Consider the following 144179-nt stretch of genomic DNA (forward strand, 5'->3'; position numbering starts at 1 on the left):
TAAAACTTTTTTTAAAAATTTACTCAATATGTTTTCAACCAAACCTATTTTTGGTATACAAAATATGGGTAAACCTAAGTACACTAAAATTTAAGGGAGGTGCGTCAATTTTGTCCATCAGTGTAGATTCACCCTGAATTAGTTCATGCTTTTTTTAATTATTTCAGAATAGGTGAGAAAGGTTCAATAATGCCCGGGAACCAACTGAATTCAATTATTTAAATAAATACTGTAAATCAAAATTATATGCGAAAAAATTCATACATACAAACGTTGCTTTCAATGAACACTTCTCGTTTTTAAAACCTAATAAATTATTCAATAAGGTCATCACATCAATCACATAAATAATTCGGGAGGTAATAATTTATTTGCATAAATATGAAAGGTTAAAAATAATTATTTTAAAGTCATTCAAACAATGATTACCCAAAGGTCAAGAAGATTCTGTATACACCCAATGTACTTAGTGACAAATATGGCAACACAGCAGTACTTCATACATTATTAGTGGATTTATATTGAAATTCTTAATATACCATATCAGAAATTGAATAATTAGTTGATGAATTATTATATTTTTAGAATAAAAGTAACGTGTTTACTTTCCACTATCTAACAATATATTGTATGTAATTTCAATAACTATTAGACAAACGTAAGATCTAAATAAATAACAAAAAAGTTTTATTTCATATAAATGATTAATATCGTTTCATGGCCCAATAGATGACTCTTTGCCTGAGAACGGTCTTTATGCCAGTGAAATGCCTACTCACTCCTTGTAAGGAACCAAGGCCTAGCACCCTTCGATTAAATTTGACACTGAACGATCTTTCTCACCACACGGGACACCTATGTGTGGTTTTCTCAAAAGCACGTGTTCTGGCCTGTGCTTTTGCAGCCATCATCTCCATCATAAACACTCCCTGCTCATGCATTCAAGCACCATCCCAAACTGAGGAGCACCTCTTTCTGTAATGCTAAACGAGCCTGTAGAATGTCTCGTTTTCAACACATTTTTCAAGTTTCCCCTAACCACTGTCACACTATTCTTAACGCCATCGAAATGGATATCATCGTCGTCCGCCATCTTGTCTGTTTTTCCATTGGCCACAGTCAATAAGAAGACAGCGCAGCTTGAAGATTTGTAAGGACTTATTGCAAGGAGCAAAACCTTCCATGGCCAACAAACAAAGGAGTTTTTTTCAATCTCCTCGCGCCTTTGTATACATCGTATACATAAAAATGGATTATAGATTAGCAAGTTCTGACGACTCATGGAGAATGGCGAAGTAGATTCATCGATTCTCCATCATAAACAGTCCTTCTTGCTCATGCATTCAAGCACCACCCAACCTGAGGACCACCTGTTTCTGTAATCCTAAAACGTCCAACCGGCTAGATTTTCTTCGCTGCAGAGTATGGTGGACTCACCGGTGAGATCGGAGATACTGCCGTGATTTGTCATGTTAGTGAATGCTATTTTTATACTTTTGAACAATTAAAAATTATTCACGTGTTGAAAATCTTTTTGTGTTTATTAATTGGGTTTGATTACTTTGGATTTATTATTCATCTTCATATTGTCCTTTTTTAACTATTGCATAATAAAATATTAATCGGCATTGTATATGTAATATAATTAACGAAACATGTATTTAAATAGGTGGTGTTAAAGTGTTCTTTCTCCGGGAAAAAACAGGTGACCGTGTGTCAGTCGGATATGGCCTATCTTTAGCCGGTTAAAAAGGAACAACTTCCTTGCGGCTCAGACTCTCGAAGGGCCATCGTTCAGTTCTTTTGACCCGCAACAGCGTACGACCCGGCCCATTGATATTATTGCAGCATTCTTACCAGATCGCGGTAATTCGGCCTGGAAGTGTAGACGTCCCTGCTCTCGCCACGTTTCATCATCCCAAGCGCGTGGCTGATACGCATACAGTTGTGTCGTGTACTCGCTGCCGTGCTGAGGGAGCGACCACAAAGAGGACGAGACACAATTACAGCACTGGCCACACCATCGAAGTCTCAGACCATAGGTACATGCAAATTGAAACGGAATGAATTACTTCAAATTGCTACCGCTATGCAGTTGCGCTGCTTACAACGTCATGTTTTGTTACCCTTGTTTCTTTCGTTATTATTATTATTATTAATTTTTAAGGGCGTTTTAACGGCTAAGGTCATTTCACGCCCTAACATCTGACTCCAAACATTCACTCGTAAACTAATTTATAGTATTGCCATCCAAACTTTAATTTATCTTTTTACAAATTTTAATTTGGAAGGCCAAATGTATGCAAAAATCCCATTTTAAATTACATATAAAATTTATTTCTGTTTCTTTTTTTAATTAGAATTCCGAATTTTTGTTCCATAATTTAAACATTTACCATAGGCTTGTATGGATAATAATAATAATAATAATGGAGTCATACTAGCAACAGTCTCAGCATGAGTATAGGCTCATCCTTATCCTTTTATTCTTCCATTCAAATATGATACATAAACTAATTCTACATAACAATAATTTTTTTTTTTTTTTTTTTTTTGAGGGACCTCTCTTTCTTATTTAAATTGCGATTTTGGGCATTTATTACCCCGCAACATTTCATTTTTCCGTTCCGGCAGCCTCAAAATTCTTTCGTAGTTATATCGTTCTTTAAAACTATAGTCCACTTTAGTCACTTAAATTATAATTAATAATCCAAACCGAACCGTCATCAAAATGCGAAAACCGGTGAGTTTAATAATGGTGCGGTGGTGTATACGACCATGCTAATCCCGAGAGATCGTCCCGGAGGAGCATGGCCTATGGATTCGCTGAGGGGTATTAGGGGATTCGTGTTTAGGTTCGAAGTCACACCTATACCTGTAATTTTTAAGGATCACACTCGTCAGGTGTCTCCGGTTTGACCAAGAACCGCATAGCTGAGAGTACTGCATTCACCGAACTCAGGCGGCAGCACGCCCAGCTCGCAGCAAACGCTAGCCAAAGAGCTGGCATGGCACCCGATACAGCTGGAAAGCCCTGATAATTGAGCTATCGAGCCTGATAAGACGCGTTTCCTGACAGAGGAATATGTCATATGAACGTACAATAGCCTCAGCAGATCAACACTTCGAATATTTTTAAAAGGGTCTCTTAGAGAGACCAATATATTTTAGCAGTCCGTGGATTCTTCCTGTGATGGACTCCGACGGCTTCGATATGATACTGCAACCTTAACTGACCATTAGATTCACGGACGAGAAACCGCATCTTTTCCATCTGCAGAAGTGAACGTACACGGTTTTTGACGTGGTCAGGGTAAATATGGCCTCACTGATGCTGTCATTCTCATAGCTTATCGCCGATCTCCGTCAGATCTTTACCAGATAGGTCAAAGCAGAGGTCTGGGAGGATCTTTCGTATCTGGGCGATGTAGTCAGCGATCACTTCCTCGAATAATGGCAATTTTCCTTTGAGGTCGACACCTCCAGGTGGTGCCATAAATTTTAAATTATTTAAAACAATTTTTTCTTTAAACAGCCACGTGCAAGTGAAGTTAATAAAATAAGAATAATAAAAAATAAGATTATTTTTCTAGGATTTCAACATTTGACCCCAGTTCAATAGGTATAATTTATGGAAAGCCATACATCATGTCAACCAAGTTCTAATGAATAAGAACTAAATTTTTCAGTTAATCTTATTGTTATGTAAAGTTACCACTGTTAGATTTTTTTTTTGAAAAGACACACGATAAAAAATAAACTAGCCAAGAAGTATTTTACCAAAACACTTATGACGTTTGAAGTTTGGTTGATTAGCTTTGGAAATCGTTTTTTTCCATACTCTCATTGATCAGAGAAATTAAAATGATTGTCACTTAAATTATAATTAATAATTCTCGACTTTGGCCCAAATCCAGTTGCTGCAGGTTTATTAAATTAAATTATTTCTTTTACAATTTAAATTTACGCTTTTGCAAATTAAATTCACGTTTTTCAAAATAAAAAATTCACCCTGCTAAACATTAATTTCATTCTTTATACTTATTACTGATTACTGTTTTTTAAAAGCATACATACACGCGTGTACAAGTTAAGCATATCACATCTCGTAGACTACCGGCAATAAGACGCCAGTTGTTGCAATTACAATAAATCACCGGCAGCCTCTAGAATCTTCCTCCCCGGGTGTTGGCAGTCCAGGATAGGTATTTTCAGCCACAAATGAAACAGATCCTAAATCAATTCACAGTCTCACCCACCCTTAAATAAATTCTTACTTACATTCACTCAGAGTAGTGGAGTACTCGATATGCTCCATCACCCTTTACACCTATTATATTACTAACCTAATTGAGGGACACAAAACTATCAGTTTTATGCACAAAAAAAAACAAAACAACCCTGTTTCCTCCAAAACCTCACCCAGTCAGAACAGGGGACCAGATACCTGCTCAAGCACGATTCTCATATTGTACGGCATTCCTACATGTTCTCCAAATGAATTACACCCTTCAACTGGGGGATCTTGCAGCTTATCTTTATATGTAGTACAATATGCAGCTCTAAAAGGTTCGTGTGTCAACCTCGCATGGCCTATTCTTAATTGGGTGAGGATGACCCCTCTTCCACGAGTTAGGTCCTCGAGGGCCACCTACCAACCTCTTGTTGCAAGTGAGCTTCCCTGCCGATCTATTTATTCATGTATATTATATTGTTTGTCCTAAGAAAGTAAATAAATTATCTGAAACGTCGGTCAAATAAACTGGAATTTTTAGTATTACCAAATTGACAAAAATTAATTTGTTACTAAGAAATAACAATAATAATATGTAAATAAATGACATGTCTCCATAGTCAAATCTTGATGTATTTGCTTACAGTTATCTTTTCTCAAGTGTTGTTTCGTAGATTTATCGACCAACTTATGCAGATAATGTTCTCTTGGTTGTTATCAGGGATGTGGTCAAATAAAATATTTTTAATTTTAAATATATAATATATATAATTTATTTATATATTTTAAATATATAATAATATCACACATTTTGTACTGATTTTTAGTTAAAAGTATATAAACCTAAATTCTTTTATTTCATGTTAACACTGAATTTTTTTTTCATTTTTTCTTCACCTTTTCTACTATGAAATGACTACACTAGTTTTAAATTTAAAAAAATAATCAATAAGTACAAATGTGTTTCATGTTCTTATCTATATTTGATGTTAAATTGGCCAAAATTAAAATGTATAAAATATCCTTTTATAGAGCCCTGAAGAAGGTACAACAAAGTTCTGAAAGCTAAGCGAATATTTAAAATTAAAAATAATTTATTTTATCACATCCCTGATAACAACCATTTTCTCAAGTAATATACAATAAGTGAAGAGGGTATCAACTTTATCACCCCTGGTTTTCTCAAAAAATACATAGAAAAAAATACATACAAAAAATTAAGTAGTATTATCTATACTCCCAAAGAATTTCTTCTTTCATTAGAATATTCTTCAATCCATTGAATTTTATAAAAAATGGCAAAAATTATTTGAAAATAGATTCAGTAAAAATGTGACTATGTAAACGAGACTTTCGATTACTTTTTTATAATTTCTACTCTATCATTCGTAATAGATTTGTTACTAACTAAGTAACATTAAATTTTAAATCCATAATAGTTTTTGGTATATTTTGGCTGAAGATGGAGTACTGAGCCCTAAACGTCACTGTAATAATAATTACAACGGAATACCACAAGAAAGAGATTTCTTCGACTCAGTCAATAAATCGATTTTTTATTTATTTTTAGCAAAAACCTATCTCCGCGATAACTTTTAGTATTTATTTAGTATTTAGTAGTTAGTGGTAGTGTGGTGACTATTGGTCTGCCAAGTGTATGAAAGTTTAAACCTTGTGGTCTCTCCATGATATCGATATTTCGTTTTTCAGTGAAGTTGACGTAGTGCTTAAAAAAATTAATAATAATTGTGTCCGTTTAAAAAAAATTGATTAATGTGAGATGTATTGTGTGTATCTATGTATGCTAGTAACAATGGAGATCCACCTATTGTGTAAGAAAGCGCGTTTCGCAGGACAGGAAGAGCCTACCGGTTAACAGTAGATGCGGTCAGAGTCGGGACACGGTTTGATTTACGTCCTCCCCTGTTTACCCTAATCCAATCCTACTTCTTCTCCGTCTGTCCTAATTAACCGCAAGGCCTGAGCTTTAAGCCCACGCCTCTTTTCTTAATGCGCATCTGTCAAAACAGATTTCTTTTGACCGATGGCCGGAGGACGGGAGGAACACAGAAAACGAGAATCCAGCGGTCGTTAACACTCTCGTTCGGCTGTTGTACGATTTGTAAATCATCTCGAGGAAAACTATAGAAAGGCGACGTCCCGTTTCCGCCTCCTCAGTGGACATACGGCCAACGTTTCGCCCCTTTCCGAAAGAGTCGTTAACAGGTTTTATCGCTTCCTCCTTCCAAGGTGAGCAGAGGAAAGACCAAATTACACGGATCTCGGGTCGGAGTGGGCAATTCCAATTATGACTCGGATCGAATCAGCCATAAATCCCTGTGGCTAAGAGCCAATTTCAATAATGGAATTAATGATTACAACCGGGCCTTTTTCACCTCGTAATAAAAAAAAGGACAAGTAATATGACTCCGAATGAGGAACGAATGGCTCATGCAAAGCTGAAACAATAAAATTACAAACAACTTAAAACTGAATTTAAATGACATTTCATTTTACTGTTTTTCGACTATACCCGAGCTTCGAATTGTTAAATTCTTACATAGTTTTCTTTTCTCTGTCACATAAATAAAATTTTCTGTTTAAACTATTAGATGTATCGGTTCACTTTTTACTCGCGAATAATCTGGATCTGGTATGGTTTGGTTAAAGAAACAACATTGATCAATAGTGTGACAGTCCCCGCCAATGTTGGAATTGAGTATCTTCAAAGAAATTTGAAACCATCTATTAAAAATTTAATTATATCAATGTGTAGATTTATTTAAGATTGTTTTGCCCTGATAATGACGTCAAAATTGCCAAAAGCTTGGCAGTAACAAATTATTGTTTTTTCATCGTCTATACCAACATCCAAATTTTCGTCACATAAATAAAATTAAAAACAAATTAATTGAAGGAATCTAGAACGTAACCACAATTTAGCTTTTATTACTAATTTCTACCTAAGAATTCTAAAAACTGTTAGAAAATTATAAAAATACTTATGATTAGTTGCCGATATAAAATATTTATTTCCTCCAAAAAGTGAGGACCAATAATGATAAAGTATCCTTTTATATCACCAATCTATGTTAACTGATAAGACCGCAGTGGCCGATCGTCCACTCGTGTTGGCCATGGTAACAGTTCAGGGTTCGAATCCGGGCAGAGGCCATGGAATTGTAATGGTTGTAATATATAACAGATATTCTAAAGTGATTTTGACCCCTAACCAGACACCAAAGGGTAGTTGGACGTTAACTCTTCCTGAATGGCAGAAATTACTCTACATACAATACTTCACCATACCAGTTGGTTTGGCATATTTTCGACATTTTGCCACCTTTCGTTGCTACAGAAATGACGAATGCATCTGAGCAAACGAGCGAGGATAGGAAGGGTAGAAAACAATAAAAAAACTATGGTACATTTTATTGATCGCTAACGTTTTATAGACATGATCAAAATAAAGTATTTAATAATTGAAACAATAATTTTGACGATAAACACCCCCGAAATGTACCTGACTAACAAAACAGTGAGAATATGCCACACCGAGATGAATAGAGGCGACCAAATCATTTCCTTCTTAGATGCAATTCCCCAATTATGTTTCAATGTTATATGTCAATTATGTTTAGAGTTCCAAATTTAATAATGCTATTAACACATTTCAGCTTTTTATTATTTATTTTTTAGTTTCCATCCTAGCTACTCTTAAAATCATTCCACGATTCAACAAGGTTCCAGAGCTGTCGTCACTGTCTCTTCTGCTCAACAGAATAAAGAGTATTGGTTGGGTGCGTTGCTAGATGTAGCAAAGGCTGTAGATAGGGCCTGTCATCCGGCATGCTTTTAAACTGAAACGATTCTTATACACTCCTTATCATTTTATCCTTTAATTCTGCTCTTTCAGGGTGGTGCGACATCGATTTCTCTGACGTCTGACAGATACAAGCAGGCGTCTCACAAGGGAGCTTCTTTGTATCCTTGAAATCATTTATACTGCTGACCTACCTATACACTCTAATACCAGTATCCCACTTACATACCGCACTTTTGTCTAACTCCAATCCTATCCAAGCTACCTCCAAGCATCCAAGAACAGCTTGAGCTAATCGAAGACTGAATACAGAAGGACAATTAACTCCATGTATGTTCACATTGATAAAGCATTCCTGCCCTCCACTTATACATCAACAATAAAGATTTCTATTCAAGTCATATACTTATACTAGATGCTGATTACACCTAGACAGCATGCAGACGTGGAATCCCCACCCAAGACTTAAAAGGTAACAACTTACAGAAGACTTGGACAACAACGAAGACTTTTGGACCGAAATCCTTATTGACGCTCAAAACTAAACTAACCTTACACAAGACTTTACTGGACCACTTTGGTCACTATGGGGTCTGCCAAGCCATTTAACATCCAATGCATCCAATCCTTACAAACAAATATCCTCAGGCAAACAGTCAAAACTCCTGACCACGTCACTAATCGCAACGACCTCAACATTCCTTTTGTGAACGGATCTATTTCCAATTCCAAAAATTTCACACCATCCTAAACATACTGCTTAAGCGTTCTTTACAAATGCCCATCATCACTAAAACTCGCCACGTTGCCTAAATCGACGATGGTCTCGAGATCTCCTTGCCCCTTAATCCCTCACACTGAGTGCCAGCATTGAATGGTTTATCATGGCTTGTGTCCTCCTGGTACAGGGCTGATATTATTGTTAGTGTTGTAAACGGGAGAAAAAACGTTTTTGGATTACATTTGTAATATGTACTAATATGTGTAGTTTACTATTTATTTATGCAGGTTTTTCAAATTAAATTAACCTTTTTGAAAATTAAATTTGCAACTAATAAATGCCACCAGTTAATAAAACGGCAAGAGAATAAGAAGTAAGAAATAGTAAAATAAGAAACAATGGCTTGTACACAGAAAAATACATGGATAAAAAATGAAGTATAGATATATTATTTCGGAACAAGTATTTGGAACATTCATTCAATCAACCTGTAATAGGATCGTTTCCGGTTTGGGTTAGTTATCTGTTGAGATGATGAGTTGATTGTTTCGTCTGTTGTAAGTCTTGGGTTCGAGTCCCGCTTGTGACATTAATTTTTCATCTCACCCTTCTTGAACATTCATACCTATACTAAAAAGTATACTACAAAAGTTAATAATTGGTTAAAATAATTAATAAGATTAACTGTTGTTTCCGATCTCCCTGCTCCGTCTATCCTCGATGTTTTGATCTATCTCACATGTTTCATCAGCATGTAGGTCTGTTGCAAAAAATAAATAAATTTTGTTAATATTCATTTAGGGGTGGTAAAATTTTGTAAAAAAGGTAAAGTTAGATGTAGATGTGGGTCAGGATGAACCATCCTTTGAAAGTGTAACATACGAAGGATTTAGGGTGGTGCGAGTGCGGGTGATGGCGGCAGCCGGAATGTGGGAATCACGGGTCTCTCGTCAACTAGGCCGGTTCCACGACGAATCAGGGCACACGGCCAACGGGGGTGAAACAAGGGTTGAGGGCTGATCAAAATGGGGTCGAGCTTTAATGGATAGGAAATTCTCCGCTTCGAAACAAATCCGTTTTGAACAACGAAAAGACACTTTACCAGCAGATAGATCCACCCTGGACTCCCAGTGGGAAGTTGTCAAAGAAAGATGTCACAAGGATGTATAAAAAGAGGGTTCATTCAGCATTCGAAAATATAATATTCAGCAGCATTATATAATAACCTATAATAATATAGGTCATTATATTTTATACCTGGGATAAAATATAATAACTTAAAACAAATAAGTGTGTGGTGTTTAGTTAACGATTATTTGGAGATCGTGATCCAGACCGCATCTCTCAATAGTTAGCCGAATTAAGTGACATCTGCACTAGCTGGTCTGAAGCCTTACTGTACCAGTATGTAATTCCTAGGTAGTCTAAAACAGGAAATTGCAATTTCCAGCAAGGCACTTTAAACCTGCTTTGTAACTAATGCATTTTACGATGTTAGACTTTGATTATTGAATATAGATTTGGAAATCATCTGCAAAGACTATATAGTGACAAGAATTTGTTTTGTGTGGTAAATCATAAGGTAAAGAAAGAAAAGAAGGAGGCCTAGGACACAGTCTTCAGAAACATCCCGCTTTACTGGCAACCACAAGATCTAATTTGATTTTTCCCAAGATCGCCTTCTTCCTACCAGTTAAGACCAATTTAGAACTGAATTGGAGAAACCAAAGCAAGCAATCTTTCAAAGAAGAATAAACCAACCGTATAGAAGGTCTTGCTCAAATCAAAAAGCACTAAGTACAGTGACTATGCCACCATCCACTCTCCTTCGGACGTCATCATCCAGCACAGCCAATGCAGTTTGAGTGCTTAAAAAAACCTGCATAGGATTTAATTGGTCTGATTGTGAACTATACGCTCAAACCCCTTTGATGGAGAACAGAGAATTGAAATGTTTCGGTAATCAGAAGGGGACAGCGGGATTTCTAATTTTATTAATTGACCTTGAAATAGCACGTTAACACATTTTGGAATATGGAAATTTCGAAAGGTTTTTCACATCTATTCCTATCTTAAAAGCACAATAACACGATACATCACTCATTTTTGACTGAATGCAGCATTTTGTCGAGATCCGCCGTTTACACTTGAATTATTCGGTAATTTCAAAAGACCAGCTTAATGTTCAATTTAAGTATAAGTTTAGAAATTTAATTAAATATGCTCGTCAGGCCTGGCACTACCTGGCCCTATTAGTGGTGGAATTCAAGTTCTAATGAATCTTTGTTTTTCTTTTATCTTTTTCCTTAATAAATTGTTCTTCGTTTTCCTTTAATTGTAAAAAAAGGCACTATAACTTCTTTATATCACCCAGAGAACTCCTGCAGACGGATTTTGTCCTCTCCTGTATACTACTTTGTTTTTCTTATTCAATGGTGTTTAATTGTTATATACTATTCAAATAATAAATTATATTAGTATTATTAAAATTAAAGAGAGTAAAAATGCTGCTATGGAAACAATGAAGAAAATGTTAAATTCAGTATGCGTTGATCACCCCTTCCATTCGACGTGACGTAGATTTCATGTTCACTTTAGACGAATCAACAATAGGACTCAGCCACCCCACCACAAATGAATCATTAGGTTTCCGTTGTTTGCCATACATTGGTGAATTATCGGAAAAAGTTAGTAAAATTTTTAGACAAGAAGGTTTTAGAATAGCTTTTAGAAGTACAGGTTCCCTTAAAAACATCCTCTCAAAACCTAAAGACAAAGTAGACAACTTGGCAAAAAACGGGGTTTACCAACTCAATTGTAATGATTGTGATATTAAATATATAGGTCAAAGCGGTAGAGAAATAAAAACAAGAGTAAAAGAACACTTGCCTAAATCGAGCAAATTTTCGGAATTTAAGGACCATCTAAAAGAAACAAAACATATTTTCAATTCAAATCTAAATACAAGAGTGTTACATAGTTTCAACAAAGGGAAAAAATTAGATTGGTTTGAGAAATTTGAAATTAAAAAATGTAAAATTGAACATGGTGATAAATGCATTAATAATATAACAGATTTTGATCTACCTCCCATTTTAAATATGTGCATAAATAATATCAAACATCCAAATAATTAAACTAATTATTTTATTATATAGTAATTTAATAATATTAAGTATTTACTAGTATAATATTTGTGTTATAATTTCCGCGTTTCGCATGTTCAAATTGAGCGCCATTAAAAAAATCAGCTGTTAATTTGAACGTCGCGTTGGCGGAGGTATCAGCGGGTTCACTTTGGCAATTCATGTCGAGAGACGTGGTTGTAGAAGTCCTTCAACCTGATGATGAGCTAAAAGGCTCGAAATCCGGATCGTTGCAAAACAACTTACTGTGAGTAGGAAATCTTTTTAAAAAGGATTGAACACCACACTCACTCCTTCATTTATCATTTCTATAGATTTTATGAGGTTTTTGAGTGTATGCTGTGAAATATTTTCATACTCCTCAACAGAACCATTCTTAATTCCTGCAAATTGCTGTGGCATCTACGACAATTTTATTTCAACTACATATTTTTCAACTAGATTCAACATAATAAAACTTTTACTTTTAAAGTAAGATTATTTTTATACTAATAATCAACATAGTATCGATGCTTTTCTTTCGATCACTATTCACAACGCAAACTCTGGAGTTCCATTTCGAAAGGTAGCTCTGTAAATTGGATTTCAGCGGCCGCTGGGCGTCTGCATGTCTGCATCGGCTCGGCATCCTCATATATAATCCTGTGCCACTAAAGAATTTCCTCGATTCTCGAGCTTAAAGGAAAAAACCCTCTACCTGCCAAAAAAATGTCAAATAGGACGATTCGAGACGGAAAAGTTGTTAGATAAAACGGTTTTGAAAAAGTGATAAAATGGATTTGTCGAGGCAGGTGGGATTCGATCTACGGTGCCACGTGTACAATACGGTTTTATGAAAGATCCGTGACTGATTCCTCCAGGACTTAGGCCGAAGAACATCTGCGGCCCGATTTCACGGAGGCCTTTGCGTTCCTTCACCAAGGACGTCAAAGAAACCGACGCCCGAATGGCGGACATTTATGGGACCTGGAGATTAAAATTCAGCGACAATATTTATTAAAAAATATTGAAAAAAGTAAAAAGTAAAAAATATTAAGAACGAAAAAAAGAGGCGCGCGACTCGGCTTCAAATTCTCTTCTACCTTAAAAAAAATGTGGTAAAGAAAATTATCTTGGTTCCTACAGTGGCATCGAATAACCGAGTTTTAAATTTAAAAAATGAATTTACAGACCCAATACTTAAAAATTTAAATTATTAATTAATTAAAAATTTTCATTTTATAAATTAATATTTGAAGTTATTGTCCCATGATTATGTTACGAAGTGCTGCCCGGACTTGCCAAATTCCTACGTCAACTTACTCGGCACCGTTCCACGGTCCTTTTTAAATGCTATCTATCAATACATTTTTAAAGTACAATTAATAATTATTGGGATTATTGAGATGTGAAAGCTTCTTTTAATTTATTAAATAATCATTTTATTTAAAAAAATTAAAATTGTTTGTCCCGCGAAAGTGCTTAGAATTGGTATATGTATTATGGCGCGAAGTGCTTCGCGTTTCTCCTCGACATTTGTCTACTACTCCACCCCTTTTTTCCACGGACTTTTTCAAATTTTGCAAATATTAAAGAACTATTTATCAGTACTTATAAAAATTAAAACTCTTATTAACAATTTCTTGGATTGTTGAGACCCTAGGATACATGAGTAATTATTTATTAATAAGGAATAATTTACATAATGAAGAATTTGTCAATTTTTTAAGTTAAATTTATTAAATTGGTTTTATTAGAATAGAAATTAGATCATTTTTATTTTTATAATGATTTTTCAACTGAATAGCAACATGAGAAAATAAGCTGGAATGTCAGACCATTGCTAAATATTTATGATATATATGATAAATTCTGTGTATTTTTAAATCTAAGGTGGTTGATTTTTAAATGTACGTCTCTTGTACTCTCTTTTTCTTTTAATCTCTTTTTTTAATTTACACTCTTTTTCTCTATCTTTATATCTATCTACTTATCTCTTCTATCTATTTATTTTGTATTATCTATATTTTGATCTTTCTCTCGCCTTTTCTCTTAATCTCTGCCTCTATCTACTTATCGTTGGACTCTTTCTTACCCTCTCTTTTTCTCACGCTTTCTCTATGTCTCGATGTATGGGACTCTCCACATATGACATATCACGTAAATCTAAAAGTTGGAGATGTGTTATACTATAAAAAAATAATGTAGGTTATTTTTTTAACGTAGTTTTTAGAATTGTTTATGTTATGATTTTTTTTATTTTTATTATTTTAGTATTATTTAATACATACTTTGTTTAATAATGTAAAGTATAATGTTTATGTAGAAGAAAATAGAAGAACTAACCGGATTAGATAAATAAGAGTTCTAACAATAAAAAAGTTACTTACTGGACAAGAAAGAGTAACAAATATACAAATTAGATATAATTCCAAATTCATAATTCGAGAATTGTATCAAGAGTTTACAGATTTATGTTTAATGCTGACATCACATATATCAGGACATTTGTGTTACAAAACATAAATGGGTACGACAGGGATATAAGAGGTGGCCGCAGTTGTTTTTGCATCTCGAACCAAAAAGATCTATTACGCCTTTCACTTTTTTTAATTAAAGATATTTATATTAGAGGTATTTTTCAAATATTTGTTTTTCTTATAAAATTTTTCTTTAAAAGATTAAGAAAAATCTGTAGACAGGAGAAGTAAAATTTCAAATGTGGATATAATTCCTATTTCTGATTTTTAGACAAATTGTTTTAATGGAGTAGAATACTATAATTTTGAATTACATATAACATTAAATTACATATTAAAAAAAATAATTTAGCTTATGTTAATAATAATATGAGATCAAATTCTTCACAATTTTCGTTTACGCCGTGCTTAGAATTAGCTTAGGTTATGGGTATTTTATTTTATTATTTATTATTTTAATACATACTTTGTATAATGAGAGGTATAATGTTTATGTAGAAGAAAATAGAAGAAGGTACGTTTAAAATACAAAGGAGACACGTTTAAGCATCAAAACACTAGTTGAGCGAGCCAACTTGTTCAGAGTCCCTTTGTATGAACGTTCCACACAAAGTATGTTAATTGAAAAAAGTTTGTGCACCCTGTAAATTATAAATTTTGTTATTTCCTGAGCGTGAACTGTCTAAACAATGGCCGTACTGATGGATGGTGCAAAAGGCGTGAAATGACTCACATGAATGAACCGAGGACCTCCCGCGGTGGACCCCATTGGCCGGCTACCGTACCCTCTGAGTCCGGACACGTACCGATGTACGCGTACCGATTCCTTAATGCGGCCCATTGTTTAAACAAAATAAATTCGGAAGCGTCGGACAACGTACAAAATGGCTGCAGTGGCACACATCGGCCCGGGGAAAAGTAACGGGGAGCCCGTGCCGGCTTTGTTACGCCGGCGAGGGGTTGGATCCCATTTATCACCGTTTACTTTTGTCCCAGCTCTGAAGGGTTGTTCAAACAAAGAACTCACCCCTAGAAGAGCTCAGTGGGACCCAGCTAAAAGTAATTATCGCAAAATAAATATCGCCTGAGTCATACAGCCGTAAGGAATCAGACTCCATAAAACATTTTGAGTGACGAATTAACGACTGACAGAAAATTTAATACAAACCGTTATAATGTCTGTATTTCATTTTTTGCCTCTGTCAAGTTTTCAAAGTCGTACTTCTGGTTTAAAAACCGTCGTACCTACAGCCGTAGATATAACAAAAAGGGGAAAGGATGGCCAATTATCCTGTCACCTCCACTTTGGCTTTCTGAAATAGACAGCCCTTTCGAATCCACTAATTTTATGCCGACTACTGAAATTTCACCAGCTTTTCGTTTATTCATTTATTTATAAGTAAAATTTATTATAAGCTTGGCATCCATTGAGCCGCAAAAATTGAAAACCATACGCAAGAGGAGACATGCCAAAAAGTCGGAAAATCCTGATGGTGTATGGCAAAAACTTTTCTTTAAATTAAAAAAAATGAAATTATGAATTAATTCAGTAAGTACATAATATTATAAACGGTTTGCATTTATTAACAATACAGTTAGTTTTTGTTTGGATATGAGTCAAGTTACGAAGTATGAAGACATCGAAGGTTTATTTGACTTCCGTAACATGCAAGAAGAATGACAATAGAGAGAGATTTGGCATAACGTTTCCACTATTTCAAGGTCACCGTTATTTAACGTCTTTGAAAGAACGTTGACGTGACTTGAAGAATTGTTGCCGCTAAGGCTATGTTTTCTGGGGAGTACTAGTAGGTCAGGTTATAAGTCGTACTTGCAACCTTGCAAATAAAGACAACGTTCAGGGATGTTATGGATTTTCTCTTGATTGATTGTCGACGATAGTTTGGCAAATGTTAAGAACGAGATAGGTATAGAAGCTCTGATGTACAAAGTAAACTAATTAACAGGCGATTTGGGGCAAATTCAACTGAAATGAAGTTGAGGGTGAAAAGTGTAAAAAATTGTTAGAAAAATCTTTTTGTCTAGCTTAGCAATTTTAAGAAAAACTTTTTTTTTTTTTTTTTNTGATGTGGAGGCTGAGGCTAGCGAGTCGCATGATTGTATTGATTGGCCAGCATTTTTTTCGGGTGATGAGAGTACACTTACTCGGTGTGGCTTTTTTCTGGCGTTTGGCGATGGGGGCTGTACACCACCAGCAGAATGCGGCCGTTTCGTCCTTGCCATCTTTTGGTGGTGGAAACTGTCTCCCATATAGGGAGATTAATTAGAGACAGGAATTAGGAAGCAGTGATAGTGAATTTTTTCAATAAAAGGAGGTTGTAGAAAAAGATAAAATAAAAGGAAAGAAAGAAATAAAACAAATCCACTCGGGCGTTCTGTTGGTAAACAATTGCCCGTGAGATGCGCGTGTTTACCAACGGTGGGGTGATAAGCTGGACAGGCTGCTTTCCTGTCCGTCCGCTTTCCTATTAATTTAGTAAAATTCACTCACTCGTTATTGTCAAGTTCCTTGCAGAAATTTCTCGAAACTTGACGATGATTTGCACGAGGAACACGACTCACTGTGTCCTCGTTTTTGGGCGAATCCGACTCAAATAACTCTTGAAATAAGTTGTTTAGATGAGCTGTGATAAACACGTCCTTACTGTTCGAGATCTCTTGCCTCACTCTAAGAAAAACTAAAATAATTCAGTGCAGTTAGTTAACCATATTCATACTCATTATGACGACATTCAGGAGTAGTGTATAATTTTAAGTTTTTTTAAATTCCAATCTTCTTTCAAATTCTGATATCTCTAACCACCTTTTTGTATTGTACTCTCTCTCTCTCTCTCTCTCTTTTTCCCTTCAATAATGTTAATCACGATATTTTGAATGCTATTCTAAAATCAATAAATTTCTCCGACAAAGTGTTTCAGCGGTTTCATGACCATCTTCACAATAGGTATCAGAAGATAAAAACAACAGAAGGACATAATCTCAGAAGCTGATCGTGGAGTACCACAAGGGTCTATATTGTCAGCGCTAATTTTTTCCATTTGTGTCAATAATATAAACGATGCATTCCTTAATTGCAGGTTGAGTATGTATTCAGACGATCTAAATGTGTAACTTGAATGTAAAATACCAAATATTAATGAAACAATATCAAAAATAAAAATATAGATTTAGAAAGGTAAAGTGATTGGAGCATGCACGAGCGATGAGAAAAACATGCACGAGATTTTTAATCCTAGGAAATGCAAAGCTATATTGTACGGTCATAATAAGTTATTGGAGAAAATTGTGTTTGAAAATATTAGTAAAGTTAAAATAAATAACAATATCCCAAAATATGAAGAAAAAGTTAAATGTTTGGGACTTACGTCAACAAAAAATTTAAATTCACTATTTTTCGTAGTCCGCTTGACCTAATTAATATCATTCAATTAATTAAGGTTTTTAGTTAGATAAAAAAAGTCAGTGTCAAGAGCGGGATTCGAACCCACGGCCTTCAGCTTGATATTCGGCTGAACGAGGTCACGATAGCTCAAGTGGTAGAGTAGCGGCATATCAAGCCGAAGTTCGTGGGTTCGAATCCCGCTCGTGACACTGACTTTTTTATCTCAACTAAAAACCTTAATTAATTGAAAAAATTTAAATTGCAATGACCAAATAATGACTATTAAAAGTAAAATGTATTCTCTAATTTATAGATAAAAAAAGCTTCGCAAAAGATGATGATAAAGTAAAAAAATAATAGTTCAATAACTAGTGTTTCCGTACATTATGTATGGACTGAGCGCTTTATGCGATTTAAATTATACGCAAATAAAAAAGTTACAAGTTAAACATGTGTATTAGGTATATACTAATCTTAACAAACGATGATAGAATGTAAGATAAGTTTAATTTATTAGAATTTTTGTTTTACACATTTGCCGTGGCCTTATTGAAGGAAAGATGTTGCTGTATTTCTAGCTGTCATTCCTGCTTCTATGTAAATAAAACGGCTAAATATTTTAATGTTGGAATACCGAATATCGAGTCGGGATTCATGAAAACGTGTACGCACTGGAAACTATAAAATAAATAATTTTATTACATTTCTACATATATAGATAATACATTTTTTTAAAATTGGATCCAATAAAAACTACTTTGTTGGCTTTACCTTCATAAGCACGCTATTCTAAGATAATTAAAGTAAGACGTATTTCAGATAGCGTTCCGTTAAATACAGATTTAACGTTGCAGGACGCGCACTTCAACCAATTTAGCGATTCCGTTCCTGTTAACGTTACACAGAATCTCTCTATTGTGTTAATTTGGTTACTTTTATAATGTAATTCACCTTAATAACATAGAAAACAAATATTGTGCAGAAAAAGCATAAAATATCAGGACAATCGTTGTAATTGTAATAGTTATATTTTGGTGCTTGACAAAAACAATATTGGCAGACAGCTAACAAATTTTTCTCTCTCTGAAATAGGGACATAAAAGTGATAAATAATGTTTACATTATTCGAGAAGATTATGGCTACTTTTTAGGGGACTATTTTGATTTTTTTTCGAGTTTTTGTTTTGAACGAAATTTATGATAATTTGTGCAATACCTATAATTAGTAAACTGTTGAATTATTTTTTTAATTTAAATTTAGGTATTAAAAGTTTACGTCAAAACTACTCTGAGTAGTTGATTTTATAGCTATGAAACTTATATTAAGTGTTTTTACAAGTATCTCCAGAAGGAGACAGCCTCTTTGAAATCAAATCTTTTAGAAAGTATTTCTAGAATTGAAGGGTACGAATTAAATAATAAATACTCTACTTGAGAGCTGGCATTTGTAAATGATAGTGTTGATTGCTCTCTTGGTGTATGATTGCAGATCCCCTTTGTGCGCTGTAATGACACCCCTTTCCCGAATCGGTAGCATCGTTCTCGTGGGAACACAACAAACTTAGGTGTTCCGAAAACTACCAGGACCCGAGAGGAAATCTGAAGATTGTTTGCCTTGGGGAAGCGAGTATCTTCAATTGCCCGACCTTTATTAAAAACTGGGTTACAGGCCTTTTCCCACTTTTCTTCCACTCGCGCCGAGAGATAATGGAAAAAGAAAGAAAAGAAACAGACAACGCGGAAGATAAATAGCAAATTGGACGCGTATTAATTTATGATGGAGTTTTGTGAGGGGGCAGCTCGCAGGCTATAACCGATTAGGTAGCGTCAGCCGAGGAATCAATCAGACGGACAAATAGTGGCTATTAGTCAACCGTCTTATGTCTCGAATACATAATGCTCCTCACCCCCCTCGCTCGTTTCACATTACTGCCCACTTGCTATGTCCAATTTACAAGTTAGTGAAGCTGAGAACATTAGAAAAATATATTGAACACCTTTTGTCTTTACAAAGTATTTAAGCTCATTTGATTCAAACTTGCAAATCTCAAACAACCTTCATTGTTTCAAACTGTTTGTTCATTCATATAATCGATTCTTAAGTATAACTTTAACTTTAAAATCTTCAAACAAACTTATTTGAACTAAACTGTAATGTGTATTGAAGACTAGAATCCCAGAAAGACAGAGAGGGAGTGAGAAAGGATTGAATTGAATTGAAATGCTTTATTTATAATAATCACAGATTTAGGTCATATTGACCTTTACTACAATCAAGTTCGATTTGACTAAAATAAATAAATCCAAAGAAAAAAACAAAATTATTATGAAAATACATAGATTTAGCTTAATTAGAGTGAGAAAGGGAGCGAGGCAACGAGAGCGAGAGCGAGAGCGAGAGAGAGAGAGAGAGAGAGAGAGAGAGAGAGAGAGAGAGAGAGAGAGAGAGAGAGAGAGAGAGAGAGNTTTATCTCAACTAAAAACCTTAATTAATAATTCATAAAGAAGACCCATTTGGAGAGGTCCAAAACTTTCTATCATACCAGTGTGAAAAGCTGAGCAAATAAAAACAAACAAAAAACAAAGCTATAATAAAACAAAATTCATAAAATAGCAAATGACGTTATTTTTCGCTTCCTTTTTGTTACCTTTCTGGTATTTTCAATACATAATTGCTTGTAATTAGAATTTTATCACAATAATATTCCCATCTCCGTCTGACAGCAAGTTAACATTGATTACAGCAAAAATCAGCATATTATCATTATTATCTTACCAATGGCGTCAACATATTAGCAAATTATTGCAAGAAATCCCTTGTATTTATATGTGTAATTACTTTTCATTAAATATGTAGTGGTTTAAAGGTATGTGACTAGAAGAATATAATACATTTGAGTTTATGTTACACTGGCCATTGTCGTAACAGGTGTGATCCTTAATTGTTTTATGTATTCATATAAAACTAGTTTAAGTGGCAGGAACCACCAGGGTTCATGATTGCCCCCTATTCTGATTGTCTTAATTATCTGTCATGTGCTTATATAATTTTTTATGTGTGAAAGTCAAAGAAAACTCAATTACAATTCGGAGGAGTGCGACGAAATTTTATGAAAAAGTGTCAACCGTTTGGCAGATTTTTTAATATCTCAGGATATAAGATCTTCTGCCTTTAAATTGAGAAATGAGAACTCCATTCATTTTTGGCCGAGTCAGCTAGAAATCATAATTTTAAGTACAAACATCAAGCTCCGGCTGACTGATAGGATGGCAGCTATGACACCATAAGTGGCTGTTATTAAGTTAGATTCAATAACGTTCCTTTGTCCAGCCGCAGGGGGTGCACGTTCGGAAATTGTTATGAAACCGTCCGTCTTTAATAAAGAGGCTATTCTAGTATTAAGCAGAAACGAACGCCCCACGCAAATGGTCAGGCGGTGAAGAGCTTTTCAATTATTAAATTCACTGTCTACTCGAAACGGCCTAAGTATATAGATCGAGGCGTAGACGTCGTAAAATATCCTCCGACTCACAGCGACCCTCTCCTGGGTGCCGGGCTCGTAAAAAACCGCATTGTCCTGTTTTGTAAATGTTGCATGAAAGACAAGACCTGATTTTGTCAAAGTGATCACTGCGGAGACAATGGGAGCTGGCGGTCAGGTTGTGAAAGGTAACAAGTCGTAGAATGGGAGGCCGACAAAGGGCTTTACTCTCTTCTCATATTAATCGAGCGTCTTTTGTCAAATGGGAAAAGGGCCCGAACCGGCCCTTTGACACGAAAAGCGGCCGGCTACCCGAGCTAGCACAATATGAACTAGCTCACCTTGGGCGGTCCCTTCATCTCGTGTGTTCGCTCATAGACAAGTTATATTTTGCCACTTTTCACTCATCTCCAAGTATCTAGTACCTATCATACGCAATTGGGATTTTGAAAGTCAACAGTGGCACATTAAATCTTAGTCATTTCAGAAACGGCGAAAAAAAAAATGGAAAAAGAAAAACTACATTCGACCAAAATCCGATGCATATTTATACTCTTTTGGACTTTATATTGCCTATGAGTATTGCAAACAAAACGAAGCATTCAGCACGTAAGCATCCAAAATTGTGGTAAAAAAAACAGCATTCTTAAAAATCAAATAAATAATAATTATTATACTTCACACCACATCTTTGATATAGTTTTCTGAATGTTGCAACAGGTTTCGTTTTATTAATTTTTAAGCATCATCAGATGGTGGTGGTTAGATATGACGATGTTTTTGGTCGGGAAGTGAGTAGGAACAAAGTTGTTTTTAACTTAAATAAATTTTCGAATGATTTACAGGAGTTACTGGGTCCCCAGTGTTTCTTTCAAAGAGCACTTTTCAGCTTTCTCAAATTTATTGAAATTTATAATGAGATTTAGGCCTTTTCCCAAATTGTACCATTGAATGCCTGCTAATGTTTGAATGAGAGTTGCAAGATTTCTTTTTTCAGAAGTTTTTGAGGCTGCCGGCGGAAAAATGAAATGGAAGAAAATACAAATTGCGGGGTAATGAGCTGCAATGCCTAAAATCGCAATTTAAATAAGAAAAATAGCTCCCTCAAAAAAAGAAGAAAAAAAAGAAGTGTTATTGTGTTTTGTTTCTTATTATTGTTATGTAGAATTAGATCATGTATCATATTTGAATGGAAGAATAAAAGGACAAGGATGAGCCTATACTCATGCTGAGATTGTTGCTAGTCTGACTCCATTATTATTATTATTATCTATACAAGCCTATGGGAAATGTTTAAATTATGGAACAAAAATTCACAATTCTAATCAAAAAAGAAACAGAAATAAATTTTATATGTAATTTAAAATGGAATTTTTGCATACATTTGGCCTTCCAAATTAAGAATTTTAAAAAGAAAAATTAAAGCTTGGATGGCAATAGGATAAATTAGATCACGAGGGAATGTTTGGAGTCAGAGCTTTATAGCACTCAGAAGAGATATAGCTAACCTAAGATAGAAGGTTTGGATGTTAGGGCGTGAAATGACCTTAGCCGTTGAAACGCCCTTAAAAATTAATAATAATAATAATGCTTGCACAAGTTACCAATCAAAATTCAAAAATACCAATCAAAAGTATATAAAGTTGAAAAGAAGGCTCATGTTATTGCTTGAATTTTGAAGGTTTTTATAATTTGAATTCAAACAATAATATGCCTTATCAACTTTTTAACTTTTTTTCTTTGGTTTCTGAATTCTGATTGGTTACTTATGCAAGAATCTTTTCATTTTCGCTGTCTTCATATCTTAAATGTTTTGCCTGATGAAGGACTAAAATAAATCCGAACGTCTACCGGTAATAAAAAAAGCCATGAACTGCTGAGTTGTTCATTCTCTGGCCGCCACCAAGGCAAATTCTCCAATCATCATATCTACCTTTAATATTTGTAGATACCCCACTACCACCGACATAATTAATGATCCACTCAGAATCAAACCATACATTTCCACACAAAATAGCAGGCTTCATTTTTGGTAAATGACAGTCCAATAAGAACACCACTGAACCCAGAAAACTACAATAAATAAATGAACATAATTTAAACCCTATTAGTCAATAACTGTTAAAGACACTAATAGACGAATTAACCAAATCTAGAAACAGAAATGCAACTATTATAGATTCCACAAATTTAAAGTATGAAAGAAAAGGATAAAACATTTGCCTACCGTATTTGGGAAACTAACTGAGAATTTAGAAAACGTAATTGAAAGTGATTTAATAAAATTAGCCTATAAAATAGGTGCCTATAAAAGTTCTATCCAGTACTAAAAATAGGATCAAAATATAGGAAAAAAGTGGATTTTATGAGCTTAGTTGTGAATGCAATAGGTGATAGGACAGACAGGAAGAAAATTTGAAGAGAGATTAAAATACTATCTACCAAATTCCTCCAAACCTTCACACTTTAAATATTACTTAATAGAAAGCAGATCTAATTTTGAAATAGACAATAACACTGAACTCCTACATTTTTGCCCAAAATGTACAACTTTGGATTGGTTAGAAGAATTTGTAAAATTAAAACACATCCACAACATCCCTGTAACATTCTGATTATTAAATGCAGTTAAAATCTCTTCAATCAGTTAAACTCAAAAATGAGATTTAATAATTTGAAAAAATTTCAGTTAGAAGTATAAATGTCATAAATCTTGAAAATATACTAGATACAAGCTAAGGAATAAAAAGCCTTTTTTTCCACTTTTAACCAAAGCTCTTGTAAAAGAAGGCTCGAACAAACGTAAATCTTTTCGTATTCTTTCAAATACCCGATAACCTTTACAGGATGAGCTTTTCTGGTACGTAAGCTTTGCGGGATGAGGGAAAAGAAGATGTGTAAACAGGACAAGGCCACACAGGAAGATCGTCAATAAGATTAATGCCCGTTGAAAGTCAGGTCGATCTCAGCAACAGAGGAGCAAACACGCTGAAAAGCTATTGACCTAGGTGGGAAGCCGGAAAACACCGCCAATAAATCATGGGTTTGTGGAAGCTCTTGCCTAGCTTGATTCTTCCTTTTAAATATTTTTATTTTGAATGAAAATCTTTAGCCGGTGGTGTAAACCGCTCAAGTTTCTCACGCGAATCGAAATATCATACGTTCCCAAATTAAATTGCAGAACAATTAATATTAACTATACATATTTATACGTGGGAGGATTAAAATTGAAGACATTTACATAGGAAAACTTTATGATTGTTAGCGTCTTAAACCTAGATTTTCATTTTTTTAAATTATAGGCACACAAGTTGGTGGGTTGCTAATTCAAATTTGACCTAAATAAACACTAAACAAACATTCATCTGCGCAGTTCTGATCACAACAGCGAGTAGATGGGACCACAGGATAAGATGGTTAAAGTTTACTAAACCTTAAGTCTTTTCAGAGGATCTTCGGAAGAGGTCAAAACAGAGAAAACTTCCTTACGGTTTTCGCCGAGCTTTCGACAGTTTTATACTGTCATCTTCAGGGCCTGTTTTATTATCATATAAACAAACAATTAAAACATGAAAAAACAATAATTACAACAATAATTGGATCTTACTTTAAAACCTTAATAGGAAATTAAACAACATGGTGTTTTGGGCACAGAATTTAAATCAATATTTAGATGCTGAGCCCCAAAAAACATAATGTACTTCTGTGCCCAAAACACCATGTTGTTTAATTTCCTATTAAGGTTTTAAAGTAAGATATCCAATTATTGTTGTAATTATTGTTTTTTCATGTTTTAATTGTTTGTTTATATGATAATAAAACAGGCCCTGAAGATGACAGTATAAAACTGTCGAAAGCTCGGCGAAAACCGTAAGGAAGTTTTCTCTGTTTTGACCTCTTCCGAAGATCCTCTGAAAGGACTTCTTGTATCCAGCAGGTCGATAATCTAGTTCATCTTTACTAAACCTTCTTTTACTACATCCCTTTAGTTTTATGTGAGGAAAAAGATAAGGCTCAGGTCACTTATGCCGTGTGTTTTTATACCATACTGGACTTAATTTAGAAATGTCTCTTAAACTAGGAAGTGCGAGCCTTAGTTATATGTGTGGTGATTAGTGACCGTTAATCGATATTTATTTAGAAATCGTGAGATGCGGTCTGGTATGATGTAGGTTTCAGAAAAACATTTTCTTTATCGTGCCAACGTTCCGATCTTTATTAAGATCATCTTCAATTCATCTTCAAAGTGATTGCCTTCTGTGTAATTGTGCCATTCTTACGTGTTGTGTCCAGAGTGCCCTTAGTGATATTAAACTACTGCTAAAATCTGGCTGTCCCAAAATTACTAATTATCGTCCCATTTGCAAACAGTCTGCCATTGCGAAACTTTTCGAATCTTATGTCTATGGTATCATCGCATTTTCTTTAATAAATTTATAATACTCGAAAAACATGTTTTTCAACAAAACATTCAATCACCTCAAATCTCCTGCTATAAATTTTCTTATTAATTATGAGTGATGTTTAGTGACCGTTAGTTGATGATTATTTGGTGATCGTGAGATGCGATCTGGTGTTAGGTAGGTTTTAGAAAAACATTTTCTTTATCGTGCCAACGTTTCGATCTTTATTGAGTTCATCGTCAGGGCCTGGGATTAATAAATAATGTTTAAATTATACAAATACATGTAGGATGTGAAAAAAAATGAACAATGCTAGAAATATGAGACTCAATCAAAGTATTTGTATTCACTCAATGTGTTTTTTTTTTTTTTTTACTTTTTACGAGGGTTCGCAACAGCAGAGGTCATATAAACCCTCAGGGTTCCGGTGTTTTTGAAAAAAAAGCCCATTTCTAAGTATGTCAGGTTCGAATGCAGGGCCGCTGGATTCGAACCCGGGACCTCTACCTTACGCGATGAGCGCCCAAACCGTTGCGGCCACCGACGCCCCAACAAATACTTTAATTGAGTCTAAAATTTCTAGCATTGTATAAATTCATTTTTTTAAACAATGTTTATAAATCCCAGGCCCTGAAGATGATTTCAATAAAGATCGAAACGTTGGCACGATAAAGAAAATGTTTTTCTAAAACCTACCTAACACCAGATCGCATCTCACGATCACCAAATAATCATCAACTAACGGTCACTAAACATCACTCATAATTAATAAAACGTCTATTATAAAACGCTTATTATAATAATATGGTAATAATTTTCCGCTGTTGTCAGAAATATACAGTAATGTTCTTATTGTTTGATATTTGTTACTAAACGAAAACCTAATTACATAAGTGCGAAATTTATAAATACTTGAAGACTTTGTACTGAGATTTAGCTTCATTAGCTGTTAGTATGCGATAACATGGCTGAACCCATTTAAAAATTTAAAACCCAATTTCTTCCTATTGTAAGAAGTAGAAAAGTCGTATTTCATGAATATTTAATCACAATCGGGATAACCTTTCACCAAGGGGCTTTTAAAACGTTTATTAGAGGTACGGTATTTATTAAAAACCACACGACCTATATACGAGGTGGGTAAAAGACACGCGCAAGTGACCTTTAATCATTTACTTATAGAGAATCTATAAATATCAAATAAATATGAAACTATGAACATATTTTTGCAATATTTGATTTTAATGTTCTTCCTTGATAACGACAACTTTTCATGTGAAACCTGATTTATTTGCCTTATTTATTTGTTCGAATGTTTGCCCTTTTTCGATATTTCAAAAGAAAACTTATCAGTTTTATTTATATTTATTATTTTTATTTATATTTATTTTTCATTGATTTAAGCGATTTTTGTCGAATTGTTTAAAAAATACGAACATTCCGAAGTTTCTCTTTATCCTACCTTTCATACAATCGTATTAATGAAGGGAAAAAATCGTTAAGCAATTCCGGGCGGGCAATTGCACCATTCTACATGATTTTCGTTCAATTCTGTTGACTTTCTAATCGATGAATTTCTCTAAGAGAGAAGTGGGGTTCAACAGTTCTGCTCATAGAAACATGATAGAATGCCAGCTAAAATGGAAAAAAGTGGCCAGAAAATACTGAGAAAAATCGGTGTACAAACAATCGGAAATTTACTCCTTAAGACAATGTTCTAACGTATTTCGGGTCGATAGGCTCGATTACAAACTAATTATTGAGGTAGCATTAAAAAACCCCACATTCTATAAGTTTTCAGACAAAATTCATAGCATGAGGCACATTATTATAAAACAACACTTTATGACTCTTGACACATTTACATTTTTTAATTTTTACATTTTAAATATTAACCTACCACTAACCATCTTGGTTAGTGTCAAGAGCAGGATTCGAATCCACGACCTAAATAATTAGGTACCTAATACCTATTTACCTAATAAGTAAATTTTTGTTAAGTGCATGTAATATTTGTATGTGGTCCAAGCAGAAATAAAAAAACCACATATACACTCAACCATACGAGACTTGTTGCACCGCATTGTTGCAGTAGTCTACAGTCAGATATAACATTATGTTTGGTTAACATTTTTATGTAAGGTTTTTGATAGAAATGAAAAAGTTAGTGTCACGAGCGGGATTCGAACTCACGACCTTCGGCTCAATACGCGCTGCTCTAACCACTTGAGATATCGTGACTGAAGTAGTTAGCCGCGTATTGAGCCGAAAGTCGTGAGTTCGAATCCCGCCTGTGACACTAACTTTTTCATCTCAACCAAGACCTTCCATAAAAAAGAGTAATTAATTGAAATAATTAATATGGGCAATTAGACCACTAAACATAAATGGGTTAATCTAAATGTAGAATTGACAGCCAAAAATCGTAACATTACGTCTTGGGATTGTTTTTGTAATTATATTTCGTTAATTATAAGGTAACATCTGTTTTTTGCTTAAATTATTAATTACACGCATGTAATTTTTTTAAGTGTTGGCTTTCGAGCTCATCATTCCACTATTCACCAACTTCACAAGTTACAGATTACTTCTCGTTTCGAACAGAAACTGTACGCGACTGGAGTGTTTTTATAGGTTTCTCAGGCTTTCGACAAAGTAGAGCATGAGGGACTATTATACAAATTAAAACTATTGTTACCCCAGGCCTATCATCTGATCATAAAATCATACCTCAAGGAGAGATTATACGTAGTAAATTACGAATCAGAGATTTCTCAGATGAAAAAGGTGTGCCATTAAGGGTCAATACTAGCTCCGCTGTTGTACACAATTTTTTCTGACGTGTCCACAAATCAGAATGCACTTCCTGCAGGATGACACCGCCATATTAAAAAGTCACCCTTCTTCCACACAAGCTTTCTTTATGTTACAAAACTACATGTCAATAATTGAAAAAATGGAGCAATCTTTGGAAAATAAAGTTTAACCCTCAACGACACAAAAACCTTTTCACTTCGCGTGAGATTTACTTTGAGGAGTTACTTTTTTAGGAGTTAATTTGATAAAAGACTAACTTGGGATCCACGCACACGGTTAAAATATGAGACATTCAACAAACGATTTAAAACAGTTTACTACCTACTGAACTGATGATCTAAATTACTATTAAAATCGAAACTTTTGACATATACTCAAATCTACATGGATGTACGGCCATGCCAAGTTTACAGATCGGCCAAATATTCCAATATTCCAATACAATGTTTCCAATCAAAGATTCCTCGATTGTGTGCTTCTGCCCCTTCTTGTGAACAACATCACAGAGATCTTCACAAGTCACTGTTTTGTGATCCATGAAAACCTACTGCAATCTTCTCACAAACGCCCAAATATAATTACACCTACTTAATTGATTAATCCAGAGCGCTGCCAATGGGTAGCTTTTTCTATAATGCTGATTAACATCATATGTCAAAATTAAGTCCCATCTTCTGGTTGTGTATAAACATACACAGTTGTGGATATAAATAAATGAAGTTAACAAAAATCCTTAATCTTCTATAATTTTATTATAAGTTGAAGAAAAATTTCACATTACAAGCGTAAGATTTTCAACAGGTTTGATGAAAATAATATGTGATAATTTTTATAATCTAACAACACTAAAAACTAACAATGTATGTTAATGCTGCATGTTGATAAATTTATGCAATACAAAGTACAGAATAAATTATTTCGCGATATTTTGTATTAAAAAAATTAAATCGATTTCTATTAGCAAATCCATATTCTCATGGATTCAGTAAGTATAAAATTAAAAATTGTGATATTTGCCTTTTCAACTGATTGGAAAATTGCTTTCGAAGCTTCGGAGTTTATTGATCTTTTTGATTTGACCTGTTTATTGTCGAAAAAACTTTTAATAGAAAATAACGCAATGATAAAAATCGGAGAAATCAGAGTTGTTCAAATTTTGCCCAACTTGTTAAGCAACAGACTTAAAACGATTTCGTTAGAAAACAGACATTGAACAAGGGACCATTGCTTAGAAAATCGGTGACAGGAGATGTAAATTTGGTGTGACAAGTTCTGCACAGACCATGGTTAAGCCAAATAAATTCAAAAATTTTTTTGGGGGAACGATACATTCCAAAGTTCTAAAAAAATCCTGTCCCAGATTCGACAAATAAAGCGATGCATTCCTTGTCTCGAATTCTGTGGGAAAAGACTAAAATTATTTCATAGACTGACGTATTTTTGCCGTACATTACATTTGTACGTAGAATTTTTAATTAATTTTAAATTTAATTTAAATAAATTACATGGCTCAGTAAGTCAGTTCAAAATTATTTTTAAAAAGAGCTTTTGGGTTCAATTGAAGGATGTATTTTACCAAAACCAGAATCGCAAGATGCAGGTCACGTAATTCAATTAATAGCAAAAGATATAACACTATAAATTGGAAAAATTTATCTTATGCCATTTTTTATGCCTATAAAATCAAAAGAATTGATTATTTATTATTATGCAAAATAAAATTATATTAAAAAAATTGGAAGAATTTATCTTATGCCAATTTTATTCCTAAAAATCGAAAGAAATGATTATTTATTATTATACAAAATAAATTATATAAGATATAATGATATAAAAAATTGGAAAAATTTATCTTATGCCATTTTTTATGCCTATAAAATCAAAAGAAATGATTATTTATTATTATACAAAATAAATTATATAAGAAAGAGTTATTCTTTTCCTGAAGAATTTTCCGTCATTTGTTAGTAGTTTGATCATCCTTGGTCCGCCTATTCTCGCTGTTTTGACCCGAAGAGTCATCGTTCGCGTCTGACAAATGTCGATCCCGAAGACCACACAATGCACCGTCACGTTGCAAAAATAATTTAATACAGTTTTTTAACAAAATACCAACATTGCTGAAAACAAAGCTTAAAGAGGAATGCAATACTCTGCCTAAAGACAATAATTATTTCCTAAAATATTATTAATAATTAAGACGCTTTTCATTGATTGTGTATTTTGAATAAATGGAATAAATCCATTAGTACATAAAGTAAATTATATATTAGTCCGTATTTTTTAGGATCTTGACTATTATATGCGAAAGTTTTGATCACCTTTGGTCCGCCTGTTCTTTCTATTTCGTTGTCGAAGTAATTCGTTGTTTACGTACCAAAAATTGTACCCTTTTGTAAACTTTGGTTAGAGAAAACCCAATCCTTAGGCTAAAAACAGTAATTGTACAATAATTGATAAAAGTACGAATGTTTTATCATTTTGTCCGTTAATTTTCAAAAATTTGATCACCTCTGGTCCGCATGTTTTCGCTTTTTATTTTTGACCAGAAGCAATTCACTGTTTACGCCTGATGTTCCAACCATACAGCGTCACAAAATAATTTTACCCATGTATAAACAAAATAATGACCAGCAATAGTACACTTTTGAAAACTTTGGTGTTTTAGTATGCTGTCCGTTAATTTCAGAAGTTTGGTCACCAATGGTGCGCATGTTTTCGCTTTTTACTTTTGACCCGAAGCAATTCGCTGTTTACGCCTGATAAATGTTTCAACCACACAACTTCGCAAAATAATTGTATCCAATTATCATTCCCATGAACAAAAATTATACCCTTTTGTAAAATTTCGATAGAGAAAACTGGAAAAATTCAACACTTATGCTAAAAACAATAATTGTACAGTGAAAAGCACGAATGTTTTAGGATGCTGCCAATTTTCGAAAATTTGATCACCATTGGTCCGCACGTTCTTGCTCTGTTTTTCAGCGTTCGAGTCTGACTAATGTACCAGCTCCCAGACCTAACTTCACCGTTACTCATTGTGCAGACGAGGAAAAATGAAATTTCTCGTTTCTTATCGGCTTGCTTAACGGTTACAAATCGGCAAGCTATTTTTTATCAAAGGACTTTATCGAATTCTTTGATATGAAAATGTTTGGTGCTGACAAAACGGACAAAAAATTGACTAAAATGTTAACTTGTAAATACTTAGATTAAGAAAAATATATTGGGTACAACCACAATTTTAATGCACTTATTTATACGTTCCTCATATTCATAGTTTTTAATTGTTAAAGATTACTTTTTTGTTATATTTTATTTGTACCCTACAGGTATGTTTTAAGTAATAAAATGTGAATTTTATTATTAAACGGTCTTTAATTAAGCAAGCATGTTTTATATTTAATAGTCTAAAGCTAGGCTGAAAGAAGTCTGAATTGCAGCGCTTTCTAACGATGGGAGCTTCAGCCACGAAGTGATACTGAAAGAGCATTCCAGATGGCTCTAGAGTACGTTTCATGTATGTTCAACTAAGTCTCAAGTCCTTATTTAATTTACTTTCCCCAAAGATCCATTAGGAATCGTCAACAACAAATAATTTACATATTAAATCAATAGATAAATATAATTTTTAAAATTTACAGACTACATCGCAACTAAGCGTCTAAAAGTCAAATGTAGTATAGTAGCGTCGGTAGAGACAATTTTTTATTTTTTTGAAAACTGAAATTTTCCGTTTTTTAATATTTTTATTTCGGCTTTCTACTGGCTCAAATCAATTATGTGAATATATCATTTTAAAGCATTTTTTATATAGATTGCAATAAAAATTATCGAAGTTCATGAATAACCAAAAAATTTCTAAAAGCCCAATATTTTTCAAGTGAACTAGGTCAAATTTTTTTCAGGGGCGTCGGTGGCCGCAACAAGACTAGGTCATACTGAAAGGTAAAAGTCCCGGGTACGAATCCAGCAGCCCTGCATTCATTCCCGACATACTTACAAACGGTTTTTTTTCCCAAAAACACCGGCACCCCAAGTGTTCATATAACCTCGGAGTTGAAATACCTTATAAAAAATATTTTAAAAACCGTGCAATTAATATGTTTTGTTTTAAAACCTCTAGAGAGCCCTAAATAAAAACTCTTGTATTGAATTTAAATTTGTTGATTTTTGACTATTAAAATTTTTACGATTTTAAGAAATTGTTATCGGAATTGATTGAAACAGCTAAAAGGATTTTAACGTCATACATACCATGTTAAAGAAGAGGATCTTAGCTTTTTAACAGCGTATGTACCATATAAATAGATGAAAGATTTCTTTAAGAAAAACTTAAAATAGCAAAATTATTTGTCAGAAATAAAACTTTTTTCTCTAAAGGAAATAATAACCCGATTTTAATGTTTAATTAAGTTATAAAATGCACTTGATAATTTTTTTTTAACGTATTGCTCATGCATTAAACATAATTTCCTTCTCCAGGGCAATCACTGGCAAATAAAGACAGTCATTTATTGTCTTTTCTCAGCCTTGAATGACAATTTGTGCATGGAATGTGCATAGCGAAATTTTTTAATCTGGATAATCTTAGTTGACTGTCGAATCTCTTTCAAAGATTATGAAAAAAAGTACGACTCAACGCAGTTACTGTTTAGTAACATCATGCATCACATAATGTGTTCTTTAAGTCCACACAGCCGTAGAAAGAAGTAATAGTACTATAGTATTGTTAGTACAATAAAATAATATAATGTGACCCCAATTTTTAATCTTTTTTACTCAAGGGGTTTCTGGTAATTACAAATGGTTCCTCTGTTGTGTTGTCAATGTAACATTATTAAGGATAAATTGTGAGATTTCATCTGAAGGTTGCAACCTGAAGTTTAGTTGAGCCCAATCTTGCTGATTTGGTTATTTCCCTTTCAGTATGTACAGTTGTGTTCTATATGACATAGTTGCATCCCTTTTTATTTCAGTAACTTAGTAAATTATCACATACACCCAACACTCGCGTCATCAACAATTAATCTCACTATTAATCGAAAAGTGATTTGTCTTACTATTAGTCTCCACTCTTGAGAATAAAGAGTATTGCTTGGGCGTGTTCCTAGATGTAGCATAGGCTCTCACCCAGCTACTATAAACTTTGTGCTTCCTATGCACTCCTACCTGATCAGTGCTTCAGAGTGAGGAATGCAACAAATTTTCAGAATTCAGATAAATAAAAGCAGGTGTCCCACAAGGAAGCATTCTTGATCACATCCTTTATATCATGTATACTGCTGACCTACCTATACATCCTAATACCATCATCACCAGTTAACATGGACGATATCTCCATTTTGTCCTATAACACGAATCTTATCCAAGCTACCTTCCAACATCCAACAGCTTGGGCTTATCAAAGACTGAATGAAGAAATATTTACTCAGTGTATTTTCACAATTGTAAAACAATCTTGTCCTCCACTGTACATGAACAATAAAGAAATACATGCCATCAACATTTGCCTTGGAAAATCATAAAAAAGGTTACACTGACAAAAAATGCTCATAAGATCGGATAGCCAAGCAGCTATTAAAGCATTTTAGTATGTAAAAAAATCACATCAAATTAGAGAGTAAATGTATCCAAAATCTCCAAAACCTGGGGACAACACAACATCCTGAAGATATCTTAAGATGTCTTCAAGATGTTTAAGATCAATCTGAAGATATCAGACAACACTTACCAGTGGAGGATCTGCAAGGCCCTAACCTATATTTGGGATAACAAAAACAAAGACAGAATCTTCAATCACAGAATGGATTTAAAACAAAGTGGATAAACAATAGTAGCTCTAGATTCAGTAAACATATGCTAAAGCAACACTCATCAAGACAGGCATACTCACTGCTACAAATGGAGAAAGAGCCAGCTCAGAGTACTGATAGGACTATAACTGGTCACTGGCATCTGAGAAAACACTTCAATAACATGGGCATATTCAATGATGATCCCATTTGTGGATTTATGCAATGAGGAATAAGAAGCAGCCTCCCATATCGTTGAATGCAAAGCAACAGCTCAATGGAGACATAACCTAACACATAGAAAAAACCCTAGGGATAGCTTACAATTTTAACTCCTTCAATCAGATGAAGAGCTATAAGATGAATCCGGATAATTGAAAACAACGAACTGTAAGTAAAAACTATCTTTTTAAAACAGACTAAACAACATACTCACCCCACATTTATCATTTCGATTGTTTAATAGGTAGTGAACTATCTTTTTCAAAAAAATACCCATTTAACAATTTTGCTTAATTTATTGTTGTTTTATTGAAATTCTGGTTCAGCACCTTCACAAGCTTGATAGCTAGGCTATTTTCTTCAATCCGTCCATATCATGGCACCTATATTACTGACATTTTATTTCTTTTTCCCAGAAATTCGAGATGATTTGAGCACTATTAAAATCTGGAGCTAAAATTGTACAATAACAACTTGATTTGCAAATTCCTCATCTAGGAAGATTGAGGAAATGTGTCCCTGAGGTTGTGAGATAGACATTTGTTCCCATTGCCCCTGTTTCCTTTCCTTGTTTTATTTTTGATTGTAGATATTTTGATATCAATGCTGTACTCCACAGTTTGTGATCTTTCATTATTTCTATGGTCTATGGTTAAAATGGATCTGTCAAAATTAAGTAATTCTTTTGTCAGCTACACTGTAGCCATATTTTATTTCATCATTACATAAAGTATTTATATATGCTTTTCTCTTCATCAAAATAACATAGTAGTGCATTATGTATAATTAAAAAATTGAAATATAAATCCATGGGCAATGGGGCGAGTAAAGCTCAGTCAGCCCTTTTGATAACCCTCACTGAAGGTATTGTTGAAGGCCTATTTTTTAAATTTTTGCAATTGACCTTGGAGCTCTTTGCTTATAGTTTTGGCTGTCCTATAGAACTCCATCAGTGTCTTAACCACCAGTTTCTGCCATTATGATATTAACAATTATCTCACCACCGGTTTTATGGAATATATAGCCTATACAAGTAATAAAAATGTATATCTTATGTGCATACATTGATACCTAATATGTATTTGCAATATCATGGATCAATCAATCGAAAAATAACTGAGGTTCATAGTATTAAATCTATTTCTTATAACTTCAGAAATTAAATGTACAAATAAAATTCCCGAAAAACTTTAGGCTATGACCTAATTACATCCAACTGCAAAAATTAACAAAAAAAGTTCTGCTCTTTCTTTCATATATACCCCAACAACAACACATTCAAAATACAGTGGACTATTCTGTAATTAAAATGCTCCCAAAACCCAACAAACCTACCCAACTGCTCTGTTTGACTCCTTCCTATTCAAAGCAAAATCCTTGAAACGCGTCTTCATAAAAGGTTTATATCAATAATCAAACTCCTAATATTCTACCTCACCACCAGTTTCTGCTTGTTTTACACCACTAAACAAGTACATTATCTTGTGGATACTGTATCATCCTCTCTAGAGGAAAAACTGCTTGGATGTTTTTCTCTATGTGGCTCAAATGTTCAGTTGGTATGGCACTGTGGTTTGCTATTGAAGCTCAGATACTTTTAATAGAAAATACTATCTGCTTTCTTCTTATATTCCCATTAAAGGAGTCCCCGTAGGCAGCATCCTAGGGCCATTCCTATTTGTTCCCATTTTCCCTAATAATACTGTATGATCTTTTGCTGACGCCACTGCCATCCTGTCATCTAATCCTCCTTCCCTAGCTAGTCATGACTTCTAACTCTATTTAAACCTTATCCAGTCTTGGTCTTGTTTTACATTCTGAAAATCCACCTATCCTATAATCGATTTCAATGGAAAACTGGTGGTGGCATATGGTGTGCTACCCGATGACTGAAAAGTCAGGAAACTAACCGACACTACAAATTACTCCTTAGTTTACTTAAGCATAAACCTAACTTACGCCTTATTAACAAACCCACTATTTATAGCAGACTGTTATGGACGGAATTGAAGTTTGGGGTTCAATGAAATATCCATTTCGTACAAAAACATCCAATCTAAAATTCTAAAAAAAATTATTAAACTGTCCCTACTACTTATCCAAATTCAAACCTAACAATCCACAATCAGCTCCAAATTCTATTTGTAATTGACAATATTATCCCGGTAAAAAAACTTCCATAAAAAATTAATTAAACCTTCACCTCCACCAATCTATTTGTCCAACAGATTTCTTGTCCAACAGATATCTTATCCCAACATTCCTGGAAATCCCACACGTCGTTTGAAGGGGTTGTGGACGAGATCTCTTGACTCAATGTAAGGGAGTGGTATTGTGTGGTGGTTTTTCTATTTTTTTCTTCTTTTTTTACCATATCATATCAACCTTCGGGCTCATGTTTTTAAGAAAGAGCCCATTTCCAAGAACGTCTGGTTCGAATGCAGGGCCACTAGATTCGAACCCGAGACCTTTACTTTATAATGATGGCCCCGTTGCGGCCACCGAAGCCCCCTGTCTTCTCCTATGGTGTGACATGCCAGATTGTTACTGTCTGTTATCTCATTTGCTTGTTGCGAGTAAAAATCGCAGTTGTAAAAATCATAATAAATACAAAAGTAATTGCAATATTGTACTAAATGTAAAAGATGTATCGCTAAAAAAAGATGAAAGTTGAAACCTTTTATATTTGTAATTACAATACTAATATCAATACGATCTATCAGTGTGCCTGAAGTTCCTCTGGTTTATTTCAGGTCTGACATAAACACTGCCCAAGCCACCTGATCCTCATTAGATCAGTGTTTTATGTCAGATTTTCGACGTGCACCCCAAACATCTTCGCTTAGAAATGAGGGTGAAATTAATTTCTGGGTGAAGTTTGGACAGTAGAAAATATAGCTACAACGGGTTCAGAAATTGCGGTTTTACGCCAATAAATAAATCGGAACGATCTAGAAATTGAATACTCTCGAGTAAATGAAGCAGTATGTAGTTAAATCTAGTAAAAACTTTAAATTGAGAAAATGTTTTTTAATTTGATCGTAAAACTTTTAACCGCGGGGTCGACATTTTTATGTATATTTTGGATTGTCTGGTGTTAAAAGAAACAGACCAGACTTAATGTAAAACAGGGGCATTCAATATTTAACAATTCACCTGTGTCTTTTAAGATAGTCTACTAAGGAACTAAGGTAAACGACACGAATCTAACAAATATCTGGACTAATAACCTTCTACTAAAAGAAACCAATATGACAATTTTTCTTCACCATGTGTTTCACAGAAATCTCGTTTCTAAATAACTCAAATTTAAAACATCATACAACATAGGGTGCAAATTTTCGAGACAACACGTAGAATTTCACCCGTCGCCACGCCGCACATATGCTACATCAATTGTTATGAACAGTCGTACGGTAAAGGAGCAGGATCACACCTAGAGAGACGAGTCGTCCCTCCCTCCGGAATGCTCCTGTCTCTGGTCAACTCCCGATTTAATTTTTGACAAACTAATGTGAGTAAACATTTAAATCATCAGGGCATTGGTTTTTTTAAAATAAAATATTTTCCAATGTTTATATTATTTGGGACCCCACCCTCTTTTTCCCGAACGCTCTTTGCCTGGAAAATAAGATCACCTTCAAAAGAATTTTCGAATCGTTCGCTGCAGATGCAAGAGTGGTCGTTTAAATTCTTTAAAAAACAATTTTTTTTAAACTAATATACATAACATAATACTTACGATAGTTTTAGACTTAGAAATGCGCTTTAAACTTTTTTCCCGTTTAAATTGTTTTACACCCAATTAGCAATAATGTTATATGTTGAAATTTTATACTTTTTGCAAGTGGGGGTGGAGAAAAACTCCGGTGAAACCGTCTTGTTTTATTTTTGTTGATTCTTTGCTATCACAAAAGGACAAACTTCCGATCCTAGACATAGGTCCGACATTTAAATTGTTATTTTATCTCTTCCTGCTATAGAATCAAATAAGGTCCATTCTGCTGATACTATAATAAAGCTTAAGTTTCGTTTCTGTATATTTTAAAATTGTGCACGATCGCTAATTGATACAAAAAGGACTATGTAATCAATCTTGATAATGGATAGGACGTGTTGACTAATTTAACTCTTTAATACCCTTTTATTACAAATTCCTTAATAAACACTATTAATTTCTTAAAAAATTCAACTAAGCTTACTGATTTTTAAGTCAGTTGTAAAACAGTGAAATAATGGACTTTTAAAAAGGGCAAAGGTCGTTAAACTGGGGGTGTAGCATTACAGTTTTGTCACATTTAAATGTTGATTACAAACTCCAAATCTAAATCTTCCTTCATCCCTAATACTGCAAAGATCGGAAAAAAGATAAATTTTGTCACAGACTTTTTTAAAATCTGTTTTATGCCATACGAAATTCAATAATTTGTTAATAAATAGTTTTATCTCCAATTTCAAGGCTTGTCCTTAGGTACAACACCCTCTCTACATAGGTATCAAGGGGGTGTCGTTCCACTGTACCAAGAAGCAATAAAAAAAGTTAACAATTTTCCATTTTTCATATTGATAAGAATTAAAATTACCACCACTAAAACAAGAAGTAAAAAATTATATTGTACTAATTGTTTTACTAAAGCCCAGTCCTGATCGAAATGGAATCTGTGGATGAATCTATGCTGGTAGAGGTCGCATGCCCCTCGTTTCTTCAGTCTTTTAGTTCAGTTAGGTTTTAATTTTTATTAGTTTAGTGTTTTCAGTTATGACTAATATAATTGTATAATGCTGTGGAGTAATTTATTGGGGACATACATTCCATTTACTGTTTATGGGATGTAAGCTCCAGTGAAGTTTAGAAACCGAGATTTAAAAAATAAAATGCTAAAACATTGACAAAGTTCAGTAATGTTTCAGTAGCCGAAATTGAAAAACAATTGTACACCTTGAAGGGCCAATTTCAGAGCATAAAAAATGTAAAACAAGAAATTGGTGCTTAACCAACCAAGTGTTCTTGGTTGGGCTATGTATCTTTATTATTTTGGCAACCTTGATATGGTTTTCTCACCCACCATCTGTTTTTAATGTTTTTATTATGATTGTAATTTGTTAAATAAAACAGAGCAAATGAAATCCCTGAGAGAGCAACTTCGTCCATCACTTAGAACTAAACGCAACAGGAATGTTGGTGTGTACACGGTTTTTTTGCGGAGCAGCATCTGGGCTGAGTCCGAACATAGCATACATACGTCTATTCAGCATAGATTCTGAATCGCGACATGAAAAGGTTTCAGAAAAACATTTTCTTTATCGTGCCAACGTTTCGATCTTTATTGAGATCATCTTTTAGTTTTTTTTTGTTTTTTTTTCGGAGCATTATTTGGGCTGAGTCCGAACATAGCATACATACATCTATTAAGCATAGATTCTGAATCGCGACATGAAGAGGTTTCAGAAAAACATTTTCTTTATCGTGCCAAGTTTCGATCTTTATTGAGATATCTTTTAGCTTTTTTTTTTTGTTTTTTTTCGTAGCATTATTTGGGCTGAGTCCGAACATAGCATACATACGTCTATTAAGCATAGATTCTGAATCGCGACATGAATCTTGGCATATACATGTTTTTTAAATTTTTTTGTTTCGGAGCGTATCTGGGCTGAGTTCGAAAATAGCATACATCTATCCAGCATAGATTCTGAATGGCAACATGAATCGACTCAGTCCAGACAAAGTCCCAGTGTGTACCAGGCTAAGCCTATTTATGCTTAGTTATTAATAACTAATAAAATTACCCTATAACAAAGAGTACTAAGTTCCAGATTTTTCCAACTTAATTGCAGCCAATTTGTCTTAAATTTTATTTAATAATATAATGAGAGTATTTATCTACAATAGCCTCGTCATTTTCAGACGGAATTTTGTGATAAATGTTTTCTTCTTAAATAATTCACTAGTTAACTGGGAAATTCAATAGAAAGTTTGGGAATAAAATTCCTGTTTTGTTCAAAATGTTGAAAAATTGTATTCCTATTATTTAACACAAAACAATAATCTATGGATAATTTTAATTATTTTTTAATCCAAAGTTAAAACTGAAGTAGCTATAGTTATAAACTGTTGGCGGAAGAGGGGAGCGTAGATGATCGATTTTCGCCGGGAGCAGGTCACCAGAGAGTTCCACAGTCCATTGACAATAACATACCCTCGTACCTGTTTTTAAAAGGTGAAATTTTAAACAAAACTGTTCGTTTTTGTTGTTATTCTGAGTTGATTCGCGGTCAGGAGTTTCTTCCGCCGCTTTATTTCCTGTGGCCAGCGTGCAAGGGTGAATTTTACTATTTATAGGTTAAAGGGGTTGGTGACCGTCGGGTAAGACAATTTTTTTTTGAACGGCTTCCAAAAGAAATGGTCTAATCCTGGTCCTGGTCCCCCACCTCGGATTCATAGTTCTATTTGGGGTGGATTCTATCCGCCTTACTTGCACACAGGCCCTGGGCGCGGAAAAAATCCAAATATATTTATAAACCGGGGATTTTATTTTGAAAAACCAAGCCGTCTATTTTAGTAGTACGACAGATAAGCTGGATAAAGTGTTTTCCTGTGCGCAGACCAGAAAAGTCAAGTTCGAGGAAGAATCGCGGAGATAAAGGAAAAAGAAGAGAAATGCTAGCCCTTTGGTACATCTGGCTCGGCTACACAGAATACAAGTGAGTGATCCTTTTATTATCTTTGTTACATATTTTTTGCCCTCCAAAGAAACCCTTCCTGCCGCTTTTATACTGAAATCTCCCTCCTCCAACTTATGCTCATGATTATATATAGACATCCCCCTCCACAAAAGCATCAATACATCCAATGACTATTTGCCTCCATGTACAGTTTCGTGTTCGTAATTTACTGTCGACGAAATCTTCAACCTATTCTCGATGTGTTAACGTTGAGTTTTTGAATATTGTTAGCTTTGTTTGAGAAAACAGGTGCCCCCAATGATCAGCTGTTCGCAAGCTGAATAGATCATGCGCTTTTTGCAGGCTCGACCTTCATACATTTTTCATTTACCCACAGTTTTTCTTTACATAAAGCCAAGAACAACAATATTGAACTTAAATATATAAAAGGAAAATATGAAAGATTTCAGAATAGGGAAAATAAGGAAATTACACACCCCGATGATGGGTCAAGGCGTGTAAAACCACCGGTTAACCGAGCTGTAACGAGATTTTTCCTTTGTCTTTCTTAACTGTCTGTTAAAAAAAAACTATTTTGTCAGTTATTATTGATTCCGTAATTGCCCATAGGAAACTGTGTAGTAAACGATAGGATATTTAGTTTTTATTCGCTTAATTTTGTTAAGTTTAAGTTCATAGTGAAACTTCATTTTTTCAAATTTGAAATGATTGTTACCAAGAGTTATTTTATTTAAAATTTTTTTTTTTAAATATCGAGTAATATAGTATTTACTTTTTGACAAGATATCGCTGCACTTTGATAACTTCTCAACGCCAAGACATCATTTCGCGCATTTTCATATTCCATGGGTCTATTTTCATTTTTGAATACTTTAAGGGTAACTGGAAGACTTGATAGACTTGTTGTTTTGAATATGACCGAATAACCGGTTTGGACGGTATTGTCCGGCTCTCAAGAGCTAAGAATATGTTTGTTTAATTGATAAATAACGCTCAATTCGTTCGTAACGAGTCATAAAAATCAGATAGGACGCTTCGTTTTGAAAACAGTGCCAGAAAAAACATCTGTTGTAGTTAAATCAACCGGCTTCTATTATTATACATTCTCAATGCTCCAGTGACTCCCACATATCAAAATAGAATATTTAACTGTTCAAATTGAAATTTTATTTATGGCGATTGTCGTTTGAAAATGTGTATTAAAAAGATAAATATAATGAATATATGGTGATTAGTGACCGTTAATCGATAATTATTCAGAACTCGTGAGATGCGGTCTGGTGTGATGTAGGTTTCAGAAAAACATTTTCTTTATCGTGCCAACGTTTCGATCTTTATTGAGATCATCTTCAGGGCTCAAAGTGTTTGTCTTCTGTGTAATTGTGCCATTCTTGTGTGTCGTGTTGAGAGTGTAATTGTGACTCTCAACACGACACACAAAAATGGCACAATTACACAGAAGACAAACACTTTGAGCCCTGAAGGTGATCTCAATAAAGATCGAAACGTAGGCACGATAAAGAAAATGTTTTTCTGAAACCTACATCACACCAGACCGTATCTCACGAGTTCTGAATAAATAATGAATATAATGAGGATTAAAATTAAACCAATCGAAGGTATAGAAACGATACTGGTTGGATTCGGAGGCCAAAAAAAAAAAATAATGTCACAAAACAGGAGTGATAATAAATGAACTTAACGCTAAAAGAGTAAAAGTACAGTAACAGTAGAAACAAAATATTTCAAAAATTGGTTAGAAATTTATTGCCTCAACAATTTTACGTGTACCATGAAACTACCATTAACGGACAATGTTGGGGAATGAAATATTGTCCGCTATACAGAAATGTCCTCTTTGGGATAGGAGTGAAAAAATGCTTAGGATTGCAAGCCGGACCATAATGGGGAGACCACGAGATAATCGACACCTTTGAAGCCCCCAACCTTGAAAGTTTTAGCGTTTTCTATGACTAAGGAATTTTTCAATTCATCAGCATACTTTTGCAAGATCAAAGTTAAACGCTCCTTTGAAACTTTCCCCCTGCGACAACGCTACTTTTTTAACTGCATAGTTTTATCCGGAGGTGTGCTAAAAAATAATCCAGGCTCGGCGCAAAAATTTTTTTTTTCAAAATCGGGGCAATATTGTTTCAGTCTTTCCTTCCAGATTTGTACAACCTCCGTCCTTCGTTCAATTAATGTTCTTAAAAGAAATTTTATGCCGTGGTCTAAATTTCTCGAGCCAACGGCTATTAAAAAATCCGTTTGCTCTTTTTTGGAACTTCTAAGACCTTTTCTCGTCACTACCTCACCGGACCATGTGGTACAAACCACTACAAGCATGGCAAAACCGCCCAAATACGTCCTGGTGCACTGCTGGGATGGTCATTCCCGTGTTTGCTAAATTTATCCAAAAGTTCTTCACATCAAAGTCATGCCCACTACCTTTTTCACTTTCACTAATTTTTATTGTTTTTTTTTTTGTTCAATTGTCAAAGGCACTGAATAAGTACTTACAACTTGTTTGCAATACAGCATAATCAAAATCTAGGAATACTGGGAAAATAGTGAAGGCGGACAAAACACAGGAGGCTTGCCTCACATACTTTTCATTTTATGGAGGCCTCTGTCCGCTTTTGGGAGAGTTTAAGCTATGGTTGAAAAATCTGTCTGAGTCCGTTATTGGGAGTGTCCTTTTTTTTTTAGAAGATTGTAATTTGAAGGAACTAATGGGAAGATTCCCCCTAATCAGCTGATCAGAATTTCTCCGTTCAAGTGAGGTGACAAGGGATGTTTCACGTATACGATTTTACTAATCTCAGGGTCTATTTCGGAGTAAAACCGCTATCCTCTAAATAGCCACTGTTTGTTACAATAATAATTATTATTAGGGTGTCTAATTACATGTCAAAGATCGCATCCTCCGCACTTCATCGTCTGCCAAGCCCGGTGAGCTCCTGGTTGTATTTTTAAAACAAATCCTGGTCACAAATAGACGGGACAAAACTGGGATTAGGGTGTCAATGGCCCAAAACATAGAAAAAATATTTGCGAATTTTTTTCCCGTGAAAATTGTAGCAGTTGCACGCTGACTATTGTATAATATCTATTCAAAGGACATACAGATTTTTACCATAAAACAAGGAAAATTCAACAAGGGACGACAAACATTTTTTTATTTTCCGATTTGACTGTTATAATACAGTATATAAGCATACACGCAAAATATGAATTTCCCATGTACTTCGTCCGATGGTAAAGTCGAATAAAATTTAGACGTTCAGTAGACGTTTTATCTTGGAATGGTTTCAAATCAGATACTTTAAATTGTTTTCCCTGGGCTCACGTCTGTTTTTATTTATTATTAGTATATTTTGCCTAGTTTGGACCGGTTAGAACAACTTTTGCCAGCGTTTGACGTACTAACCCAAAAAAACCGACGCACAGACATTACATCATACTTAAAATAAACATTGCCAAAATGAAGATTATAATATCGTTACAATTTGGAACATACAGGGTTAACCAGGTTGTAGGAAAATACAATTTTTAATTTGCAATTTAAAAAAATAACATATATTCTGCCGTACTTTAGGAAATTAGGATTCAGGAACTCAACTTCAAACCTTTTAGCTCCCTATGAGGTTTAAGTCACTAGAAAGTGCATTTTACACTTTAAAATGATTTATAATTTTTATGTAAAGTGTGATTGGGATGAAAAATTAGTGCCACGAGCGGGACTGGAACCCACAACCTTCGGCTCAACACGCCTTCGTGACTTCGGCCCCCTGGGTACCAACTCAACCTACAACTATTTTCAAATTTCCCTCATTTTGTCATATATTCAAAGATGGTTAGAGCAGCGTCGTATTGAGCCGCAGGTCGTGGGTTCAAGTCGCGTGACACTAATTTTTCATGTAAACCACACTTTACATAAAAATGATAAACCAATTGAAATCATTACGTTGCTTAAATAAGGCCAACATACATTATTTTTTTCCAAAATTTATCGGGGACAATAGGGAAAATTTGATGGTTTTAATAGCCTGATGATTAATGATCGCTGTTTTTGAGAGCTAATTTCAATTTAAATGAAATAATGTTTGTCAGGCGATGTTTTTTGAACACTCATGCCCTGTTGCAATAAATAAATATACATAGTTTATCCAACTTTGTTGTCCGTAGACGAGTACGTATTTCTATTTTTTTATAATTTCTTTTCCATTTGCTAATAGGGAAAATTAGTCGTTGTCGCAATATACTTAAATTCGAGTGCAAAATATATTTGGGATTGTTAGCATAATCATCATAAGTCATTCAAATTTCCATAGGCAGCTGTCACATCTTTTAAGGGCTGAGGGAAGGCGACAAAAACGCCTAAATTTTCATTTATATATGATTCTCTCATTGCTCTACTCAGTTTAAATCTTGATGTAAAAATTTGCAAATCATAGTAAGACTGCAAAGAAGATTAATGCCATTTCAAATTTTTATGTTTTTTTTTAGGAAAAAAAATGGAGTATGGTTTTTATACTCTTTTAGTTTTGATTCAAATTTTTGGACCGTTTCGAGATTTACATCCATAATCATAAATTATAAAAAATGTCTTTTATAAACCATCATCATAACAAAAGTGACAAGTAATACATCTTTAACAATTTACTTAAATATAAATAAGTATGAATATAAAGAAGAACGAAAATTTATAGATGATAAATGGTCCTAATCTTTAATTAACTCAAATAATGTAAAAATCACAAAAATAATAAGATAAGCAAAAGTTTAAAAAAATACAAATGTAAATGGTAATATTGTTTTGTGATGAGGGTATGGTTTTATAAAAGGAATTTGTTGTAGTTGCTGATTATGGATGTAAATCCTGAAAAATCCAAAAATTTGAAAAAAAAATACGAATGTAAAATGGTGATATTCTTTTGTGATGAGGGTATGGCTTTATAAAAATAATTTTTTGTAGTTGCTGATTGTGGATGTAAATCGCGGAAAGTCCAAAAATTTAAAAAAAAAAGTGTTAAAACCACAAAATCCTATTTGTAAAAAAAATAAAAAATAAAATACGAAATCGTCTTTTACTACATGCATGTAAAAAACACTTCTAAAATTTCAAGATTTTGTAAAGAAAAATAAATTCCACTCATTAAAACTGCTATAACTATTTTTATATTCAGTCAATTTAAATTTTGAAAACGCCATTTCCTCCAGGGTGCAGTGAATACAGCGATGCAGACTGAGGTGGTCTACATTAAGAAATTTTAATCTGTGTTTTTGAAATTGGTCAAAAGATTTAATATTTTTTAACTGTTATGTTTTAATATTCTTTTAGTCGCGGTAAAAATATGCTGGGTCGTTTCATGTTAAAACCCCGTCTAGTATATATTATTCGTTAGAATTTTACATCGTCAATTAAGAAGTGTAATTCATAAAGATTCGGTGCAAAATATGTAAATGCTATAAAGGGAGATTCAATTATGAGGTTCAATGAAACTTCATTAGTTAAATGTGGAGTCTCTTTAGCTAAGTCGTACTTGATGAATAAATAATGAAAGATATGAAATACTGAAAACAGCAACATCTTGCGTTAAAAGCATGAAAGTAGGTTTTAGTGAGTAGAACTGGTGGTATTGATTTTAGGCTTGAATTAGGTCATGGTGTGCGAGGGGATATTTTCCAGGACCGCCCCCTCGGCGAGAGAACAACGGTAGAAATTTTCCGTAAATAACGATTCCCAGAGTCTATTAAAGGGAAAGGTTGTCTCTTCGTCCTTGTTTCGTCGTTAACACGGCGAGACCGTGGCTAACACGGCCACAAAAGCGTGAATGTCGCCGTAATCCATGTTGACGTCCGTTTTTCTCCTCTTCTCTCTCCCGTGGCATAGGGGTGGCAGGGTGGAATAACAGCTCGTAAATAAACTTGTAATAAAATTTATGACGTTTATTTTCAAGAGCATACGTAGAATCGATGTCCAGAGGGAATGGCGGCGGCGGGATGTATGTGGAATCGAGCGAAGTCATCCCCCCCGCTGACAGCTCTCAGGAAGTTTCTCAGCAGTCGATTAAATCCGGAGATAAATCGACTTCGGAGGCCAAATACGACAACAACCCACCGCCTTCGGAGGGCGAAAAGAAAGACAACTCTTCGATTCGCGATGATGACCAAGATGACCGCACGACATGAAAAACGGTTTGAATTGCACGCCAGTACGAAAATCGAAGGATTGTAAATTTGTAAGTAAAGCCGAACGGAAACATTTCTAAATTAATCGAACAAATAGGGGCAAAGAGACAATTTTTATATAGTTTTATGTATTATATAAATATATATCGTCATATATCATATATCAGTTAAGTCGCCACTACAAAAGTTTCCGCAGAAGAAATTTTTTTCTTCTCTTCTACTACTACGATATGTCTTTTAAAATTCGGCAATATATATTGCAAAACAAGAAAGATTTTTCTCTAAAAGATGTTTAAAACCATCTGAGGGAGTCTAGCACATAAATAACTAAAATCTCTCTTCTGAGTATTTTAAGTAATTATAATTAGTATTTACAAAACTAATATATACTTTCTTCAAAAATTTAAGTAATATAATAATAGAACATAATTGAATAATAATAGCAGAAATATAATTGCAATTACATCACTTATTTATGAGTACCTATAATGCACATAACTCAAACAATAAAATAACCTAAAATAAAGTAAAAGTAAATCCATTTGAGATCGTGGACCGATCGTCCAAATAACTTTTTTCAATTGATTAATCTTTATGTAAGGTATTGTTCGAGATAAAAAATTTGAAAAATGGCAAAAAGGAGGGAAAATTCGAAAGGTGGGTTTGGATTGGAAGTTGGTGTCCGAGTGGATCGAAGTCACTAGCTCAAGTGGTAGAGCAGCGGCGAATTTAGCCGAATTCGTGGGTTCGAATCCAGCTCGTGACACTGACTTTTTATCTCGACCATTACCTTACATAAAGATTAATTAATTGCAAAAAGTTATTTGGTCAATCGGACCATGAACTCTAATGGATTTAATTAGTAAAAATTAAGTATATCTTCACTAAAGCTCTCCGTGGCCATTTCATTTGTCGCCGAGACGCAATAGATGACACGACATTTGAAAAAAGGCAAAAAAGGAGGGGAAATTCGAAAGGTGGGTTGAGATGGGAAGTTGGTGTCCAAGTGGATCGAAGTCACGATAGCTCAAGTGGTAAAGAGCTGCGTATTTAGCCGAAGGTCGTGGGTTCGAATCCCGCTCGTGACAGTGACTTTTTTTATCTCGGCCAATACCTTACATAAAGATTAACGAATTTTTCTTATATTTCGACCTCAACAGTTTAACCTATGATTTTTCCTTCTTGAAGGTGGGATAATAGGTCATCTCAACAAAAAAAAGTGGATGAAAACTGATTGTGGTTTTTTTGAGATGACCTATTATCCCACCTTCAAGACGGAAAACTCATAAGATAAAGATTAATTAATTGGTAAAAGTAAATAATAATGAAGTACATTATATACGGCAAGAGATAATAGTAAAAAACAAAACAAACGATAAATATTTACGATAAAATATTTAAGTCGAGGATGAGCTTTTCACCTATTCAGGGGAATCCGCCAAGGGAAGTCGCTTCCACCCTCATCGAGTGCCTCTGATTCTTGCTCTAAGAGAATAAGCCTCTTTGCAGAAATTGACCAACACAGTTCAATCCTTGCTATTAATTGAATTGGCCATAGCTGTGCAATGTTGTCTCTTTAGATTGTCACAAATCGGCCGTCTACTAGCCGAAAACTATCCCTCCACAGTTTAACTCTGCCGATGTTCCTGTCTAAGGACAAGTCTAAGTTAAACTGCATGATATATGCCTTTCATTTCCTTAAACCAGTACCTTTCTTTATCTACAATCTGCTTGCAAAGATCTTCGGGAATCTATTATCGGGTAGGGATAAAATTCTGATTATGTAATCGAAATGAAGTTTTATAGTGTAGAGAAAAATCGTCAGACCTGTCTCAGCATAGAGGAGGGCTGTGGTTGGGCACCTTGAACAGCATCCTGACGAAGAATCGCAAAAACCCCTCTACCTGTCCAAACATTTTATTTCTCTATGTTAAAACATATCCCCATGAACGAAAAGTATACCGTTTTAACATTTATTTATTCGCATTTATTCACCTGCCGCGATGAAGGTTATTCGTGATTCTTGGCGCTTTTGGTTCTAGATTAAAAAGTCGGATCTAAGTTCTGGTCTCGATTAGTGTCATACCCAAGAGGCCACGTTACGTTATGATACCTTTGAATGGTTTATAAATTACTCTGCTTCAGACCCAGGTCTAAGTTGGACAATAAAGGATAAGCTTATTTTTTACGGGTAGAGTTTCTTATATAAAGTGGGAGGTTTATGGGCTGAGAAACAATTGAGGTCATCGACAATAGATTTTTCTGTATTTACTTTTTTCTTCTCTCTTTTTCCAGCATATTGTAGGATGAAGTGAAATGTGTTCGATTTTTATTTGGAATTCGTTTACGATTCATTTGCCATTATGTTGAATAGCTCTCTTTCTTAGTGAAATTTACACGTACAACTTAGATTTTTCTACATCCTCTTATTTTTGTCCATTTACTGAGTTTGTTGTCTGACTTCAGTAATATTTTTTAAGGCTAAAATACCCCTGTCATCTGCAAACGATTGAATGAATTATTTTCTACATCAGAAATATCATTATTGAACGAAGACTGTAATAGGACAGGTCCCAGTACACTTCCTTGTGACATTCTTGCATTCATTCTTTTAAGTTGTGATTCTAAAATGGCCATCAAAGATGAATTATTCCAAAACTTCAGAAAAGATTGTAGTTTAATAAATCATGTTTTGTTTGTTTTTATTTACCACTGTTTTTGTCCTGGTGCAACCTCTTCAATTCCTTTAGGGAAGAAGAAACAACCTTTTTTTCCAATGGTTATCAACAATTTACTTTTTTTTATATTTTGTTTTGGGCGTTTCATGGTCAATTTCACATCTTTAGCTCATAAAAAAATTGTATGTTGGCAGAATATAATTCAGAGTTGTTTTTTAGCCGAAGGTGGGGAATGGACCCCGAATCGTCCCAAAAACAAAATATAATACAGTGAATCGACGATAACCGCAGAGAAATAGTTGTTTCTTCTTTTCTACATCTTCATTAAAACATAAAACGTTGTAACAAAATTTATCGAATCCCTGTTCTACATTAAGGCGATGGTGAAAAAATTTCTTTTCTCTTGGTGACTTTTCTGCTGTTTGTAATCCTTAAAAGCCTTTAAAACTTTACTGTAAGTGTCGGCCGTGCAAGGTTTAAAAATATATTATTAATTCTTTTCTGAAGCGCTGTAGATTGACTTTTCTGTTCTTTAAAGATATTTTTGTACCACGGACGTCAAAGTGCGAGACGGACTTGCTATACAAGTCTACACCCTTGTGAAAGGCTTTCACCTCGGGGAAAGGGGCCCGGTCTGTGGTCTGGACTGTCATGTTGAAGTATCACGAATCACGCCAGAAACACTTTTCGTCAAAAGGTTTGAACTTCGTTGTAACGGGTCAAGCATGAATGAAATATAAAACCCAATGCTAACCGGATAGCCGGATAATATGAGGAATAATTGGTGATCATTTATGATTAGGAAAATCAAGATTTTTTTTATTTTTTAAATTTTCAAGTCAGAGGGGTTATTGATGATAATATTGGATAAAATTATATTAGTAAATAAGTTTTGAAATAATCACTAATTGGTAAGATTTAATGTGTTGCCATTTATTTTGTAGAATTATTGAATTTGAATATATAATTATTATCTTATTGATATTTTTTCTTGATTGTATGTATGAATTTTATTGCTTATAATTTTGAGCCAATTACCACCACACATTTATAATTTTGATTTTAAGTGTTTGTTTACATAGTTATATTCAGTTGTCCCCAGGGCATTATTCACCTAGTAAGCATTGAATTTGAATAAGAAGCATTTTATTTCAAATCGTTTGGGGAAAAATATATTTTAAAAAATCTCAGGCATTACAGAAAAGTATAAACATAATATAGGTAGCAAGTACACAAGTTTAATAAATAAATAAGACAATAACAAATCGACTAACATACAAAAACATCTATTTACACATTGTCACAGCAATTGGTTAAACCAGGTAAGACACACATTTCCATTTAATGTTCCATGTTCATTATTTTTCAAACAATATATGTTTAAGCCTTTTATGCTTGTAATCACAGAGGTTCATATCTTCCCTGTTATAAATAAGACGAATTTTGTTAAGTAGAAATGAGCTAATTATAAAAAAAATTACAATTGATCTATAGATGTGGGCTGTTAACCTAGGTTGTATAGGTCACATTCTTGTAATCTGGGACTTCAACTGTGAGCCCGGCGAACTTGGAGATCAATTAATTATTACAAAAATAAACGTAGAATAAATAAACTAAATTGAAAAGCTAATAAAACTGAGTACTGACATCAAAATTTTTTTAGTTTTATTTATTCATTCTATGTTTATTTTTGCACAAATAAGCTAAATAGGTTAATTTAAAAAGATTTTTTGGTATGTACAAAATGGGCTGTTTATGCATGAATTATAAAAATTGCAATCATTCCATGATTCTTAGAGCCACATTTTGGACAAAGTAGAATTTAGCAAAATTGGATGTATATATTTCCCCAAATTGGAAAGTTAGTTAACGTAAGTTATTAATGGATGTATGTACGGTTCATAAAAAAGTTTTTTATTTTTACTGTCCATACATCGGATAATGGCTTCTTAAGATGGTCCATGCTTTTTTTTAATGTGGTAACTAAAATTCAGTCGTATCTAGATACATTCCAAGGTATTTAACATTCTTAACCTATGGGATTAGCGAGCTTGTGTGTAATTCTCTTCGAATAGAATCAACCCTATAGGAGGCTCTTTTAAAGGCAGTATCATCAGAAAAGGAGCAAGTCCAGCTGTAGTTTTTAGCTTGCAAATGGCATTTATAAAGATTTTACATAAGGTTGGTCCAAAATCAGACCCTTGGGGGAGACCCAAGCAGCTACTAAAATAACTTTAAACAAATAATATGGGTATTTATCAATATTCTTAATAATAAAATGCTTACCTCATCCGGAATCCCTTTGTAAACACCCTGTTTGATAAATTGTATTGGAAATGTTGCTGTATACAGTACTGTAAAATGTAGTATCATAATTGAAATTATTCCATTATCTTTAGTGGTCTGATTGACCAAAACTGAAAAATGGCAAAAAAGGAGGGAAAATTCGAAAGGTTGTAGGTAGAGATGGGTAGTTAGTAGGTCCGAGTGGATCGAAGTAACGATAGCTCAAGTGGTTGTAGCAGCAGCCTGTTGAGCCGAGGGTCGTGGGTTCGAATCCCGCTCGTGAAGCTAACTTTTTCATTTCAACCAAGACCTTACATACAAAGAATAATTATTTATTTGAAATTAATGTTAATTAAGTTTAATAAATATATTATTCAAATAATACCTGGATTGAACAGGGTCAAGGCAAATTATTCAGAATTATTGCCTCAATAATTTGGATTGCCAAAAAACCACGAGTGCCAAGATTTTTATCATCAGAAAAAAAGAGAAAACAACCACTCGGATACAAGAAAATTATACTGAAAGCATGTTCCGAACTTTGTATTTCTGTTTTAGCTGTTGCAAATTAATGATATCGCATTTAATGAAGCATTCGAATTTACATAAAATTGCTTTTTTTTACTTTTAGATGGTACCCAAGAAATAAAATGTCTTCGAAATTGAGCAGCCGTCCTCTGAAAAAGCACACCATGTTTTCCATTCCGTTCCGAAGAGCTAAATAAAAATCATTACCCTTGCTTTTGTTCTTTTTATAAATCGTTTTCACGGCTGACGCCTTTTTTCCTCGTTTCTAAATGAAAAAAGTGTATGTTTGCCAAAGGTAAGTACCAGAGAGATAGCTAAATTGTTGAGAAAATTTAATGAGGGATTAGCCTCGTTATCAGATTATAAAACTCATTTCCAGATGGCACTTCTTTTCTCAAACCTTGAGTAAATGTTTCTAAAGCACTTTCGGAAATTATATCTTTTAAGCTGTATTTCACTTTATTAATTGTATTTTAATGATTAAGAAAAATGTTTTATTAATCCAAACCAAAATAAAACAATTAAAGCGACGCCAATTCAATACCATTTTCTTTCAAAAGACGAAAGAAAAGAGTTAATTCAATCATGCAAATTGAAAAATTAAATCATAAAAGTTATTATCACCAGAAGGAGGAAAACAATGGAGCATTTATACGTTTCTCGGGATAGAACGTTGTCTATGTAATTATGCTGGCCTGATTTGTTGACCAATAGAAAATTTGCCATACAGGGTATCGCAGTTAATGTTTCAGAGAACTAAACGTTCCAAATTGATTATTTAGATTTAAACGATGTTTATAATCTATCAGTTGGGACGTTTCAGTTCATTTCGCCTATATTTCCTATAAAAACGTTTCTTGAACAATAAAATAAATTGTTCATTATATTTATAACTTTTCCTTCTTTCATTGAATCAAAATAATTTTTTAAATATGTGTCACTTTATTTAAGTTAAGATGTTTTTTTATGAAATGGACCGATTCGGCCCCTATTTAAAAGTTAAGAAAAAGAGACCCTGATTAAGACATAAGATTGTCATAGAAACGGAAAAGAACTTCACGAACTTCATATTTAATCAGTCTGGTATTACAACGGTCAAAAGAATTAAGGATTCGAATTCTTCCTTCGGCTGAGTGTCACAACGTGGATTATTTTTCTTAAAGCTTCTTAAGTTGATCGTCGTGTTCGACTAGCTTCCTTTATAAAAATAAAACGGCATTAAGCAGCAAAAATAGACTTTGTATTGTGCCACCTTGCCAACAGTTTGAATAAATTGAAACTGACCGACGATGTCTTTGAGGTGAAACGGGAAAAATAATTTTATGTATAAACAAACAAGGTAAAGTAAAAGTACTAGATTAAAGTTTAATGGGTAAATTAAGTTGATGAGTATGGAATGCAAATCTGAAATATAGTCATTTAAAATCCGCAAAACGTTTTCTTACACCTATATTTTCTTCATCTTCAAAAAATTACATAGTCCGCTGATAAAGAGATCCAGATGAAACGGCCAAAAAGCTTTTCCCGCTCATCAGTTTGTTTTATTAGTTCTCCGTAAAAATATGGATACATTGGTTTTGGCAAGATTGGACATCAGCCATATAACCGTGTAAATAAGAGAATTTAGAGTTTCTGCAATTAACTACCCTCTCTACATCCAAACGTCTCATGGTGAAAATAAACAAAATCATATTTCGCACTGAAATGTTTAGCTATGATAATCGGATGGAAATTAGTGTATATTCCCGCTCTCACGGCATAATTTCAACATTCTGTTGTGAGAATAAAATTAGTTTTACGGAAAAATATCAAATTTCTATTCGCAATATTAAAATTTTGCAATGATTATTTAGAGATCGTGAGATGCGGTCTGGTGTGACGTAGGTTTAGAAAAACATTCTCTTTTGCGTGCCAACGTTTCGACCTTTATTGAGATCATCTTCAGGCCTGAGATTTATAAACATTGTTTAAATTATACAAATACATGTAAGATGCGAATATGAATTTATACGATGACGTACACGATAGAAAATTTTTAGGTTTAATCAAAGTATTTGAACCCACTCAAAGTGTGTGTTTTCTGTGTAAATGTTACACATATTTTGTCAGATTTCTCCATGGGGTCTGCGGAGTGTGAAGCGGTAGTTTTCCGATAATTTTCTGTATTGTAATATATTAAGAATTAATGCTAAAAGATCAACCGACTAAACAGGAATAGACGGAGAAAACGAAAAGTTTGATAGTCCAAATCAGCGAAGATATCCAGACCAAAATGATCGGACCAAACTTCAACAAAGTTTTGGCCCGCATAGAAAGCGATTATATTTGCCGTTTTTGGACAAAGAAACGTAGTACGGACTTATTAATCAGCCTTACCGTGTACGAATGAGAATCATACTATGTGTATATAAAAAAGGAAATCTTTCAACAAAAAATTTTCATTTATTTATTTAATATAAAATATAATTAATATGCCTGTCCACTGCCATAATCGATACATTAATCGCTTATGCTTGCAACCTGTGTGCATCAATTTATCTATTTTTTAATATTTTTTACGGGGGTTCGCAACAGCAGAGGTAATATCAATCCCCAAGGTGCTGGTATTTTTTAAAAAATATGTTGGCACCAAAAATGACCTTATCTTCCCGTGATTAAAATGGGCTATGATATGTCAGGCTGAAGCCTGGACACTTATTGGTAAGTGGGGCGACAGGTTGTGTGAGGTCCAGCTTTATTTTGCTGGAACAGAAACCAAACAGCGTGAAAATTTCTTGTGAATTCATTCCAATTAATTAAAGCAGAATGTAGTCTATAGGACATCCATCAGAGAAAAAACTTATAATGAATAACTCCTTTCTAGTTCCAAAACAACTCTAAGCATGGAATTTTTCACACTGCCCCCTTGAAATAACTAGAAAACCCGAAATCGCGATCTATCCATCGAACAATATATCTCCTATAAACCAATATTCCACAAAACATGAAAATATTTTGTAAAATCACAAAAGGCATGGATTTAAAAATATTCTCAAATTTCTGACATCCAAGGCAAGTCTACTACTCTCTTTTTTCCAACCAGCCCTATGCCATTTCTTTCCATGCATCTCCACAGTTAAATTATTTCAAACCGCTATGCTTTCCTTCAGTTTTAAGATTCTTTCTATTCCGTTTTAATAATTTCTCCGATCCAGTGGCTGTAAATTTTTTTATGCGATAAATTCTTTATGCTTTTTTTTAAACAAAATTAATTGAAATGAGACTTTATTTGGCCAGTGGACTTTGTATAAGCTTGGATAATTGTTTGCAAGACAGTGTTAATTATAGTTAAGTATTAAATATAAATAACTTATTTAAAGTCCTTGAAATTCATGAACTTGATACAGGATCGATTTTTCAAATACTGTGTAGTAATTGGGGCTTACTTTGCGTATTTGTTAAAGCAGCCTATGTATATTTAGCCTGCTAAATATTGGGTTGTCCGGAAAATAATGCAGGATTTTAAGTTTTCATTAAAAAAAATCTATATAAAATATTCTGTTTACGTTTACAGGATTACTCATTTGTATGAATGTCNTTTGATTAAAGAACATTGCTTTAAAGTAACTAGTTTCTTTTTTTTTGTTTAATACCAAAATCCTGCATTATTTTCCGGACAACCCAATAAAACTTATTCCAAAAGCAGGAGGCTGAATAATTCATGATAGTATTTGATGCTTTCCCGCCATTAACGAAGTTCCTAGTGTGCAATTTTCTGATCATTTGTCTGATATATTTATTTGAATATTGATTTTTTTATAAATATTTATATTTATATTTCATAATCATGTTTACTTGGCCAGAGGAGATCAAAGTTTGGAAAGTCATACCAATAACTCTGTGAGGGGAGATAACAATTTTCCGAACCATTAGGGAGCCGTTAAACGTAACTTTTTCTTGGTTCACTGGTGTGACATTAATCAGAACTGTGATGGAAAAATGTTTCTTCTTCGTTGAGATTGGATGAAACGATCGATAAACATCCAAACTACGATATACTGCCAAGAGTTAATAAAAAATGGACTTTTTTAGTATAAGGCATTAGCAGACCAAAAACAGGTTTTTGCAAAGAAGGTATATCACTGTATATATTATACACCATTAAAAGGCTTAGAAAAAGTTAACTCTTTTTCTTTATTAGACTGAAAAATATCATCTTTTGAAAAATGAATCAATCCTAGTATATCTCTGCATTGACAGAATGAAGAAAATTATTTTGTTGTGATGTAATTCATAAATCCTTGACAGATTTGTTTATTTATTCGTATGAGATGCCGCCAGCTATCAGTATAAACAGGGAAAAAGTGAGTTTGGACCTTGGCAATGATAGCCAGACGTTCCGAAACTATTTGGAGATGACTATCTGGTGCCAACCACCCAGGCAAAGCACTGCTCGATCCTTTGGCCACAAGAATAGAAGCCTCGGCCTAGCCAAATACAATTAGATGTTACAAAATCTCCACTCGACATTCTTAAGGAAAAACATCTTTGAAAGATTCATTTTCACCCGTTTGCTTTTACCAATTTCTGATACCTAACAGCATGGTTAAGAACAATTGTCATTTTTAAGTTTTACATTTATGTTTAGACACATCGACAAGTTTGTATTAAACAAAAATATTTGAAAGAAAAAAATCCTAATGAAATGTGGAATTATTTTTAATGGCTTACAGTCAATTAAGCACTGCTCAAAAATAGAATTGGCAAAAAAATATTCATATGCTTCCAAAATTCCTTTATAAACTTTATTTTAATAATTAATTACATTTATATATAGCAGTAATTAAGTTTAATTGAACATTTATTAGTAAATCAAAATAAATCAATAATACAAATACATGAGGGTGCATTCAACCAATTTTTAATTCAAGAGAGGATGACATTCAGCTTTCTTGTTTCATATATGGTAATAAAAAACTTAAACTTAGAATAGTCAAGCTTATTAATTCTTATAAAATGTCTGTTTGCGTAGAAATATAATGATCAGGCTTATTTCAGAATTTATGAACTTCGAGAGAAAAATGGGACCCGTCTGTACGATGTCATGTTTTGTTTTAACAATTAATAATAAATTAGTTTTAACAGATGAGAAAAGCAATCGATGATCGTGATGTTTTCGCAAAAGTAAGCAGATTTCCACGTCCCACAATTTTCTTCAGAGTTGAAAGATCTAGGGAGTTTTGTGCAGGAGGATACAGTGAAATATAACAGCCTAAAAAGTGGCATAGTTGCTTCTTCAAAAATATAAGGATAACATTAGTTTATAATTTAATAGTATAACGAGAGATACTTATTTGGATATAAGTTTGGCCATATCTAAAAAATTATAATTACTGGAAAAAACGGATTTTTCAAAATGTAAATTATAAAATAGCCCCTGAGCTTTTTAATCGTCATAATTAATCTATATTTATATTCAACCATTTCTTCTTAGACCATGCTCTTCGTTTAGCATTTTATCTTGAAATTCAATTTTTTCTCGTGACTTAATATTTTTGAAAATATTTAGGGTATAGGCACCTATTATTGACACTTGTAATTTAAATTGGATGAAATAAACGTTTGGGATCTCCTAGGATTTCAAACTTGGCGCAATTTCAAAATTCTACTAATCAGCCACTGATTCTCGCCAATATCGCGTCTTACGTTAGTTACACCATGGGGGGAACGCAAATTTCTCGTCACTTAGTCAGTCGCCGGTTCCTGGCGGATTTCTCTAAGAAGGAGACTCAAAATTTGGCCTACTAAAGGTCTCTTTGGATTAAAACAACAGCTGTTTGGGCTGTCAATAGTGTGATTTTCAAAAAGTCCTATTTTGAATTTTTTAAATTTATATTATACGACTTTGGTTTATATGCTTACTACAATGTCTGTGGATGTCCGAGTGGCTCGAGGTCACGATAGCTCAGGTGGTAGAGCAGCGGCGTATCTAGCCGACGGTCGTGGGTTCGAATCCCTCTCGTGCCATTAACTTTTTTTCATCTCAACTAAAAACCTTATTTAATTGAAAGAATTAAGAATGTTTTCTAAATTGATGATGATGAAATACTAGTCAAAGAGCAGAATGTAGATACCAAATTGCCAAAGCCTCTAGTGTTTAGGAATAAGGAAAAACCAGAATTTTATTTTGTAATTCTTTAAATATTGAATAAAATATAAAGTACCACAGTATATCTACCATTCTAAAAATTGTCTAGGTAATTTCCTTTCTCAGACTATTTTGTGATATTTAGCTACGGGTTATAACTTTAATCAATTAAAAGTGTCCAGAACCTAATGTGTCATAATTGTGAACCAATAAATAAAAATATAAATTAATTAATTTGTTCAAAATAAACTCGTTTCATGGTTGAATATGGTGTCAATAACTGGTTCGTTTCCCTGTCGATAATTAGTTTTTGTATGTCAACAATTGGGGAAAAAACTTGTCATCGATATTCTGGTCTAAAAAACAAATTTTTACTATTTTGGCAAAAATTAAAAGCGAAATCTCTCAATTAGACGTGGACAAATATGACAAACTATGATGAGGATAAGTTAATTAATAAAAAGTTATGGGACTTGAAAAATTTCTTTAAAGCGTCAATAATTGATGATTTTACCCTACTTTGTTTTATATTTTTTTCATAACATTTTGTTTTATTTGTGTATTTTATTTTAATTTGTATTTGATTTTTTTTCTTTTGATTTCTCTTATTTGTTTATTTTTATTTTGTTTGAAGGCCAGATAATTCAAAAGAAAATGAAAATGTCGCAAAGAAACCAGAGCCAGCAGAAGAGCCAACTCCAGTGCCTAATACGAAAAGAAATGAAGAACCACCAAAAAAGGTGGAAACCCCGAAACTACCCGAACCTCCTAAAGGCGTAGAGACTCCAAAGCAGCCTGAGCCGCCAAAACAAGTAGAGACACCGAAACTACCAGAGCCGCCGAAAAAAGTAGAGCCTCCGAAATTGCCAGAACCACCTAAAAAAGTAGAGACTCCTAAATTGCCAGAACCACCTAAAAAAGTAGAGACTCCTAAATTGCCAGAACCACCTAAAAAAGTAGAGACTCCAAAATTACCAGGACCACCTAAAAAAGTAGAGACTCCAAAATTACCAGAACCACCTAAAAAAGGAGAGACGCCGTCGGCGCCTTCTAAACTCCCTGAACCGCTAAAACCCTCTTTTCCTGGAAAGCCCAGAGCAGAGGAACTTTTCCTGGCCGCTGAACGGACTTTTGGCGGAAACAATCCACCTTCAAAGCCCGTCCAACAGGTCAACCTAATGAAAAACTTCAAAATTACAACCCCAGAGACGAGCGACGACGAAGAGTTGATCTCAGAGATTGATATGGACGACGAATCGGAAGAGTCGGAAGATGAAGGACAAACCAAGTTCGCGCGATTTTCGTGAGTTTGATTTAAAAAAAAAGGCTAACCTGTGGATGCTTATGTTTGAAATTAATCTTAACCATAGGAAACAAATTGCAATAACATACTAACTCAATCCAGTAATAACCTCGAAATACTAACCCAAATCAAGAAACCAAGCAATAACATAATTTGGCTTGACGTTGTCACAATCTTTCTAGGATTAACGGGGCTCAACGGAAAAGGCTTTTGACAAAAGCGTTTGTCATACCTTCCATATGAAAGGATGATATCATTTGCTTGATTTCCCAAAAGAATTCAGCAGATGCATCCTTCTAAAAAAAAAGAAGAGTGTCATACCCCGGCCCGAATGATTTCACACTGTACCACCTCTTTTACGTTGCACAGTTCTTCTTGGTATGCAATTATTTCCATTTTTCTCGCCTTGCATGACTTGTGGATAAAGTTAAGTTAAAGTTAGTGAAAATAACATGAAATAATATCATTATTACCGTGAGTTTAACGATTATCGTATTTTTCTCCGACAAAGTAAAAAAAAAATTGTTACTTTAAATCGCATTTTTTGTGAGTTTTAAGCAACAAATTTATCTTAACCGTCCAGTACAGTTTAAGACTTTCGTTCATTTTATAAATAGACCACCACATAATTTATTGGGGTGGAAAGAAGTAAGTGCTGGAAATAGTTCAGTTACACATAATATTAAATACATATGAAATCAGTCTTGCTGCCTTATCAATCAATTTAAACATAATAAACTACAGTTTATAGATGTAAAGAACAAAATAGTTATTTTAAACTAATTTTAATTGCTTATTTTTTATTATACTTTTTATATTTACTGTACTATGTTTATTGATACATTAAAGTTTCTACTTTATAAGTAAATAATAAAGCAATTATAATTATAATTTAAACTATCATTAAATTAACGTACAAGTTTTTTAAATTCTAACTCACACACGTAAAATATTATAGTTATTATTTACAAATTGTTATAGGAATCGGAAAAAAATTATCCCTATTTATTTTTGTGCTACTCGTTTAACAAAAAATAAATAAAGTTTAATCATAGTAAAACAAGAGTACCAGTGGATTTTCAATTTTTCCGATTTTCCTGTTTATTTTTGTGCTGTCTCGTTTAACAAAAAATAAATAAATAGATAAATTAAAAAAATAAATAAATAAAGTTTAACCATAGATAAAACCAGAGTACCAGTGGATTTTCAATTTTTCCGATTTTCCTGTTTATTTTTGTGCTGTCTCGTTTAACAAAAAATAAATAAGTAAAAATACAAAAAAAAATAAAGAAATAAAATTTAATCATACTTAAAACGAGAGTACCAGTGAATTTTCAATGTTCCGAAGAAATTTCATTTTTATGAAATGTCATGTAATCGGTTTGGATTCTCGACGACAATTGAAATGGCCACGGAGAGCTTTAGTGAAGTGTACTTCATATTAATTCTTTAAATTCATTAATTTCGTGGTCCGCTTGACCAATTAAATCATTACTCCGTGGCCATTTCAATTGTCGTCGAGAATCCAAACCGATTACACGACATTTGAAAAATGGCAAAAAGGAGGGAAAACTCATAAGGTGGGGTTGAGATAGGAAGTTGATGTCCGAGTGGATAGAGGTCACGATAGCTCAAGTTGTAGAGCAGCGGCGTATCTAGCCGAAGATCGTGGGTTCGAATCCCGCTCGTGCCATTGACTTTTTTTCATCTCAACTAAAAACCTTAATTAATTGTAATAGTTTTTCTAAACGTACGTCACACCAGACCGCATCTCAAGATCTCCAAATAACCTTAATTAACGGTCACTAAACACCACAAAAATATGACAAACATTTAACTTTCCCTACGACTACGAATTTCAATAACGAGATTTTTTGTGTGGTCTGCGAGGTGATGAACCTATAATTTGAAATTTCCATCATTTTACGCCTATTTTCAAATGCCCTGGCATGTCAAAAGAAAAGCAACAAATTAATTACAATTTAGCCCCGTTATTATAGATGAAAAAATAATATTAATTTTCAATATCTGTACATTGATGTTGAAATGAGTAATTTGGTGGTTGCCGATCATTTTGGTCTATCATTTTTGTCTGTCAAGACGTGTTACGGCTTCTCGCCATGTTCAGTGTTGGGCCTTTGTAGTAATCAATTGTGAATTTGTGCAATACACTGAAAATGGCATAATATCGAAATTCGTCTGACAGACAAACACAGCAAGGATAGATAGCCAAAATGATCGGCAACGACCAAATTACTCGATTTCAACATCAATGTGTAGATATTTAAAATTAATATTATTTTTTCATCTATAATAACGGGGCTAAATTGTCTTTCCCAAAAGATTTATAAGGAAAATTGGACGAATATTTACACTCGTAATCTTTTGTCATACAATGCGATATTGATTATATCAGGGTGAGATCATGCAGAAAGAAAATGATAGAAAGTTGACATGAATGACTCACGGCGACTGTTTGTCCGTTAATTACGTTTTCGGTTAATCTTTCTTGATTTTTATACTGACATCAACGCTAGTTCCGGTAGATACGTTGAAATACTAAAGTACTAAAAGTGTTTCCCAGTCTGTTTTATCTAATAAATTTTCAATTTTTTGCCTAAAAATAGAATAAACAAAATAAAACCATGGAGAGATTTTTCAATAATTAAAAACCTAATTCATTTTTCCCTGTTGGCATGATCAATTTACCCGGGAGGAATAGGACCATGCATAAATATGCCACTAGATGATGAGAAAGACTAATGTTGACTTTTTGCCCGTTTATCTTTGCGTCTGTCTAGGATTCCTGGTATATTCAACCTGACTTCTTTACTAGCTTCCTGTTAAGTGTTTACTGTAAAATTTTGGAAGGTATTTCACAGAACGATTTACCCAGTTCTTCTGTTATATGAATTCTTATGAAAAAGGAAACGTAGAAAACACGGTAAACCGTGCTGAAGATTTACAAAAAAGTATAGAAAATGTGTGTTTCTCTATTTACATGATTAATTTGCAGTATATCTAAAGTACTTAGGAGTGATATCATGAGTAAGAGCATGATAAAAAATTGATAAGAATGTCTCATGACTGTTTTCCCCTGATTTCCTCCGGGTTCGCCTATCCTTTTTTGATTTTGATTTGCCGCTTTTACGTAAAAAAATATAGTAACATGCAGGGGTGTTAGTATTAATGACTCAATATTTTGTTCGTCGTAATAACTGGTCAGACTTATTATTAAGTTCAAATAACAAAGCGATGAAATTGTAACAGATACACCGTCTGTTCTCTACCTACAGCCTACCCGGATTTTTGAACATTATTTTATTTCAGGATTTTGGCTTTTTTCATTTTCGATTTTGTTTCATCTCGTGGGTCAAATTTTGTTCTAGTTTGATATGAAAAAAGGTTATGGCTCAAATATATTAAAAAACGATGGTAAAATGATTTGAATAAAATATATTAGTATATGCAATTTGGTCGTTTTCGATCCTCCTATACTCGTTGAGTCTGTCAGATGCGTTGTAGTTTCCCGCCATCTTCAGTGGTGGGTCTCAATAACATTAATTCATCTAAATAAATATATAAAATTGTATGATTTACTCTTGGAGTCTGGCGTAGTGATAAATCCTTAGTTTGGGCGTCTGCATTTTGGTCTATCTTTCCTCTCTAAACTAGAAAGTCTAAAACTGGACAGACCAAAATTTGGTCTTAATCTAGTCATTTTAGTATGTCCCCTCTGAAAAAAGAAACGAGATGCCGAATTCGTCAGACATCGTCAGAAAGATCAAAGCAGAAAGCTAGGCAGACCAAAATTATCGCAACGACAAAAAAAAAAAAAAAAGAAAAAAAAAAAGGTTTTTAAAAGTTTCAAATTTTTTGAGGAAAAATTTAAATTATCTGCACATGCGCTGTTTTGGTTTGTCAGACGCGTTTTCTCGCCATCATCAAAAGTTCGTCTTATGATCGCCGCAACAAGCTATAATTTGTACAAATTTACAAAATTGTCGCACAGTCGAGCGATAATCATGATCGAGGAAACTGACAAATTCATAGGAAAAATTCATGAATGTGAAATTCTGTATGATTCACATTATAAAGACTATAGAAATGTTAATGTCTGTTTATTTCATGAAGCCAGCATTTTTCCTACTACATACAAGAAGAAAAAGAAGGTGCTCCTCGACCGAGCTCGAAGCAGACATTATAAAACACATAGTACGCAAATTGGATTCGTTAAAATTATTTATTACCGTGAGAAAATTTTGGCACGCAACACATACACTACCTACCTTTGCTAAAACACACGATCTAGTGGCATGGAGCAGCTTCCGTTCCTGCCTGAGTGGTATGTAATATCGCTGACCACCTCTGACCGATCACCTGCTGTCTGGCCAAGAGACCTAAAACTAACCAGAAGCCGAACACATCTGACAGAGCAAAATTATCAGAAGCGACCAACAACATTTAAAGAACAAAGAGCTGCGGACAAAAGTAACATCTAAATGCTAAAAAAATCAAATTCTGTACACCGATGTTGAAACTGAGCAATTTGGCCGTTGCCATGATCATTGCTTTTGGTCTTCTCACTATCTTTAGTGTTGGGCCTTTGTACTAGTAGTAATAAATTTATAATGAATTCTGAATTTGTACAATACACTGAAAATTGCGTAATGTCGAAACTCGTCTGACAGACAAACAGCGAGGATTGACAGACCAACAAATCGGTAACGACCAAATCACTCAATTTCAACAACAGCTTACAGATATATAATTAATATTAATATAGATCTATACAATATGGCTGTGGGAAAAAATTGTTGATTTCCCCAAGAGATTTATGAGGAAAATTGGATAAATATTATAATAGATCAGAGATACAATAGATCATTTTGGTCGGTCTTATTCCCCCTAAGAGAACCACTAAATGGCGAGAGCAGCAGTTGGACAGACTAAAACAGGAAAGATAGGCAAACAAAAATCATTTACACAACAGCTTATAAACAAATACATATAAAGGACGTGTCGAACCGTCAGAGAGCTGCGGTCAAAGAAAACGTTTTGTAACGGTTCCAAATATTCTAAGGCAGTGTAATATTTTAATATACAAACCTATTAGGTAACTGTATGGATCGATTACAAGAAGTTAATTTTCTCTTCCCGTTTGTCTTTTCCGACGGGCAAGGTCGCGTTGGCTGCCGTCCTACGTGGCATCATGCCACCAGCTATCACCAAGCCGAAATCTTCACGCGAGTTCGCCATCCGGCCAAAAACGTTGACAAAAGTCGGAATAGAAAGTTTTTGCTTTGGAAAACGGTTTAAAAGCACGTAAACGTTTAACCAAAACAGTTCTGATTGTTTACTGACGAGTTTTTTCCCCTGCTTATTGTTATAAATCTTTTTGTGTAACAATAACTATTGTTTATCAGTTCCATTACTAATTGACACACATTGTTGGTTTGTTGTTATCTAATTTTGGTGTTGTCCATTAAATAAAAATATCTCAGCAGTATTTCGACTTCAACCTCTATAAAACGCCTTTTAATCCTTGCAATGTAAACAGAACTGAGAATTACAATAATTAATTTTTATCTATTTATTTATTTTTATTAATTCGCAAACGTTTTATCTTGTTTACTATCACACCCCACTGCACCATTCAATTATGTGGGACACATTGAGCAACTTTTCTCTGCATGCCGGTACATACGCAGGCTTTGGCCCAAAAGTAAGTATTCGTATGTCAACCGTGTATGGACAATTCTAAGGAGGGTTACGGTGTTCCTTCTTTTTATTATTTATTTTTATTTTGGCCTTGTATTAATATATCTCTAGCAATTCAAAATATAATTTGGACTCTTCCGATGAAAAATATTTTATCCAATTTAAAACGCGACCCTTGAAGGGTGATGCAATGTTACTTAGGGAGAAAAGTGTGTTTACTAAAAAGCTATAAAGATTTGTTATGGGAAGAGGATCTGGCTGTAATTACAAATTCTTCTTATAACGAAATGTTTATGTGATTCTGACTCCATCTTCAGAAAGAGATTTGTCTGACAACTAAGATTATCCAGATTAAAAAATCTCACTCTTGCATATTAGTGATCTTAAATTGCCGTTCAAGGCTGAGAAAATGTGTAGAATGTTTGAACGAGCAGCAAATGACTTTCTTAATTTGCCTGTGATTGCCTTGTGGAAGGATGTGGCTTTTAATTAATGAGCAATTCCTTTTAAAGAAATTGTCAAGTGCATTTTATAACTGTATCAAACATTAAAATCGGGCTATTATTTCCAATAAATATTTCATGGCATAACAATATAAATAACCTCAAAATATGACTAACTCTTACTCCCAAACTATTTCATTTCTGCAAAATTATTATAACTTTCAAGGGGGACCTAGGCTACAGGAAATGTAAGGAAAAAATGAAGTCAACGAGAAATACAGAATTATTTTACTCATAAATTCCACGTAAAAAATGTAATGAAAGATACTTAAATTGTAGCATACTTGATTTATTTAACAAATTCCCTCAATCTGTATGGAAGAATGAATGTGAAATAAAAAAAATTAAATCTAACATAAAATGCTGGCTAATTGAAAAAATTAATGATTGTTAAACATAATTAACTCTGTTAAAAAAGATCACATTTATCGTTATTATTTTAAATGTTTAAATTGTCATTGCATATTTTAACATATTATACAAATAATATTAGAAAACAATAACATAAAAATATGTTGACTAAGTAAGTAATAATAAGAGTATTTTATGCATATTTAGGCGAATTATATTCAGTACATATTTCAATTAGAAATAATATAAGTGAAATACGGAAATGTATACATCTACCAACATACACGTACAGAAGTACAAGTTAAATAATTAATATGAAAAATATTTTATTGTTATACAAATAATAAAAGATAATTTATATTAAACTATACATAATACTTCAAGATCTGTCTATACATTGAATGTAAAATGAAGAAAAAGAAGAATTAATAATTGTAATATTTGGATATGAAAAATATTTGGTTATTAAAAATTTGTTGGTTATTGATAAACTTTGATAACTTTTGCTACATTTTTTATTGCCATCTATATAAGAAATGTTGATTTGAGCTAGTAGAACGGCGAAATAAAACTATTAAAAACGGAAAATTTCAACTTTTTTTTTTTTTTCTCGATGCCGGGACCTATTCACAAGAAGAGGCGGGTTTGTGTCCAATATTTTGAGGTGTAGAATCACCAAAAAAATTTTGGTTTATCCTTGACTCCAACAACCTGGTCGTCCCCTTGTAAGCTCATCGAAGAAATCAGTATTTTGCGATAAATTAATTAAAAAATAAATAATAATAAATTAATTAAAATTAATAATTAATTAATTAATTAATAATAATAATTTTATAATAAAAATAAAATGATCGATTATTTCTTAAAATTAGTCCTCCAATTACAGGTGATGAATTGAATATTTACATACGGAAAAATGATGCCGTGATTTCGCTTATCTGGCTAATATAATGATTGACCAATTATCGTATTTTGATAAAAGCCATATTTTATTTTGATATTTACCATACATAAACCTCCTATTTTATACACACACACACATATATATATATATATATGTGNATAAGACCAGGTTGGTGTGACACGGATTTTGACCGAATTTTACACTCCAAAATATTGGACACGTATCCGCCACTTCTTGTGAATGGCCCTGGATTCGTCGACATTTTTTTTGAAAAATTGATATTTTTCGTCTTTTTTAAAAAATTTTTATTTGTTTTAAAAGTGCAAAGCTTTAAAATCATTTTTCTCAAAATCTAGTGAACCGATTTTCATGGTTGATTATTCACTTTAAAGAAATTGTCAAGTATAAGTATAATTGTATCAAACTTTAACATCGGTCCATTATTTCCTTTTAAAAAACGAGGTTAATTTCTGCTACATAATTTTCCTATTTTTCTATTTTATTATAGAAATCTTTTATATATTTTTATGCTACATACGTCGTGAAAATCTACATTCCTCTACTTTCAAATCGTATGTTTGACGTTAAAATCCTTTTAGCTATTTTTGAATTATAGCCGTTTAAATCAGATATTCCGCTAACAACTTCTTAAAGAAAAATTAGGAGTCAAACAATCGATAAATTTAAATTACATTTATATTTAGGGGTCTCTACTGGTGCTAAAACGCAATTTCATATTAGTTTCAAGAAAAAACATTTTATGACCTAGTTTATCCGAAAAAATTTGGTTTTTATTGATAAACTTTAACAGCATTTACCATATTTTTATAGCAATCTACATAAAAATTTCTTTAAAATAATTTATTCGTATAATTTATTTGGGCGGTAGGCGAAATAAAAATATTAAAAGACGGAAAATTACAACTTTCAAAAATAAATTTTTTGACGAAACCAGGGCTTATTCAAAAGAGGTGGCGGATACGTGTCCGATGTTTTGGAGTGTAAAATCACCAAAAAAAATTGGTAAAAATCCGTGACCCTCCGCAAACACGGTCGTCCCTTTGTAAGTTAAACTGCAAAAAAATTTAAGGTCGTTTATGAAGGTTGTAGGTTATTACATAAAAATACGTTACTTAAGTACGTAAAAAATATTTGATTGTTATAGAAATAATGAAATATAATTTAAATTAAAATATACATAATAATTTCTGATTTAACATGTCTACACATTTGACTGTAAAATGAAGAAAAAGAATAATTTAAAATTTTAAGATTTGGACCTGAAAAGTATTTGGTTTTTAGAAATTTTTCAGTTATTGAAAAGCTTTGATAACTTTTACTAGATTAATACTAGATATATTCATGTAATTTATTTGAGCAGTTAGAACGGCGAAATAAAAATATTAAAAACTGGAAAATTACAACTTTCAAAAAATTTTTTTTTGGCGAAACCAGGGCCTATTCGCAAGAAGTGGCCGATACGTGGCCAATCCGTGACCCACCGCCAACCCGGTCGTCCGTTTGTAAGTAAAATTTCAAAAAATTTATGGTCGTTTATGAGGGTTGTAGTTCTGTTCTTCTTTTTTTGTTTTGCGAAGATTCAAAATATTTACCTCGAAGTTGGGGGGCTCATTTGAATAATTTATTTGGCAATAATCAAGGTCCGATCGAAGATCGAGAGAAGAAATAGTCCTGCGTCTGTAAGGGTTAATTGAAAGGGCGATAAGCGTCGAGAAAAGTTCGTCCTTGAAGGTCCTTTGCCAGGATGAGCCCCCCGATTCAGGGAATCCTGCGCCTCCCCACTCGCTTTTTACGAGCGCACGCGCCACGCCGCTCCAACCCCTTCCTACCTATACGGACGCCCGTCCCAAGCCGGCTCAGTGCATCCCCAGACCCCGACCGACTACAGCTAAAGGTAAAATTATCATTTCAATAAAAATTTTCCATTTTTAAACTCATTTATGGCCATATTTTACTCCGCCAACGTCCAATGCCCTGGAGATTTTTTTTTAAACGCGGACGTCGCCCTGGGCCTGAGCGCGGCGTGGGGGTCCGTTGGGAAACCAAGAAAACTATTGATTGAACTTGATGGGAGGGGTTGATGAGAAGAAATGGGACTCTTTAAGTACTTTATTTAACAACAGTTAACATCATTATTTTTTTTATTCAAGTCCCATATCAAATTATTTAAGAGCGTGAAGAATTGCTCTGAACTTATTGCTTTCGTCTTGTAGTATAATTTTTACTTTTTTAAAAGGTACATACAGTTAACTCCCTTTATAAAAAGTGAATCAACTCACCTTACCTAAATTATTTCTGTATAATTTTTATTAAAGTTCCGATGGAGTCTTGTAAATGAAAAGTAAAATTAAATTCGATTGAATCAAAAACGCCGAATACTCTCAAGTGATATGGCTTATCTTTATTTTTCAAGTGCTCTTAAATAATAATTTAATTTTTTTTCTGCTGACTTTTCTTTTTTAAAGTTATTTAAATGAGTGGGACGTGACGACTAAAGATGTCACGCTTGCGAATTTCAATAGAGTTGTATTTGAAAAAAAATAATATTCTGAAGAATTGCAAAAGAATTATTCATACCAGAGACTATTTTTTAAGAGATCTTTCTGTCCATTGTAAAATGAGAATAATAAGCCAGTTAAGCTGAGGTTGTATACGTTTTGTCCATTCAACATACAATAGTACCAAGAATTGTTAGAGAAATTCTCATATTTTTGTACACTCTTGTGATAATGAGTAAATAGCAAGACAGACAAGAAGGTAAAGTGTGCCGTTGGCCCTTTTGTGCCCTTCAGGTGCAACACAGAACCAGTTGTCCAAGGGCCTGGTTCGGCCCGGGGCGTCCAAGTTTCCCCTCCGCCCCTTTCGGGCATCCATTGAACTATGCCATTTTTGCTATATCGATTTTGCCGTTTTTGCCCTTTACGATTGACGAAAAGTTCAAGGGAGACGGTTTTGTTTATAAAATAAAAATTCACTTTGCGCATTATATAACGAAGGACTGTGTGTTGTTGAGCTAGCGTCGATTTCTAATCTGGAATTAGCCTGTGTAAACAGTTCCTTATTCAGCTTACCGAGATAAAAACGGAGAATTATTTGTTCGCAGGGGAATTGACGATCAAATTTAAAATATCCCTCGGATCCTCGGAATTTCTTTTAAAAACATAAAAATCCTCAATCGCGACTAGACATTTTACATTTTGAGAGGTTTATCTCTTACCTTTTCCATCAATATTCAACGATTATTCAGATTTTCTCACATATCTATGACGGTATCCTGCACATTGGCATGCTAAAAAACTAACTTATCAACCCGCGATAGGAAAAAAAAAGAATTTCTTCTAGTCCAATTACATCAGGACTTATCAGAGATCAGAAGCTCTACTTTTTAATGTTCATATTGTATTGAAACCCATATAATTTTAATCCACGCACCTCTCAAAACAACAAAAAGCCCTTAGCAAGAGGGGGGAAGTAAAATCTATAGAAAAAGCACAACGCGGTCTGTAACCGTTCAACAGAAGAACCACCCGTAAAATAATAACATTAAAAATGAACTTACAATTCAAACTATATTATTTTAACTTTTTTAAGTTCAAACGGGCAGAAGTAGAACACAACACACATCAAAGTTTATAGGTAAAGTCAAAACGAAAATAGCCCGATCTAAGTTCTTTTTCGAAGCCTTTATCAGCCTGATTTAACGTTTTGAATCTTGCCGATTTATTTTCGTCGTATTTTCGCGACCTGAGATCTATTTTAGAATTTACTAGGAAAAATGAAATCGGGTATACGTTGATTTGGGTTTTGTTGATTTCTGAACGAAAGGGATGATCGTCTTGACGGTTTTCTGGATTTATATTTTAAGCCCATGGCACTTGTGGAGTGGAAAGGAACTTCATTCCCATCCTACCTTTCGAAGAAGGGAAAAAATAAAGGCAATACCATACTATTATCAAATTTTCCAATATTTTCCTGACCATATAGAACATATTAAATTCAACAGTTTCTAAACCAATTGAAGCTTTTACTTTTTTAAACTTCTATTCAAAAGTTGAACATTTTCGGTTGTTATAAAATACGCGGACAAAGGGAACTTTCAAATGTTATGTCTGTATAATTAATTCATAATATATACTTTTTTTAAATTTTACAAGTTTTAAGTTAAGTCTGCTGCAATTGGACAAAGCCCATCATGTCGAAAACCTTACAAAAGTTAAAAACTGTATTACATAACATAAAATTCAATAGATTATTTTTGTTTATCTGTTTTATTTCAATGAAAAATGTTGAATTAAAAATACATCAATAAAAAATTAAATCGATTTGGACAAAATTAAATTCCCTATGAAAATACGTGTGAGAATTTGGTTATGAAATTAAGTCATTTGACTTAAGCAATTATTTAATTCGTTTAGAAAAAAGTATATCTGCTTTAAAAAAGTTCTGAAAAAGTTTAATTAAGTTCAAAAATAATTTTTGTAATAATTGTGACAACCAAAATTTTTTTTTTTTTTGGTTAATTGACTCTCCCTCTTTCCATATCCAATGGAACATATGGAAATAACGTATTCATAGCAAACCACTCCGTTTTTATGCTACAAAAAATTTGGACTCTTTATTTTATGACTGTGCGCAAGTATAATTTGCTTTGGAAAACTATTAAATATTTTCTCTGAAAACAGTTTAATTTGTTTTGGGAAAACTATTACATATTTGGTTTGGGAATATTTTAATATAGTTTGAAAATAGTAGACTTGAACTTAGACTAAACAAAAAAGAAGAAAAATAAATAATAACAAGGTCATAAGCGTTTTCTCTTATTTTATTTTTATAAATCAGCTATTATTATAATAAGTAGTGGGGCGTGGGTGGCCGCAACGGTTTGACACGGTGCTCATCACTATAAGGAAAAAGTCCCGGGTTCGAATCCAGCGGCCCTGCATTCGAACCCGACATACTTACAAATTGGCTTCTTTTTTTTCAAAACACCGGCACCCTGAGGGTTGATATGACCTCTGCTGTTTCGAACACTCGCTTAAAAAAAGGATTACATTTTGATTATTTATTTATTCATTGGTGGTATTGAATATTTTTTAACCTATGTGCTCCAAATACTTGAGGTTTTAATCTCTAAATGTCTCCTCATTTGAAGCCAGTATTGATAAGCAAAATTGAATATTTCATCTCTGAAGTTTGTAAACATTAAACCTTTATCGATGATTGTAATAAACATAGCAGACAAAAACATCAAACTCTAGGCTTTAAGTCTTAATACGAAATAGAATATTTTAAGTTCAGGTCTAGGGTTCCGCAGTAGCTCTCCGATGAATAAGGGAGCCTTTGTAGCCATTGTAATAGGCCCCTCTGTTAAATCATCCGTGACGGAACATAATAAAACCCGGATATTAAAGGGAGTGCCTTGCAACGAATGTTCATAACCGACGGAAACCGATCCGAAACTAAATCAATCAGGGCATTGCGTTTTCAGGTCTATGCGGTTCCTCACGCAGACTCGTAACATCCTAGTCTTCAATTTCAGCCGTGGGTGAGTTTCAAAAGTAGTCGTACTTGTTTATTTGTCTAGATGTACTCATATCCGCGAATGATCATTACTCGAAGCAAGTGTATGCATTGTATCGAGTGGAACATACAAAAATTAAAATTCCAAACATTTTCATTAGTTTGGGGGGCTCCTTTTACACATTTATTGTTTCGTAGTTTAGACCGTAGATACTTGAGATTGGTACAATTTCTTTGGGTATGCCAAGATTGACTAGTTTTGGCCGTTGGCGGTTATCTGTTCACAGCAGTTCATTGATTTAACAACAAGTCGAATCCAGAATATTCGGACGAAAACCGAAATTTTTGACATTTTCATTATTTTGTTAATAAATCGTTTCAAACATTTGCTCTTCAAAGATAGTACCACAATAGACACTTTATTTATCACCCCGAGGAATATCGAGAACTCCGGGGTAGTGTGAATAAATCTGTGAATTTGCTTTATTAGCGTGAATAGAGGGACTTATCCCCAATCACCCCGACGAATATCGAGTTCTCCGGGGTAGTGTGAACGAAGTCGCTGTGTGAATGTGTGTTTTAGCTTGAATGAAGAGGCATATCCCCAATCACCCCGACAACTATCGAGTTCTCCGGGGTAGTGTGAACGAAGTAGTTGTGTGAATGTGTGTATTAGCTTGAATGAAGAGGCATATCCCCAATTACCCAGAGGAATGTCGAGTATTCTAGCGTAGTGTAGAGGCTAACCAGACAATCTTGAAGAGAAGAAAGGCAAAGCTAAAAAAGGAGGGTTGGAGATGGCGTATGTACAGTGATGATGATGTGGGTATAGCGGTCACTTAGGTTTGAAAAAATACCTCTATTTCACTGAGCCGACGTTTCGGAAAATATATTTCCTTTCCGAAACGTTGCCTCATAAAATAGCGTTTTTTCTAACCTAAGTGATAGCTATCCCTATATAATCGTCAACGGTCATCACCTAGCATATAGCCTATGTAGTTTGCCAGTCCTAAAACAACAAAAAAGTAGACTCTTGCTTCAGGATCTTTTTTCACGTGTGTCTGCATAAGTCTTTGATGGATAAGAGATCATAGTTGATCATTGGTTTCGGATTGGTCTCTTCCCCTTCAGTATCATAGGAACATAAGGAATAAGTAGTGTCACTTGTGTCAGCTACAAAAATCTGTTTGATTTGTCTGTATTATTTTTATATGGCTTTTTGCGTCGCCATATAGGTCAAGCCAAAAGTAAGTACTAAAGTCTTTTAAGGTGATGTTGAACTTAGAATGTGCTTTAAGAACTTAAATTGCTTTCTTGCTCATTTCGTTATATCGTCTATATGCCGACACCAATTGAGTTTACTGTCCAAATTTGGAGCACTGTTTTTCGCTGCATGTCTTTTAGACAATACATACAAAGGTGACAAACTAAGATTTCATGACATTCATGACCAATCTCGACTTTGTACACCATTCATAGATTTTTAAGGGGACTGCTGGAGGTGTCCGAGACAATTGACGTATAGTAAGAACTACCATATCTCACTGAAAATTATTTTTTCCAGGTATCACTATTTAGAAGTAGTCTGATAGGATAGTAATAGCTTTATTGTGACTAGAAAGAACAGTCGTAGGCATACTTGTTCAGTCTATAAAATGTATCAAGAAATTTGTGGGTGTATGATGCTCGGGACGGGAAAGAGAAGGTTAGCAAATCGCGTCTTCCTGGTATTGGAGATGCAAGAAATGCCAAAGATTTTTTGACAAAACTCGATCTGGACGGTTGCTGCCTCTGACATATTTGCCTCTGTTTAATATTTTTTCTTTAAACTGGTGTGTCTAGACGGACTCGTGTAAGTCATTAGTGATTAATTAATTAATCATGGATGATCGAGTTGTACAATTGGTTGAATACAGAGCGTAGTTATTCCTTTTTTTCATTCAATCCTCTTCATTCCTTCTATTTTATTTTGAGCCTACCAGACGAAAATTGTAACATATTCCCATCATTTTGAATATGTTATTCACATTTATTCGGAAAAGTAGGATCATAGACGCCTGCTGCAATAGCTCACTCAAAAATTACAGTAAATAATAGTACAGTTTGATGACTATTTCTTACAATGGCATAAAAATAAAATTGTTTTGACTGGAGATATTAGTTCCTTTATCTGTGTTACGAGCGTTCGTCATTGAGCCAGGGAATCCATCCGTCAAATTGTTTACAAATAATGTGTGTCTTGGCAGTAAATTCATGTTTTACTGGGTTTTTCTTCTCACTCAAGCATAGTAGTTTATAGGGTTGTTCAACACAGAAAAAAAAATAGCTTTATATTAAATCTAGGGCCGTTGCCCTCGTAAATCTTTCGCATTATATTCATGAGGAGTGATAGGGACTAGGTCTCACCACAATTTACCGACCCTTGCGACCTCACAGGACGAGGCTTGTTGTCGGCTTCCGCGTTTTAAATTCAGGTTTTTCCTAGCCGCGACTCCTGAGGCGGCCGGGCTCGTCCAATTCTGGAGGCTCCAAAATTAAAACGGATCTATTTGCAGCAGCTTTGTCCGGGCCTCAGATAAGAGTCTATTTGGAATGGCGGGCTGGCCAGGAAATCAGGAATAAAGGACAAATCTGAAATTACTTCTTTCAATTCAGTTCATCTTTTATGCTTGAATTTTTTTCTTAACAATCAGATATTGAGATAAGAATATTCATGATTTAGAAAAAATACGTGCCAATAAAAGCTGTTTTACTCAAGGAAAACAAATCAGTGTCTGAGTACAGCTTCTTTTACATCCTTATTAACGTTTATACGAAATATTTAAGAACTGTAATATCAATTAAATATACTTTAAAACTAATTAATGAACCCTGATGAAGTTGTGTTAAGTTAAAAAAAAAAGACTCATACATATGCTTACTTGATTAGTATTCAAAAAGGGCTGATGATTAGGAACGTTGGTTTTATCGAATAATATTACACATCATACATTTTATATGGCACAGTCTATATTATATTAATATTTAAAAAAAATTCAGCATTGAACCAACTAAGCTTACCTACTACCACATTACACAACAAATATATTGTTCTGAACTGTTTGAAGTGTACTTCATTTCTCCCAGGAATAGGTTTACATTTCGAAACATTAAATTTTGCGGCAATAATGTGATATATCATAAATAAAATATGGCTTTTATCAAAATACGATAATTTGTCAATTATTATATTAGGCAGATAAGCGAAAGCACGGTATAATTTTTTTATGTAAATATTCAATTCATTGCCTGTAATTGGCGGACTAATTTTAAGCAATAATCCATGACTTAATTATTTAATTTATGGCAAAATACAGATTTTTTCGATGATCAGGTTGGTGTGTCACGGACTTGGACCAACCTTTTTTTTTGGTGATTCTACCCTCCAAAGTTTTCGACGCGTATCCTCCACTTCTTGTGAATAGGCCCTGGTTCGGCCAAAAAATTTGAAAGTTGAAATTTTCCATTTTTTAATATTTTTATTTCGCCGTTCTTCTTGTTCAAATCAACTATGTGAATTTTACAGCATTACGTAGATTGCACTAAAAACCTAGTAAAAGGTATCAAAGTTTATAATAACCAAAAAATTTCTAAACACCAATTTTTCACGTAAACTAGGTCATACTTTTTTTTACGTGAAACTAATGTGAAATTGCGTCTTAGCACCTCTAGATAAATATAAATTTTTGTTAGAATGTAAATTTATCGATTGTTTGACCCCTTTTTTTCGATTTTTAAGAAGTCGTTAACTGAATATCTGATTTAAACGGCTAAAATGCTTTTGACGTCAAACATACTTTTTGAAAGTAGAAGAACGTAGCTTTTGAAGGACGTATGTACCATAAAAATATGTATATAAAAGATTTATATAAAGAAATTACCCAAAATAGGAAAATTATTTGTCAGAAATTAACCTCGCTTTTTTAAATGGAAATAATAGTCCAATTTTAATGTTTGATATAGTTATAAAATGCACTAGACAATTTCTTTAAAACGAATTATCACCCATTAAAATCGGTTTACTGACTTTTGAAAAAAAAAGAAAAGATTTTAGAGCTTGCACTTTAAAAACAAATGTACGTAAAATTTCAAGTTCCAAAAATTTTTTGGCGAAACTAGGGCCATTCTCAAGAAGTGGCGGATACGTACAATATTTTGGAGTGTAAAATCACCAAAAAAAGTAAGGTCCAAATCCGTGTCACACCAATCTGGTCCTCCCCTTGTTAGGTATATATAAAGTAGGAGGTTTATGGGCCGACAACAGCTGAGGTCCATCGCCGCCCCTCTACTTGTTTTCCTTCTTTTCCTGTTCCTTCGCGTTTATTTTGTTTTAAAGTACAGCCATTCGAGCGTCTCGATCTGGTTACTGACTGTCTTCTTTTAAATGCATACGAACTCAACTCGAAATCCTAAAATGCTAGCCTCTCGTTTATACCTCAGGTTGACAAATTACTCACCCCAGAGTACTCCATATACCTCGGGGCGGAGTTAAGCTACCCCATCCTTTCACACTAATAGATTACATTCATTCCAGTAAATTAACATAAACACGACACTCGATATAAACATAGAAGCCTTATTCATTCCCCTAGGTTAGCTTATCAAGTATCATTTAAATGGTGCCGATAAATTTTACATTATTTAACCATTTTATTATTCTCTATACGAACGATGACATTTGGTGAGCATTAAGATACTTCATTCTTGCCCTAATTTTAGAAAAAAGGCACTTTTACAGCTTGTATTTATGTAGAGAATTAATTAAGGTTTTTAGTTGAGATGAAAAAAGTTAATGGCACGAGCGGGATTCGAACCCACGATCTTCGGCTAGATACGCCGCTGCTCTACCACTTGAGATATCGTGACCTCGATCCACTCGGACATCAACTTCCTATCTCAACCCCACCTTATGAGTTTTCCCTCCTTTTTGCCATTTTTCAAATGTGTAATCGGTTTGGATTCTCGACGGCAATTGAAATGGCCACGGAGAGCTTTAGTGAAGTGTACTTCATATTATTGGGTTGTCCGGAAAATAATGCAGGATTTTTGTATTAAANAAGGTGGGGTTGAGATAGGAAGTTGATGTCCGAGTGGATCGAGGTCACGATAGCTCAAGTGGTAGAGCAGCGGCGTATCTAGCCGAAGATCGTGGGTTCAAATCCCGCTCGTGCCATTAACTTTTTTCATCTCAACTAAAAACCTTAATTAATTGTAATGATTTAATTGGTCAAGCGGACCACGAAATTAATGAATTTATGTAGAGAGTTACGACTATTTTATATCTAATTAATGCCTTCTAGCGATAAAGTACTTAAACATAAAAATTCAATTTTTATGGTTCAAATAAGCAAAAATCATATTAGAATATATCATTGCTCTGGAAACATAATCTTTACCCTGTAAAAGATCACGCACAGAAAATTAAGTACAGATGTTTTGAAGTATGAGAAAGTGTGGAGTTTTTCAACAAAATTATGCTCCTTCAATTGACCTTTAAAGATAGTAATTTATCGTTCAAAATATTTGTTATGTCTGTCATTTACTATTAATAGAAAAGTTCATCACAACAATTAGGAATTATTTACTAACTGAAAGTCGACCTATATTAAACCAAAATACGAATAGAGTATTAGAGTAATCTACTTTAAGTTGTAGATACGGCTTCCATTTATATATGCTGAGTTTTGCAGTTAATAATGTTATACTATTTGATTATTTTCTTTAGTTTCGAAAACGAAGGGTGAAATAATAATATAGGCAGTTTTCAAAAAGAGCTTAAAATTAGGAAAAAATTTGGTTTGTTTATTTCCCCCTTAGTTCCTCGGGTAGAAAATGGTTATTCAACCACCGAGTTTAACGAAAAAGAATTAGATTATTTTTTTGTTTTGGGGTGGAATAAGAATTTTAAAATTATTTCCTCCACTGCGACCTTATAAATCTTAATGTGGAACCCCTAAATTATAGCCATGCCTTGGAAAGAGCAATTTTTCTTATAAGCACTTTCCTCGGTGACCCTTAGTGCACCTCTTTTTTGATGTGAGCCTTACTGTAAACCGGGTTTATGCTTCACATTCACAAAGGATATGTGCTGATGTCTCCTTCCTTCTGACAGAGTTGGCATGTTTCTTTCTCTGCTGTGACCATCTTGTTTCAATGGTTGTTAAGAGGGCGGTATATACGTTTTTTTTTTTTTCAAATCTGCCTGCTGAGTGTGAGAGAGGGAAAGGGAGAATTCTTCGCCTTCTTTATTGAGATGATAAATTTTCTAGCAACCCTCATAGGTACTTTTGTCCAATGCTTGAGTTTTTCTTTCTCAAGCTATTGTTCCAGTTCCAACTTAAGCACACACTCCGGTGCACCTAGTTGTGGTTCTTTTCCCGTGGGTAAGAGGGCTGCTTGATCATTTCCTTCTACGCCTTCACGTCCGGGAACCTACTTTAAGGTGATCTTGTTTTGCTTTTCCAGTGTCAGTAGGCAATTTAGTCCCTCCCAGCAAGTTTGGAGTTGAAAGGATTGAATTCTTTTATAGATGTCTGACTTATATGTAAATCTGCACCTTTCAGATTTTTCTTTATTCCAATGCAGAGAGTTGTATGAGATGGTCCTTAGATTGGAAAATAATTGGGATATCCATGGCCTTTGCTGGGGTATAGGCCCTTTCATCCCAAATCTTATTCCCTGTTCCATCCATTCGATCCATCCGTGTACCATATTAGGGCCCCTTTCTGAAACTCTTCTAAAGGTCACTGCTATTAGTTACGACCACTTGGAAAGGGTCTGTCTGAGTTGAGTTTTCCCTAATTTTGTCAGGTACACGTATCTCCAGAATTTTGTAATGGCTCCTCCTTAAATCTGGCTGTATTTCCTTGTATCTCTGTCAGTTGGCACTCCCAAAAGCTACGTTATTCACATAAAATATTTAAGGGTGGAAGGTCGAGTGCGGTTTGCATTGCTGTAGTGGGGCAGGTATGCACCCATTGCCCTTTATTTATATTAAGGCAACAGTTATATGTATTTTTTCTAGCAAAATTTAAGAAACATTTCTATTTTTGTATATGAGAGTTATATCACAAGAAAATTTCTTAATAAATTTAAAGAATACTGTAAAAGAACTAACAATAAGATCTGAGGAGTCCTTTGAAGGTTGTTCATTAAACACAAATGTTATTGAATGGTATAAAATTCCAGTTACAACAAGTTACAGCATTTGATAAAGTAAATAATCGTAAAGTAAAAATCTTATTACAGTTTTCTAATTTTTAACATAAATTTAATGGAGTTTATTTGCATTGGAACAGTATTAAAAAATGCTACTATTTATCAAAACTAAATTTGAGTTCCGTGGGAACAAACAAAAATAGACGTACGCAATTAAATATAGCGAATTTTTTATCTTTGAGTTACTGGCTTTCTTTTTCTTTTTTCATTTATTTTCTTCTGAAAATATAAATAATGTTGAATGCCGGTCAAAGGGCAGGAATAGAAAGGGAGCGAGCCAAAAACTTGGCGAAGATTTGGCTCTGTCTGCCTTCAAAACTTTAAATTTAGCATCGCCCAAAGCATATGAAAAAAAAGTAATTAGGGAAAAAGTTGCAGCAACATTAATCGGCTTTGGGAACATGGGAGCTTAGAAGTTGATTGCGCTTTGTAACCGGATAAATTCAACAGTGTGTGAATCATTTGAAAACGGAAGTTTATTGATTTACCTTTTGTAATCACTTATCTGGAAAGCAAACAGTCATTTCTTTTATTGTTGTAAATTATCAGGTAGATTAAAAAAAATGATCGAAATGTGCTCCACGCTCATGGGAGATCAATTTCTTCTTTACAATTTCGCTCAAGACTGTACTGGCACCGCTGAGAGAAAATAAGGACATCCTTATTACGACCTTCCTTAACTCTGCGGAGAATTTCGCCGGAGAAGGTTGCATTATCCAATTAAATCGAAGACCTTTTGTGATTTGAACACGCCTTTTTGACGCAGCATGCACTTTTTTATACTGGTTCAAGTTGCTGATCGTCAAATCATTAGTGCTTGATGTGTATAATTACATCATTTTATTGAGTTTATGATTAAGGAGCACTCAATTTTAGATAGTTTTTGATTCCAAGGAGAATTCTTGGAAATAGTACAAGATCCTATTTAGTACATACTGAACTTAACTTGAGTAATTAATTACTAAGTACATAGTTGTTACTGGAATACTGAAATAGTTTAAAACCCCTTTTAGGATTACTTCATGGCTGTATGTGCTATATAATGCTGCCTTCGTGATTCCATAAATAACCCTGATAATCTCGGCCTAAAATTAACAAGTTCCTCCTTGATAGGAACGCTTCAAGTTTACGAGATGCTGCCCGGGAAAGGTGGATCTTATAAATAGATGTTGTTCTAACTCTGTTTGAACTGTTTGTCTAGTTCCAATGAGCCCAACTTTAATTGACGGAGTTAATAGGACCACAATTTAAACTCAATTCTGTCCGGGCACTTGTCTTCGTTACTCATCCGGCTAGGGGATGTCTTGAACAAACACAATTCATTTTCATGAACCGGACCCGTTTCCTTCGAAGCTGATTCAATTTCCGATTTCATTTTCAGCCCCGTCAGCCCTTGATTAAATTCCCATTTCTTTAATAATGCCGAGGAAGCAGTTCCTCATTTTAGCCTCTCAACACGTGAGCTTGTCCAAACAGGATTTGTCTCAATAATATTTGAAAAAGAACGTCGTCCGTAAAACATGTGATTCTATTTCTTCAAGTGCTCACAATCACAAGATAAAAGACATAACACGAAACAAAATTTAAAAATGTCAACAGACAAAATGGAAGCTGAATCTGCAGTAAGCTTGGATCCTACTGGGACAGAATGCCTTCAGTTTCACGTAAAAGAAAGGTAAGACTTTTATCCCACGAAGGATTGCGAGAATACAAGGATAGCGGTTCGATCAAAGGTCAACTATGGTCCGCCTTTCCTCGCTGTTGGTCTACTGTACACGCGATTTCAACCAGTAGTCTCCACCCAAAAGACAACTCCTTCCAACTAGCTAAAAATTTCCGATACAAAAAATAAAATTAGAGTTTAAAGCATAAAGCGACCCATAGATATATCGTGAAGTAATTTCCTCTTTTTCATGTTTCAGAAAAGACAAAATGGTAGACGCCGCTGTTTTGGACAAGCTTGAAGCTGGCTTTAAGAAGTTAGAGGCTTCCGACAGCAAATCTCTCCTCAAGAAGTACCTGACGAGAGAGGTCTTCGACAGGCTTAAGAACTTGAAGACTCCCTCATTCGGTTCTACCCTCCTTGACGTCGTACAATCTGGTAAGTCTACGTTTATTAAAACAAACCTTCAGACCTTGGCTCGTTGACGTTACTATTGGTAGTGAACGACTGTTAACTATTAATTTAAATTCATTGTTTATAATAATGCCGTCACATCTTCCTGCCTTCGTTTTTGTTACTTTTACATCTACCAACCGGTTATTGCGAGGTTTGTTTAAGATTGACAGATACCAAATGAAAAAGTTAACTAAATAATGGTAAAACACGCGAGCCGACAAATTATTGTCAATTCTGTACTGTCGGCCTGGAAGATGGATATCGATCGACTCTGAACTAAATAAGTTATATTTCTTGTAATATCGGGTCAAACTGTTTTTTTACATCATAATTTTGTAAATTATAAGGTAATGCAAAAAGCTTGTTTTATGTTGTTATACGCAGGTGCTTGTTATTTGTATGTTACATTAATGATTATCCAAAACTACTTCTAACCATTAGTTTATAAAACATCCAAAACTTAGTTGTTCTCCACCAGTGAGCAATCTTGTTCAGCATTATTGTTTAATTGAATGGGCAGTATACTGAAATGGAATGAAAGTACACCGAAGCAGCTGTACTTCGTAGGAATGATGTGGTGTGATAGGGTGTTGTGGAAGGCTGCCTCCATGGTGGTCAGTTCTGTACGTTTCGTATCGTGTTATGTGCAAGTGTTTGCGTTTCGTCAGTTGAGTTTCTGTTAGTAGTGCAATGCACTTTTCCATCATTTAGTAGTACCGTCAGTTCGTCAGTATGTGTGTGGACACCGTGTACATTCCAAAGTAGGATGGATCATTCATAGGAGAGATCGCGTTGGTGGAGAGCGAATCAGTTTTGTAACGATTATGGTGAGAAGGGAAATAAGAGGGCAATACAAATTTTAAATTCAGTGAAGAAGTAAATTATGATTGACTGAAGATCTAGAAGAGGGAAGAGGGTGATGTGATGTATGACATGTTCAGGAGATAGGATTGTTGGTGTTGAGCAGGGTACTGTTGATGGCAGGGCTCAGTGCGACAGGCTATCTGTGCATAGGTTGTACCAGGCTAGACTGGTCCAGCAGGATGTCTGGGGTTCCGGATATTAAATATTGGGAGGGGGTTGTCTATGCGGCTGCGTCAGACGAGCTGTTTATACCTTGCAGTTGGTTATAGAACGGTAGACTGCTGAGACATCAAGGTTCTTTTGGCACACTGCACTCTTGTGCATATCACCGCACTTGACACATCTCGGAAGGTGATGCAGTACGTCTTGCATTGTCTATACTGTTGATAATGGACTATCCTCTTCCGAGGATGTGGATTTTCCACCAAGTTACTTTATTTATTTGATGAGCAAAGGATGTGGGTTCGACGTTCACAAAAAAAGTGGTAATGGACTGTACTGATTCTAAATTGCCATTGCAGTTCCGTAATTTTCAGCCAGATCCCATTCTAAAAATGGTAGTGGGTCAGACTCGAGAACAAACAGTTTGAAATTTGAGCTTCTTTGCTGACAAACAACGTTTTCGTTATTCATTTTCCGTGTTGAGAAATGTTTCCCTTTTGTGAAAATCGGTCAGCTCGGATGATCTTAATTCACTTTGGGAAATGTGCAGAGTACGAGTTACGTCGTCCGAGATCTGTGTCACCGTTCGTGACGACGTCTGTTACAATTGATTCACTTCAATACTGAAAAACATGAATATTCGCCTAAGTTCGGTTTGACATGACATGTTGAAACATGCATTGTCTACGCCAAATATCTACCGCAAAAGCATTACATCAGATGTTCAATATTCATGGAGTCTCGTTCGTGTGTTTCAATTATTTAAGCGAGCTGATTCCTCTAACGTGGTATATTTAGTGGGGAGCCTTATTTTCTATTCCATAACATCCTCACTTCTACAATTTTGTGAATGATTGATTCAATGATACAAGGGTTTCGATCGATATCTGACCCCGTTACGACTTCTTTGATGTGTCAAAATATTCATAAACAAAATAATTAAGATATTCTAGTGTGAATTTACTCCAGTCGTCTTTATTATTCCAGCTTAATGATAGCATAAAGGTGACTTTAATAATAAATAAGCGCAATTCTTCCTTTTATATTTTAATATGATTTATAATTTGTTTTTGTATCGTTTATCCGATTTATGTAAACACTTACGAACTATGAATGACATATCTATAAATTTGTCGATCTTACAAAAAAACAGAAACATTTATATTATATTTTATTTTTTGAAAACATTTTCATTCGAAATGATCTCTTTTATATTGTCAATTGAGTTGAATAACTTAAAAAAAGAAATAGGATAATTAGGATATTCATGCAAATTATACTAATCGTGTTAAGTGTGCTAAATTGGAGGTTTTGCTGCACAACTATGCTAATTCTGAACAAACAGCAGACTCGACAGTAGCACGGTAATTTTTTGCCTTTCATAAAAAAACTAGCCAACTCTTTCAAGGTTACGCTTTGGTTTACGAAAAACTGCTAGTCTGGGAGATGGTCGAGGATTTCATAGACTAGTTCGTTTTTTAAGATCTGTCAGTATTGAAACACGAGGTTTTGATCAAATTTTGATGTATTTGATCAATTTCATTGGCAGTACGTTATTGAATTGATTGTCCCCCCAATAAATAAAAGTGGATGTAGTCAACTTCAAACCACCACATTTTCACCGTTAATTATTCCGATTAAGATTCCCACCAGGTAACGAAGAGATTGATTTTCATCTGACCACTAACCTGATAGGATTCAATCATCAATTTTTCGTCGTATGCTTTAATGTTCCTAAGAAATTGCTGATAATTTTTAATTAAAATGGCTTGGTGTTGTCGTTCCTTCGAATGCAGGACCCAGGTATCGAGATATTTTCTTTTAACAATTAGCAACTGAAAACTATTGTATGACTAGTGTCAAGTTCTCTGATGTTGCACTAACAAAAACGGCATTTTTTGTTTAACAGCTTGTTAGGCTTCGTTACACCCATTATGCCTAATGACCACCTAGTCCGTGTGTTCCTTCCTAAAAGTTTTCTTCGCGTATATTTGAACCCAGACTGGCGCGTCTCGCTTTGTCACCGTCTGAACTCAGTACTCAAACCAAGTACATACCACCCCCCCCCAAGTACATACCCACTAGCTTGTGCCCACCTATCGCCTCACTAGACGGGATGTAGTTTTATCTAATTAGAATGACCGAGTAAATCTTGTTTTGTTTTAATATAAATTTTTGCTTTCAGGATTTGAGAACCACGATTCTGGCGTAGGTATCTATGCCCCGGATGCCGAAGCTTACACCGTTTTTGCCGACCTCTTTGACCCCATCATCGAGGACTACCACGGTGGGTTCAAGAAGACCGACAAGCACCCCGCCAAGGATTGGGGCGATGTCGATTCCCTCGGAAACCTTGACCCCACTGTACGTTAAAATTCTATCAAAAGTGTGTAGAAAGATTTAAACACAAAAATATTAAATTAATTTTGTTCAGGGCGAATACGTCATTTCTACCCGTGTGAGGTGTGGTAGATCAATGGAAGGCTACCCCTTCAACCCTTGCCTCACTGAGGCTCAATACAAGGAGATGGAAGAGAAGGTCTCCTCCACTCTTTCCGGTTTGACCGACGAACTGAAAGGCACCTACTATCCGTTGACCGGTATGACCAAGGAGGTGCAGCAGAAGCTTATCGACGACCACTTCCTCTTCAAGGAGGGAGACAGGTTTTTGCAGGCGGCCAATGCCTGCAGGTTCTGGCCCACCGGTCGTGGTATCTACCACAACGACAACAAGACATTCTTGGTCTGGTGCAACGAGGAGGACCACCTCAGGCTCATCTCCATGCAGATGGGAGGCGATCTCGGCCAGGTTTACAGACGTCTCGTCACCGCTGTAAACGACGTCGAAAAGCGTGTCCCCTTCTCTCACAATGACAGACTCGGCTTCTTGACTTTCTGCCCCAGCAACCTCGGAACCACTGTCAGAGCCTCTGTCCACATCAAGGTCCCGAAACTCGCTGCCAACAAAACCAAATTGGAAGAAGTCGCCGCTAAATTTAACCTTCAGGTATAAATTTTACCGATTTCACAAACTGTAAATAATATTCGAAAGTAACCACGGATAAATATTACAATCTTGCTATTCATAGTTTGCAAAATCGACTTCTTTTGCGTATTATTTTTCTTAACATTTCAACTTTTATTTGAAGGTCCGTGGTACTCGTGGCGAGCACACAGAAGCTGAGGGCGGAGTTTACGATATTTCCAACAAAAGGAGGATGGGTCTCACTGAATACCAGGCCGTCAAGGAGATGCACGACGGTATCGCCGAGCTCATTAAAATTGAGAAAGAACTGTAGATATCTCACAATGTTGTTGATTAAATACCAAAAAATAAAGATTAAAATTATATAAACAACATAAAATATATATAAAATACAAATAATCTGAAAGGCAGTACAGAAGAAAAATAATGGAAGGAATTTAATCGAACTGATATTATTTCTATTTGTTCTTTTTCGTTACTAACTTTTACTTAACAACATTTTCTTCCTACTATTCATCACCTTGTGTGGTGAGTGGTCTGGAAAATAGTTTATTGTCATTAACTCTAAAGAGAAAATTGTCGCGTTTTAAACGAAACGTGCGTTTTTCTTCTAATAAAGTCTAAACACCTACAAGATTTCAAACCGATAGTTTTTTTGCTTTTTAAATATTCTTGTTGCTTTACACGTCACACACAATCCTAGGTTTTAGAAACCACTTGTTGATAATAAACTTGGTATTACCTATGTTGTTGAAAAAGAGAACAACCACTTTTGAAGAACAAGAAAGTCTAGTTGGAATATGAAATAAAATTACAGTTTATTTAATGGTTCTCATTATGCTTTTGCCTGCCTTATAGCTCATATCCTTGTACTTTGAAACATCCTTTTTCCCATCCTCAGGTTAAAATCAAAGTTAAAAGAAATCTGCCTATTTACGATCAGTAATGGTCTATTGTGCATTCTCCATTACAAGACTTCTGTACTGCTGACTGCTGAGCACAGTAGAGCTACGTTGAGTTTACGGCATTTTACCAGATTTCAAAGCTTTGTTTTGGGCACTCGTGTTTCCTAAAGGGCTTGGTTTTTTCCTCTCCCACGAATAGTAATCTCAGCCTGGTCATCACACCATAAGAGGACATGACCACTATTTTTTCTTCTTCCTGGTAATATCTGCACAGGTTTGTTTCTGCCGCAACGAAGTCACATATGCCTCCGGGGTTTAAAGTATGCAGTCTTAACGCGTCTTAGGTTTAACAGTTCTGAATTTCTGCAACTGTCCATTTCCTACTCAATCCTGGAATACATTTTCCTTCCATTCGATCATTTAAAAGAGTTTATTAATCTTTGTTTCGTTCTGACAAGAAAGCCTAAAAAGTCTCTGATGAAAAGTGAACAGCAAAGAAGCCTATCTTATGGTTGAGCTTTGAAGCACATCGATCTCTAAAGCAAATTCCCATAGGGTTTTACTGCTTTTTTTCTTGAACAAAACTGGATATCGCCTTAGTAGCAGATATACACCACTCGATTGTTTTCTGAACGAACAGCAAAACTTTTTCACAAAAGCAAGACATAAAATTATATTGAAGAGAATTGCTTCGATAACGTGGCAAAAGAATGTAATAACAAAAAAGTTCATTGAGCGTGGCCCAAGGGCAACATTGCGTATCAAATTAAATTCGTTACACGGTATTCGCGACAAACCTGCCGTTTATTTATTGTTTTATATCCTAGGTTCTGTATGTGGATCATAGTAAATGTATTTTTGTACAAATATTTACAGATTTTACACTTAAAACAATGGTTCGACGTGCTTAAAACTAGTTCTAAACATGCAAAAGGTTTTCTGTAAACGAACTTCATTAAGAAAGCTACTTTAAAAAAAGTTGATTTTACAAAACCCTTATATAAAATACAAAATGGGGAAATTTTGACTTCTTTTTCTTTTTTATACCAACATTCTGACGGAATGCGTCAGGTTTATTTTCATAATTCATATATGAACATACTACACTGATGGACAAATTTCACAACCACTCAATTTATTTAGATTAAAATTAAATCCACTATCTTTCTACATTACTTAGGAGTTGTCAAAATAAACATTAAATAATGGTATACTTCCTTTATTTACTTTTGTAATGATTAAAACCATATGCACAAAAAGTATCATTATGCCTGCGTTCTACTACGCCTAAAGATCTCTTTCATTTAATCATTTTTCTTTATTGCTTTCATTTGATATTATTCTTATTCTTAATCCATTTTCAATGGCTCCCGTTAGGCATTTGAATGAGTGTGACAGCGCCGGTTGTGTAAACCATTCTTCAATAGGAAGTGTTCTTCGGCGCGGAAGGCCAGGACAAGTCGACCTAGGTCTACGGACGAGAGAGACGATAGATTCATCCATCAGGCCCTACAATCCCGCAGCATTGCGGTAAATTAGATAAATCTGATAAGACAAGAAGGAAATATTTCTATTTCCTCCAGGACTGTAAGAAGGCTCAATGAAAATAACCTCAGGGCCCGCTGCTCGGTTCGTGGACCTCTTAGCACAGCTAAGAAAATGGCCAGGGTTCAATTCGCACAGGACCTTGTGATCGGAAGATTGGGGACGAGTTCTCTTTGCAAGTGAGGTGAGAGTTGGCCTCAAATTTTTTGGTAAGTTCATATCAGAGACACTCAGAAGAAGGGTAGCTCGATGCTGTATGGTTCCTCAGGTGGCATGCCACGGTTGGTCATTGATAATTTGGGGTGGCCCGCATCGAATTGGTTGTTGTCAGAGGAAGACCTGTCACTTCACAGAGGTGCTTAAAGACATAATCGAAAATATACAGTGCCGTTTGCCCTACACATCGGTGACAGAATCTTCCTAATGCAGGATAATGCCAGCTCCGTAGAGCACGTATTGTGGATCACTACCTGAATGAAGTTGGAATTGAGTACTTGGTCCATATTTGAACTCAATCGAAGACATTTGGGACCAACTTAAACATCGAATACGTCGGTGAAACCCAGGCCCTAACACCGTAGGAGTGATAGAAACGTTTTTTTTTTATGGATGGGAAAGAATTCCTAAAGATTTTACCAGAAATCTTTTCCAGGGAATGTAATGGCGATTAACGGACGTGATCCGTGCCAGGCGTGGAAATACTCTTTATCAAAGGGGACCAAAAGTTTTATTTTACATTTTTGTTTGTTTTTGAATTTTTGTGTTTCTTTACTCAATAATTTTTAGTTATATATATTTTTTTAGAATTAGGTAGTAAACATTTTCTTTTTAAATGTCTTATTTTTACAACCAAACCTATTTTGGTACGAAAAATATTAATAAACCTAAATACACTAAAAATTTAAGGGTGAGGCGTTAATTTTGTCCATCAGGGTATAATAAATTCATCCAGTGTAAAAAAGTTAAACCATATTTGTGAAATTTCGGACTTATTGGGTTGTATTTTAGAAAAAAGTATTTCTAAAATATTAATAAACTAAATACAATAAATATGTAAGGGTTGTGCGATAATTTTGTCCATCAGTGTACAATAAATTCATCCAGGGTAAAAAATTAAACCGTATTTGTGAAATTTCGGACTTACTGAGATAAGTATTTTAGGAAAAAGTATTTTTACTTAAACAACGGGGTTTCGGGTCATTGAACTTTTGGGTGTTTATAAACTGTTTGTTTACGTCTAAGTAATTATTCTCATTAATTGTGTTTACTTGATGGGCAGTGCATTCTTTCGTTGGCAACAGAAAATCTATTTTGGCTGGTCAATAAGGTTTTTCTTCCCACAAATGAACGCACGATAATTAGTAATTATTTAGTAAAAAAATTACATTTTTAATTGGTACAAACTAAACGGAAAAAGCAAATGCTATTCCCAAATTCAACTATCTAGAGAAAATTATCTGGATTACTGAATCGAAAAAAAACATTTGTAGCAAAGTCGTCCTACTTGGCCATTTAAGTAAAGAATGACCAATTAGGTAAGGTATTATCAAATCCAACGAACTTTTAGTGGTGATAAATGTATATTTATTACACTTATTAAATCTATGACGACAAATAGACATGTCGCTATTTATAGGTGAAAGTGAGCACCGTACGATAGTCAAAGCCCATAAATTTGATAAAATTCACAGGCACGGAAAACGTATAATGACACCAATGATTTAAAGTTTAAAGCATCACCACCCTAGACAAGATTATTTTCATTAGCATGACAAGACAGGCTAAATTCTTTTGTAGGGCAACACGTGAACGCCTGAACTTTTCAAGAAGTCGTATTCAAGTAGAATTAACCAACGGTATAGAGAAGCAAGGGCAAGAATACCAGGACAAAGCTTCGCAAATGTCAGATCATTAAAAAAAACCAGTAGATTTTTGTATCTATTATTATTATAATAAGGTTACACTGACAAAAAAGTCCTCATAAGATCGAATAGCCAAGCATTAAAGCATTAGCATGTAAAAAAATCATGTCAAAATTAGTCAGTGCTGCATGAATGCATCGAAAATCTCAAAAACCTGGGTAAGCACAACAACCTGATAATATTTTGGGTGTCAGGTCACTAAAGAATTTTGGCTAACGAAAAAGCAGACACACTGGCCAAAGGAGGATGTACAAGACCATATATAGGCCCTGAACCTATAATTGGGAACTATACCTATACTAAGAAACTAGGTATAATAAGCTAGAAGTCTGCAGTGCCTGGGGAGCCCAACCACAAACCCCGCTTCCTAGCATCCTCATCACCATCACCAATAAAATAATATAAATATCAAAATAAATTATTAATATGAAGTTTATCGTCTCCAACCATCCATGATCACAGTGGTTAGCTTGTCAGACGCATCTCGGCATTTCGCCACCTCACTAGTAGGTCTGTAATTTTTTTTATTGTGTCCTTTCATGCTTTAGATAGGTAAAGTGGGTGGAAATAAGAGGTGTCAAATCACTGAAAATGGCATTATGCCTAAATGCATCTAGTTACAAACCAGCGATAATGGGCCAACCAGTATGATCGGTATTCAAACAGCAAGTTCAACACATCTTAACAAATTTTACAATGGATAATTTAATATAATCAATCGTAAAATTTAGAAAAAGATAAGCAAAAACAAGAATTGAAACGAATCAGACTGCTTATATATCAAATAAAGGAGATAACCAAGATATTCTGTGGAACATCGTTAGTTAGACAAATTGATCTACAGTTTGTAACGTCCAGCAAAGAAAGTAACTCCTCAGATGGACGTGACTGAGTCACTTATTGGGTCTGTCATCACTCGCGAGTTTGTTGAACTACACAAACGCGTTTCGGTCGAAGAAGTTGAGTACCTCAGTGAAGATGGCGCAATATTGAAACGCGTTTGAGGATTCAACAAACCAGCGAGCAGAGACGAACCCAAAGGCAACCGTATACATACTTCTCCGTATGTTGGCTTCCTCTCTCAATCTCAATTTGACAAAGTGCACTCCATGAAATACAAACTTTTTAAAAATATCGTAAACATCTATAAATAATGCAATTATTCAGTGATGTTTTATCATTCCAAGCCTTTATTTACGAGTAACATTGAAACTGTAAAAGTAAAACTAAATCTGACTTAATACATACGTTCCACAATAGAAATGATTAAGATGGAGTGACATTGTTGTTTAATCTCTTTTAAAAGATAGTTCTTTCTCACAGTTTGTTGTTTTCACATATCCGGATTTCTATCTTAAAGCTTAAATACATTCTGAATTTAAGGACCATACCTAACCATCCCTAACCACCAGGAGTACGAATTATCTTTAAAAAAGATAGGCTCCACAACGGTTTGAGATAATTTAAGAGGAACAAAAATTTTATTGAATTTATATTGATCATTCCATCATGTTTATATCATTTTTAAAACAATACCTTTTGGTACCGATACAGTGGCTGAGGATCAAAAAATAATTTAGTCTCAATATCCACTTTTTTGATATTTCCAAATTATGACGATATAGCACTGACCTTGACTGATCTAAGGGGACGTGTTCACCTAGAGATAACCGCACGGTTACCTTCCGCCGTGTGTTTTTTAAGACAAATGTGCTTTCCATGAAATGTAAATAATTTTAAAATATCGCAAACGTCTATAAATTATGCGTTTATTCGGTGATGTTTAATCATCCAAAGCATATAGGTTTAATTGTTTATTTGTTAAGATTAAATTACAATAATTGAAACTGTAGAAGCCAAAGTTATGGTGAATAAATTGCCTTTTAAAAGATATTTGCTTTGGTTTGCTAACGAGCATGCAAACTTTAGGTTCGACGTAAGTGATGTTTGCTCCTAATAAATATAGAAAAAAATTGAATATTTTATATTTTATCAAAATAAATTATTTCTTTTTGTTGATTTGTTTTTATCTTAGGAGAATATATGCTTTTAGAGTGATATGTCATATTTTACAGGAAATTAAATCAATCACGAAATTGTTAAACATTGATTTAAAATGGGACTGTACTCCTGAGGAAGATGTAAGCAGTATTTATACCCTTATTTTCTAACTTTTTCCATAATTGTATACATAAAAATTATTTTTATGGAAAAAAAAAACATAAAAAGCAACATCAAAGTAAAGAATGTAGTACTCGACATTTAAATGTAATTATTTAAAAGCTTTTTGTAGTTTTGAAGTGCTTTTTGCTTAAATTACTGGGTTGTAACAAAAGTATGATATTTTTGTCAGAGAATATGAATGATAGTAGTTATTTGTTAATGGGTTTTTTCCTGACAAACAGCAAGTTCTTTGTTGGCTCTTATTCATGTTTTTTCACTCATCTGCATTTTTTGTTTTTAGACCTGGTACCCTTGCACCTTTCACATAAATTTTTGCATCAATTTATCATTCATACAAAAAACAAGCTACTACATGACAGGCTATCAATGGTAACCGATCTTTATTTACACGAAAACCTATAGCCTAAAGCACCTTGCAAACCCATGCATACATCATCATTCTCGCAGATAATTATTTATCAATTTTTCACACAAATAAAGACATACGTACAAAACTATTTACAATTGACATAAAGGGCCATCAGGGTACTCAATATTCCTCCAATGGCCTCTCCTCATTCGTACACACCAATAACTAAGATCTCAAGCTGTCGAATTATTTGGATATTTCATCAAGAGGCCTGATTTTGTGCAAACTCATTCAAGCAACATTCGGCAAATTATATTAGGTTATATGCATTCATCTTTCTCAAATAAGTTTTCCTGATAATCACTGCAGTGCATTAATTTTGTTTTTTTTCATCTGAAGGTAGGCCACACCTTTGGATTTTTAAAACAACACAATCACCAGTAGGTGTTGACTCAATATGACCTCACAACATCTAACTTATCCACCTTTTCATAAATCGTATTCAGTGCATCTGTGTAGAATTTATTTATTTTCTTTACTGTTATTTAGTATTAATGTGTTTGCCATCTTCAGTTTGTCTCACAGACCAACTCAGCAATGACAAAAACAATTGAAAATGTCCAAATTTCAGAATGTTTTCATGAAAATATTTTTAAAAAATCAAATACTGGAAAGAACTAAAAGATTTTTTTAAAAAGTTCACATATATTTGAACTTTGATCCATTTCAACAACTGTAACACAGTGAAATAAAGCTTGTCACCACTTTCCACAGAAAGGAAAGAGGTTTACGAACTCAAACAATTTTTTTTTTAAATTTGTGCTCCTTTGTTTTACCTATCCAAGTTGATCTATCCAATCTAATTAATGCTATGGGGGACTATAGCTGAATGGCTAGGGTGTCAGACTCATAATACTTGCCACGCTAATAGTCCTGTGTTCAAATCCTGGCATAACGTATGGGTTTTTTAATACAAAAGGGTTAGCAAAATGTATTGTAAAGTGGTTTGACACTTAGTCCACTATACCAATGGATAGTTGGATATTAAGTGCTCCTGTAAGACAGAAAGATATTCTTGAAAGAACTTCCTAGGTGCCACTTTGCTCCATTTTGTATCAGCTCTATCTTCTCATCTCAGATAGACTTCCTTTACCAGTCCTCAAATCTCTTTTAATAGGTCAAAATTTTAATATTAAAGAATTCAAAAATGATTATGTCAGGTTTGTGACTTCAAGAGGGTTGCTGAAGAGTCTTTTAAATTTTGGCCTAAGTTGTGTATGGTCAAATGAAAATCACAGCCTGTAATAATAATACACAGTGAATTGGGGTGGGGACCTGACCTCACTGTCGGTAGCCCACCATTAAAAAATAAATAAAATAATAATAATGTAAGTAGTTCAGGGGCCGAAAACAAGACATAGCCAGCCATTTGCAAGTTTTACTTCTTTTTCTGGTCTTTCTCTTGTATTTTTCATCCTGCAGTCATTTGGCTACTGAATCTCTTCATTTGTGTGAAAACTAAGTCGATATCCTAAAATGCTAGCCTCTCATTTTCCCCTCAGGCTGTCAACTACACAAAACATAAAATACATATATATACATCAGCGCATAGTCACTCCCCCAGAGTATTCAATATTCCTCGGGGTGTAGAACAGCCTGTATTTTCACAAATAGCTTCATATATTTTTATTTAAATAAATACCTAGAAAATATAGTTTTTTGTTAGTCTGACACATAAATTGCATTTTTACTAACAACTTTTGTATGTACAAATTAAATCTGTTGGTTTATTTTAAAATTAATATCAACAATTATCAATTGCCATTTTTGCCAAATAAAATAAAATAAATAAATTACTTTATACACACATACAAATATTTTTTCACTGATTTACTTTTAAAAAATAAAGCAATCACACATCATCGTTATTTTTAATTTTGTATTATTTCTATAGCCGTTTATGATCGTTGAAACGAATTTAGAAGAAAACATTAAACAAATTGCAAAGCGTTCAGTTTTGATGAGATGCATTGTCGAACTGTGGAGTGAAGCGAAGACGAAGGACGAATTGCATAAGAAACTGAAAGAACTTCCGGACCAGTTTTTCATGCCTTATTCTAATCCGAACGTGTCTTTCAAAGTGAAAGTCGAGGTATTCGGAAGTTCTCAGACACAACAAGAGAAAATAGAAAGAATCGAGGTATTGCTGGTATTTATTTAATATTTTGAAAAGGGTGGGTAAATATATATTTATATATTTTTTTTAATTTAGTCGTTTAATTATCTTCCTCTTGCTGGACCGGTCAAGCTGAAGAACCCCGATGTTGCCTTGCAGTATATAGAATATTTTGGGTTAAATCCAAATAAAATTTCCGACATACCCTTGAACTTCTTTTTTGGGCGAATTGTAAGTTTTTTATTTCACTTACTTTATTACTTTTTTTATTGAAAGCTATTTACCTATGAGCTACTAGAACATTTTTTTTACTGTAACATTTCTATTAATTAACAGACATATCTTTTCCACTAGCCAACATGTGTTCATAATAGATAATTCCTCCTTCTATTACACAAAATGAAGTAAAATGATTGACTTTGCCCACTGTTGACAAACAAATGAAAAAATAATTTTACAAATTAAAATAGGCTTTCTTCTGTGATGTGTATTAAAAATTAATTTAAAAAAGCTAACTCTGCAGTAAGAGTTCAAAATAAACATCATTAATGATCAACTAATTAGTCATACATCAACAAATATGGTATTTATTGCTCTCAAACTTTGTATACAGCTCAAACTAGTAGAATATCATGAATAATGACATCGTAACAATTCTAGTAATATTAATAACTCAGTAAATTAAGACTGCTAATGTATTTTTTAACTTGTAGGTAACTGACAGTAACAGATCCTTAATAACTGATTTTTCACTGAAAAAGAGAAAATTTATTGGCAATACAAGCATGGATCCACAATTATCGTTCGTTATGGCGAACCAAGCACTTGTTAAAAAAGGGGATATAATACTAGATCCATTTGTTGGAACAGGTATTGTAAATTAATACCTTGGAAAACAATAACTTATATTTTTTTAATGCTATGTATTTTTTATGTACTTGGTTAGAAGTAACTTTTTTTTTCTTTTTTTTTTTTTCAAAGGATCTCTGTTAATATCTGCTGCTCAATTTGGTGGGTATGTTCTTGGAGCGGATATAGATTATCTGATGATTCATGGTAAATCGAGGCCAACAAGGAAACAGGATCGGGTATTTTACTAACACTGAAATAGTTAAAATAAAAAATAAAAAATTTACAATAAAAAAAATCACGTGGGTAATCTTAAGGTGAATTGCATTTTTGTACATTTCTAGCACAAACCAAGAGTTGATGAAAGCATTTATCAAAATATGGTGCAGTATAATTTACAAAGCCAGTATCTTGATGTTGTCGTTGCAGATTCATCATTGCCTTTGTGGAAGCCACAATTTACATTAGACGCCATTATTACTGACCGTAAGTGAATTAATTGTCCAATAAACTTTTGACTCTTTGTTTAAATGCCTTATACCGTAATATATTGCCTTTCTTACTTTCATTAATAAAACACATTCTAATTCTTAACAAAATTTATTTTAAATATTTTCCAATATTCTAATCTTTGTTTCAAACAATTAAGCACCGTACGGAGTGCGAGAAGCAATGGAAAGAGTTGGGAGTACAAGGGACGACAAAAAAATAAGCGATGTTCACTTAAAAACTCACATCCCAAGCAAAATTCAGTACAGTCTCACCGAACTTATTTCTGACCTTTTGTTATTTTCGGTTAAACATTTGAAAATGGGTGGCAGATTAGTTACATGGCTTCCGGTCATTAGGTGGTTTTACAGTTTGTTTTTAACCCATTGAGGGATTGTAGACTTATTTGCATTTTATGTAACAGGTGTGAATATGAAGAAAACAAATTGCCTCAACACTCTTGTCTGAAACTTGTCGGAAATTCCGAACAGATTCTTTCGACCACAGCGTCAAGGCGATTGCTCACTTACGAGAAAATATGTGAACCAAAGGTATTGTAAAATTTGTATAGAAAAATTTACCTGTTCTTATTTTTTGCTTTTTTTTACAAAGGATGATGATATCTTGAAAGTAGAGGAGGACGAACCATTCAGAAAAAGATACCAGCAGCATGTGGATGAATTAAGAAAAACTAAAAGTGTAGAAAAGGGTGTAAAAAGAAAGAATAATGAAAATGTGTAATTTACAATAAATTTTTTATTTTCTGCATTTCATTTATTAATAATTTATTTTCACTTTATTCCCAAGATTATATGGAAATCGTGAGATGCGGTCTGGTGTGATGTAGGTTTCAGAAAAACATTTTCTTTATCGTGCCAACGTTTCGATCTTTATTGAGATCATCTTCAGGGCTTGGGATTTACAAACATTGTTTAAATTTAACAAATATATGTAGGATGTGGAAAAAAGTGAATTTATACAATGCAAAAAATATATTTTTTATATTCAATCAAAGTATTTCTACTCACTCAAAGTGTTTGTTTTCTGCGTAAGTGTGCCATTCTTGCGTGTCGTGTTGAGAGTGCCAGTGAGACATAGCTGTTTTATGTTTATATACATTGGATTTTGAAAGGGTGGGGAGGAAGTCTGTATAGAAAGACATTTTTGTATAAGAAGTCGGCGTCTTTGAGGTGAAAAGAGCCGACGAAGGGAAGTTGGTAATGGTTCGGCCAGATTATCCTTTCAGGATTATTTAGACGTGATTATAAATTATATTATAATATTAAATTATAAATTTACGTGATAGGCCGTGAATGAATGGCATGGAAATTTATGTAAACAAACCAACATATATTTCCATGCCATTCATTCACGGCATATCACATAAATTAAACACATTTCTCTCGACCGATAACTTTAAAATAGCTTTCAAAAATTATAAAACAATTCAAATACTTTTTTCCAAAATTAAAGATCCCACACCAGTAACAAATAAATCTGACGTAATCTACAAAATCAATTGTTTAACTGTCCGACAACTTACATCCCAATATCTGCATAAGAGGGTGGTAAAGCAACATATCTATGATTGCAAAACAACCCAAGCAAAATCCTACGACACTCGCTACCCACCATTTTGAACACAAACACAATTTCGACTTCAACAATCCAAAAATATTACACACAGAACAAAACAAACATAAACGTAACTTTTTAGAAATGGTTTATATTAACAAAGATAAACACAGCATCAATTACAGAACAGATACATGTAAACTCAGTCGCAGCTACGCCAATATCATTAATCAAATTCAATACAGATAACATACATATATCATTACATTACATTCCACACATCAAATATTTTTCACATAGTCTAATTTCCCAACAATTTAGCTTTCCTTTTCCTATTTATCCCTTTCTATATAATCCTGAAAGGATAATCTGGCCGAACCATTACCAACACATTTTTTCCCTTCGTCGGCTCTTTTCACCTCAAAGAAGCCGACGCCTTATACAAAAATGTCTTTTCTATACCGACATCCTTCCCCACCCCTTCAAAATCCAACGTATATAAACACAAAATAGCAAAATCTCACTGGCACTCTCGACACGACACGTAAGAATGGCACAATTACACAGAAGTCAAACACTTTGATTGAATATATAAAATATATTTTGCATTGTATAAATTCAGTTTTCCACTTCCCAAAATGTAATATGTAAACAATGTTTGTAAATCCCAGGCCCTGAAGATGATCTCAATAAAAATCGAAACGTTGGCACGATAAAGAAAATGTTTTTCTGAAACCTACATCACACCAGACGCATCTCACGATTTCTAAATAAATTTCTATATAATCCAGAAAGGATAATCTGCCCGAACCATTACCAACACATTTTTTTCCCTTCGTCGGCTCTTTTCACCTCAAAGAAGCCGACGCCTTATACAAAAATGTCTTTTCTATACCGACTTCCTTCCCCACCCCTTCACAATCCAACGTATATAAACATAAAATAGCAATATCTCACTGGCACTCTCAACACGACACGCAAGAATGGCACACTTACGCAGAAAACAAACACTTTGAGTGAGTAGAAATATTTTGATTGAATATAAAAAATATATTTTTTGCATTGTATAAATTCACTTTTTTCCACATCCTAAATGTATTTGTTAAATTTAAACAATGTTTGTAATCCCAGGCCCTGAAGATGATCTCAATAAAGATCGAAACGATAAAGAAAATGTTTTTCTGAAATCTACATCACACCAGACTGCATCTCAAGATTTCCGAATAATCATCGACTAACGGTCACTAATCACCACACATTTATTCCCAAGGTTGACTTCTACCGAGAGATCTTTAATTAATTTAAACAATGGATAAATTATATTTGAATTAAGTAAACTATAATTATTAAATAATTTAATCAATAGTTTCAATTTATTGACTATGGCTAGAAATATGGCATAAAATAACTTTATAAAAATCTAGGTCTAAAAAATAAAAACATCACAATTTAGCAATGTTTCAGCAAACCTGTGCCATTTAAAAACATTGTTAAAATTTTAATTCCATTGAATTAAAAAATTATAATAAACAAAATAATTTTTTTAATGGAAAAATAATAAAAGATTTGATTTATTTTATTGCTTTAATAATTTTTTTGATAAAATGTTTTTACAAGATAAGCAAAATTTATTTTCCTTTTTTCTTTTTATGACGTCCATGCCTGTTCTTTTTCTTTTCCAAAGCCTGCCTGGCTTTCAGTATTTGCTCTGGACGTTTTAATAGGGATTTTTTCTTCAATTCCATTTTCCTGTTATGCTTTGCCCAATGCGTGTTTGGCTGCTTTCTTCTCACATCTAAAATTTAAATGGTAAAAATAAACAATGCTAAAGGCGTAATATAGAAAGACAATGCTTACTCGAATTGGCGTTTTCATCTTCGTCGCTTTCATCTTGGTTGGTGTTGACTTTGCTCCTCTCGACCCACTGTTGGTACCTTCCTGATTTAAAACTGGCAGGGATCCACGCACCCGATTCTGACTTGATCATCGTCTTTTTATCGTTCACCTTTTCCACCATTCTTTTCTTCTTTTTATCCCAAACTTTTGTGGATTTTGAGCTTTTCATAACAGATTCAGTGTCACCTGTTAATTCGAGTCCAGCGGATGCAACGTCTTTTTGAAAATTATTAATCGCTAGTCTAAAATTTTTTTTAAATATTTATATTTAAAAATCATACATTATTATAAAATTTAATAATAAATTTACCCAGCTTCAGTGTGCTGATCCAAAGGTCTGTAGGATATGAAATTTTCTTTATCAATAGTCGTTTTAAACTTTTTCGAAGGATTCAATCTGTCATCCTTGCTTTTTTTCCCTAGAATTACTTTACTAAATGTTGATCCTATATCCTCAGAGTTGCTCAGTTCCAGTTTTACAGAAGATATATTTGAAACAGCTAGATGAAAATTTGATTTTGTTTTTAAAAACTATAGATGGTTTTTAATAATATGTCCATACCAATGCTTTCTGCCATTTTGTCTTCCTTCTTCTTTTTGTATTCTACTACTCTCATTTCGTGCGCTTTTCTTTTTGATTTCATAACCAAATATTTTTCAGAAGTAGAAGAATTTCCAATTTCAAACACAGTCTGTTATAAATCAAAATTAACAACTTAGAAACTACTTTTTTTTTCTTTTTTTCTAAATAGAGGTTTTATAGGTAGAGCATTGGCATATTTGTCTAAAGATCGTGGGTTCAAATCAGGGCCAACCGAGACCCACATTTTTTTATTTACAAAAATCATGAATCAAGCATGATGCTACCAGAAAAATAAAAAAATATGTTTTTAATATTTTTTTAATCTAGTTTCAAATCTTTACATTTTCTTTGGAGAAAAATTATACAGGGTACCTCAGGCCCAGATCAACTTCAAAATTTCAAATACGACCCTACACATCCTGACAAATCATTTTAAAGGAATTTGTACGCTGAAAACAATGGTGCAATTGGATTTTAAATTGATACAAAAAATGACAAAGTTATAACAAAAGGTTTGAAAAAACACATTTCGTTAGATTCGTTGTTAATTCCAGTAATTTGGTTCTTCACTAAAGTAAACATTAATTGCATTTTTTTCATTACATTCTGTCATCGTTTGACAAACTTGCTTTATGAGAGCAAATATAAATTCCTGGAAGTAAATAAATTTTACAGTAGTCCCTATAGGTTACATTCAGTATTCCATTAAAAATGAACCAAAGAGCACATTTTTCCGATCAACAGTGAGTTGATATGTACAACTGCTTTATGGATATTGGTGGTATTGCACGTCATGCAGTCAAGTTATTCCCAGAAATTCCTGATCGCCCCAGATTAAACCACAAAATGTTTATTCGTGTTGCTAGCAACTGGGCCTGAGGTAACTGTATAATTTTTCTCCAAAAAAAGGTAAAAAATTTGAAACTAGACAAAAAAATAATAAACACTTGTTTTTTTTTTTTTTTTTTTAAATAGTTTCATTGGTTCAAGAAAAATTTCACCAGGCCATCTAAAACGGACTCCCTGTACATAATAACTACAAAGTTCAGTAGTAGGAGGGATCAATTTTTGACCAGTTATTGACCAGAAGAAAATTTAAATATAGCAAAATAATTCCTTGATAATTTAAAAAAGTATCTTATAGGTTAATAGCATGGAAATTTAAGACTAATTTATCTTTTTTAATTTTTTGTTTAAAACAATTACTTCAATAAATTCATTAATTTATTTGGTCGTTCAATTACAGTTGCAAAATGGTCATTATTTTTTAAAAGAAACTATAATGAAATTTTTTTAAAAATGTAGATGCTGATAATGGGTGTAAATTCCTGAAATGACCAAATAAATGTTTAAATAAGGAATGAATTTACTTTTTAAAAAAGTAATTGTTTTTTTTTAACAAAAACTAAAAAATTAAAAAAATATATTTCCATACTAGAATGCTAAATTGTGATGTTACTTGATGAGGTCTCCAGAGTATTGAACTGTAATATCCTGATTGTGTCCGTTTGTTTGGGCAACACAGCGAGGATGGACAGACCAAAATGATCAGAAATGACCCAAAGCTATAAAGAGGTGAAGATAAAACAAAAATGACACCTTACCCCTTTTGGCCTGTAGTTGCCGATGCCTGATATCATTTCTTCTCTCATTTTGTAATCATCCGTTAAAACTTTTCGAAACAGAAAATGATCACCAAGCGACACAAGATTAATTTCTTTCGCTCGTTTTACACTAGCGGGAGAGGCGCCTGGGCGAGATCTGATGTATTGTTTATATGCATTTTCAGCAACATGCCTCGTTGATGCCTAAAATTTTGTTATTAAAAAACAAACATAAAAGACAATTCTTACAAGTTATATGCAGTTATACCAAATCTGATCCTTCGGCATGCCATGAATCGTGTTCGCTCAATTCAGTGTCTAGTACAGATTGTGGTACTTTTCCTAGTGCACCGTCGTCCTCCAAGCCTATACCAGGAGGTACTAGTGTCAAAGGCCGGCCCAGGAATAAATGTAGATCTACCATGTAGCAAACCTCATCGCTACTGACTAAGCACAAAGCTCTCCCTTCACGACCAGCTCTCGCACATCGGCCTGGAAAAGTAATCAATTCAACAATAAACTAACTCAAACCTTGATTATATACCAAAAATAATGTATTACACTTACCAACTCTGTGAACGAACAATTTTGGTTTTGACGGAAAATTGTAATTTATGACAAAGTCCAGATGGGGAATGTCAATTCCTCTAGCTGCAATGTCTGTTACTATTAGCACTTTGACTTTTTTCGTTTGAAATTTAGCTACGTTTATTTTCCTCGCTGTCGAGTGTAAATCTGAATATATAAATGTATTCGGTATCCCACTCTTTTCTAAAAGCTACAACAAGAATAATTAATAAAATGATTATAAATTGACTAATCTCTTGTTAAAAAAGAAAGAAAAAAAGTACCTTATGAATATACTCAACATGGTGTTTTGTCGCGGCAAATACCATTGTCAAAGAATCAGTTTTGACGAAGTCTCTTAGCAAACATTTCAGGACTGCAGGCTTTTCTTCTGAACGGCAAGAAATAAAAGATAGTTTTAAAGTGTCTGGTATTTTCGTTTCCACGTCCAACCTAAATATTATAAATAAGACATTAATTCAGTGCCTTTAAGATGTATGTGGTCCAGAAGCTCAGGCATAGAGCCCATGAGGATCATCTAATAAAGAAGATGCAAGAACAATTAAAAGGAATGAGATAGGTGGGAACCAAGAAGCCACTAGAAGACAAAGAAGAAGAAAAAAAAATCGCTGGCCTCATAAAAACATAAATGCCAAACTGTGGCAGGCTAAGAAAATTGTGCTCCCTGGTCCATGGAGACTGGGCCGAAAAGAGAAAATAGACCATACTGACAAGACTACACCTAGGTCATACCAAGAATAAATCATGAGAACTTCCTCGTCAGAAAGCTTGATGGAATAATAAAATAACAATTGAGCACATTTTCAATTGTAGAAGGCTTGATATCTATAGGCAATATTTTGATGTAATTAATATGTGCATAGTCTTGGGTATGCCGGTAGGCACAAATTTTGAGTAAAAATAAGTTATTAGCAAGAATGGAGAATATTATTGAGTAATCCGGGGGAGGCAATGTAACCAGACTTGTTTGCCAAGATGCTCAATCACTACAAGTTAAAAAATTCATGTAAAAGACCAGAAAAAGAAGTAAAAAACACAAATGGCCAGCAATGACCTCCACTGTTTGTTAGCCTGTAAACTAGTATATTGATATTTAATTTAAATATATAGTTATGATGCAATAAAGAGAAACATTCCTTTTCTAAGGGTGAGAGTAAACCTATAAATTATTGAAATTGTAAATTAAAAAAAAAAAAAAAAAAAAAAAAAAAAAAAAAAAAAAAAAAAAAAAAACACACCTTAATAGAATTGGATCAGAAAGTCCAGCACGTGCAAATTCAACAAGGACTTTTGGAAGCGTCGCAGAAAACAAAAGCGTCTGTCGTGTTTCTGGAAGACGTTGAATAATTTCACGCAGTTGTTCACCAAATCCCATCTCAAAGAGTCTGCAAATTTCAAATATTATGATGTTCGACTTTCTCTGATGAGATGTAAGTAGTCAATAAGAATGTTTTATTTTGTCAATAAATACGGGGGATTTAAAATATGCTGCCACTTATTAGTTCATTTTTCTGTACTCCAGATGAATTTCATTTGATTTTTTTTTCATGGATTTTCTCTTAACTAGGTTAAAGATATATTGTATATCAAATAGAGTGATTCTGTGGTTAGGCAAATAGGTATCATCAAATATCATACAAATTTCAGTAAATTATGCCTAGTGACAACTTTTAATTTACCTGTCGGCTTCGTCAAACACAACGATCTGCACATCATTTAATTTGAGGTCCATTTCAACACACAAGTGCAAAAATCTTCCCGGTGTCGCCACAACTATGTCTGGATGATCATGCATCAGAGAAAAATTTGATTCTAGTGAGTCGCCGCCCAAAATAATTGATGATTTCAAACCAGTGAATTTTCCCAGCTCCCTCACAAATCTGAGTGTCTAACAAAAGAAAAAAAAAAAAAAAAAAAAAAAAAAAGGAGTCCAATTAAAATAATGTACAGTTAAATCTCGATATGTCGTAGATAATAAATAAAACATATGTTATGTCGAAAGTTTAATTTTTTGTTTAGTATATACAATATACTGGGTGTCCCAGTTCCTTCTGATGAAACTCAGGGAATGATTCTACTCTTCATTTGGAGCAAAAAATGCTCAGGAGAAAATGTTCGGAAAGTTCTCTATTTTGAAGATATTTGTCAATTTAGGTTTTATCAACTTTTCACTACCTTACCACATAAAAAATCTGAATGACATAAAATGTTAGCCAATATAAGTTGGAACATGTCAAAATTACAAAATTTAAAATTTTGGTCATGATTGCACGTTCTACTGAGGTTACAAAAAAATACCTACAACTTGTCAAATTCTTAAAAAACTTCTTCATCTAATATGCTTATGTTGATATATCCAGGTTTTTAAATAATGTTCTAGTAGAGTTGAAAAATATCAATTGAATGTTCGAAAAAGTGAGCTAAGGTAAATTTGAAGGGGGGGGGGGTAAAAATTCAGAAAGTCAGTTATGCATTCGAGAAGAGGGAAAACACTTTGAGCATTTCCTCTGAAAAGTTCCTCCATTGTTGTTAGGTGCTTGCTACAAGAAGAACCATTGCATTCAGATTATTGCAAAGAAGTATTTTACAGCAAATTTAGCGTTCTTTAAATGGTGGATTTGTTGTAGTCTCAACATTTTGGAAGTTGTATGTGGTAAGGTAGTGAAAAAGTTGATAAAACCTAAATTGACAAATATCTTCAAAATAGAGAACTTTCTGAATATTTTCTCCTGAGCATTTTTTGCTCCAAACGAAGAGTAGAATCGATTCCCTGAGTTTCATCAGAAGGAACTGGGATACCCTGTATATAATAGTGTTCTGTGTTTAATATGTGCTGGTGTTCAAAATGGTGGGTAGCCAGTGCTGTAGGATTTTGTTTAGGTTTTTGCAATCATAGAAATGTTGTTTTACCACCCTCTTATCCAGATATTAGGATGTAATTCCAATGTAAGTTGCCAGACAATTTATACAATTGATTTTGTAAATTACTTCAATCTTATTTGTTACAGGTGTGGGATGGATCTTTAATTTTGGAAAAAGGGGAGTTTTATCATTTTTGAAGGCTACTTTAAAGTTATCAGAAGAAAGAAATATGTTTAATTTGTATGATAGGCTGTGAACGAATGGAATGGATATATATGTTGGTTTGTATGTTTGATAGAAATGATGTAGTGTTATTGGTGACAGTGGATGGTATTAGTGTTGTGTTGATTATGTGTTTAGGATAATGATTGTTATGTAGGATATGTTTGTACATCTTTATGTTCTTGTGGAGAAAAGATTCACGGCTCAATAATTCTGTGAAGTAGTGTACAGTGTATTTCATCTCAAGCACTGTACCATTTGAGGGTTAAGGGATGATTGATAAGCTGACCGCGAGGCCTGCCCTAACTTAATTAATATTCTGGCTGAATTTATTTGTTTTAAAATTACAACAAGTAGGAGTAACGGGAAAATGGAGGCGATTTTGACTATGTGTGGGACAATCGTAGTCAATTGGTTGAGGAAATGCCAATGTAGTTCGGTGACTGGGTTTTTATATAACACATACTTGCGATGCCAGCTCTCGCGTTGGAGACAAGATGATTGCTCTAATGCCACTCTTCTTGTTATGGGTTTGTAACTTCTCCAGTATCGGAACAATGAAACACGCCGTCTTTCCACTTCCAGTTCTCGCCATAGCGACCACATCCCGTCCGACGTTCACCAAAGGTATCGTCTGAAACATAAACAGATTGAAAAACTCGTGGTACAACAGCGTTAAAATTGACAATACCAACCTTTCTCTGTATCGGGGTTGGAACTTTATATCCTCTTTTCCTGACTCCTTTCAAAACTGGAAAACTCAAGCCCATATTTTCAAAACCGCCGGATTTTTTTGCGGTCAATTTTTTCGTATCATCCCTGGTCTCGGCATCGCCGAATCCGACGACCGGTTCCTCCTTAGCAGTCATGAGTGTTTCGTTGAAGATCGCCCGCCGATTTTGGGTATGTATTATCACCACAACACTTTTCTGCACATTCTAATTCTAATAGTAAAAAATAACCTTTCAGAATAAAAAATTCTGTTCAGTTTAAAATAAATAGATGTAAATATGCTATTGTCACGTGCGTCTCACTATAATAACAGGACAACGTGTCAGGTTATGTTAGTTTACTGTCTGGTTATACTGACTAAGAAACTACATATAATAATAACAAGTAATGTACATACAACATATAATAATAAATAAATAATAATAACGGGGAATTTTATATTTTTTAATTAACTATTTATTTTTTAAAACTTTTTTCCAACTTTTTAATTGATTACATTCAAGTACTGATAATAGGAAGTAATTAGACTGTTATAGGTGCGTGTAAGTGATAACGAAGATACGATATAACATCATAGTTGGATGTAGTTATTTATTTTTTAGCTTAAAGTGTGAAAAAAGCTGCCATAAAATGTCAGAAAATAATAAATATTCAATAATCCTTCCGACTTATAATGAAAGAGATAATTTGCCTATTATTATCTGGCTCATAACAAAGTATCTTGACGAAACGTAAGTTGTTAAATTAATCTCCAAACTTAGTAAGAACTAATTTAAAAATAAAATATTGTATTATCTGTGTTTATTAGTATGTTTTCACATAAACAATGCTTTGTTTACAGAAAAATTGATTATGAGATTATTGTCATTGATGATGGCAGCCCCGATGGGACTTTGGAAGTCGCTAAACAGCTCCAAGATTTATACAACCAAGATGGAAAAAACAAAATTGTAAATATTGAACACAGACTTATTTTTTCAAATTAAGTTTTAAAAACTTCTTACCCTCTCGGACTATTAGTATCATTTCTTCCTTTGAATGTTATAGTGGTGGTGGTGATGATGATCGGGGTTTATTGTGTCCCAAGCACTGCATCTTTCAGGGTGTACTTTCCTAGTTCCTTAGTTCAGTGCAAACTCGATCCTTCGCCTAAGAAGGACTAGGTCATTCACTTTTTTTACCTTTTTTAAAATTACTGTTTGTCCCTTAGTAATTAAGGCAACAATACAAGATTACAATTCGTGTACAAGGATTTACATACAAGTTTACATTTTATGCAATTAGCTTAATTTTTTCACTTTTGCAATAATATTATGGCTCTTAAGGTGGCTCCAGACATGTGGGATTCACTGAATCCCGACTAATGGAGATGGATGCTCGCCATGCTCGGCTAATGTCGGTTTCCTTGTCCACTAAAAATTGCACAAGTTCGTGAAGTAGCTGAACTCAAAGCATCCACACATTCGGGAATCAACTAACTGAAATCATCAATCATCACTGCTATTTATTTTTCAATAATGCACTTAATTCCTTCAGTTTTAACCCAAATCCAGGACCGAATGGTATTTCCAAACATCTTCGATCATGTAGTCATTTGTTCAGTTCACCAATAACCCACTTATTTCAACTGTCTTTTCGGACTGGTATTTTCCCTGACTCCTGGAAAAATTTAATTGTATATATTGTTTATGATCATCCTGGTCTGCCAAGCCAACCAAAACAGAGAGGATGAGCAAACCAGGATGATCAGAAATGATTAAACTATAGAATCATCTACTGTTGTAAAGTTTTTGTGGAGTGAACTTTAATACATTCAACACACTTTTCCCTTTTACCAAAAATACACAGCAAGATCCTCAATGCCTCTTTTGTTTGTCGATTCTACTGTAGACAATATCCCTCACAACCTATTTATCCATGATAATCCTTAGCAAGTAGCAAAGTCCCTTCAGCTGTGATATCAAGTTGAATATAAAGAAATTTGTAAAATTATCTTATGTTCTATCAATTTGATGACTATTATACAACTTACATTGTGCAGTAGAAACACAATTACACTTATGAGCCTGTCATATCTTAATTAAAAGTTGTGTAAAAAATATTAAGAGGAAATAAAAGTACTATAGATGAGGTTAATTAGGGTAATAAGTTAATTTTCTTTCATATAATAGGAAATAAAGAAACTAATTTTTTTGCAGGTACTGAGACCAAGGGAAAAGAAATTGGGGCTTGGTACTGCCTATATACATGGCATCAAGCATGCTACAGGAAATTTTGTAATAATTATGGATGCAGATTTGTCACATCATGTAAGTAAATAGAATTAAAATCTATAATAATAAAATAATATCTGTAATAATAAAACTTGAAATATTTTCTATTCCTCACTTGGATTTTTGTAACCTTTTTTTTTAAATTGAACTCCCTGGACTAATTGTAATGTTTAGTTAATAATTGACAGGTTTTTATTTTGTTTTAGCCAAAATTTATTCCTGAATTTATAAAAAAACAGAAGGAAGGTGATTTCGATATTGTTTCTGGGTCGCGATACATCAAAGGCGGGGGTGTCTCTGGCTGGGATTTGAAGAGAAAGCTCATCAGCCGAGGAGCAAATTTTCTTACCCAGTTCCTTCTCAGACCTAGGGCCTCTGATTTAACAGGAAGCTTCAGGCAAGCACAAAATTTATCTTACAAACACATTTTCAAGTTTGAAAATATAATATGAATTTAATCTCTTGGTTATAGGCTTTATAAAAAAAATGTACTTCAAACACTGGTTATGAATTGTGTGTCCAAAGGATATGTGTTTCAAATGGAAATGATAATTAGGGCGAGACACCTGGGTTATAAAATAGGCGAGGTAAGCTTTTCATGTAAATTGTAGTTTACTATTAATAAATAATGTTATTTACTACATTTATTATTGTATGAAAGTGTAGTAATTTTTAATATGCAGGGTGTCCCTTGGAAGATGACCAAATTTCTTCATTTTGATAAATTTTTTTATTTTATTTTGAAGTCTAGATTTTTGATGTTCCATTGGTTCTTAAAGTAACTTTTTGGTTCATTTTAATACTTTATTTATATAGAAGTTACTGAAATAAGAGTTTTGTTACATTTAACACCACTGCAGGAAACTTGAGTTACTTGCTTAGTAAAGAATGATAATTTTCTGAAAAAAAAGAAAAAAAAGATATGGATAAAAGAAAGCATAGAAAAAGCCAAGTCTGCCAGTGTTAAAGTAAATGTAAATAGTTTTTCTTCTTTCAACATAGATCTTTTTATTTTATTTTTTATTTTAATAGATATCTGTCTTCAATATTGTCTTAATTACATCTATCAGAATATTCCATATTGTAGTGATAATTCGTTCCTTAAGAACAATGATGTCAATTAAGGAGTTTTGAAGACTACAGATTTTAAATTCTTTCACAATAGTAATTGAAAGTGAATATCAATTCGAAGTTATTTATTTACCTTTGGATGGATATTAGGGAGATTTATAGTCTAAAACAAAACTGACAAAAAGTCTTAAAAAAAACAAAAAAAACAAACAAAAACAATATACCTAGGTAAATATGCTACAGTTTTCCAGTCAGAAATCATAGAGATTGAACACAGCACCATGGCAATAAAATATGCTGGGAATACATTCCCGGAAGAGAGCCATCTTTTCTGACAGGCTAGCCAGTGCCAGCCATAAAAATGTGGTAGCACAATAGATCTACTCAGGCCGAGGTGCAAAAGTCTGCCTCTTTTATCCCTATCCCTATCCCCAGCGTCTAAAAGCAATGATTAAAGTGCATTCTTAAAAACAACAATTACAACGTGGAGCCGAGTGTTGTCATATAACAGAATTGGCCTTTTTATGATTGACCAAAGATGGACCAATAATGCCAATTTCTGGTGCATTACTTTAGTTTGAGACCAATGCATACGTTGGCGTTGATTGTTTTGCCAGGATTCAAGAAGCAGTAGTAAATCAGCCTAAATGAAGCCCAACAAAGAGTCAACTTTTTTTGATGAGTTGGGGACATTGGAAAATGTGGTGCTGCTTTTCCTTTGTCAAGCCACTTCATAACAATCAGTTTTTTGACTTGATTGAGGACTTCTATGTCTTCAAGGCTAAAAGTCTCCCTCTCGAAATGTTTTAAACTATCTCAGAACGGTGCTCTTACTCACACTGCCAACGCTTCAGACTTCATTAATGTTTCTGGTTATTTGGGCACCGTTCTGACCTAAACATAACTTTTAAAACAAAATAATCAAAAAATCACTTTTTTTATTATTTGGGCCTAATCTTCCGGCATTAACTATATACCTCTTTCCTCGTGAGAGAGACGGAGTGCCCTCACACAGCCTCCCAGGGAGAGTTTTTTTTTCTGGGTGTTTTAGGAGAATGTAGATGAAAACCATTTACAATTTTACACCTATGGAAAAGTCAACATCCTCGCACAACCTGTGGCTCAACTTGCTTAGGTAAAGTCTGAATTATTCCCAAGTAACAAAATGCTACTGAAGTAAACAAACATTTTTGTTTGGAAAATGATTAAAAAATGTTGACATTCATGCAAAAGAATAATCCATCAAATGCAAACAGTTTATTATGTAATAAGAGTAATTGAAAGAAATCATAAAAACCTTCCTTTTATTTTCCGGACAGCCAATAGTATTACTTATTTATATGCATAGAACTTTGCTTAATTACATACATTAAAATTAAAAAGAAGAAAAATATCATGGTGATAAACCTACAGCTTGGTCTTCTCCGATCGTCCTGGTCAGTATTTTTGCTTGTTTTGTCTATCAAATGCATTTCATCTTTTTTTTCTGCAAAATTTTCAATTTTCATTATTCCTATCCTGTTCATGCAATGCATTGCAAAGACACATGAGACCCAAACGAGACACAGGCTGTCTACTAAAGGAAGTTAAATTTGAAAATAAATATCAGCAGGTAAAACCACCATGAATAGGTTAATCAGACTAAATGATCAGGGGCAGAGTTGATCATGTTACAGAAGAACTTTCCAAGCTCAATGTTTTTATTAATGATAACAAATTCATTCTAACAATGTTCATAAATTCATAAATATAATCAGAGGTTTGTTAATGGATTTTTTCTCTTTACAGGTACCGATAACGTTTGTCGATCGAGTCTATGGTGAAAGTAAATTGGGAAATAATGAAATATTTCAGTTTGCACAAGGACTGGTATATTTATTTTATGCACTGTGAATAATATTACTTGGGTTTTTATTTAAATTACATATATTTTTTATTGAATTAAAAGAAAAGTCTACATCTTTTTAATAACAGCCTATTAAAAACTTTCTGTAGCAAAACTGTTTTAGCCGTAACTAGGTTTTTTTTAGGAAGTTGCTACCAGCAACCCCACAGAATATTTTGATTTAGTTCGATAGTTAAAGTGCAGGTCAGTGTGATTTTGAGAACTTTGAATAGGCTTTTTTCCAAAGTTAGCAATTTTCTACTGTTCAAGTTGATGTTATTACTTTAGAGGATTTAGAGATGTTCAGATCATGGTTATTTATCCACCTTGGAGTGCTCAGAGTTTTGTTCAGTTTGCAAATACTTGAGTTGAGTTAGAGGGGAGCACTGCTCTAAAAAGATATCAATAGTCCAACATAGACTTTTTGGGAGAGGACTTCAGTAAAGTTGGGAGAGCAACAGAAGTTTGCTAATTCCTCTCAAGACATTTTTCTGTCACAACGTAGTTTTTATTTTATTTATTTTCATTTAATATATTTATTTTTTTTAAATATATTTATTTTAATCTCTGATCTTATACACATTATGTAATAAGCTGGTTTACAAATTACATAGATCATGAGACGTGAGGCGAGTTAACTTTATGTGAGGAATAATCCTCGTTTAGTATGTCACAAGATCATCCCATCCCCTCTTCACATCATCTCAGTGGGATTATAAGGAATAAGGATTCGGCATCTCAATTGGCGTGAGTTTATTGAGGAAAGTGGAAAATGTTTTGGGCATTATTTTTTGTTCGGGAGGGATTTTGTGGTCATTGAAAAGGGTGATTAGAGATGTAGTCAGGAGCATTGACTATGATTCTGAGGACTTTCGATTGGAAGGAGGTAATTAGAAGCTATCGTAGTCAAAATAAGCAGTAAATAATGCCTTGTTTATCTCCTTTATTCACTTTTGTACTGATTAATCCCATTTGCACAAAAAGTAGCCTTTTTCCCTTCCATTTTGCCTAAACGCCTACAGATCGCTTTCTTTTTCCTTCGTTTAATATTCTTATTTTTAAACCTTTTTCAATGGTCCCAGTCAGGCATTTGAGTGAGTTTAAAAGTGACAGGGGACGGATACGGCCAGCGCGAAGTCGCTAGGAGGCTGAGTGTAAATCACTCTCAAAGGAAGGGTCCTTCAGTACCGGTACGTTTTTCAGAGGTATTTACAAGACATAATCTAAGAACAAGGAGAATCTAAGGAAGAGAAATAGGGCTGCACCCTAGAAGGCCGGGACACGGTCGACCTAGGTTTACAGAGGAGAGAGACAATAGATTCATCCGTCATCAGGGCTCTACGAAACCGCAGCACACGGGAGATGAAATAAGATCTGATAAAACAAATCCGAAATGTTTCTTGTTTCCCCTACAACTGTAAGAAGGCTCAATGAAAATAACCTCAGGGCTCGACACCTGGCTCGTGTACCTCTTCTTACCTCAGCTCAGAAAATGGCTAGGCTTCAATTCGACGGGAACATGTGAATTGGACACTGGAAGATTGGGGACCAGTTCTCTTTAAAGATGAGGTGAAAATGGGCCTCAAATTTTCAGACAAGTTCATATGGAGACACTCAGAAGAAGGGTAGCCCCATGCTGTATGATTCCTCAGGTGGCATTCTATAGAGGGCCATTGATGATGACATTTCCTTGGACGCCCGCACCAAATTGGTTGTTGTCAGGGGAAGATCTCTAACTTCACAGACTTAAAGACACTTAAAGACATAATCGAGGAACATAGTGCCATTTGCCCTCCACAATGGTGAGAGATTCTTGATAATGAGGATAACACCAGGCCCCATAAAGCACGTATTGTGGATGACTACCTGAATGAGTTTGGAATTGAGTGCTCGGTTGACAACTCGAGATTTGAACCCAATCGAACACATTTGGCACCAACTTAAGTGACGACGGCGAGACCCAGGTCCTAACACCCTAGGAGAGTTGGAAACGGCTGTTTTTGGTGAATGGAAATAATTCGTCAGGATATTACCAGACATTTCCGCACGTGTTTCGGTCTATAGGTGGAAATACTCGGCATTTAAGAGGACATTTTTTGTTCTATACTCAATATGTTTTACAACCAAACCTAATTTTGGTATGCAAAACATGCATAAACCTAAATACATTAAAATTATAAGGGTGGTGGGTTAATTTGCTCCACTAATGTATTATATTATAACAAAACAATGAATTGGAATACGTTTTAAAACAACCACGATAAAAGTTTCATTTTCTCACAGGATGGACATAAAAAACAAGATGGAACCACGACAAAGCAATGTCGATAAGATTATTAAAAGTATGTAGAAAAACAATTCTTTGGATAATAGGGGCGTATTGTAGCTTAAACTTTTGAAATTTAAACAATATTTGCTTGTTTGTTAGAAATATTAACACAAATAATTGAATTGTGAGATATTTGTTTAGGTCTGTGAAGTTTTGTACCCGCAGTTCTGACGTATTCCATCATCCCGGACTGAATTTGATCGGTTTTCATCCTTAAACCCATTGGCGACTAGTTTCTTTTTTCGTATATCTAGTTTCCGTGAAAGGATACAACCCTTAAAACCTTTAAAAGTGAAAGCAGAGGTAATTTTGAAATGTACGTAACCTTAAACCATTTCAGGTGTCAGATGATATTTAGGTATGGTCAATTTCACTGTCACATCGGCAAGACTTTCCTTGTTTCAGGGTTCTCAGATTTGAGACAGAAGTGTTTTGCGATGTGTATCTGATACTTCTTTAAACCTCGACTTTTTATATAAATCTAAGATCTGCGAGCTTTTTGATGTTTTATGGCTCAGCTATACTTTACATTGTCACTCAAGAAATATAACAAAACGTCTCCTTGCCAACATAGCGCCCAAGCAAATGTTAAAACATGTCTTTTTGGATTAAATGTCTAGAGTCGCTATTAAAGCTACACAAATCAAGAAATGAACTTTATTACCTGATGGCTGATCTAATCCATATTTAAAAAATTCACCAAGCGTTTGAATTTTCAGTGAACGTTTCTACTGAAAACGTTAGACGTTAATCATCTGAATGTCGAAAGGTTTCAAATGCATCTGACTCATCCTAATAACAAAGGATTTAAAGTTATAGCTATGCTAATTCATTCGGTCACCGGCTAAGCCCAAATGAGGCGTGGAATTTCTGGCGAAAACCTTTATGAACGAACGGGTTAGGGTTTATCATCGCACTCTCATCGCTGTCGGATTTTATTCAGATGTCACATACAGATTTTGATTAATGTCGACCTTGCTGGACCTCCTCCGGGGAAACTGTTGTATGGTCGCTACTGTTACACGACGGCCGAGAATAAAGCCGATTTCCTTCTTAGCTGTTGAGTTTATTCACTATGATATATCATCACAACTGATGGACGTCCTTTTTTCCATTGTCTAACCGGATCCCTTTGCTTCAATACATAAAATTTATTACACCGTTTCTGACGGGGATTACGCTTGCATCCTGCTCTGAAGGCCGCGACCGTGGCGCAATAAACAATTTTCCTATTGTTACTATGGGCTGGTAAATCATCCCGGAACACCTTCCATCCTCGGTTGAGTGGTTTTCACCTAGCTGGCGAAAAATTCACAGGGGAATGATAAGTTATTCAGCATACATTCATATTGGAACCTCACGTCTTATTTCGTGATGAATCTTTCGGAAGGATGACGTTGTATATCAAACAGTACACTGTTACAGAGGTCTCAAGAACCGCATAATAATACAATCAAAATTTAACGTTAAGTTAAAGCTGTTCGCAGCATGAAAATTGATTTTCTTTTCTAATTACATAGACAAATTTAGTGAGAGTTTTGAGGTTGACGGATTATTATTCCCCATTTTTATTATTATATCTGCAAAAGAGTATTTCAGAGTAGATAAAAGCAGGTTTCTGCAAAAGGGGATTGTGAAAAGAGTTTTCGAAATTTCGAATTTTTTTTGTTTTTTTCAAACTTAAGCTTGAAAATATGCTTGTAACTCTTCCAATTTATATTTGTTCTTCGTTTATATTAATTTTATTTCCTTTTACTCGTGGACAATAATTAAATATTTTGCTGCTGAGTTTGTATGTAAAAAGGCGCAATTTCGCTTCACAAAAAAAAAAAAAAAAAATCAGTTTTGTAATAAAGCAGTATTTTTTCCTTCTTTTACATCTTTTACACGTAGTGTTTGCTAATGTTGCACCACGCCTGTAAGAACATTAGAGCAGAAAAGAGCAAAAAGTTAACCGCAATGTTATTTATTTAAAATAATTATTCAGAAATCGTGAGATGCGGTCTGGTGTGATGTAGGTTTCAGAAAAACATTTTCTTTATCGTGCCAACGTTTCGATCTTTATTGAGATCATCTTCAGGGCTCAATAAAGATCGAAACGTTGGTACGATAAAGAAAATGTTTTTCTAAAACCTACATCACACCAGACCGCATCTCACGATTTCTGAATAATTATCGATTAACGGTCACTAATCACCATACATTTATTTAAAATATTTTTCAGACTTTTTTCTTGACAAAAAAGACAAGACTAAAAAAATTTAAATACTATTTTATTTAGTTTGTATACAATATTTATTTAAAATATTTTTCAGGCTTTTCTCATTCTAATAGTGCTTAAAAAATACGAGCACTGCAAGCATTTCGTAAAACAATTGTTGAAGAGGGTTTTCATAGCTAAGACTAAAAAATTTAAAAACTATTTTATTTATTTAAAATATTTTTCAGGCTTTTCTTCTTCTAACGGTGTTTAAAAAATCCAAGCACTGCAAATATTTTTTAAAAACAATTGTTGAAGATAGTTTTCATAGTTTTGGAAGAAGCGAGTGTAAGGAGTGTCGGCGTGGTCATTTTCATTCTTTAGTTACTTATTTTCAATTCAAAATATTTTTCTTTAAATTGCTTTTAAAGTCCTTAGGGATAGTACAAAAAGAGAACTAATTTGTTTTATTTTTATTTATTCATACTATTTTTTATAACAGTCCATCGCTGTATGAAAGCCCACCAGCTTTCACATGGCTTTCTCGTCCATACCCTTCAACTTCTTTTGGTGCTTGATGTTCGAATTTCGTGCTATTGTAGCTGCATTAAATATTTCTGTCTTTCTAATTCACTCAAAATCCTTTTTTCCTCTCCTCGAAAAATCACTTTTTCATGCATAGATTATCAATCTTACTCCGTTATCAGTCCATTTTGACAATGAATGGTTTGAATCTATAAATAGTTTAGTAAATATGATAAGAAATTGTAAAAATTATGTAAATTTATGAGAAAAAGTTAGAAAATTCAAAAATTTTTGTACAGTTTTCAAATTCTCGTCAAATTTAAGCTACTTGCTTTAGAGGACATTTTTAGCCGTGTCTGTTTGTTACAAATACGCGTATAAAATTTGATTAAATTGATTAAAAGGATTCTGAGAAAAATGCATAAATGTAAAGGGTGTTTCCATATGGATAAGGTTGGTTTTGTCTTTCCTTATGTAAACATGTTTTATTATCTAATTTTCTTTTCCTTTTATAAGTGTTATGTTAAGAGTTCCATACAATTTTATTTAAAATTTTAATTTAAGATTGTTCCATGAATTACTCTCGCTTTACTTCAATATCCAACTTAAATTTTGACAAAAGTGTAATTTGAAACAAAAAATAGAAATTATTACAAACCCGTATTTTCCAATTTTGACTAAGGTCATGTTACATGTTCTGGGATCATACTGCAGGTTCATCACTACGAAGAGATCAACAATAAATCTCGCAGTTTGTTTCAAAAGTCTTTGCGTATGAAAATAATATTAAATGTTTACTTGGATAGTGATCCTTATTCATAATATTCCATATTCCATATTCATCATTTCTTCATAATATTTGTTTTATTGTTGAGAAGAAAAGTTGTTCTGAAAAGAATTGTGGTCTGAAAAGAAGTAGCGCGTCGTAATACGGTTGCGTTTTCGTTTAGCCGGTCAACTAGAGCATCGATTATGCTGAATTTCTCGAGTATGAAAAAGCAAATAGAAACTACTGTGCGTTATACTTCAAATGAGAAAATTCGATGTCGATGCCACAAGCCACACACACTCGTCTAAACAAAATTGCTACTTAATCCAAAAGATGACATATTTTTCAAGAAAAGCAAGTGGTAAAATGTCAAATGAGAAAATACTATCAACACCATTGCTAATAAGACAACCCTTCTGCCCGTTTGTCAACATTCGAAGAAATTGAATGTTTCAATGAGCGTCTAGCCTCTCCCTACTTATAACCCCGACACCTTACTGTCTTTTATGGGCCGCTTTGAATGTACGGTAATTCGATCTTTACGATTATTTTAAATTAGGTTGTTACCAATCATTTTGGCCTTCCTATCTACTCTGGGTTGGTCTGTCACCCACTTTTTGGCATTCACCTATCTGGTCGGGTCTGAAAGAAGAAAACCATGGTTATTGTGATACAAAAGTAATTTTGACAAGTAGTATCATGTCCGTTGATACTGATGATGGCGAAATGCTGAAACGCGCCGGGCAGACTAACGTAACGCGGACAAACAGACAAAAATGATTGGTAATGAATTAATTTCAAATAATCGTAAGGATCAAAATACCGTTCTTTCAAAGTGTCCAATTGGCCTGAAAAGACGGTGTCAGGGTAGCTGCATTTTTGTGAATTGCCGACCAAAATCATTCGTAACGACTAAATTACATCATCCCGCAAACTACACACAATATTTTAAACCAATCTGATTTTTTCATTTCTCAAAACTGGGGAGACCGCCTAATGTAGTACATCTTACAGTACCAATATCTGTAATCAGGCTACCTGTCTGCAGGTATTGTTCTGTATTGAATCAGGCTGCAGATTATTGTCTACTAATTAATATTTATGAAAGTTATTGGTCGAGATAAAAAAGTCTGTCACGAGCGGGATTCGAACCCACGAAGGAATGAAAATTCGAGAGATGAAGTTAAAGAAGGGAAGTTAGTGTCCGAGCGGATCGAAGTCACGATAGCTCAATTGGTTAGAGCAGCGGCGTATTTAGCCGAAGATCGTGGGTTCGAATCCCGCTCGTGACACTGACTTTTTTATCTCGACCAATACCTCATAAATATTAATTAATTAAAAAATGTTGATTGGTCAATCGGACCACGAACTGTAATGGATTATTGTCTACTTTCAAATTTATCTTAGTCACTTGAAAATTTGAAGATATTTTATTTTATTCTAGCAGGGTATATTCTTTTATGAAAAATCAGTTAAGGAATATTTTGTGCCATTTTCTCTTAGAATCTGTAGGGTATGGTATGGTATGGTAATAAGGATACCAGGAAGCGGGGTTGTGCTCCCCAGACACTGCAGCCTTCTGGCTTATTACTTTCCTAGTTCCTTAGTTCAGTGCAATAGACTCAATCGTTCTTTTTAGAAGTATCAGGTGATTGACTGACGCTGCTACAATTTCATTCCCTTGATTTTTTTTCGCATGTTAGGATAAATCTCCATTGAACTGTTGCCTCGCATTCGAAGATGATGTGAGTGGCTGTTTCCTCCTTCTCATTACATAATCTGCAGGTAGGATCATCTTTGTATGTGCCCATGTTGTGTAGATGTTTTCTCAGACGGCAGAGGCCGGTTAGTCGCCTACCACTCCTCTGAGTTTGCCCCTTTCCAATTGCTGTGTTTTGCCATTCTTGGTGAGAGTGTTTAATCATAAGTTTACTGTGTCTAGCGCCATTAGAGTTAATCCTTTGGTTTTGTTTGGATCCATTCTGCGATGGACGATTCTATATTTGTTTTTGTTATCCCAAGTTTCGCTACCTATGTATGGTCTTGCAGATTCTCCTCTGGCTAGACTGTCTGCTTTCTCGTTACCCAAAATTCAGCTGTGCCCTGACACCAAAGATATCATCAGGTTGTTGGGTTTCCCCAGGTTTTGGAGATTTTGTATGCATTCACTAATTTTGTATTAATTTTTTTGTACATGCTAACTTTAATAGCTGATTCGCTATCAGATCTTACGAAGATTTTTTGCCAGTGTAACCTCTTTTAAGATTTTCCAGGGCACAAGAGTTGATGGCATGTATTTCTGCTTGAAAGTCCGAAGTGTCTTCCCTAATGAGTTTGATTGCTCATGTTTTGGGCTTTTACAGAAAATGCCCGATCCGGTTCGTACGTTTATTTTGGAGCAATCTGTATACCATATCTGAATACCATTGTATCTGGTGCTCTCCTGTATTCTTCCTCTCCTTTATAGTCCGTTGAGACTTTATAGGATGTTGTAAAGAATATTTCCAGAATGAGTCTGTAGGGTGATGAACCAGTAATTTGGGCGTTTCCGATCATTTTGGTCTGCCTGTTCTCACTGTATATCAGACGCGTTTTTCAGTGGTGGGTTTATAATAATTTAATTACCAGAGTACATTTTTACTTACCAAAATTATTAGTAATGATGAAACTATAAGAAATATTCCAATATTGTGGTTCTGTTGTTGCGTTATTAATACTGTACTTATTCGAAGAAGCTGTTATGTAAGTAAAATTTCAACTTTTATGTTACACTGTCTTATAACGGGCTCAACATTTACTTGTAATGAAAGAATGCGGCAGGATGTGACCGTTGATTAGTTTCCATGGGTTTACATTCGCCAGCGATTTTCTAATAGTGATTTACATTTGAAAATTGCTAGAAGCGAGGGAATGAGAGTGGGTTGAACTAATTGGCCGGTGCTGAGCGACTGCTCCGTGAGAACGGCCTAACAAGCAACGAGGACCTTTTAATGTACCTTCATAATCCGTGAGCGTGCTCTTCAAAAAGTACTAATTTTCCTTTTAACTTTGTCCACGGTGGCGTGCAATTACTGGACAAAAATGATTTAGGAAATGAAGATGGTGTAAAGGAAAACGTACAAGTTTAAATTAACTGTGAGAACAACGCACGTTCTTCCAATACGGAGTTAATGTGGACGTAAATTTAATATTGATAGATTTCTTCTTGAAGTCTGCATGGTGTTGAGATAGCTCGGTTATTTCAAGCAAGTAGGACTAGCTAATCGGAAAAGTTCAAATACGGTCGGATCTTAATCTAGCCGAACCTATCATGTTCACGTCTAGTGTGATTTCTCCGATCATGCTGGTTTTGACTGTAAGACAGGCCTTCAGTGGTGGGTTTGCATTGGTTTACATATTTAAGTCTCTTATAACTGAGTCTTTAATTGAGTAAATCAATGTTCGACAGACCAAACTAGCGATGTTATCCACACATGCCGCAAATCAACTCAAATTCACGAGTGAAGATTGCGAAACGCCAAATCGCGCCAGTCAACCCAATCAGCGAGGATATGTAGATCAAACTAATCGGAAATGGCCAAACTACGGTCGGATCGTAATCTATCCGAATCTATCATGTTCACGTCTAGTGTGATATTCTCCGATTATACTGGCCCGTCCGTCTTGTTGGTTTTGACTGTAATACAGGCCAAAGCACCGCCACCTTCAGTGGTGGGTTTGCTTTGGTTTACTGATTTGAGTCTCTTATATTATTTTATCTAAGTAAATCAATGTTCGACAGACCAAACTAGCGTGGATATCCACACATCATGTAAATCAACTCAAATTCACGAGTGAAGATTGCGAAATGCCGAATCTCGCCAGTCAACCCAATCAGCGAGGATATGCAGGTCAAACTAATCGGAAATGGCCAAACTACGGCCGGATCGTAATCTATCCGAACCTATCATGTTCACGTCTTGTGTGATGTTCTCCGATAATACTGGTCCGTCAAGTGGTGGGTTTGCATTGGTTTTCTTATTTGTGTCTCTTATATTACTTTAACTGAGTGACTTGTGAAATGCCGAATCGCGCCAGTCAACCAAATCAGGGAGGATAGGCAGGTCAAGCTAATCGGAAATGACCAAACTACCGTTTTGTCACCTTTCTTGGAATCGGATCGTAATGTAGCACAAACTATCGTGTTCACGTCGAGTTCGATAATCTCCGATCATCCTGGTCCGCCAATCCCGCTGGTTTTGTATGTCGCCATCTTCAGTGGTGGGTTGCCGTACTAAGTTAGTAATAAAAGTAGTAAAAACGGACGAAACCAAGTGTCTATTTCTCATTGAAATATAAAAATAATTATAACAAAACACGAACCGAAACTTGCCTGATCGACAAAAATGATATGAATCGACCAAGCTATGGGTTAAGGGTCATTCAGGGGTGGTACCCAATAAAATAGTAGATGCACTAGCTAAGCGGGCCACTATTGAAGGCACATTACTAGATATAAAGCTACCTATAAATGACGCTTATAATAAGTTTTAATTAAAAATAGGAACAGATGGCAAGAGAGCTTTGACTGCGCCCGAACAGGTAATTATTATAGGTCTACGTTTCCTATACTTAGGCATAAGCCCTGGTTCATCCATAAGGGTAGCAAAAAGTATTTTTCTACTATCACCAGGTTACGAACGAATCATGGCATTTGTGGTCAGTATCTCCATAAGATAAATCTCAGACCCTCCCCTAACTGTCCCACTTGTGATACGGTAGAAGATTTCGACCATATTGTCTTCACGTGTGCAGAGTATGAATATCAACGGGAAGCTATGTTCAAAAAGATGGATACCATGCAAGAAGTTCTGAAACCGTATAATTGGAAGTCACTATTAGCGCAAGACAGAGAAATTATTTACAAAGCTATATATTCATTTTTACAAGCTAGTAACATCGCGGTTTGAATTAGGAAAAAATTAAACAATAAATGTAAAGACAATGTTCCAATATCAATTATTAAATATAAATAATAATCTGCAGAATGAATAATCAAAATTAAATTATATTATGTAAATATATACAGGTGTATGTTAGTGTGTCTATACGTGAATAGGTATTTTTATATAACGTTTGTACATATGTAGGTATAATTTGTATATATATGTGAATATGTGGAGAATTGTGTATTTATATATTATATAAATTATATTATTTCGCTGCAATAGCTGTATGTGTGTGTACGCGTATGTATATATGTACAATAAGTATAGCTCAAATAAGCAACATACTATCTCGCTGCTGGCTAATACCTACGGTAAGGCAAAAAAAAAAAAAAAAAAAAAAAAAACCGAAACTTAAAGTACTTAGTGATACCAACTTTATTTTTTATACTATATAAATTATTTAATCGAATTGCAATGGACCAAACTTTGCTACTTTGTGCTTGTTGTAATATATTTTTAAAGTACTGCGAATTTCTCTAATTATAGTTAAACTATATATCACCTCCTTTAAACCCCCCAAATTTCCCACAAATTTATAAGATGTCTCTTGGAAAAAAAGAGTGAAAATAAAGATTTTTGAAAAGGATTTTGTATAACGTGGGAATCGAAATGTTGACTTTGTACATCGTAATTTTTTAACACAAGGTAATGTTGCAATGCTAAAACCCCTCGGCAAACGAATACAGAGCGTTTAACATAAACAATGATGGGTTTCGAAGTACAAACTTTAGGCAAAAATCTGGAATCCGTCGAGTTATAATCTCATTTTTCAAAGGTTTAGGCAACTCCACAAAACCGTTTTCTCACGCCACCCAAAAGCTGTTCATGCCCCGCTCCCAATATAATCCCGTTACTTTTTAAAATATTGGAAAATGTCACAGGTAATTTCGTCTAACCCAGATTTTAAGTAAGAACGTTCACAAAACTACCAGATAATTGAATTAAACAGTTTTTAAAAGTTTATTTTTTTAAAAAGTTTTTAATTATTTGGTACTAAACTACTAGTATTGCAAAAGTACGTATCATTAACACTATCCGCCATTTGTGGAATCTTCTTTGGTCAATTTAACACTATTTTTTCTTTACGAAAAAAAAAAGGTTCATGATATATTATATATTTCTTTATGTTGCGAAGTGAAGTTTAAACAATGTATTAATAAATAAATCCTTAAATGAATATAAAAAGCCAAACAGTTAGGGCGTAAATAAGCTAGCATATTAGCTCAATAGCAAGAATCTTTTTTTGAAGAAGGGGGATCTTCTGGAAACCACCTTATGACTTTTGGCAAAAGTTTTTTTGTAGTATTATCATTAACAATTTATCCGCCATTTGTGGAATCTTCTTTGGTCAATTTAACACTATTTTTTCTTTACGAAAAAAAGGTTCATGATATATTATATATTTCTTTATGTTGCGAAGTGAAGTTTATACAATATACAATAATTCACTATTTTTCGTGGTCCGCTTGACCAATTAATAACATTGAATTAATTAAGGTTTTAAGTTATGTTTAAGTTAAAAATGGCAAAAAGGAGGGAAAATTCAAAAGGTGGGGTTGAGACGGGAAGTTAGTGCCCGAGGGGATCGAAGGTACGATAGCTCAAGTGGTAGAGAAACGGCGTATCAAGCCGAAGGTCGTGGGTTCGAATCCCGCTCGTGACACTGACTTATTTATCTCAACTTAAAACCTTAATTTATACAATATATTAATAAAAAAATCCTTAAATGAATATAAAAAGCCAAACAGTTACGGCATAAATAAGCTAGCAAATTAGCTCAATAGCAAGAATATTTTTTTGAAGAAGGAGGATCTTTTGGAAACTAACTTATACACTGACAGGAAAATTCTTGTAATATAACTTGATTTGTATATATTTTTATATATTAATCAAAGTTTCACGTTTTTTAACGTTTAATAATTGAGTCTTTGTCTAAAAAAGAAATTTTTTTTTTAAGGAAACTGAAAAATAAAAAAAAGACGGCCAGATAAAATTTGTATTAATTTTGTTTTAGATTTTGATTAACATTTCAATATCGCGTATTTCGTCCTCTTGCCTTAATTACATTTGAAGACGCCTCAGCATACTTCCTGCCATTCAGGAAATGCCTCTTTGCTGGAGGTTAGCCCATTCTTCAGTCCTTTCAAGATTGTGGAGTGTGTCAGGAAGTGATGGACGTGCTTTTATTCGCCTTTTGAGGTTATCCCATAAATGTTCGATGGGGTTCAATTCTGGATCATGCGCTAGCCAGGCTCAGACCCTGATGTTATGCTGTTGAAGGTACATTTGTATTATGCGAGCGACACTTTGTCGGGCATTATCGTCCATTAGAATAGGATTGCCGCTGATTTCATCGAGGATAGGCAACACATGATGTTCCAAAATTTCATCCACATAGCGAGTGGCCGTCAAAGACCTTCCACGAACAAACAACTAACTCTGTGCGACTCTCCATTGAAATTCCCGCCCAAACCATCTCTGGGCTACGTTGAAAAAGTTGGCTCTGGGAAAAATTACAGGCTTCGTACCTTTCATTTTGCCTTCTCCACACTCTTTCTCGCCCATCTGGATATCGTAAAGCAAATCTACACTGATCGGTAAAGTACAGCAGACCAATCGTCCAAAGACCAATGGCAGTGTTTTCGAGCAAATGCGAGCCGTGCAATATCGTGTATGCTTTGTCAATTCTGGGCCTCTTACCTTCAGTCCATACTGATTTAATCTTCTTCGAGCAGGCGTTCAGAAATTTGAGCACCTCGAACCTCTTGGAGCTGATCCTATGAACAGTAAGGTGATGGTTTCGCAAACTGCTCAAAGTAAAAAATACAATCCTTCCATCCTGTGGTTCTGTTACCCTAGGGCGTTCAGAACCGGGCCTTCTATGGTAGGACCCAGATTCCCGAAAAGTCTAACGGCGTCTAGGAGAGTTTCGTAGGGAAATCCGATGGCCATAGCCGCATACCTGATGGAACGTCCATCATCAATAAGTGCCACACCACGCTCAACTGAAAAAGACCATTTTCGTAAGGGGTCGGGCTTAAATTCCAGACCGCCGAGATTCTAACCAGCCCGGTTGCTAAACAAACATGAAATTCTGTTTGATTTTCGTAAAGGTTCGTACAAATTCAATTTTTCATTATTACTTTAGTATTTGCAGCCCTGAGCCTAGAAATTCTCTTAATAATTGTGTTTCGAGAGCAACTGTCTGCCTTCAGCTGATCTTCAGTCAAATCGCAAGGAAGCTTGCACGTGAAGTTTCCCACGCTCTTGCAAATTAGCACTTGCAAGGAGTTGGAATTGTTCCCAAGAACTGCAGAAGCGTTCCGGCTTGCCAAAAAGGTCATGGGTATTTACTGTAACCCTATTTACCTGTTGATCCTTTTCTGGCTTAAGTGAATGAAAAATATGTATCAATTCAACATTCTATAACAGTCGTTGAAACAAATACGTAGAAAACCCAATAGCAAGCACATATACTTATTGAAACTAGTTAGTTGTAAGTAGAGAATTTTATTGTATTTTAATTAAATTATCGTTCTAAAATCATTAAAAAACTTCACCTCTCCCTCATTCTCTCTCTCTCTCTCTCTCTCTCTCTCTCTCTCTCTCACTCTCTCTCTCTCTCTCTCTCGCCTCTATTTCTCTATCTGCCTATTTGTCTGCCTGTCTCTCTGTCTTTTCTGTTCGTGATAAAATCTTATATTAATTGGATATCGGTTGGAAGGAAGTTGGTGCCGTAGTTTTTGTTTCTGCTGGGTGAAAGTTGTTTTCCAACCTAATTGATATCCTTCGATTCAGTTAATTGTGTCGGTGAGTTCATTGCCCACAACTGCAAATATATATTCAATACCTACGAGAAAGAGGGAGAGAAAAGGGAAAAGAGAGTGTAAAAGAGAGAGAGAGATAGATAGATAGATAGATAGAGAGAGAGAGAGAGAGAGAGAGAGAGAGAGAGAGAGAGAGAGAGAGAGAGAGANTATATATTGGTAGATAAACAGAGATAGAGATAAAAATTATTAAGATTAGATTAGATTTTTGATCCCTTTAAAGTATTAATTAAAGTTTCAATGTTCTGATGAAGGGGAATCTTCTTCAACAGCTCAACGAAGGCACTGTGTCTTTCACTGTGTAATTAATTAAAATGGTGAAGGTTAATCATTAACAACATCGAAAATCTTTTCTTCATGTATATGCACATGTGTATGTATAATTATTCTTTATATATTACTAAATACCATTTTTATTCCTTTGGGTTGGTATAAACAAAACGCATTAGAAAGACCAACACATTGTCACACTCAATCTCAAATGATACTTTTTAATTATGACATTCCTTGTTTGTTAATAAAAAAAAATCACTTGATGAATTAGAAACAAATACATGTGCTCATTTCTTCAATATTTCTTTGTGTAGTTTAACTACAGGTTTAGCTTTTATCCTAAGGTTTTTAATTTGACATAAATCTCATGGTCGGATAATTCCAGTACCTCGGGAGACTGAACAGGATGGGAGAAAATAAATTCTGAAGATCAAAGGGCGTGACTGTCCATTCTGAATGAAACTAGACCGCGGAGAGGAAGGGCGGACGTTGTAGATGGACCGCAAACACCTGGCCGACTCGACAAACTAGGTGTCATTACGACTGCGGGAAGCCGCGAACAACCCGACAGCACAGCAATCACAGTTTACACTCGTGTTGTATCCCAAACTGTATTTTTATAATCAGATCAACTGTGACCGGGAACGCGCACTTCTTATGCACCTGGTTTTCTACCGAGTTTTTTACCGGCCGAAGGTATCCGTATTGCGGTATTTTCAACGGTCGATAGTCGTTCATTAAAACAAGACGTGATGTACAGCGTGTTTCCTCCTGGAAATGGCTTTTATTTGATTTATCGCCGTATCGAAATCAACAGGAGGTATAAATTTTAATCTTTACCCTCAAATGTTTGTTTTTTGTCAAGGTATTTAAAACTGAAAATTTCTTGTTTTGGCATTTTCGTTAAACGAGACACCGAGTATGAATGATGTTTTTCTCCCTTGCTACTTAAGAGCGGTAACAACATAAATTTAAACTTACTGCAATCTTGTTCCAACCAGGACAGGAGTTTGTGAAATGAACATAATTAATGCTCTTAACACAGTTTTCCTTATTGTAAATTTTGATTTTTAATACACCTTTCATAACACATCAGAATCAACAACGTTTTATGATGCCCAACTTTTTCCATAACTCTTATTATCTAAGGTATTGGTTGAAATAAAAAAGTTAGTGTCACGAGCGGGATTCGAACCCGCAGCCTTCCGCTATGTTGGGTAGGTTGCCCTGGCAACTTCATTAACAGCTCCTCGTGGCCACTTCATATGTCGCCGAGAATCGAATAGATTACATGACATTTGAAAAATGGCCAAAAGGAGGGAAAATTCGAAAGGTAGGTTGAGATGGGGAGGTGGTGTCCGAGTGGTTCGAAGTCACGATAGCTCAAGTGGTAGAGCAAAGGCGTATTTAGCCAAAGGTCGTGGGTTCGAATCCCGCTCGTGACACTAACTTTTTCATTTCGACCAAAACCTTACATAAAAAGATTAATTAATTGAAAGAAGTTATTTGGTCAATCAGACTACGAAATATAATGGATTTTTCCATTACCTCGACCTTTCAACGGGAAAATTGGCCTCCTTTCCGTGCCTTTATCTTCGGAAATGCTTGACCAAAATTAATTAAATAAGATTATTTATTTAAGAACAACTACGAATTTACAATATTTCCATTCTACTTTCAAGAACGGGCCCAACTGTTGCATTTTGAATTCTTCTAATTCTTGAAATTTAGACAAAGAAAGGAACTGCATCATCTCTTATCACAAAGTTACATAATGAAATCCACCAATGTACTCCAAAAACTTTTCAACCCACGGTTTGAAATTTAGTTTAAGTAATTATAATTTTAAATAGGCAATACAGACTCTTCAAGTTAATCGGCAAGTTCGTGAATGAAAAAATTTATATTGCCAATGACAAGCTGTTCAATAGGAGGAGAACCTTCATGATTCTGTAACGACGAGCAATAAGTTACGTAGATAACGGGATGATTAAAATTAAAATTAAAAGAAAACCGAAATGGAGAAGCTATCCTAATCCTAATTTAGAAATGATGACACTCTGTGCAAACAGGACATTTCGCAGGGCTACTGCCTTATTGGATGTCGAGGAGGACAGGTAATGAAAAATCACGCATAATAATAAAAATAATAGGTAAAAATATCATTTTTCTTTATTCACATTTATAAAATTTTGATAAGACTGTTGTTCATTTCCTATTAAGAAAATATTCCTATTAGAAACGCTTTTTCTACTGTGCTGTTATTCTTCGGCTGCCAAGGAAGAACAAGGTAATAAGGTATCCCCTGTTGTTAGACAAGAACAAAAAATGATTATATAGTAAATATAACGCTGCTAGGAAGCGTAGCAGATGTGATTTGAAATGTTTAGTGAAAAAAATCTGACAGGAAAGCCGACGACTAGCTTAAAGCTTTAATCAAAAATAATTCACGGTGTACCATTCGTGAGATCGCAAATATGCCTTAGCGCAGGTGCAATTTTGCATTTACATAAACCTCGTGCTGCTATTACGGAAAAAGCCAAATGAACTTTCTTGAATCACTCCTAAACGTTTCACCCAAGACGATCGGTGCTTTCGGTGAGAAAATTAGAAAGGAATCTTTTGATCACAATTATTGATTTATTGATTACTGTAATTAATTTAAACAACTAAGAGCCTATTGAGAAAGACCTAGATAAAAATGCTGTTTGCAGGTCAAGATATCCAGCGACACCTAATCTTGTTCGCTGGAAATTTAAAATTAATAATTTAATTTAATTAAAATTAAATTATTTACTTAATTATTACAAATTATTACTTAATTTAAATTACTTAAGTCAGAAAACCTTAAATATTAATTTATTTAGGTTTATTCATATGTCATCTAACAAAAATAGGTTTCTTGAAAAAATAAGATATTGAAAAAAAAAAAGATAATTACTTATTCGGAAATCGTGAGATGCGATCTGGTGTGATGTAGGTTTCTTTATCGTGCCAACGTTTCGATCTTTATTGAGATCATCTTCAGGGCCTGGGATTTATAAACATGGTTTCAATTGAACAAATAGATGTAGGATGTGGAAAAAATTCAATCAAAGTATTTCTACTCACTCAAAGTGTTTGTTTTGTGCGTGATTGTGCCATTCTTGCGTGTCGTGTTGAGACTCTCAATGTTTGTAAATCCCAGGCCCCGAAAATGATCTCAATAAAGATCGAAACGTTGGCACGATAAAGAAAATGTTTTATCTGAAACCTACATCACACCAGACAGCATCTCACGATTTCCGAATAATCATCGACTAACGGTCACTAACGCCGCACGTTAATTACTTAAAAAACAGCAACATTGAAACAGAAAATTCAAAAACAAATAAAAATGTAAACAAAATTGGTTTGTCCATTTTAACATCGAGTATTTCCACCTCTGGCACGTATCACATCCGTTAAACGCCTTTGCATTTCTTTGAAAAGATTTCTGATAAAATCTTGAGGAATTATTCAGAAATCGTGAGATGAGGTCTAGTGAGATGTAGGTTTCAGAAAAACATTTTCTTTATCGTGCCAACGTTTCGATCTTTATTGAGATCATCTTCAGGGCCTGGGATTTACAAACATTGTTTATATTTAACAAATACATGTAGGATATGGAAAAAGTGAATTTATACAATGCAAAATAGATTTTTTTATATTCAATCAAAGTATTTCTACTCACTCAAAGTGTTTGTCTTCTGTATAATTGTGCCATTCTTGCGTGTCGTGTTGAGAGTGCCCATGTTTTTCTGAAACCTACATCACACTAGACCGCATCTCACGATTTCTGAATAATTATCGATTAACGGTCACTCATCACCACACATCTTGAGGAATTCTTTCCTATTCATCAAGAACAGCCTTTACCAAGTCTTCTAGGGTGATAAGACATGGGTTTCGCCGTCGTACTCGTCGCTTAGGTTGGTCCGAAATGAGTTCTACTTGGTTTAAATCTGGATTTCGAGTTGGCCACACGTAGCACTCAATTGCAAGTTCATTCAGGTAGTCATCCACAGTACGTGCTCTACAGAGCCTGGCATTATCTTCATTAGCAAGAATCTCTCACTGATGTGGAGTGCAAATGGTACTACATTTCCTCGATTATGTCTTTAAGTAACTCTATGAAGTTAGAGATTTTCCTCTGACAACAACCAATTCGGTGCGGGCGTCCAAAGAAATGTCACACCAGATCATCAATAACCCTCCGTGGAATGCCACCTGAGGAACCATACAGCATGAGGCTACTCTTCTTCTGAGTGTCTCCATATGAACTTATCTGAAAATTTGAGGCCAATTCTCACCTCATTTGTAATGAAAACTCGTCTCCAATCTTCCAGTGTCCAATTTAGCCATTTTCTAAGGTATGGTAAGAAGAGGTACACTAGCCAGGTGTCGAGCCATGAGGTTATTTTCATCGAGCCTTTTTCTTAAAGACCTGGAGGAAATAGAAACATTTCCTACTTGGTTTCGTAGAGCCCTGATGACGGATGAATTTATCGTCTCTCTCGTCTGCAAACTTAGTTCGACCTGTCGTGGCATTCTAGTGTGAAGCCCTGTTTCTCAGAAGCGCCGATGAACCCTTCATTAGATTCTCTTCTTTCTTAGATTACATCTTGTAAGTACCTCCGAAGAACCTACCGGTACCGAAGGGGCTACTCTTCTTCTGAGTGTCTCCATATGAACTTATATGAAAATTTGAGATCGATTCTCACCTCATCTGTAAAGAGAACTCGTCCCCAATCTTCCAGTGTCCAATTCACATGTTCCCGTGCGTATTGAAGCCTAGCCATTTTCTAAGCTGTGGTAAGTACACGAGCCGCGTGTTGAGCCCATTTTTATTAAACCTTCTTACAGTTGTAGAGGATAGTCGAAACATTTCGGATTTGTTTTATCAGATTTCTTATCTCATCTCCTCCATCTTCCGAAGAGCCTGATGACGGATGAATCGACCCTGACCTGGCCTTGGCATCCCTAATGTGCTGTCATGTGAACTGTTCTTGCCACCTAATGTAAACAATTGGCCCGCCCTTTTTAAAGAAATACTTGTTAAATTAAAATTTAAAAATTTGTTTCTCCACTTCAGGAAAGAGTCTCGTCTAATTAACGTTTCTTATTTTACAAACGGTTAGGTAGCAGTTCAGGTATGTTTAGCTTAATTACAGTTAACTCGCAACGCTTGTCTTTGGGCGAACTTCGCTTTTCAAGATCAGAGGTGATCTTTTATATCTGAAGGGTGCCCCCCTTCGGACTCTGGGAAATGAACGGTGTCCTCTATGTAATTTAGGTTTTAGGGAGGCTCATTTTTTGGCTGAATGCGCCATTTTGTCAGAGATCCGTCGTATACACTTGAATTATTCTGTAATTGCAAAAGACCAGCTGAATGTTCTTTTTAAGTATAACTTTAGGAATTTAATTAAATCTGCTCGACAGGCCTGGCACTATCGGCATGAATTAATGGTGGAATTCAATTTCTAATCAATCTTTGTTTATCTTTTATCTTCATTGTTGACTTGTTAATATGGCGGTGTCATCTGCGTATGTGGCGGTAAGTGTATTTTCATTTGTAGGAACATCAGAAGTAAAAATTGTGTACAACAACGGAGTGAGTATTTATGAAAGCGAATATTTAAGAAATCCATTTAAAATTTATTATCTTTTTTAATGGAGAATTTTAAATTATATCTAGCTTTCTAGTTGGTTCGATGGTATATCAATTTCTTTAACCGAATGCTACCAGCGTATACAATTTTACTTTTTTTTTAAACACCGCCGGAAGCATTCCTCGAACCCCTCTTCGGGCACGCTATTATCCTCTAAACACCTTATTCAAGAATCTTGATTTTTTATATCAATTTTTTTACAAGGGCCGAGAGCCGGAGATCTGTCAGTACGGGAGCCGTGATCCGCCCTGCCCATTACTCGGTAACCCTTTCCCGACGGGCGTTATAACAGCTATCAAATCCTGATCCGGCCGAATCCGCCCGGTACTCCACTACTGTTAAATAGGCGTTCCCCTATCCCACGGTTTCTCTTCAACCCACGCGTGCATTACTTATTTGCTCCGGGAATCGATAAAACATCGCCTCCGGTTATGTCTCCGCCCTTATTATCAACTAGATTCGGACCGGCCACGACAGCACTTTAAAATTATCCTACCATCGAATTTTGGCTAGTTTTATTTCAGAAAAATAGGAGCCGTGAATATAAACTATTTTTAAGATAGTGACCGCCATTTCTCATGGCGTATCTGATCAAAAATACTGAAAGACTTCGCAATTTAAGCAAAAGAATCTGAATTTAGGAAAATCTCGCCACATTAAGATATCACACTACATCAACAAGGACACTACTTTTACTCAAAAAGGACAAAATTTTCCACCTTCCACTTTTTCAGTAAATACATTTTAACTTGGCCGGCCGAACTTTTAGGCCGATGTGTGAAATTAAATAAAAATACCTCAGGGCTCAGTGCCAGGTCCAATTTTGTTTTCCATGTACATAAATGATATGCCCTTAAAAGAAATTTTTTCCCCATTAATTAAGGTTTTGTTTGAGATCAAAAAATCAGTGTCACTAGCGGGATTCGAACCCACGACCTTCGGCTAAATACGCCGCTGCTCTATCACTTGAACTATCTTGACTTCGATCCACTCGGACACTAACTTCCCATCTCAACCCCACCTTTTGAATTTTCCCTCCTTTTTGCCATTTTTCAATAGATTACACGACATTTGTTTAAAAAAATAATACACCTTTTGCATATATAAAAAGTCAATGTAGCTGTAGAGATGGTATAAATTATTTAATAATGTCGTTTGTTCTTTTAAAATTTTCAAGCACACTTGAACAAATTTACTTTGTAATTATTTCTTTAAAAATTATTGTGAGGAGTTTGTGCCATTTTTGTTAGTCTTTAATTGTATCCATGTTAAAAAGTGAAAAGGTGAAATAGGAGGTGTGTCGGAGTAGAACAAAGATGGCACTGACACACCCTTCACGAACCAAGATCCTTTTTTCCCTTTTTACCGCATAAAACCAGACGAACAATTCTTCAACAAATACTTACTCATCACAGATGGATTGAGCCTGATTGATGTGGTGTTACATAACTTCTGATTAGTGAATTTGACCACTGATTCAGCCCTTGTTTCCAAGTTGACTTCAATTCAACAAAAATATATATATTTTTTAAATTTTGTCTTCTATAGTTGTGTGAGGTTTGAGGAGGGGGTGATGTACTTGTCCTTAAGGTCGTCTCTGTTCAGTTAGGTCAGTCCATTTTTGTTTTCACTAAATATTAGTTACCTATCAAACAGTGAAACTACTTACTTACCAATCTTGCAAATACCAACAATCTTATACTGATGGGCAAATTAACCCACCACTCAATTTTTTGTAGTTTAAAATTAAATCTATTATATTTCTACATTAAGTGCAAGTAATTAGTAACGTAGACAAAATGAACAGTAAATAATACTTATTTACGCTCTACATGCAGGATAATGCTGGGCCCCAGGAGCACGTATTGCGGATGATTATCTGAATGAGGTCGGAATCGAATGCTTGGTGAGGCCAACTCAAAATCCAAATTTGAACCCAATCAAACACATTTGGGACCAATTTAAGCGACGAGTACGACGGCGAAAACCTGGTCCTAACACCCTAGGAGAGTTGGAAAACGCTGTTCTTGATGAATGGGAAAGAATTCCTCAAGATTTTTTAAAATTCTTTATTCAATAATTTTCTTTTTAGAATTTGTTGATAAACTTTTTCTTTCTAAATGTCTTATTTTTACAACCAAAACTATTTTTGATATGCAAAATATGAATAACAATGAATAACTACATACATTAAAATGGAAAGGTGGAGCGTTAATTTTGTCTTTGAATATTTAATTTTACTTACCTACCTAACAACCAAATTACATAATTAACAAATTACAGAGTATAAACCAACCTATCTAAATATTACTTACCTACTTAACAAGAAAACTACTTACTACTAAGTTACAGAATACCAACCAACTTATCTAAATATTACTTTATTTATTTATTATAATTCCAACAGAAAGAATCTACAAGAGGAGTAGTCAAAAAAAGGCAAATAATAACAAAAAGAACAAATGAACAATTAAGCAATAATAACAAAAACACAAGACTTAATGATTCAAGGCAAGTAAACATTTTAATTTAACTTTAGCTGAATTCAAGGAATAGCGAAATACATCTATTTTATTAGAATAATAATTCAGCAATCTCATTATCCTCGGTAGGGGTGAATTTAGTCCATATTCTGTTTTGTAGTGTGGGACAAAGAACAACTTATGGTTCCTAAGTGGTCGCTGAGGCACACATAGCGATAAATGTAAGTTCAGGATATCAATGGCCCCATTCCACAATTTCCAACCCCAAATGAGATCGGCAAAAATACGGCGGGAGCTAAGCGACTCAAGACCAAGCCAGTTCAGTCTTTCCAAGTAATTCATGTGTGCAAGACAAAATCTGAAGGCCATTATCCGGGTTGCTTACTTACCTACCTATCAACCAGACTACTTACGCACGTACCGCTGGAATACCATCTAACCTACCTAAATAATTACTTACCTGACTAATAACCAAATAAGAACCCAATAATGCCTAATAACTAAACCATCCTTAACTTTTTACTTACCGATCTACCGAATACGGACCAACTTATCTGAATTGTATTTATTTACCGAATAACTTATCTACTTACTTACCTATCTCACTAACCTAACCAACCTACCTGAATATTACTTACTTAGCAAACAGCCAAATACTTTACTAAACGAGTTACTACCAACCATCCTACTTATGTATTACTGACCTATGTCACAACGAAACTACCTAAACTCGCCTAGCTCTCGCCATCTACCAATGAATCCATCAACCAGCTAACATGTGGGATGTTTCATACGTTTTTTATGAAGATTAATTTATTTATCTTGCAACTGATACCTTACAAGCACTTACGCTATTGGAATATAGGTTAGTGTTTATTTTATTAAAATGCTATTTTGCTCTATGTCTGTCTGTCTCTCTCTCTGTCTGTCTGTCTGTCTGTCTCTCTCTCTCTCTCTCTCTCTGTCTGTCTGTCTGTCTGTCTGTCTCTCTCTCTCTCTCTCTCTCCCTCCCGCTTTTGTGTTGGAAATTTGGGCATCTTCAATGGTGAGTCATTTTCATTAGCCGTGTTACTTTTTGAACTTTAGTAATAAGTGAAAGGGTGAAAGAGGTGCGGCTTTGCGTCAACATAACAAAGATGACACCGACACCCTTCACAGACAAAAAGTCACCCTTCACTTTTTTTCACAAATGATGAAGAACAGGACAAACAGAAATTCAGTTAGTCGTAAATGGTTGATGCAGTCAGCCCTATTTTTGTAGGTTTGTTTCAATACACGATCTTCTATTTTTCCATTCTACTTTGGGTTAAATTTGGATATAATAAAGGAAAACATTTTTCAAAAATTTCTCCTTGAGGTACAGTCCAACTAAAAATAAGGATCAAGTGCTGATAAATTTAAAGATTTTATAGTTTTTTGCTTTATTATAAAACTTTCAAAGAAGTGGGAGGAAAATTTTGTTTTTATTGATTCTACATTGAAAAATGTTCTTTTAAATTAATTTTTCAACTTTCCAAATATTTTTGGCTTAACTATAACAGCAAAATAGTAAAACCATGTCATATCTTAACAATAAATAATTAATTAACCGTTATTAGGGTCTAATTCCACACCCTCGGAGCAAAACTGTGTAAGACAAAGTTCGGCTAAATGAGCTAAGTGCATACTCCAGTAAGTCTTTAGGCCTGGCAGACTGTGTCTAATTGGCAAGTCGAAACTACTTCCTTTTAATTCAATGTGCCCTTTTAAATACATCGAAACATTTTGATAACTCTACTTGTAGTGAGATTTTCTCTGTGGTCTGAGGTGTGATAAACTTATTGTATGCTAGTTTACCTATCACCCTGTTCTGCATGCTGATTTTTATTCAATCAGTCGCTTTTCTCCATTTATAGGTTTTTCCAGAAATATTTTCCAAGGAATGGAAAGGTGTTTGACGGACGTGATTCTTGCCAGAGTTGGACATACTCGTTATTAAAGGGACAATTTTTTTTTACATTTTTTTATTATTATTGATTGACTGATTTTTTCTCAATATTTTTTTTTGGTTAGAAGGTGTGTGTGTGTGTGTGTGTGTGTGTGTGTGTGTGTGTGTGTGTGTGTGTGTGTGTGTGTGTGTGTGTGTGTGTGTGTGTAGTTTTTAGGCTAGTTTCAAATTTTTAATTTTTTTGTAGAAAAATTATACAGGGTACCTCAGACCCAGTTCAACTTCAGAATTGTTGAATACGACCCAACCCATCCCGATAAATCATTTTAAAGGATTTTTACGCTGAAAACAATGGTGCAATCGGATTTTAAGTTGATCAAAATATGTCAAAGTTTGAACCAAAACAATAGACATTTGGTTTGCTATTTATTAATCACATTTCAAGTTCAAACTGCCTGCCTTCCGCAAAGATGCAAAGAGTGGTTCTTTTTAACCACTCTTCACCGGTGCTCAGAACGATGCAGTCAGGGGAGATGGATTGACAAGCATTTTCCATCCTTTGCCGCAGTTCTTCAACTGAGGTTGCTGGGTTAACATTGTTTATTAAATGGACCCACAGAAAATACTCAAGTGGAATAAAATCGGGTAACCGAGGAGGCCCTAACCCTGTGATGAGGTCCTATCCACCTATCCGGGAGGTGAAGATTCACATAACGTCTCACGTACAAAAAACTGGGTGCGGGGCATCCATCAATCTGGAGAATCATTCTTTGTCGTTGTTGCAGAGGAACATCATCTAACAGTATTTGTAAAACATCCTCAAAAAATTGAACTGATCATTATTTAAATAATTTTCGTAGAAATATGGCCCAATTCATTTATTTTCGACAAGTCTACACCAAGCATTGATATTGCGAACACCAGTGATGACAAGAGTACGAAATTCTCGGATTTTTCTCTGCCCACGTTTGAAAATTCCAACGGTGCCAGTAGATGTGAACTTGGATTCATCAGCACATTGGATGCATGGAAGAACGTTTTCTTCAGCCTCCCAAATCACCGTTTGTGCAAAGAACGTTAAAAGCCTGTCATAATCAGAGTCCCGAAGTCCCTGGACAAGATGAGAACGATACGACTTGTAAGTCCGGATTACATCTCTAATTTTAATTTTTGAAATATCTAAAACCATTCCAACAATTCAGAGAGTGGAATTCGCATTTTCGCGAACATACAGTAAAATATTCAGTTCCACGTCGAAATTAAGCTGCCGGTTTCTTGGTGATGGAACAGCAATTGATCCATATCTCCTCATATTCCGAGCACACACGAATCAACAGTGGTGGTTTACTCTGAGCCAATCAGGAAATGTCTGGAAGTACAACTCGTCTGCACTTATCAACTAGCTATTGATCGGAAAAATGTGCTCTTCGATTCATTTTGAATATCGTAAAATTGATTTATTTCCAGGAATTAAGATTTGCTCCCATTATGCGAGTTTGACAAACTATGACACAATGTAAACAAAAAAGGCAGTTAATGTTTACTTTAGTGAAGAAGAGACCGGCTCCTATATAATCTAATCTAGTGAAGAAGCAAATTATTGGAATTAACAACGAAACAAACGAAATGCATTGTTTTCAAACTTTTTGCCAAAACTGTCATTTTGGACCAATTTAAAATCCGATTGCACCATTGTTTTTAGCGTAAAATCCTTTAAAATGATGCGACAGGATGTGTAGGTCGTATTTGAAATTTTGAAGTTGAACTGGGTCTGAGGTACCCTATTCAAAAAAGGTAAAAAATTTGAAACTAGTCTAAAAAATATTAAAGACGTATTTTTTTTTTTTTGATAGCATCATCAAAGGGGGCCTTCTAAAATGGACACCCTGTAGACTATTTCTTAAAACTGTAAAACGATTGATTAAAAAAAAAATCTAGTATTTTAAATATTTCATTGTCGTAATTAATCTTCTTTTAAGGCAGATTACAAGAAAATGATCCGATTTTCCTAGCGGTGAACGGAAACAACCCAAATCATGAATTATTCAAGATTGGTCAACTTTGTTGAGTGACCTTTAGGACTGTCGAAATGTGAACTCCGGCTCGACGGGGGAATCGAAGGTATTATGGAAATTGTACTCGTAGATCTGTGATTTCGGGAAAGGCTTTTTTGGTGGAGGATTTTGACCGAGGTTGATACAGAAATCCGAGAAAAAGTCGAACCGAGTCGAGGCGGGAGTAAAGGCAAAGATCAAACAGGGTTTATCCTGAGAAGAAAGCGGGCGGTGAGCTCGAGATCTCGTGTCAGCGGATCCAAGATGCCATCGTGACGTGGGGGACCAGAACCGTGGGAATCTCGGCGGAGTCGCCTTCCCAATCCGAAGCGAGGCCCGGGAGCCGATCTCGTGCCATCGTCGGTCCGGTCTCGTGCCCCCGCCTCACTCCGGGCATCTCCCTCTTTCTTTCTCCTCGGTCGACTTCCACGACGGAAGCGTGTTGACTTCGGGCACCGGTTTTTGACTTGGACAGACGTGAAAAAAAAGCAAAAATCCTCTTTTCACCCGATCAAAAATATCCTCTGATGAGATATACAAAGGGTGCCGAAGAAACGGGAAAGTGAGCACAAAAGAGAAATGGTATTTTAATCGGCAGGAAATAATAACTAAAAGCTATAAATATTTAGCGACGGAATTTACAAAACATATAAAGCAAATCCATCTAAACTACCCTAAAAGGAATAACGATATTTGTAATTTATTCTTATTCTATTAATTTTAATTAAATTAACCGATATATTCTTGTCAGTTGGATAAAACAAATTAGAAAGTACAAAAAAATTTTAATCCTCATTTTTAATAAAGTATTTACTTAAAAATAGTAAACATGAAAATTACTTTTGTAAACAAACACCATTTCTCGACTTTTCTCCATTTTAATCCAATTGTATTCTCTTTAACCATGGAAAGACATCATCTTGAACCAGAATTCCGCAATATTATTGTTGGCGTTTTTCAGAGAGTGGTCGCCCGGGCTTTATCCCGATTCCGAGAGACTGAAAGTGCCAATAGGAGGCTGGTAGTGGATCTCAGCGCTAAAGGAGGACAGAAATATTATCATAGCTGCAAGACTGAATCCTTTCTATAGTGCCCTACAGATCCTAAATGACTTCAAGATGTTTTGGCAAGGCCTTTATCAAGTGGGAAGTTGGCCTCACATCGTATGTCCATTTGAGACGATCTGCAACAACAGCCCGTCACAGCAACTCAGGACATGGTGCATCGAGCGCCTGACGCATCATTTTAAAGGATTTTACGCTAAAAAAATGGTGCAATCGGATTTTAAATTGGTCCAAAATGAAAAAGTTTTGGCAAAAAGTTTGAAAACAACGCATTTCGATTGTTTCGTTGTTAATTTGCTTCTTCACTAGATTAGATTATATAGGAGCCGGTCTCTTCTTCACTAAAGTAAACATTAACTGCCTTTTTTGTTTACATTGTGTCATAGTTTGTCAAACTCGCATAATGGGAGCAAATCTTAATTCCTGGAAATAAATCAATTTTACGATATTCAAAATGAATCGAAGAGCACATTTTTCCGATCAATAGCTAGTTGATAAGTGCAGACGAGTTGTACTTCCAGACATTTCCTGATTGGCTCAGAGTAAACCACCACTGTTGATTCGTGTGTGCTCGGAATATGAGGAGATATGGATCAATTGCTGTTCCGTCACCAAGAAACCGGCAGCTTAATTTCGACGTGGAACTGAATATTTTACTGTACGTAACGATGAACTAGATTATCGACCTGCTGGATACAAGAAGTCTTTTCAGAGGATCTTCGGAAGAGGTTAAAACATTGTAATTTTAGCTATAATTTTTAATTGTTAATGTATTCCATTTAAATCAATATTTAGATGCTGAGCCGGAAAAAAACATAATGTACTTCTGGCCCAAAACACCATGTTGTTTTAATTTCCTATTAAGGTTTTAAAGTAAGATATCCAATTATTGTTGTAATTATTGTTTTTTCATGTTTTAATTGTTTGTTTATATGATAATAAAACAGGCCCTGAAGATGACAGTATAAAACTGTCGAAAGCTCGGCGAAAACCGTAAGAAAGTTTTCTCTGTTTTGACCTCTTCCGAAGATCTTCTGAAAAGACTTCTTATTTTACTGTATGTTTTTATTATTCGAGGGAGCCCAAAGCCCCGGAATAAAATTTATTTTCTTTTTCTGTTACTAAGTTCATATGGAGATAGAAACAGATCTAATCTGGTCAGATAGGATTTTTTCGGGTTAATTAAATTTCATTTAACTTTAAATTTTTCATGTATTATATTAATACAATTTCTTGTAATAAGTATGTTAATCCAAGACTTCAAGCTTTAACATTTTGAGGTGGAGATTTTAACGCAGGTGTAAGTAAATGCTTTCATATAAATATACTATAAACATTTTATTTATAATAATTACAGAAACTGAATTTACATTAGAAATTTGTCAGTTAAGTTTAATACATAATAACAATTAATACGCAGGAGGCATAAATGAGATCAGGTACAATTTTAAGATCACAGGTATCAGGCTGGCCGTTATTTAAAAGTATTGTCTTGTATTGAAAAATTTAAAAAAATCAACAATTTTTTCGGATCTAGAATTTAGTGACTGTCCAAGTCTGAAAAGAAAGTTTTTAAACTTAATAAGGCTCTCGCGTTATTTACAAAGTATTTACACGTTTATTTATGGGGGGAAATCAATGTAAACAAGGACGGACGGGCTCTGAACGGTCGTCCCTTCAGAAGAGGATCTGCGGTCAACCTGTCGGCTTTTGACAAAGGTCAAAAGGGCTACCACGGCCTCCAGAGTGGCCCTTCGCCTTCGACGACGACCATCCTGGCACCACTTTGGTGACACACGACCGGGTTTAGGTGACGGACCAACCTGACCGCCTCCTCGGGGCCGACGCCGGCTTTTCCTTCCCGAAGAAACCTCGTCACTTGTTCCAGACATGCGCTCCATCCTTCTTCATATCTGAAAATTAAAAAAAAAAAAAAAATTAAAAAATACTTATACAAAATGTAGGGTTTAAATATTCAGTCGCATTCTTATAATCGGATTCTCGTTTGGAACGAGATGTCAAAAATTACACCCTTCGTGACGTTAATTCGTCATTACTGACAAAACTATTACCGTCTGGCTAGGGTGATTTCTTATTCCAAGACAATTTTGTAAATGCGTTCTACAAACAAGTCAGAAATATAAGTAGAGAAAACCAAATTTCAGAAAAGCGGTTCTAGTAATGTAGTGGCCAAATAATTACTGAAAATATATCGAAACGTAATAAAACTTTTACACTTTAAATATTACGAAATATATTTTAAAATTCTGTCGCTATAAAATTTTGAAAAAGTCATATAAAAATGGAGAATTTTGATAATTTGTGGGTTGAATATAAATTGTTATCCCCATATCAGAACATAAAAATTTAATCAGTCCATACAAATATCGTTAAAATATATTTTGATTTATCTTTGATACAAATTCTAACAACCAAATAATAAAAAAAATCTACTTTTCAAGAAAAAGTAGTTAAAATGTCATGAATTAATTGGTTGCAACTTCTGTGCTGGTGGTCTATGTTGCAACTTTTTCGTTTTTTAAATTATAATAAAAGACTTGTGAAAAATTGTATTTGACACTTTTTGATAGAACATGGTAAAAATAAATGTGAAGCTTAGCAACTTCTGTCGTACAAGGACTTAAATTAATTAAGACTTAATTTTGACCTCTCACAGAAGTTTCCAGTGATTGAAAATTAAAAAACAAAATATGTTTTCTTCACGTTCAATAATTTGTTTTGCATCGACAATAATTTTTATTATTAGTAGGTAGTACAATAAAAAAATAAATGAAATAGATCATCTAGTGTCAGATACATTAATTTCGCCCATTACCATTTCTTTCGGAATGGTCTTTTTTGTTTTTCCAGTATATTTTCCGAGAGATGTGTCAATTCCAGAATAAAACATGGGCCTAAATTTAACTTTTTGTTTAAATTGGTTTCTTTTAAAAATAGGTATCGTTTTGTATTAGTAGCTTTATAGTGAGAATATACTAATTAGAGATAATACATTTTTATTCTTGTATTGATTATAATTTAATTTTTTTAATAACTTTTATGATAATGGCAATGATTCCTGGAAAATGGTTAAAAATAAAGGATAATCAGAAAAGTATACCATGATCAAAATCCACGGGTGTTATATTTTATGCTGCGCTTTTATCATTAACGCTAAGAAATAGATGAAAGTGAAGAAATCAGATTGTGAAAAAAAATCTTCCACACCTTAAGAACCCCATGATATGATGTCAAACCAATACACACCGGTTAACAATCTCTATAATTAAATATCTCAATCCCCCATCGCCTTCCTGCAATCATATCCACATCTGGGATCAAAAAAAGCATGAGACACTCACACACACAGACCCAGAGGCGATGGTGTAAAACCGAAACGCGTCCGACCGCAAATCAGCTATTATTACACGCCTGAGAAAATTGACAGTCTAGAGGTGTGACTCCTGGCCACCTATACTTTATTCAGGACTTTTCCAATTGTATTGAATACTCTAGTTAGCAGTGGTTTCGCTACTAACAATAATAATTATAAAATACTGAATATTACCTATTGCCGCCTTGTTCGACTCTCCTGAGGCTCTGCAAGTGCCTGACTGTAAGTT

General features: G+C 34.4%; 5 protein-coding genes and 1 long non-coding RNA gene across 7 annotated transcripts in view; 4 read left to right on the forward strand and 2 right to left on the reverse strand.

The window, feature by feature from the left end:
• Positions 1 to 37689: 37689 nt before the first annotated feature.
• Positions 37690 to 53091, forward strand: LOC106660777. Its single transcript, XR_001339582.1, has 4 exons — positions 37690 to 38022; positions 41112 to 41210; positions 47156 to 47437; positions 52983 to 53091. It is a non-coding gene; the product is annotated as an uncharacterized LOC106660777 (long non-coding RNA).
• Positions 53092 to 60287: 7196 nt separating this feature from the next.
• LOC106660776 (arginine kinase) lies at positions 60288 to 87360 on the forward strand. Its single transcript, XM_014383694.2, has 5 exons — positions 60288 to 60309; positions 82509 to 82687; positions 85917 to 86095; positions 86166 to 86738; positions 86881 to 87360. The coding sequence occupies exons 2-5, from the start codon at positions 82519 to 82521 to the stop codon at positions 87028 to 87030; spliced, it is 1071 nt and encodes a 356-aa protein (XP_014239180.1). The 5' UTR covers positions 60288 to 60309; positions 82509 to 82518; the 3' UTR covers positions 87031 to 87360.
• A 5407-nt stretch (positions 87361 to 92767) lies between these two features.
• LOC106660972 (tRNA (guanine(10)-N2)-methyltransferase homolog) lies at positions 92768 to 97885 on the forward strand. 2 transcript variants are annotated; one of them, XM_024225132.1, is made up of 10 exons: positions 92768 to 93025; positions 93125 to 93230; positions 95577 to 95822; positions 95895 to 96029; positions 96512 to 96668; positions 96780 to 96886; positions 96992 to 97133; positions 97297 to 97495; positions 97561 to 97687; positions 97749 to 97885. In XM_024225132.1, exons 1-10 carry the CDS (start codon positions 93006 to 93008, stop codon positions 97875 to 97877), a joined length of 1368 nt encoding a protein of 455 aa, XP_024080900.1. In that variant the 5' UTR covers positions 92768 to 93005; the 3' UTR covers positions 97878 to 97885. The 2 variants fall into 2 exon arrangements, with proteins under 2 accessions (XP_024080900.1, XP_014239537.1); XM_014384051.2 differs by having other exon boundaries at positions 93165 to 93230.
• Positions 97886 to 100317: 2432 nt separating this feature from the next.
• On the reverse strand, positions 100318 to 107553 carry LOC106660903 (ATP-dependent RNA helicase DDX54). The gene is made up of 12 exons (XM_014383936.2): positions 107162 to 107553; positions 106933 to 107100; positions 105062 to 105270; positions 104621 to 104767; positions 103646 to 103814; positions 103362 to 103572; positions 103063 to 103286; positions 102795 to 102998; positions 101170 to 101299; positions 100918 to 101107; positions 100569 to 100849; positions 100318 to 100506 (listed from the first exon to the last, which is right to left on the reverse strand). The coding sequence occupies exons 1-12, from the start codon at positions 107333 to 107335 to the stop codon at positions 100340 to 100342; spliced, it is 2274 nt and encodes a 757-aa protein (XP_014239422.1). The 5' UTR covers positions 107336 to 107553; the 3' UTR covers positions 100318 to 100339.
• Positions 107554 to 107718: 165 nt separating this feature from the next.
• On the forward strand, positions 107719 to 112472 carry LOC106660961 (dolichol-phosphate mannosyltransferase subunit 1). The gene is made up of 6 exons (XM_014384039.2): positions 107719 to 107929; positions 108040 to 108148; positions 109397 to 109507; positions 109678 to 109868; positions 109944 to 110058; positions 112331 to 112472. Exons 1-6 carry the CDS (start codon positions 107829 to 107831, stop codon positions 112433 to 112435), a joined length of 732 nt encoding a protein of 243 aa, XP_014239525.1. The 5' UTR covers positions 107719 to 107828; the 3' UTR covers positions 112436 to 112472.
• A 29401-nt stretch (positions 112473 to 141873) lies between these two features.
• Positions 141874 to 144179, reverse strand: part of LOC106674357 (enhancer of split mgamma protein-like) — a 3453-nt gene continuing 1147 nt past the window's right edge. The window contains exons 2-3 of the mRNA XM_014407003.2: positions 144125 to 144179; positions 141874 to 142469 (exon numbers count right to left, since the gene is read on the reverse strand). The exon at positions 144125 to 144179 is cut by the window's right edge and continues 136 nt beyond it. Of these exons, the coding sequence (XP_014262489.1) occupies positions 142286 to 142469; positions 144125 to 144179 (239 nt within the window). The 3' untranslated portion in view covers positions 141874 to 142285. The remainder of the gene's footprint in view (positions 142470 to 144124) is intronic.

Source organism: Cimex lectularius, unplaced genomic scaffold, assembly GCF_000648675.2.
Source record: "Cimex lectularius strain Harlan isolate CLEC.00 unplaced genomic scaffold, Clec_2.1 scaffold24, whole genome shotgun sequence".
Taxonomy (NCBI): Eukaryota; Metazoa; Arthropoda; class Insecta; order Hemiptera; family Cimicidae; genus Cimex; species Cimex lectularius.

What these genes read in the sequence shown, in the direction of transcription:
- LOC106660903 (XM_014383936.2), bottom strand. Translation starts at nt 107,335, where the DNA reads ATGACTGCTAAGGAGGAACCGGTCGTCGGATTCGGCGATGCCGAGACC. An exon ending in CAACCCCGATACAGAGAAAG is followed by an intron (nt 107,101 to 107,161) that starts GTTGGTATTGTC and finishes TTTATGTTTCAG; the next exon opens with ACGATACCTTTGGTGAACGT. An exon ending in AGATGAAAACGCCAATTCGA is followed by an intron (nt 100,507 to 100,568) that starts GTAAGCATTGTC and finishes TTTAAATTTTAG; the next exon opens with ATGTGAGAAGAAAGCAGCCA.
- LOC106660972 (XM_014384051.2), top strand. Translation starts at nt 92,954, where the DNA reads ATGGTGAATAAATTGCCTTTTAAAAGATATTTGCTTTGGTTTGCTAAC. An exon ending in AGACGCCATTATTACTGACC is followed by an intron (nt 97,134 to 97,296) that starts GTAAGTGAATTA and finishes CAAACAATTAAG; the next exon opens with CACCGTACGGAGTGCGAGAA. An exon ending in AGAAAATATGTGAACCAAAG is followed by an intron (nt 97,688 to 97,748) that starts GTATTGTAAAAT and finishes TTTTTTACAAAG; the next exon opens with GATGATGATATCTTGAAAGT.
- LOC106660961 (XM_014384039.2), top strand. Translation starts at nt 107,829, where the DNA reads ATGTCAGAAAATAATAAATATTCAATAATCCTTCCGACTTATAATGAA. An exon ending in ACAAAGTATCTTGACGAAAC is followed by an intron (nt 107,930 to 108,039) that starts GTAAGTTGTTAA and finishes CTTTGTTTACAG; the next exon opens with AAAAATTGATTATGAGATTA. An exon ending in ATGCAGATTTGTCACATCAT is followed by an intron (nt 109,508 to 109,677) that starts GTAAGTAAATAG and finishes ATTTTGTTTTAG; the next exon opens with CCAAAATTTATTCCTGAATT.
- LOC106660776 (XM_014383694.2), top strand. Translation starts at nt 82,519, where the DNA reads ATGGTAGACGCCGCTGTTTTGGACAAGCTTGAAGCTGGCTTTAAGAAG. An exon ending in TCGGAAACCTTGACCCCACT is followed by an intron (nt 86,096 to 86,165) that starts GTACGTTAAAAT and finishes AATTTTGTTCAG; the next exon opens with GGCGAATACGTCATTTCTAC. An exon ending in CCGCTAAATTTAACCTTCAG is followed by an intron (nt 86,739 to 86,880) that starts GTATAAATTTTA and finishes TTTTATTTGAAG; the next exon opens with GTCCGTGGTACTCGTGGCGA.